The sequence below is a fragment of the Rhea americana genome, unplaced genomic scaffold (genome assembly GCF_003343005.1).
Source record: "Rhea americana isolate MKP2758 unplaced genomic scaffold, rheAme1 scaffold_77, whole genome shotgun sequence".
NCBI lineage: Eukaryota > Metazoa > Chordata > Aves > Rheiformes > Rheidae > Rhea > Rhea americana.
Window position 1 is genome coordinate 3,063,232 of NW_028186945.1, and position 144,179 is coordinate 3,207,410.

Here is a 144,179-nt window from a genome sequence, read left to right on the forward strand (position 1 = left end):
CCCATATGGGGCTTTGCCTTTACCTGGGCTAGCACCGCTGAGCAGATCAGCCTCAAACTTCTGTCCCTTTCTGTGAAATGGTGGGAGAACTTCTTTCTTGACCTTAAAGCCAGAAYAGATGGTGTCTTCCCATTGCAATTGGTAGTGTCCTGACTGGAAGGGCTTAATTCCAGCAGAGATGTGCAAGGGAAGGCAAAGGAATCCATATCATACTCACTTGCACTTTATTTGCAAAATCCAGCCATAATTGCATACCCTGAGCTTGGGGAACTTTATAATTCATACATCTTCTGAGGACAAATGGCATCTCATTTGGCAAGTTGGTAAAGAGTCAGAGCTATAGCTGTCCAGAGAGGAATGTAACATTTGTATTCTTTTCTCATTTGTATCCCTTACCCTCACAACTGTCTGTGCTCCACTCTTTTTCAGTGGCTAAAAGGACTTTGGATGTGCCAAGTGTCAGTGATCAAGTGATTAGTTTGGACACTAAATTGTYATGGAAAGTCAGATAAGCATTAAGCAGAGCAAAGCCGAGTCCTGCTATTTGCATCTGCTGGATGAAATGTGGGTATATTACTCACATTCACTTTCAACAGTGTATTGAGATTGATTTAGTATTCCTTAGAAGCTGATACTGTTTCATATTAATCACTGCAAACCTCATAGACCCTGTCATTTTTTGACACTAAGTGAAAGATCTTGATGCTGAGGCATCTCAGTGGAGTGCATGTGCATTCATCAGTTTTGAGCACAGACTGATCTGTCATGTTGCACTTTTGGAAGACTTCCCTGTAGGTTTAGGGTCTACAGCAGGCATGTTCAGGCATACCTCTGATCTGCGCTGGATGAAGGTGGGAGAAAGGAAATGAAAGTGAGAGAAAAAGTTGGGGAAATAAGATGATGTGCTGATTCAGTGTTCTACGTATCCCGTTACAACCCAGCTCGAGATGGGGCTTCAGTACCCATTGTGACTGGAGCCACAGTGCTAGCAGGACTAGCTGGGGATCCCCAGAGCAGTATTCTTCATCCCCATCTCCTCTGGCTGGGGATGAAGAATACTGCTCCTTTCCAAGCCAGTGTTTGAATACAAGCACCTTCTCATAGCTCCAGGAGACATTCCTCCTTAGCACTCAAAAGGTGAAAAAGATGTTAGAGACCTATTAAAGAAGAGATATATGGGGGAATTGGGTGGAAAGAAGTGTCACTCACAGCTAGAGAGATCTAAACTAAAACATGCCTCAGGAAATCTCTTGATGATACAGATACAAACAGCTTAATGGCCGGACTGTACACATATTTCTGTTGATTATTATTCTAATTAGCAATGACAGAAGAAAAGCTTCTCAGCCATACAGTTAAATTCAGATACAATCCTGTAGAGATTGCTTTGAACACATAACTGAAAGTATTTTAAAATTAGCTGCTGCAGGTGTCTTGGATCTAAGAAGTCTTTTCTTGGATCTAAGTCTTTTCTTGTATGTACAGTTTAGTTTCTATATGCTCCTCCCAAGATCATTTCCTCTAAAACTGTGCTACAGCCAGCCTGTCTTGTGTTCTCAGGACACACTAGGGATGTGCCTGAGATTTTCAGACTGCTAACTCACTACACAGATCACAATCACTGCTTGTCATTTTTCATAATCAAGCCACTTTCCACCAAAACATCTCCAAGACATTTCTCCATTTCATACAATGATAAGCCACTTCTACTTCAACCGGAAGTTTGGTCTCAAGCGAGYCAATAGCAGTGCCTAAGAGTTATTTGAGGAAACTGAGGTAGAACTGTGAAGAAAAGGAAAGGAAGATCTTGAGCTGTGGCAAGAGCTAGACACAATACTACTCGGGAGGCTCTGGTCTACACTATGATAAATACTACCCAGACCCAGAGTGAGAGTGACCCTCTTCTTCTTATGGGAAAGAGGGATGGAATACATTTTTTTTGTGTGTGTTTTCTACAAAATGCCGTTTTTTTGAACTTTTGCAGATCTAGCAAATASCTGGGAAGAAGAAAGCCTCAATATCCACACTGTAGGCCAGCAAGCCTCTGCTGCATATCAAAAGGTAACCTTCTCTTGATGTAAATAGCTGTGAATTTTTCTTTACTTGCCTAGTCTGGGCCAAAAGCATGCCCCTGATCTTACTGCTGTCACAAATGCTATTGACAGATCCCCTGTCGAAAATGACAGTGCTAGATGGCAGATTTCTCTCTRAATCTGTAACGAGGCTATGATACCTTCTTAGAAGAGAGGCTGGGAGGCCAGGGGAGACTGCTGAAGYAGCAGACATGGCAGTTACACCTGGGTAGGCAAGCTGGAATGGTGTATACTGCTCCTGCATAGGTTCTCATCACAACACTAATGAGGCTACACTACATCAGCTTCACCCTGTGGGCTTACATGGAGYCCACCAGAGCTGCCTGTCCAGGTGGATCTGATGAAGATCCCATGCTTGCGTCAAGCTGTTAATGATCAGAGGCACTTGATATATTTACAGGGGAAGACCTATGACAACACGTTGTGCTTGCAAGCCAAGGGATTCAGAAATAGTTAAAATAATGTAACTAGAACATGAAATCAGACAGAAGTGTTAGAACTGGTGGATGAAAACTGCCTACTTAGTAAATTGATAGAAATGAATTTTTTGCTGTTGTTGAGGAGAGAGAGAAATAACATGGCTGATAYGGACTTGCTATACATATGTTAAGATTGTTTAATAGATTCATGTTTGTTTTGAAAAGGTTACCCTGTCCCACTGCAAACATCTGTTAGTTGCATTTCTCCCTGAAGGGCTATGTCCCTAAYAGCAGTTCAGCTTCTTTGTGAGTGCTAAAGAGCCACTGTAGGAAATGAAGCTCACTCCTCAAGAAAAGTAGAGACCTATAATCTTAGAATTGAGAGGACGTGTTCCCAGAGAGACTATGTAAAGGTCAGAAAACAGCTCTCCCACTGAGTTGTGGCAGCTGGTGYAGTCACTGGGACTGGGTTCTCTACGACCGCACTATTTCCCATAAAATGACCACAGCAGAAAAAAAGCAAAGATTAGTCAAAGGAAATGGTAAGAAAAAAAATGTATTACATTCTTAAAAGCAGCAAGAAGAATAGGAAAGATGGAGGAAAGCCATGTACAATTGGCTTCCTATGTGGTGGATTATGGAGCTATGTGAGTCAGAGCTCAGAGAGCTACCCAAGGCACAACTGGCAGAAACACTTCTCTGGAGCAAACAGGCAAAAGATATGACCCAGACCTTGATGACAGTCTGGGGAAGTGGTGCAACATGCCCATATCTGTTTGAAAAGACTCATACAACCTAAAAGCACAAGGAGACTGCAAAGGCAGGAATATCCAGGACAGGCAAAGYGGATATTGTCCTAACTCTGCTTTCCCTCTCAAGAGCAGTAATGTTATTTGTAGCTGAGAATTGTAGCTGAGAACCATGAAGCTTCACATGGAAAGAGAGAAGCTGAAACTGAACTGAAAGGATTAGAAGAAAGACAGTACAGAGCCGGAGGAGGGGCTGGAGGGGACAATACAGATGCTTCTCTATCCTACTGTTTTTCAGAAGTCAAGTTAAAACATCTTGCTGTGAATCCAGAGTGTTTGAGTTTGAATCTTGCTGTGGATGTGTGCAGAGGGCCTYCTGTAGCTGGCCAAGTTGTAAGCAGGTAGCCAGTGCTTGGAGCAGAGAAGTCAAAAGTGGTCAGAGGCTCTGTTCATTCATTTTGTCAGCTGTTCTCCATTTACCTGTCCTGATTTGATATACTGCCAAGCTTGTGGTAGACTGGTCAGGCTCCATTGCTCATAGTCTGACTGATRTCCATAAAAATAGTTAGAAAGTCATTGGCGTACATCTGAACTGTTTAAATAGCCTTATGATTCAAGACTRAATTGAGGTTGGGACACAAAAAAGGAATAAATGGAGGGAAGGGACTACAGTCCTAATAGTGGAATAACCCYTCAGGTAAGAGAGAGATCAGGGGTCAGACCAGTCAGTTCCCATGACTGATGAGGCACAGCCACCTTATCCTAAAAATATGACCACTAGGTGAGAAAAAAAAAAAAAAAAAAAAAAAAAAAAAAAAAAAAAAAAAAAAAAAAAAAAAAAAAAAAAAAAAAAAGACAATGGATAAATAAATGGAAATCGAACCAGCTCAGAGAGAACTAATCCGGGCAGAACTGGCTCAGGATGGGATCCTGTAAGGAGAAGTCACGTGAGGATTTCCCAGGAGTAGGTTTTGGGTAAATCCCAAACTGGGAAAAGAGCCAGGCTAGACCACTGCTGACAAAGACCTGGGATGTTATATCTTTCCAGGATAAGGCACATAATGGGCAGATGGCCGTGGCTTGCTTCCTTGTGGTCTGGCTTGGATCCATGAAAGGTTAGCCTAGTGAAAACAGCTGCAGAGAAAGTTGGCTTCTGGGTCCTTTGGGGCAAATGGATTTGCTGAGGCTCATGGAGGCGAGCCTAATGGATGAACAAGGAATGAGGTAACTGTGCAGCTCTTCACCTCAGCCCCAAGTTATTGGTCACTATCAGAAAAATGAAAGAAATAGTCTCTTCAATCCATTTGTCTGCTCTGTCTTATATTTTATTAGCATCAGAACAGGATCTGGGGTCTAGCCTTCCATTTTAAAATGTTTTAAGGTTTGTCTGTAAGACAAAACATACACGGTCTTCCTCCCCAACCAAACAGAGCACAGCCTGCTTCAGGAGAGATGTCCTTACCAAATCTCTGAGGGATCCTTGACTTCTGGGATCATCTCTCAGATGCCAATGTGTGCCAAATCCACAGATCTGGCATGCTGCCTCCACAGAGGTAGATGAGAAGGTCCTATATTCAAAAATGGCTTACTGAGAAGGCTGGTCTACTAAGAGAGAGGGATGGATAGCCTGATAACACTCACTGTGTGTTTTTGCTTTCAGGATATAGAGACATCAGCTCAGCAGAGGCCGAGGACCACTCACTTGCTGGCAGGATAATGGAGCTGGCTTGGAAGACTGTCCTTAGCAAGCTAAGCAGGGTTTGGTGAAAATGGTGGCRGTTTCCACAGCTCATCCAGGGTTATAATGCCTGCCCTCCAAGAAGATTCAGGCAGACCTTCTTGCTTGATTGCTCCTCAGGGAAGCTGAAGGCTATTGCTACACCGAGTGCTATTAAATCTCTAAGTGGTTGCAGGGAGGGGGAAAGACTTCTTTTTTCAGAGTATGGGTGCTTTTCTTGCCCACAGGGAAACTGAGTCTGGGGATGAGAAGGCAGAAAATGGTTCCCAGGCATAATGCCTGATAAGGTCTTTCTCTGRACATGAAGTGATCAGCTGTCTGAAGCAAAGGTTACTGCAGAAGTGTTAGTTTAAAGCAGTTCAGCACAACCACAATAAATGTAATCCTACCAGTGTGTGGGAAGAGCTTGGAATARACCTAAGACTGCTGCTCTCAGAAAGGAAAGCTTTCAAAATGTGGCCACAGTCATTTTAAGGCAGAGCAACACAGTTTTGGATGAGGTAGATATTCGTGCTGGCAGATGCTATTTGAAAGTGTCATTGTCTGGTTCTGTGTCCGGGTAAGGCAGTGGCAGAGGTTGCTGGTTTCTGGCAGGTTAGCTTTCTTCTGGGAGGTTCTCGCAGAACAGCGAGTTACACTTCTCTTCCCTCTTCTCTCTAGCTTTGGAGAAAATGTGGAGTCAAGCCATTTGGGGCCTGCAGAATGTTAGCCCTGAGGTAAATGGCCTTCTGGAAAAATTTGGTAAGTTGATCAAAATAAGATTGAGGGCTTATACTATTGCATCTCTAGGGCTGCAGCAAATGATTAATTCTGAAAGTGTCCCCAGCACATGGCTCTTTTGTGCTGGTCTGTTGTAAGAGAGATATAAGTYTCCAGACTGCTGAGAGCCAGAGAGATGTGAACCTACACAGAGAGGGGGTTTGTACAGGATGGTTGCTAAATGAAGGTTGCCTAAATGAAGGTTTTGGCATGTCCCCATCCGTAAGGGGCAGTGGAAAGATCCTCCCACCTAGTTTGTGGGCAGCTGGAGTGTGTTACCTTGCTGGAACACATTGACCTCTGTCAAATACCTTTTGATTTTTTATTGCAGAGTTTCTTAGGGACACTTTCATGGACGAACTGATGGACTTTGTTTAGAGGAAAAAGAAACAGTTCTTGAAGGGTCTGTAAGACACAATGTATATAGAGTGTCTATATATACATGTGTGTGTATATATGCATAGTTCCTCAATTTAGCATATGGTGTTAAGATGGAAAAACTTAATTATGAATCTACCAACCTTGAAARGCTTTTCAAAGACATATTTCTTAATGCAGAGCCAAAACATGAGAATCTGACCTAGGTTGGTTTATACATATGAGCAAAAATATTTACTCAGCTAGTAAGTATTTGATTAACCTTTGTTTATTACTTCAAGATGAGAGACAGTTAAAATACAGGAACTTGTGGATTATATTTTTGCTTTTTGGCTAATGTTCACTTCCTCTCCAGAAAAAACATGGTGTAGTTAGGAAAAGAATGTATTTCTTTCTCATCTCAAAATCTGTATTTCAAAGTCCAGAGCTAAAGTCAGGAGAAACCTATCTATTCATTTTGTGCTGAAAATTGAAGCAGAAGATTGCAATGAATCATCTGAGGCTGTGCGCTACAGAAATCCCCCTGACATGGCAAGCAAAGATATACAAGCAAAAGCATATACAAAACATCTCCTTTCTGGGCTGGAAAGAGCTGGATTTTTTATTCATATTCTAAAATGAAGCAAAGCCAAGCGCTACCCTGAGCCTCTTTATGCACTTTCTGTTTCTAAGGCTTCAGTTACAAGACGTTTAACACTTTGAACTTGCCAGTTTCAAAGGAAGGACACAAAACCCTTCTGCTCTGTGTGCTGCTGCTAACAAGACCCATCTGGCTTAGCTAACTGCATCGCTGGTGTGAATCAACAGATCGGCGCTGCCTCTCCACTCAGGGTCCTAGCACGTGCCAGTCTGAAAGCTGCTGTAAAACTGTCCTTTTTCTGTGAGATGTAATCTAGATCAGGAATTCTTTTGTCCTGAACGGCCTGATGGGAGCRTGTTGCAACACGCTGAGGGCTGCTGGCTGTCTGCACTGGGGGGACTGGAAAGAGGCTGGTCGGGAGGAGGCCTGACCCAGCTGAGCTCCGTGGCGGTGTTTGCAGCTCACACTGCGGGGGACTGAGAGCAGGGGGAACTGCTGTGCAGCCTCGAAGGACTGGAATGTCCCTTGGGGTGAAGGACAACCAGGCCTTTCATTCGGGTGTGAATGCAAAAGGCTGCAACGGGCAGTGTAAAAACGAACAGCTTAATTCTTTTTTGGTATTTTTTTAAAATAAAATAATTGTGCTCAATAAGGAGGGACTGGATGAGATTGTYTGCATGCAGAATCAGAGCCTTTAATAACTTGTCACTAGAAGGTCATTTCTGAATCCAGATTGTCTTGGAAAGAGCACTCTGACACAGTCCTGCGTGTCCCAGTCTGAAACAGCTTTTGTCGGTGCCAGCTCTTTTGGCACTTGAGGCGGGAAGAGTTGGTGTCTCAGGCGCTCTCAGAGACAAGGCCTTTGCTTAGATCTCGTATCATACAGYGATGTGGAAATGGCATAGGATCTCCTTTTCTGCTTTTGCAGTGCAGCATTTGTAAACTAGCCTCTGTTAAAAGATGGCTTCAGATAAAAAAAGTGTGACCACAAACAGAAATAGTATGAAGGAGTCCTTAGTAACAGCTGTACTGATTTTTCAGGAGGAAACTCCAAAGCCTCATGTCGTTTCTCTATTAACTCCAAGTGAATTGACARTCATAAACGTGACCGAGGTCAATGTTTTGTGAAGCAACCAATACTGCCATTGGCGCTGTGCGGGTTCATCGGCACCCACACAAACTCAGCGCAGAGCTGTTGCCCCACAAGATTCAGGCTCAACAGCAAGCTGTTTGGTGCACAGTRGATTTATTTAGCAAAACTCTGTCCTTTTGCTTTGCTGTAAACTACAACTTTGGTTTCTGGGCTCAAATGAACTGTTTAGCAAAACTGCATATGAGGAAGCAGGTGTATTTTACTTTTAAATTTGCAACAAATAATACCAGCTATTCATTTTTTCCCTTATTCTACTCCTCTTGAATTTACTGTTTTGAAAGTTTTTGGTGATTTCAAAAGAAAATTGGATGGGGCCTGTGATGAGCTCAGTTATGGGTCTGAGAGGCAAGGGACCACTGGGACTCAGGGCTGGAGCAGAGCAGCAATGCTCGGAGGGGTGTTACTCTTCTAAGAAGCAGGYATATAGCTAATGAATGTTTCCAAGTGTAACTGGGGAAGCAGATTGCCCAGGAGAAATAGCAAATACCTGTTTCTCCAGCACTCACTGGAGCTTTGACTCCAGGCCGACTCAATATGTCTCTGGAACAGTGAGTGTTCTTGTTACCAGCTCTGGACTCCCTTTACTTAGGAATTACAGARTTTTTCCAGTCCATGGCTATTTCGGTAAGGCTGCTGGATGAGGAAGTAAGGGTTGCAAGAGGGGCTTCCGCACTCCCCCCCCCCCCCCCCCACTCCAATGCACTCACAGGAACAACCATACAGTTTTCAGTGAAGATTCAATCTTTATGGAATCCACCAGGATTCAGCACATGCTAAAAGAACATTAAAGACCTGTAACCCTGGTCTGGTAGAAGGTTTGRTCAGGTTGGTTGCGGGAGAGGGAAGGGAGGAGCAGGGCTAATAGATAGGAAGCATTCTTAAAATGAGAGAGTAGAAGTTTGGGAACGTGGGTTCAAATCTAGTGCTATGCACCACTCACTGGGAGACCTTTGGCAGGTCACTTGACCTCCCAGTGCTCTAATAAACCAGACTGCAAGTTTGTTTACAAGCTGAAAACCAGATGCTGCATCTGGGAAGAGCTGGCTCGGGCAAAAATCCTTAGCTCCCGTTTACAAGGCTTGCATGTCCTTTTCTGAACGGTGCTGATGTGGTCACCAGTCACTGCAGATAAAATTAAAGTGATCTTAGGAATAAGTTTGATTTCAGTTTTTTCCTTATTAAGTATTATTCTGATTGGCTTTGAAGGAGAGAAGCACAGGCTAAGTTACTGTCTTAGAGTAGATCAAAACTCCAAGGGGCAAACAAATTGTTCATTTTTCATGCTCTGGGGATGAACTTGGGTGCAAGTCAGAYGGAATTTCAATAGTCAGACCCAGTTGTCTGCAGAGAGTTTCCTGCAGAGATTTCTTCCCTCTGTGGCAATTGGTTAGGTCATATTCATCATCAGTAAAACCTCATATGCAACTGTGATAACTGGTCAGACCATGCTTTTGGAAATTACTCTTTTCAGCTTTTCTTCTTTCTACGTATGTTTAGTTTTTAATGAAAAAAAAAAGAATCTGCCTTCTGGCACTTTACTCCTCCTCCTCCTCCCAATGTATGTGTCTTCTTGGCTTTCAGCCCACAGGGTCAAGCCAGCTTTGGTATGTTGGTGGGCTGCAGACTGTGGTGCAAGGAACTGCTGAAACATAATGTCAGCGGTGGGCTGTGCGCAGGAGACCTGGCAGGGACCAGGAGCAAACCCAGTCATGAGAGGTGTGAGGGACTGTCTCCAAATGGGCTAATGTACCATGTGATGAGGAGTGCAAGCATGCTGATACAGGGTTATTTCTGTGCTGGTATCTCTGTGTCCACCTACTCCTACTCAGGGTATTTCAGGCACATATCAGGGGAGCCTTGGACTGCTTCATCTGTATGTACAAATCACATGAATGTGGTTTTTTTCAGACCAGATGTTGGTATTACATAGTACTGAGCAAACCTCATGTGCTTGTTTTCTGTTTCACTTTCTGAGTCTTGGGACAAATTAAGTAGAAATATGGTTTTAATCGGAATACGGAAATAACTTCTCAGTCCTGGTCTTTCTTCAAGTACTAAAATTATGAAAATAACTAATTGACTATATTATTTCCTAATTTTCAGAATTAGAAGACATATTTGTATAAGACAGGTTTTTTCTCTGTCCAGTTGTCAAAAGGCTAGTAAATTTAGAAAAGAAAAACTGCAGGAAAAGTTTAATTTCTCAAATGTATKTGTTAATTTTGATCAAAACTGGAAGAAAATAAGGATTTTCAAATATTTGTGAAGTTATAGACATCCTTCTTCTAATCTCTATCATACTGTGGTAAACTGAATTRTTAGAGTGAAGTTAAGGGAATCACAGTTGTATAAAATCTATGAGAGAATGGAATCAATCCCTATATCTTTGAAATTCCTACAGCTCTGTGATTTATGGTAATTAAATACAAGCAAAATAAAGAAGTAAATGTTTTGGGCTGACAAACTTTATGTGATGTTTGGGAGCTAAGCTTACAACTCTGTAAAGCAGACTCTAACTGGAAGCAGTAAAAGTCCCAAATAAAACAATATGTGATCTTTATTCCTCGGATCAATCAAAATTTGATCATGGGTCTGCTTTTTTTTTTTCCTTAAAGCAAAGCAATTGCTACCCCTAATTAAATGGTGATGTTTCTATCTCGAAAAAATATATAGTGGTGTAAGTAGAGCCTACAGTAATAAAAAATGTTTGCTTTTCAAAAACCAGGAGCTATTTCATTGTTGTAATTATTACTATACCAATTTAAAACAAATTAGTAGGTGGTTTTGAAATTACATACACTTTATATTTACATCAAACCCAATATTGTGCAGGCTGCTAATTTTTCATGCTGGGAAATGACTGTATTTTATCAGGTGACAGCCATTGATTTAAACTAAATCTTGCCAGCTGGAGCCCAGCTGTTCCAGAGCTATAGAGTACATTGATCCACTGAAAAATGTGGGCTGTGTTCAAAAAAAGGGTCTTTTCTTTGAGAATTATGGCTAATTCATATTTCTTAATCTTTTCTGATTTTAGACCTTGATTTAGGAACGCATTGAAACACATACTGAAATCCCACCCTTACCCAGGAAAATATTTAAACTTATATGGCACCTTTTCTTAGGAAAAACACACACACTGTGCAGTTTGTTAGACGAACTGTTGATTTCTCCCATAACGAGAGGGTATGACAGGCAGCGATATGAGAGATGCTGATGCATTACTTCCTCTCATGTGACTTAAACACGTGCTTATGTTTAAACACATGCTTAACTGACCTTTCCGCCTWGGGATGCTTTCTTGAGTTTGTATCTTCATTACAAGTACGTTTTTTGGCCGCTGTGTATGTTTCTGATGCGACTGAGTGCCTTTGCTTTGCAGAAGTGACTTCTCCGAAGTACAGCAAGAAGATGCAAAGATATCAGTAAATACTAACTCCTCTAGTAGCAGAGAAGTCCAGGCCTTTAAAGAGGTACTTATTTATGTTGATAGGAAGAACGTGTCCTATTTAAATGGTTTTTAAATCTAATTCACTTCAAATACTATGGATAAGATTGGCTCCTTATGGGACAGTTTGCATTTAATGGTGCAAGCATGAAATGATCAAACTGATTTACATGGAGCAATTTCATTTAATGAAAAGACAGTTTAAGCCAGCTAGACCCTGTCCAGATTGAATTAATCATTGGGGGTATACACATGCAATGCTTGCAACTGTAGCTTCAAACAGCTAAGATGTTTAAGAGCTATTTACTTACTGAAACTGATGCAAACCAGTGCTTTTGTTTCTAGATGATTTAAGAAAACCCTTCAGAATTTGAGCTACCAACAAACAAAAGATGATCTGTACCACTGAAGGCAACAGGCCACCACAAACTGTACGAATTAAATGCAGCATGCTCAGAGTCTCTGCACAGGTTTCGTAAAGCTACAACCATTTTGTGTTGCAAAGCTGAGGCCAGTTATTTATAAATTATTTCCATGATGACACTGCAGTATATTATACAGTTTTTAGATTAACCCTTTACACATCAGACTGCAAAGCTGCTCAAGCTGTAGGAGTATTCCTCATGCTGTCAGAGGGGTTAAGACCCTATCTAATCTCTACTTGAGGTTTACCTTAAAGCGCTGTTCATTAGAGGAGGCGGCAGGACAGGAATCTCTTTGACTCCCTGCGGTTGTGCTGAGCAATAGCAATTCGTTCCTCTTTCCAGGAAAACCTGCAAACTTTGGGGAAGCAAAAGGTTTGTGCGTAGCTGGTGTAGCTCTTAAAATACTGTGGCTCCCAGAAGCTTTAAAGGCCGCACCCTGTTTCTCTTCCCTTCRCCACCCGCAGCTGGAAAAACCTTCAGCAGTTTTGTGGAAAAACGCGCGTKTTCCTTCCAGGAAGCTCGCGGGCCACGCTGCTGCGAGGGCGCGAGGGTGCCTGTGCCGGAGCCGCGAGAAGGAGCAATTCCTCATCTCCCTTTCCCTACAGGCTTTCACATAGCCCCTTTTACATAGCAGTAGCTGCCGTGTAGCTGGGAACAAGCGTAAGCGTCACGCAGCCATTCCCGTGCTCGCTCTGTTGCTGCACACATTTTCCATTCTTTCTGACCCTGAGCATGAGGAGTTCTTTCCCAAAGGTGCAGGATAGTTCCTGCATGTCAGGATTTCAATAGTGATAGAGCGTAAACATGTGTTGGCAGATTGTCAACTAATCTAAGTAGCCAGAGCTCTACTGACTTCAGCAGACATGGACAGTTCACCACATCTGAAGACAAACACTAGAAGCTCCATCCTACTGACACAGAAGACAATGGTGAACCTCCTGCTGACTTCTTAAGAAGCAGAATCTGACATACAATGCAATATCTGAAGAGGTTTGCTYATGTGGTCTCTGGAGGATTTAGAATAACATGCATTTCATTCTTTCCTATGTGTGTCCAAATGTTAGGTCACTTCAATTACCCACATTTTTAAAGCACTTATTGGGTAATGAGGGGAAAACAAAAGAGTGATTGCATTTGCTTATTGCACTGGATTTTTTTTCCCAAACTAACACAATGGCACTAGGACATTTTGCTCTCAAGAAAATGTAGGAAGMCAACAGGAAAAGAAGAAGAAAAAAAGGAAAGCCCCAATCTGAATGGTTGCAAAAAGTTGTTGAAAGGATTCATAATGGGTTCCAAGGGGTTTTATTAAATGGCCTAAGGAAAGCTTAATTTTTTAAAATCATTTCTGAGGTGAGTATGTATTTAATTATACTTCAGTGGGGTTTAAAGGCCTCATATAATTAGCATTGTTCAGTGAAAGGCTCCTATTTTTTTTAAATGTACCCCTTAATTTAAATCTTTTCTGCAATTTGAGCTTAAGAGAGAAACCATTTTTTAATGCTGATTACTATTTCTATGAGTCTCAGACAGGTAAAAGAAGGAATATTAGAAGAATTTTATTTGGATGACCTATTAGCTTGTCTGAAGCTTTAAATGAAAGTGAGTGCAAAATGGTGCAATTAGTCTGAATGAAAGTCTAAAAGCTGCCTTCCCAGTCTCTCTAGAGGTTGCATGGAAAGTCTGATAGAAGTAGGACATTAACGCAAATTTGGTTGTAGATGAGGTGGCTGGAGCATGCTGGGAGGACATGGGGAGGAGTGAAGCAGTGGAGGCAGCAGTGAAGAGCAGTAGAGGAGCTGAGTGCCTGGAGACCTGCTGCCAGCCCCCAACTGTGCTGTGGGATGCAAGCCCAGGGAGTTGGTACCTCTGGGTTGAGGAGAGGGTAGGAGGTCTGCTGAGTCCTGCTGGGAGAGAATGCAACAGTGTATGGCGACTTCCACACGACGCCAATTAAGATTTGAGCCTTGGCTTATTAAATTGATGACAATTATGGGGAATCAACTCTAAAGACTCAAATAAATTTGTTAGACCCCACCTAAGACCAGGCATGCCTACTRGTCAGCCCTCATTTCTTCTGGCAAAAGCAAAACATTTCCATTTTTCTCTTCTCTTATAAGCTACCGTGAGGACATGGTGCGGTCCTAGCATTCCTATTGGAAACCAAGTGACTTGCAGGGGTTACATTCCTATAATCTCACTGTAGGAATATAAAAGGATTACTTTTCATTTATTACCTAGAATCCCTTCAGGCAAGGACACAGCTGGATTGTCTCAGCTATGTGCCATAAGAAGGTTGCCCTAGCAAGCCCTTTGGCTAAATCTATGAATGCACAGCATACTTGTCTGGCTTTTGTAAGGAGGATTAGCATGTCTAATTGAGAAACATTACCTGTTGTTTAGTCTCAGACTGCAGCCACAGAGTTATTCCAATATATGCTTGACTCCCTTCTGATGTTCACGTCTAAAGAAAAATGGCTGTTGCAAAATCCTACTGCAGGAGGTTCCTTTGTGCAAAAAAGAAGAGTAGTTTCTTACAGGAATTGACAAAAGATTGTATCCTAACCTCAAGCATGTTGATGCCTTGGCTCAGCTTCTCTGCCCAGTTTAGCAGAGAATCTGACCCTGGAGATTTTCCATTGCAATTGCCAAAGCAATTTAAGAGTGGAATATTTTGCAAATATTTTGCAAATGTTTTGTGACAATTTAAACTTGTTTTAAGAACAGCAAATAATACTTCTTCTTTGGTTTAGTAACTACAGTGCTGCTTGTATTTTTTATTTTTTGCTAATTCAGCTAGTTCCTTTGGAGTTCTTGGTACTTACAGACTATGTATAAAACTTATCGTTGCGTCTGTGCAAAGGGCAAAGGCCCTTATATCAGATAAGGCACAACACACTGAAGATACAGTGAACAATGTGAAATTAGAGTTATATAGCATAAAATCGTGGATGTTGGTTCAATCATAGGATTTTTTTTACAGTTTAGAGTATATATTGTTCATCAGTGTAGCCTAGGAATGGAAACGGAGTTATCAAGGCAAGTCAAAAGAAAYATACTTTGAGAAGTGGAACAAAAAMCAGTTTTTAACATAGCTTTAATCTTCAAGCTATTGTTCATTTGTGGCTAGTTCACTGCAAGTTGTAACCTAGGTCTCTCATGCACCTCATTTCATCTAGCTTCAACTGTATATTAAGAATAGTTCTGGGATGAGAAAATCATTCCTTTGGCTGAATACTGTGGTATATTTTAATCTTCATCCATTTTGAGGGGCAAAACTAACTCAAGCACACATGAGAGTGAGATGCCCTGGCCAGCAATTGGACAGACCAAAGAGAAATCTGAGGCTCTCATCTTTCAGGCTGTCATTTTCTCCAGACTGTTAAAGTTTTTCCTTTCTCTCTTGCAGATACATTTCTTGTTCCTCTGATTCTGGGAACTATGTATATACCTCCTTGCTTTTAGGGCAGTTTTGAACAGGGCAGTTACCACGTTAGTACTGCATTATTAACGATGCATCCTGGTTTTGACAATGATTTTTGCACGAATGATGTGCCATATTAAAGAAATGAAGTAATTTCTATTCCTGTCCCCAGCACAAAAGCCAGTTGTCAACCACATGCAATGAGCATCCTGCCTGCCCTGAAAGGTTCTTGTTTTTCCTTTTTTTCCCCTCAAATCCTCTTAGCATTTCAAAAGTTCTTTTGATCCACTTGTGAATACAATGGCCTTTTATTTGCCTACACCTTGATTATAACAGAGTTTGCTGGAGTGTTTAAAGGATCCCTCCCCAGGGCATTTGTCATTCCTCTGCTTGAGACAATGTTTGCACAAGTTTCCTTTCATCCTCTTTCCCATTATCTGTGATTTCTGCAACGCTCTGACGTCTCTTGCACAAGACCATCACTAGTACAAAAGCGCCATGTATCATTTTGAAAGGCATTCCTTGTCATCTCCTAATTGCATGCTCATATTTGGGAATGGCTCTTGGCGTTTTTCCTGAAAGCCTTTATCCTCCTGCCGGGCCAGTACCTGACCGTTGGTCTGATGACAGGATCCGTGGCCTTTCTATCCATGACTCTGCTGTGTGCACGTACACCTTTTTTCTGTGCAAACGCACCCAATAGCAGCACTGAAACTTTTCAAAGGGCAACTTTGTTACCTGATGTATTAGTTTTATGCAGTTTAATGTAGGTTTCATCACATTAAAACAGTTACTAAAGTCAGGAGACAAAAAACAAAACAAAACAAAACAAAACAAAAAAAAAACTCTCGGAGCCTGAAGATGTGCCTGGGTATTCTGCCAACACTTCAAAATCTTGAGGTCTCCCATATGGAGACTTTGGTAGCAGCCAAGTTTCCTGTTGTTCAAAAGAACTGATTATTTCTGATTAAAACTTAAATGAGAAGGAGGAAGGCTCTGGAAAGAAGGTCAGCTCCAGAGGCAGGTTTGCTACGTTCATAAACCCGGTGAGCTGTGAAGGGGACTCCTGTTTTTCAGAAGGCTGGACCTGTCTCATGCTGGTCCTATGGCCATGAAGCCCAWCAGATTCCTGAACTGGGCCATTTAAGAGGGGAAGATCATCGTTTAACAGCTGTGTATCATTCATGCAATGCACAAAGAGAATTTGCCCCCTGAATAGACTAGAAGAAGTCTTTTAAATTTTTTCTTCAGTTTCTTGGCAGCTGGGGTAGTGTAAGTCTGTCTCCTCTCTCTCTCCTGCACCCTCTTTTCTTACTACTGTAAACTGATGACTATTTACAGTCTGTTTTAGAAGGTTTCCAATTTCAGCTACTGTATGCGTGTGTGTAAACACTGTGTAATTTCAGTGTGGAGCTCTTACAGTGGTTAGGCATGCTTTAAGTAAGTATTTGGCATTTTAGTCAAGAAGTATTCCCAGGAGATGGTCAGGGGTGCTCCGCGATCAGGGGTCCAAGCTCTTCAGTGGCAAGCTCTGTGTGCAGGACACAAGAGGTGCTAGATGCAGTCTGTTGTTAATCTCACCCTTGGTATACAGCACAGCATGGTTTGCAYGCAAAGCAAGCTGATTTCAAAACAAACAAAAAAACCCCAAAAAACAAAAAAACCCACCTCACAAATGCMTTGCATTCGGAGCTGGCCGTGCATAACCTGTTACACCTTTTAGGCCCAGGCTCTCACTGTGGGTCCTTGGGAGTTTGCTGGAGCTGTGTCGGCTCCATCCCCTCTGCTGCTCCTGCCGAGAGCGGGGAAGCGAGCATGCGSGGATCATGCCGGCCGTTCCCACAGCCCGGAGGGACGGCAGCACCAGCTCCACTTGCGCCTCCGGCCGTGCCCGACCGGGCTTGCACAGAGCACCCACSACAGGCAGCGCAATGCCACCAGTGGACCCAGGCAGCGTCTTGGTGCCTTTGCGTTGTTGTCTGGTTGCTGGCAGACCCTAATTTATGACCATTTCACATGCCTCTGGCCATTCTGAGGTTTTCAGTTTGCTGTGCAATAGTGAGTTTCAGGAACTGATTTGTTTGCATAACTGCTGGTCTATAAATGCAATGGAGGCTTTTTGCGGGGGTAGTGCTGAGCACATGGGAGGGACAGCTAAAGCAACCCACCTGCTGAGTGTCAGCAGCAGCAGTAACTTCGGATTTAGTACTCATTTGGACTGCCTTTTTAAAAGCTAAGTAAAAAATTAACCCCCCCCCAAACTCTTAAAAGTTAATTTCTTAAAAGTTACCACTTCTGGGTAAAAGTCTATATAATCACAGCATTACTGCCTTGTTGCGTAGGGCGTAATGCTGCCATACAGCAGCAAAACACCACCATTTTGTATATATAGAATATATATACACAATATATAGAATATTTTATATATATATAATATACACACAATATAGAATATGTAGGATAAAGGCTCTTTTAGAGCGCYGTAACTCAGCAGCATCACAGCTGCTACGTAGCGACTGCTGGGAACAGCCCAACCAACGGGCTCGCGGAGGGATTCTGCTCGCTGCAGAGCGGCGAGGACATCCTCATCTACACCCGCAGCAACGCGGCAGCACTGGCCACGTGGTTTCAGATAAGGTCCTGGGATCCGCTCCGCTTGAAAAGTGCGTTCGGCTGAGTTGGAACAGCTCTCACGAGCGGCGGAGGTGTGTTACCGTGTTTCATGTCCCGCGCAGATTTATGTAAAGCTAAGTAAGAGAATTCCTCAGAYGTGACGGAGGTGCTGGGAATATCAGGCCCTACCTCTTAACGCAGCCCAGTTCAAACAGATAGCAAARTAAATTAAATGTTGTGTTTTATAGGCAGTAGGATGCAAATAAAATTTATGGGAGGAGAATTTCTTAGTATTGTTGAATGCACTCTACAAATAGGCATTATGGTTGTGTTATTTATATCTCTCATTTGAGTACTAAGCTGTTATTTCCTCCAGATCTTCTAGTATTTACTCAAGCCTCAAAAGCAGTGATTGTGTTACAAAAGGCTATAAAAGCCATTTTTTCTCAAMAGAAACTATAGATGAGCAAGAAGGGGCTTGAGATCAAGGCAGGTATAAGGACTGAACTCTACCACAATCTGAGATTGTCAGATGTGTGCTTTTGGTTTTGACCTTTAGAGAAATGTGGTTAAAGCCACAAAGTTTAAATCTTCATTTTTATATTCATAGCCTCAAAACACTAGATTGTTCATATAATTACATTTTAGGCCAGCCACTGAAGAAACAAGTAAGAAGAATAAATTTTAAAAAACTTGCCATCATGTAAAGAGAAACCACTAGACTTTGCTTTTATATAGCTTCTTTTTTTTCCATGAAATTTCCAGAAATGATGGGTGATCTTTGGCTTCAAACATTCTTCAGTAGTAATTTGAGATGTTTTCAAAAAATCCAGATTTTTTGGAGCTAGTGGACAACTTCCCTCTGAAAACCAAACCTTTTATAAATTTTTTATTGTGGTAAACACACTAAAGCTTTAGTTCCATTTTAAAATCTCAACCAACAAAAAGAAAATAATCTTTGACTTGGTTCTGGTTTTCTTATATTATACATAGGCCAGCTCCCATTACTGCTAACTTCTGTGTCAAGACTTCTTTGGGCTTTCTGTCAGTAGAATGTGGCCTCAATTTTGCAAATGTTACCTGCAAGAGATCAGGATAATTTACAAAAATACAGGGATTATTTCACGTGTTTTCTTATTCCTGGCTCAGTATGCACCAGTTTCCTTCTCTTGCCATCCTTCCACCCACTGTTGGTACTCTGGAAGTAGCTAAGCTGCTTATAATAATTGTCATTCATCAATCATTTGTTCGATTGATTTTCTCCCTTTCCTGACTCCAGTGAGTTGCTTAGTTCATCCTTTTATTTTGAAAAATTGCTTTCTCCACAGTAAGAAAAATTTCCTGGGATCAGTGTTTCTGTAGAGACTGTAGAGACCGTGTTTCTGTATGGTCTCTACAGAAACTTGTTTTCATGGATTCAAGAAAACAAGTGCATCAGAATAAAAGCTCGGGCTCATCTTCTATAGTCCAGCTGCTGACCAAAGATTAATGAATGCTTTTCATCCTTTGAAGCCATGAGTTCAGATTCTTTTTCTACCAATGGCAAATAGTTACCTCAGAATCACTATTTGATGGTAGTGCTTTATTTTGATGAAAGTTTAGTCTGTCCTCCTGGTGAGCACATGTTAACTTTATTGTGGTATTTTCAGGTAGGCAGGAATGCTTGAAATCAATTATCCTGGGAAACCAGAGTGACAGATGAGTCTACATTGCATTTATATAGCACCTCTCCACGGCTCTCCTTTCCTGGGAGCGGCTTGCAGCGTCTGCAGTTTGCGTCGTCCCAGGGTCTTGGCACGTTGGCGAACAACAGCACCCTKATTCCAAAGAGAGGGTAAGTGATTTGCATGGGGTCTGGGAAAGTTATTTTTTGAAATCCCAGGTGAACATCAGACCCGCAGGCCAGGCCGTCCTCACTGCACAGAGAGGGGGAAGCAGGAATGAACAGAAATACAATCCAGTCAAAACCTTTTGGGGAGGGAGACCTGGGCGAGAGGCAGGAGTAGCAAGGTGTCCGGTGGCAGAGCGGGTTCTCATATCCTTGTCCAAGTTTTTCAGCCCTTGAGAAGGGTGGGGGGAGTTTCGTGTTTATTTAGGACACACAGAAGGGTTGGTGTCTTGGGAAGATGTGGTCACCCTTCAGCCGTTAGAAAGGAAAAGTGCAGAAATGACTAGCATGCTGGTACTTGACAGCGGGGATTTACGGAGCCATTAGCTACTGCTCTGACTGGCAGTTTTTCCAAAGGCACCTGTCAGACCCAGCTGACACTTCAAGCACAGAAAAAACATTTGGCACTGGCCATTTCTTGAGAACATGTTTTATATATTCACACACTTGCTCTGTTCTCATGAGATTTTGCACTAGTGAAGGTTTTCACCTTTGCTCTCTGCAACAGCCAGCAGACGTGCCTGCTCTGCACGCCGCCGAGCTKCGGGGCTACGTGCAGGCTTTTCACCCCGGTTTCCACTGTCCCAGGGACTGGCGCTTACGGCTGTTAAGGAGATATCTGCATTTCTGCATTGCGTTGGCCTGCTCCAGCCTCTCCCCTTGAAGCTGTGACCGTGCCGCTGCGTCGGCTGCGCTGGGRCGAGAGCAAACGGCCCCGGTGGGCTGTGTCTGCCCACCTCGCTGCCTTCGCTGCCGTTGTCTCACGGGGGAAGGACTAGGCTTGGACTTCAACTAATGCGCCCGCTTCACTGCAAGGGCCTGCTCCTCCCCATGTTWTCTGTGGGACTCTTTGCCTGACTTAGCCTGTTTTTTAACACACGGGGCATTTTTAGGAGATTCTCCTTAAACTCAATTCGTTTTCCTTTTGAGGCAGTACAAAGGCTTTCTGTTGTTTTTGTTTGTTTGTTTTAACTGTTGTTGGTTTTAGATTTCTCGGTCTTTAAAAGACCTCGTTCCCCCTCCAAAATATTGCAGGAAGAAGCTGAATATAAATCTGTTGTACAGATAGAAAGTTAAGTAATGGTAAAGCTATCAGAAAGTAGTGGACAATTTCTGTAAATCTTGAAAAATCACTATCCTAAAAAAGAAAAAAGGATCAGCTAATACTGAGAATCTGGCCTCTCCCTTTAACTTCCCGGCAGAAGCTGGGATAACTGCTATTTTGTGCTGTCTTTCTGCAGGAGGTTTCTATGAGCTCTGGCAATCACAGTCTACATATGCCTGAGATTATGCAGGTTTGTTTTTTAAATCAGATTGAGATGATACTTCTGCACTTTGCTCCCCTGCCTATTCTGTCCAGAAAAGCCATTAGACCTTCCCAGAATTATATCCACTAGGTATATCTGATGTTTGAATTTGCAGATAGGATTTGTGGGTTTTTTGTGGGGCAGGAAAATGTTTGTGAAGTCCCTTCTGGAAGTTGCACTCCTTGGTTTAAGGTCAGTTTCAGTTAATAACGACTTTCCTTAAAATAGACAAAACAGATTTCATGCTCAAGCTCTTTTCTCTGTTTTAAGATCATTCTACTGGTGGTTCTACTTGCCCTATGGTTCTCAGAAAAACAAACTCCTCTAGTTTCTGCATTTAAGACAGAGAAGTAATTCCTGAATCATGTTAGGTTCCTTCAGCCTTAGCCTGTTTTTGTTGTTAGCTTCTTGATTCCTCTGTGCCCTCACACTCTTCCTTAACTGTACAGATGACCTCTTCTTCCTAGGGGTGTCAGCCTGATGAGATCCATGTGTGATCTGTTTTTAAAACAAAGAGTATTTTAGTATCTTTGCCACAATCCTTGATTGTATTTTTGTAAATGTTTGTAATAACTGGTTCTTATATTCCTTTAGTGAGCCCTCTTTAGATCAGCACTGAGCCACATATTTCATTTCTTTATTGTCTTCTGTGACTTGCTTTTTTCTCTGATAGTATCAGTAGTACCCTTAAAGCATGTGCACCTGTACCCAACTTAAAATGAAGATACTAATTTGCAGGCAGATAGTCCAGTCAGTTTTCTTCTGCTGTGTTGCACATTGCTCTTAAGAGAAAGCAGCTGGGCTGTTGTTCTCTTCATCCAAATTTTGCACCTCCTTCTAGTCCAGCTTTGCAAAATCAACTTTTATGACTTTGTATTGCCTTGGCCTCTTTGTTTCCAGACTGTGCAGGCTCATGAATGGGGATTTCTCTGGCCTTTTGAGCTCTGGTTTCTTAGCTTTGCCAGGTCACTCTAACAATACAGAGAAACTTCACTGATCCAAATGCTTTCAGAATGGATCACTTCTTGGGTCACTGAAACTTGTAACAGCAGTGTGAGGGTTATGTGTGCAAATATATTTTCTTAATATGTTCTGAAGTTCTTTCATACAAAAAGACAATTAGATGACATTAGATGAAGCAAATAAAACAGTAACTGTAGAATGATTGCCTTAAACATAAAAATCACTGCAGATTTTCTGTGTCAAAAATAAAGCATAGCATTTGCATGGGCTGTGTGAACATACAAAGCAAGAACACTGCAGGAAGATGTTTACAAGACAGATGTTTAACCAATATCATTGTGTTCCAGCAGAAAACAGAAACGCCAAATGAGAAGTCCTCAACTGTCATTTATTTTCTCAGATGCTGTGAGTCTGTACAACAACATAAGGTAAGCAGTGTTAGTGCTAACTGAGTTGTTGAAGATAGGCAAYGCACCCATCAAATACCAGTAGTAGCTTTATGGCTTACTTTTTAGCTGACGTTATGTAGTTGTCCTTGCATGAGATTGCCACGTTGTGGTCTCCTGTGCACAGATCTCTTATATTGCCATCTGTTATTTCAGGGAAAGCTGTCTTGTTGCATTGAAACAAAAATCATTGCCATCCTCACTTAGCAGTGAAACTTTCAGCTCTGCTTACAGTGGCTTCACGTGGTCATTGCTACACTTACATCAGGCTGCCCTGCATCAGATTCAGTGTCAGGATAGGGGCTTATTCCAATCACCCAGAAGAAATTCAGGCCTTATATTATTCCATGCTTTGTCTGTCATAGAATTTCAGTGTTTTATGGTTACAACATTTATAAGCTTTTACAGAATTTCCTTCCCTAATAATAACTTTCAGTGAAGATATGCCTGTGGCTCTTCTTGAGATTTTTGAATATCTTTGATGTAGTCCTTAGAGTCTTCTGATTTTAGGAGGTAAGGATTGTAGCTGGGAGAAAATGAGTGTATGGCATTTGTGGCTTTAGCTGTAGTTCAGCTCAGGAACTAGGGTCATGCTATGAGCTCAGGAAAAGAGAGTCGGGCACCAGGGCAAAAGCTCAGCCTCTCTAAGGTGAAGTTCAGAACTGCTGGGTAGAGTCATTGTTGCAGAGGCAACATCTCATGGCTGCCACCAAACTTGGTGCTCCACAGGAGACTGTGTCCCTTGATGAGAGCTGGGAGTCCTGGCTACTTCTGAGGAAAAGTCTTGGCTCCTTGAGGGGAAAGCCTACCATGAAAAGCCTCCCTTGATCTTGGTGGTCAGGAGGGCCTGAAAATTGCTTGCTGCCTGCTGCCACCCCCTAAGCAGGGCTTCCCAAGGGGGCCAGGGTGTCCAGCAGGACAGTCCTCCCCAAAGGGCTCCTTCACTTTGGGGATATCACAGCACAGCAAGAGTTGGCAAGGGGCATTGTTCAGAAGYGGGACAGCCTTCATCGTCAAGCTTTTCTCCCACTGCTGAGTTATGATTGTGGGAACAAACCAGCTGAAGAGATCAGATATGGAGTCTGACATCACTCAGGGACAGAGCAGTCCTGTCAATATGTCTAAGAGCTCAAAATCTTGGGAACTGGACAATCAGGAGCAATGGGGACTGGAAACTGTCTGGTGTGGTTGTGTCTGGAGGAAGGATGATACTTTGGATGCTTTAAAGACTCGTGCGCTTTTCGGAGCTGTCTGCAAGAGGCAACGTATTCTGGACCAAGTGTGTTTTGTGACAGCTGAATATTCGGTTCTGACTTATTTCATAGATAGGCAGCTAGTGATACAATTTTACCTTGAAAGATGAGTGATCTCTAAGACTGAGGGACTTTGGTCAGGGAGTGACAACTTYTATTTTATCTATCTGTTTCTGAATCTTTCAAAATAGTTACGTCTGTCTTTAAATCTTCCCTCCTTAGCACCCGGGAGGTGCAACCTGGGAGGTTTTTCCTGAGCAGAAGACAACTCAGGAAGAGCAGGACAGACATTGAGAGGAAGCCAATTCTTGTAGCTTACCACAGGGAAATCATTATCTTTGACTCAACAGATGCTCCAGGGTTGCACAGCTGTTTAACGGAATGAAATTCAGGTGATTTCTCTAACCATCTGTCATTCCCTGTGAAAAAACTTCTTCTCCACTTGAAATGCCAACCAAATATGTCTGTAAAACAGAAGCCTTCTAAGTTCCTACAAGTTTTGTGGGAAAGGTTTCTATAGGTAGAAGAGAGAGATCTATGTCATTATCCCCCCACCGAGGAAAAGACAACAGAGCCAATTTGTTTTCATTCTGTTTTATAGCACCAGGGGGGTCAATCAACTCTTACACTCAGGAGAGCTCCAGACTCACCCAGTGCTGGGTTAGGGGGTGTCATGCTGGAGCAATCACAGTGGAAATGGAAGGGGTGCAGGACACAGGATGCTGATCTGTGGGAACAGAGGCTTTGAGATTTCCACTCTGCACAGACAGCTGCTAGCACCTGAGCTTGGGTCCATCCCAGCATGGTTTAAACATCTGACCGGGTGCTGAGCTAAGGGAGTTATTTWCCTAGGCTCCCTTGGTAGTGACCAAACCAGGCAGTTCAGCTCTGCTGAATCATCTTCTGGAAGTCCCTAAATCTTTTTGTTGGTATCTCATTTCAATGTAAAATCCTAGTGAAACGAATTTAGACTTTTCTGTTAAGATATTAAATGTAGAACTAGAAGATGTGATTTTGTGTCCTTCAGATAGCAGAAGGTCTTGAATCCAGTGGTCTCTAGACTGTGACATAGTGTGCTATCTCCACTTCCGGATGTGTTTTTGAAGGCAATTCTGTCTGTTTGGGGTTGCACCTGTAGGAATACAGTAGGGGAGCCCTGGGTGTGCTTACTGACCTGGGCCCTTCAGCACTGCAGTATCTCAACCCTGGGACAGGGGCTGGGCTGCTCTTGCCTGGCACGATGGAGCTGTAAGAGACGTGAAAGCTTAAAAACCTAGGGAAATTGATGGTAAAAAATCAAGCAGTCATGGGGTTAGGTAAAGATTTGAGCATTGTGTTCTGGACTCAATTCTGCCTAATTTCAGCTCTGGGTGCTTATGTCCTTATGTGGACTTTTCTCTAAATGCTTAGGATTCAAGTATGGATACATAAATAAGCAAATCATGTGTCAAAGCCAATCAGTGAAGCTGATTATTCCAACTGGTGTAATGTTACGCCATTCTATTTGATTTCTCTTTTCTCCTTTTCCTTGCTTTTCAAACCTCTTATATCACTTTCTTCTTTTCTGCAGCTATAATTGACAGAGATGGGTACTGAGGAAGAGATACCTTTTTTTCCAGAGCAATAAAAATAGTTTCCTTGGTTTTATTAGCAGTGCATAGATGTGAGTTCAGCCTCCCCTCCAAAACGGACAATGAGGAGGAAGTACACAATTTGGCAATGCATTTGGGGTTAAAAACATTGCTGCTTTCAAAACATTTTGCCAGAGTCATTAATTAAGTGCTAGAACAGAGAACTTCGACCAAACAAAACTAGAGGAAATTACATTTCTCTTTCCTGACCTATATAAAAAGCATTTGTGTTTAAATCATACTGAAAGCTTTAAACGGACCTCTCTCCTAGTGGAACAAGCAGAAAACGAATGTTCTGCAATGGGATTGTTGCTCAGTATAACTTAATAGAAGCTGGCTGTGTTTGCTGCTCTTTGCAAGTGTTTAGCAAGACTGTTTATGGGACAGAATCTAAGCAAGAATAATGCAGTTATGGAGTTTCATTTTTCAAATGCGAGAGCAGGAGACTTTCTCCTAATGCCTAGGCTTATCCTGTCTGAGAACAAAGACAAATCCATTTCGTTACTGCTCAGTCACAACAACTAGTGTTGTGAATAACTCCAATGCCTTACTTGGATATATACACCAAATGCACAAAATCAGAAATGGAGGAATAATTTAAGTTGTAACAGAGTCCAAAAGAACTGGATAAACAAAATATCAAAGAGCTGAAGAGTGTCAGAGTATTTCTCTGTTTCTATTACTGACTGTGATTACCAAGACTAGCAGAGAAGTGGTGATCTGGCTTTCATTTAACATGTTAATAGACCGTATCTATCCAAATAAAGAAGAAGTCCCAGCTCATCGTATCTTGCGCTGGGGTCACAGCTGCTGTTGTGCTCTTAGGTCTGAGTGTGTGTGCTGCCATGTCCTGCTGCCATGCCAGGTCTTCATGTGGGTGAGACCAGCTGCAACTCCCTCAGCACCCAGGTTGCACAGAAGGATGCTCAGGCAGAGGAGCTTGGTGGCAGCCGTGGAATGGGCTGCAGCAAGGCCCTGCTCTGGGGCAGACATGAGGTGYGGGCTGTGCTGCATCTGCACAGATGTCCCAAGATACAGCTAGTAGAATGCAAAAAGGAAAGGGAGCTTCCTTGGCACCATGCTGGGGGATACTGTACTGGAGCATGTGGCTTCTTTACTGGGAACCAAGAAGAAGCCCTTTGTACCAACTCAGCTCTGTTGTTCTCTGCAGTGAATGGCAATTTTGCTGTGAGCAAGCACCTATTCATGTCGCTGTTTTCTCTGGGCATCAATAAATATCATGACAGTTAACTGCATGGATGTTAATGTTGTAACATCTGAACACCATAACATTACTTCTGCCTGATAAAACTGCATGTGCCCCTTCACTTCTGAATCTGTACTGTCAGGGCAGCCTTATCCCAGGGCCCACAGTGGAGGCATCTCTAGCTACCGCCTGCAATAGCCTCTATGCCTTTGCAGCATCACTTTGTATAGTGCTGTGGATACGCAACAATGTCAGAGCATGTCGCATGAACAGCTGAATGCCTCCTCCTCTGCCCACAGCCACGAATTGCTGCTGTTGCTGTGAGCGATGTCAGTTCTTGAACAGATTCGGTTTGGGAGGGAACTGCTACTCCATTGCTTTCTTCCATTACCCTTCTTTTTTCTACTCAACAAACTCTACTCAGAAAAAGAAAAGATACTGCTTTTCTGTCATAGAGGGGAGATCTCCAGTTGCAGCTTCCTGGCTCATGTGAAACAAGTTGTTCTTTCACTTCGCTTTCATTAATTGCTCATACCTTTATATATATATATATATACCTTTATATAGTGTACTACATGAGTCACTCTGCCTACCTACCTGCACCCAGGGCATGGTGCGCTATCCATCAGTTCCTTGTTCTGTTGCAATTACCAGCCTTTCATTACTGGATTTTTCTCTTGAAGACTCCTCTTAATGCYAGCATACTTCATTAAGTTCTAATTTTGCAAAACAGAAATTGTGACTTAGGTGCGGGACCTGGAAATAGGAACAACTAAATACCCTATCCTAGGAATATACATACAGATTTGGAAGAAGACTAAGGTTGACCTTGCCRGCAAGTCTCTTATAATTGCTTTTCATGAACATTTAACCAGCTAGATTTTTCTCTCACATATATTTGTTTTTAAAATTGCTTGAGTGGACTCAGCTGCTAGTGTTGCATAGTATATCTGAATCAGGACATTGCCCAAGACAAGACAAGACCAAATTCTTCAAACCTTCTTACCAATGCTCAGATATGGTGGCATGAGGTCACAGACATAAACCTGATCAAACTTTTATGTATATCTCCACATTTTTGTCTTACCAACCTGCCTGCAGATTATTTGCTGAGATGAATCTCACCTAGTGCTATCTGAGAATTGTAGATTAAAAAGTTAAATTTTATTGCTGGAGTGGTATAAGCAATCTTACAAATATTCCTATAAAAGTTAAGATAAGTTTTGGTATTAGCACTGGGACAACATTAACTTGAAATGAAGTATTACTATTTTAAAAATTACTTCTCTGCTAATGCTTGTGATTTGTACATCTTGGTCTGAAGATGATGGCTAAAATTATCATTATTCCTTGCAAGCGGAATGCATACCGAGCAGGTCTGGTGCATAGGAATAACAATGTAGGATTAATGATATGGACAGCGTATTTTGCAGCCCTGAAACAAAACTCAATGAAATCTCAATTGACCTTTATCTCTCCTCATCTGAGGCAGATCAGGAGGGGGAATTGCTTGCTTCTGTGCTTCCCCCTTAATTACTTTTAGAATATTACAAAAAGAAAGTGTAAACTTTCCTCTGTTTCCCTGCCAGCATGGGAAAGGTATACCCTGTGAAAAAAATATGATAAATCAGTCTTCGGCTATTCAACTAATCTGTCTGCAATACCTTCCAACAAATGTGGAAGTATATGTTTGCGGCTCAGACAGCACAGTATTGTATGAAATGTAAGCCAGCCCATTAAATTCACTGTATAGGTCATGGCCACTGCAGGTTGGAGCTGAATGCAAGCCGRGTACCTTAAACCAAGCTCGACACTCCATACCCTAGATCTGGAGCTACCTGGTCTCTCCAGGCACCAGCATGAACGACCACTGGAGGCACAGAGATGGTATCTTCTCTCCTGAAACACTGGACTTCATATATGAGTCTGTATGAGATTTGTCTGATCTTTCAAATCTTGTAAAACTTCCCATAGCACTTGGGGGTGTTTTCCTACACTGTCATCTTTTTTTTTTTTTTTTTTTTTTTAGGAGGAAAACCAGGTGTTCCTTTTTAATCACAAAAATAATAAAAATTCAGGTCCATTTCTGATCCTCTGCCATTCAGAATTCGTGCAGCTATTCGTTCTCATCTAGATAAAGCACCTATTGACCTATTGCCGAATATTTTTTATTCTTATTTGCTATTTTTTTTGTTTCTAGTAATTTTCAAAGTTCCCAGTCTCATGAAATCCTGTATAAACAAACAACCTAAGAAAGGTTTCCAAAACATCCTGTACATCCAATTAAATGTTGATATGCCTTTCCATTAATATATACTTTCCATCCTGAAACATCATCATATAAATCAGTGTTTCAGCTGGCTGAAGTAAATGTGTGCCTTGGGACACAGTCTCCTAGTAGTCCTTCTCTGTGCATTCCAGCCTTGATTTAATCCAGGTTTATCTCAGCCTTGCACTAGCTGATCAGGAACAGCCAAGCCACTCTTAAACTGAAGTCAGTGTTCATATAGAGTATCACATTAATTAGTCTGAATGGATGCAAGCTCTGTGCACAGAAATCTTATTTATATTCTTCCCTGCCATCTCTTTCCCTTATTATTGAGCATCTCCCTGCTCCCATGTTAGTCTTTTTTCTGCTGTTCCTATAACTGTGGCAGAATTAATGCAATTTGCATCTCTAACTTCAGAGAAAGCTACACAGCAGTCAAAATTTTAATCACTTTAACAGCAGTGAAGGCATGAATGTAACAGCCTGGCATGGGGCACAAGAAACTGAGGTAGTGAAGAGCATCAGCAACAGATCAAAAACAAACAAACAAACCCCCCATAAAGTTAGTCACATGGCAAATGAGGCCTGAATTCTGATAAACAATGAAAAAGAAATAAGGAGGCAGATGGAGGAGAGCTTGAACCAAATTTTCGTGTTCACGCTTGGCCAAGGTAATGGTGGAGTTGGAGTGAGAGCTGCACTTTCCCCGCAGGTTTTTGCTATCTGGAGCTGCAGGAGGTGCGGTGTTTGAGGGGATGATAACACAGAGATCTGAGCACAGCTGTGCACATGGGGACATTAAGCTCCAGCAACAGACACACCAAGAAGCAGTCGCTGACCTGTGCAGGGAGCTCATTAGGTGGAAGACTCAGTGGCTTCCTATTGCAGCTCGTACAGCAATAACCTCTTTCTTTCTTCTTCACGGTGAGTTTAAYAGCTCTAAGAAATGCTGGCCACACATCTCACTCAACGTTTTTGAGAGAAGTGAATATTTTTCCTGGAAATGCAGTTTTTTAAAAGAAATAATAAACCCTTGCTTTTTACTTCTCTACCTCTCCTTTCCTCATATTTTTTCCATTTTGCTTTTGAAAAGATAGAGAAGTGAGAATGAAGAGAGGAAGAAAAAAAACGCTAAAAGCTAGTGTAAAACTGAGAATATTGGAAAATGCCAGACAGAGTAACAAAATTTCACTGGAAGGGGAGCAATCATTTCCTCTGAATGGCACCTCTCGATGCTAAATTTTCACATCTCTTTGTGAGTGTTTGTTCAAAGAATACTTTCCCATTTTTTGGATGGTGCAGTGGAGCAGGCAGTCCCTGGGCTGCCCAGGCAGCCTGCTAACCCAGCTCTAGCACAAGGACACGTGCGCGGCTGCTCTCTGCTCCTTTGACTTAAAAGGCTGTGAAAACAACAGCTAGAAAGTTACCTTAACTTACTACCAGGGTTGGATTTTTGAACTAGTGACACAGGATCTGCAGTTTATTATCAGTCTTCTGCATTTTCCTGGATATTGCGTAGTGATTATATTTTATAATTAGGTCAAACCTATGCATGGGTAATGTAGTAGGCACTTGGAAATCATCAAATGACTGAACTGGTCCATCCAGCACAGCAGTCTGGATTGAAGAGGCCAGCACCTCACCTTTGGAAGGCAGAGGCAGCAATAAACCCAAAAGGAGCAGCTGGAAAATAGCTGGCCAGCTAGGGAAGCTCCTGATTAACCCCTGTTACTGAATATCTCAATGATGCTACAAAAAAATTATCTTTTTTTCCCCATTCGTATGAAGTAGCTCATTGTAGAATATTATTGTGGACATTCTCCCTATTCATATTTTTCTGAATCCTACTAAATTGTTGACAGAAGAGAAATCTTCTGGTCATGTCTTCTTTAGGTTAATTAAGGCTGAAAAATCTACTGTTCCAAGTGTATGGTTAGAGTTACTATATATATATCAATAATTAGGTAGATATTAATTATATTTAATACAAAACACTTTTCTCAGAAGCCAGTTGTGTATGTACAGTGCTACATGCATTATTGATTACAATTTGCAACAATTCTTATTGCACTCTCTTTGAGTCAACAGAAATGTTTACTCATCTGAAAATTTGCCCACTTAGCTGTGCACCTGGGAAAGGGATCTAGGGCAATTTTAGGTGTGCATTTTTGAAGGTTAGAAGGTTGTTATTTTCAGAACCAACAGTTGCAAAATCTAGCTTTTGTTAGCAACAGGAAAACTGTTTTCCTTTTGGTTACTATGTTTAGCCTCTCTWAGACAGCTATTAGCAAGTTTGAAATGGACCTCTTGGATGGCTGTGTGTGGCCACTTTCCGTCAATGAAACCAAGGCACCTGTAAGGAATTGCAGAGGCAATATTTTTTTTATTTTTAGTTCCTCTTATAATATCTCATTTTTATTAAAAATACTGTTTTCCTTTCTAAAGAGTTTCAAACAGTACAATTGGGCTATGTTTGCAAAGAAAACTATATTAAATTTTGAGAATGAGATCAAGACATGCTGTATAATGTTCTCTTAAAAATGGATAGAAAACACTGACATGCTCCAGTAATCAGTAAGTCTGTTGACTGATTTAAAAGCAGCTTGATTGAACTGTGCAAAGAATGAGTCACAGATCATGATGACCAATGCCTTTTAATTATTTGAACATTAACCTCCAGTTCAAAGTAAGCTGAAGAAATTGGGTCACACTGTTTATTTGGATAATAAAATCTTACTGCTATCCCTCCTCATTGGTACCATCAGTGCCTGGGTGAAATTCTGGCTTCACTGAAGTCAGTGGCAAAGATCCTGGTGATTTAGATGGAAATAATCTTGTACGCTTTGGTATTTACTCTGGTTTCTTAGTTCTCAGTCCTCTGCCTTCTCAGAGCTCTTTTCTAGCTTCTCATTCCATCACTTCCTTTGGCCCCCTATGGTCAGCCCTGGCTTAAGTGTATACAGTAAAAAATTTATTCCAGAGCTCTGTCTATTCTTGGTTCTGGTGGCCTTTGAATGGAGTATAAGAAATGCACTTCAAAGTCAGCCCTGCTTTGAGCAGAGGCTTGGATCAGATAACACTCAGAGATCTCTTCTAAACTCAACTTGCCAAAAAAAAAAAAAAAAAAAAATCCACTATAGTTTTATGAAAGCTGTAAGCAGCCATGAGTATATCTACAGGTATTTTTTGTGTAAGTGCAGTTTATTGAGTTTGTACTGGACAGTGCTGAAGATCTAGAATTTCAGTTTTATTTAATTTGATTTTCTCTGTTTATTTAGGTTTTATAGGACTCAGCAGAAGAGAATCTTAGATTATAGATCCATTCAAAGCAGGTTTGCTTTGTGTGTAGAGATAATTTTGCTCTGCTCAGACTGGAATTCTGTCATGTTATTTCCATTAAAGTAGACTAAACATTAACCTTCACTCTATTTGATTAGGTGCAATGTTGTCTTTTCCTTCACTCAGTGTGAGAGTGGCCCTCACCGATGAGKTTTTGCCCCTGAGAGGTGAGGAGGCTGGTTATGTGTGTTAAACGAGGAATGGAGGTGTGCATGTGGGTTGGGGACGTGCTGCCGTGAGGTGGAGACAAGCCAGGAACTGACTCTAGGTCGTGTGGGAGCCACTGGCCAGATGSCCTCATGTGCTGCTCACTCCCCCTTACGTTGTGTGACACACGTACAGATTGCAGGGYGAGATTAGAGGGACTTTTATTCCTCTCTTGTGCATGGGAACTTAAGGTCAGTTCATGCTGATGTTACGGTGATGCTGCTTCAAGAAATGGTCTTTCCTTTCCCCCAGGTCTCATTGCCACCTTCCTTCTGCATTTGCRTTCGTGCTGCCCGTACTGACCTCGGTTTGAGACCTGGGTTGGCTTAAACCCTGATAAGCCCCAGCACACATGCCCTGAACACAGGGCTTCGCCTGTGGTGGRGACATTTATCACGGGGCCACGTGGGGCCTCCCCGCTTCGAACAGCAAGTGTGGGGGGGGAGACGCAGACACAGAGCAGGAGGCAATGAGGGGGCCGGGGGACAGAGCCCTGGAAAATGCTGGTTCTGCAGCTGGCATGCAAAGCGGAGGGACTCTGAGGGACAGGTCAAGACGCCTCTCATGTTTCCTGTGCTTCTGTCTGAGCATGGCACAGTCCTGGGCTTGCCTTGTGCTGATGCACTGATGCACAGTGGCAAAGACTTTTTTTTTTTTTTTTGCTTTTTTTTTTTTTTTTTTGCTCTAGAATGAGAATTTTGGGTATGCTGTTAGGACTATGACAGCTCTACTGAGTTGAAATACTGAACTATGGTCTTTAATTACATGAAAACCATTTTAATTAGCAAACATCTAACACCCATGAATTCATTAGCATGAACTGAAAATAATTTTGAGTATCACTGTGAACGCTATGTTCTAGGTTTATATTACTTAAACCTCTAGCGCATATTCAGTTCATGGCTGCGATGTAATTTAAATCCTTTAGATAATGCTTCTTGTTCTTTACAACTAAACATAAAACACCCTGGGCAACCTTCTTCATTACATTTCTGTGCATGYGTATTTGGAAGAACAGCCTTCTTATTCCTCCACCCTCTCCATGCAGCCAGGCCTCCTTAGCTTAGTACAAACTGTGCAGCAATGCAAAACTCTCTCTTTTATAAACTGCTATCCTAAGYAGTGATGGGGCCTAGGGAGCCTGGGAGCCCTGTCTGTGCCTTGCTGGAAAACTTGGTGTTATTCATTATCTTTAGCTAACCAATATAAAAGCCTTTCCATGCACATTTTCATATATTTCTAGGAGAGGGTCTTCACCATCAAATAGTTGAGCTTATCCTCTGAAAAGGAAAAATAAATCTTCCAAAATGACATTATTACAAAAGAAATTTTTTCAATAAAACTTTTAATTTCCTTTCTACATAGCCATAGGCCAAAATAAACACAAACACACACATATCTTCTCAGCTTAAAGACAGGTAGGAAAAAGCTTAGAGGTTTCAAAATAGAGGCCTAGCCCTGCAGGAAAAAAAAATAAATAAAAGGAAAAATCCCAAGAGTATAGAACTTCTAGAATTCCAATACCAGTGGTTATTAGTTTTCCTATCTTCCCATATCTTTCAAAAATAGAGTTCAGGATCAAAAACATCTGTCACAAATAGAAAATTATCATCCAACGCATTTCACTCTAAAATGTTAGCATGTTATTTGCAATTTCTACGTAAGCAGTTATAAACTATAATTTACCAAATTTCAGGATACTTTATGATGCTGTTTAAACTTCAGGTGGGAAAAGTGATGCAAAGAGAATTCATGTATTTCCCGTCCCCCCTCACTGCCCTCCCTGTGGTCCTTTCCCTTCCCCTTCGTTCTACCTCCTCCTCAGCTCTGGAGCTATAATCCGCCCTTATCTCTCCTACAGCCTGCAGTAAGTTAAATCTGCTCAGAGTTCATTAAAGTAATCAAAAAAGGATTATCTGTCTATGAAAAAATCCAGCATTTTAAAATGAGRCAAAAAATGTTTAAACAAGAAACATCGACCAGCTATACCTCTTTTACCACTTTGCTTATTACTGGAACCACTATTTCATGATCTTGTTTTTCAGTTGACTCCTTTTACTGTTAGCAATGTAAAGCTGTGAATTTCTCTCAGTCCCTGATGTCAAACATTAGTCTGAAAACCTTATTCTCTTTTGGTACTGTCATTTGCAACTGCCTTTCCATGACTCTTAGTCTCCCWGCTTTACTATTCCTATGAAACATATGTTACTGCATTTGTGAATTTTACTTGTATCTATTTTCCCAGACGAGCCAGGAGACCTTTGCTTTGATAGCAGTCCTGAATAGCAAAGCACTATTCAGACCTGGCTTATGAGTTGGCTCCTGAAGTGCTGTGCATGGATTTGCTTTTCAGTTTGAACACTGAAGGAAAGGGGAGAGAGAAATTCCTTTGTGGTTGGTCTGCAGATGGATTTTCACGCTAATAGAAACAAAAAGTTGACAATAAGTTCATGTCAGGTGGAACAAACATTTTGCTTTGCCTCAGCACAAAATATTTCTTATTTATTTTCCTTTAACTGGTTTAAAACAGGAAGTTTAGACAACCACCTAAACAAAGGATTGCTGTGAAGTCTAAAGAGTTTGTTCAGAGGATATTGAAATTAAACATCTAGCAATCAAGGAAAAACGTATTCATCAGTATAATTAACTGAAATCAATATATATTTTTTGAGTGTTTTGCTGAGTAGGGAGGTACAAAGTCCTTCTTTCTTACCTCCTGTTTTAGGGGTAAGAAAATGGAAAATGTTATGGTCCTTATTTTAAAGATAAAAAACTTTGGTGGATAGAGGATGGGACATTCAGGTTGTTTTTTTCTGCTCAGAAAAAGAGCCTTTCCCCTCACCTGCACAGCTGCTTTTCCCCCCCTGCCTGCTATTTCTTCAAGCCAATCTGCCGGGCTGCAGCAGCSGAGGCAGCCGCTGCCTCCCCGAGCGGCGAGAGCGGCTCCGCGGAGCGGCCCTCGGCCCGCGGCGTCCCCGGCACCGCTTATCCCTCCGCTGCGAGCTCGTGATCCAGGACAGACTCGCGCTGCCTTGGCTGCGTGCAGCTGCGATGCGGAAAGCGATAGTTGTTGCAGATGGCTGCTGCTCCCCCCCGCCCCACCTCACCTCCAGCCCCAAAGTCTAGAGGTTAGTAAAGCAGAAGGGGAAAATTTGTAATTGATTCTGCACTTCCACRTTGCTCGCCAGGGATCAAAGCCTGCGCTCTCTGCCCAGGGAGATCTCCCGTTGAAATCAGTGGGGAGCTTGCCTAAAGGCTTCAGAGCTCTAAGAGCAACCATCTGCCTCAAGAATAAAGAAAACACATCCCAGGTGGCACTGTAGAAAATGGAGATCAAGGTGAAATCATGATGTCTGTGAAGCACAAACTGTGATGGATTAGAAACAAGATATTCTCAATATGTAATTATGAATGTTTATACCAGAAATGTGATTCTAAGCATCATAAGCAGTGTTACAAACTGCCACTAAACTGCCTTGTCAACAGTAGCTCATGAAGGACTCCCCAAAGCCTAAAACCCCTGCTTGAGTTGCCCCACGTCTTTTAGCAAGGAGTATCCGCTCAGCTAATGACACTGGATGTTTCTTAAAAGTGAGGCTCTTGAGGCTTATGAGGCTTTTTCCCCTGCAAAATGTACATGGAGTAATGGTTTGGCATTCTGTGGRTTGCACAAAAAGTCAGTGTATGAGCCTCTCTTTGTACATACACATCTAAAATGTTATAATTTCTAATTTATTTTTTGAAAATCTATATTTACATATAAAATTTTATACATATATTTATATAAATTAAATATATATAAAGTGTATACTCTATATTTATACTAAAAGTGACTGTTTTGCCCTGAAAAACATTTGCCCAGATTGCAGATTCTTAATGGAGAGCTGGCACAGGCACCACTCACTGAAAATGAGACATGGGCTAGCTCCATGGAAGCCACGTTCATGACTGATTTATGTTCATGATCTGAGCAGAAATTTTTATGAGTCTCAGGAGGTAGCACATTACTTGTGGTCCCCAGCAAAAAGCCTGCTGTGGTCAGTAGAAAAATTCCAGTGGACTTAAGATCAGATTCTAAACAACCTCTCGGAGATGTGTTTTTGAACTCTCTCTATCCTTAAGGAAGACTTAGGTAGAAAAATCAGCTCAAGAGACAGAGGAAGGAGTTCACGGAAAATTCAGCGTTTCTGCCAAGCRAATGGCATGGCTGCTTAGCTGCTGCTAAGCTTCGAATGCAACGATTTGCCACATGTGGCAAGAGCCCGTTCACAGACTGCTCCTGCTGCCGCCCTCCTCCTCCTGCTCACCGTCCAGCCCTGGCAGGGAGGCTGCCACCRTGCCGCTGGCCCTGGGTAAACATAGAAGCAAGGGAGACAGAGTCCCTATTTTATATTTTGCCTGGGCCAGGATGTCGCCTCCCAGCCCTGCCTCTCCCCAAAACAGGGGCTGCCTCATTTCCCCTCCACTGGCCTTGAGTGGTCAGCAGAACAGGCAGTGGCATCTGCAAAGAGGCACCCTGGCCAGTGCCAAGATTTTTGTGGGCTTCAGAACAAACCAGAGTTTTAAGGCAGGATTCAAAGAAAGATGATGAATTAATGTCGTGGGTATTTATTTAGTGAAATTATCTGACAGAAAGTAAAATATGGAAGGAAGAGCAGAATTTTTAGTTTGAAAATGCCCTTCTGGAGGTAAGAGTCAGTTGTGAAAGATAAGTGAGACTTGGGGCAGAGCAAAGGGGGCTTGAAGCTGAGCTGAATCACTTACCCCRTTTTTAATTGCCAGTGAGTAGTCCATGGGGGTGGTTTAACATGATAAGCAACTGAGGAAAGATTTTTGCAGCACCATTGTGAGTGCTGAAAGCTTCCTTTGGTAATGCTGGAGAGAAAGGTGTTGCTGTTCATGAGAGAGGAACTGGCAAATGTAGCTAGGTCATGTCRTGGATGTTGGGATGACCTAGCCAGTATCTTAGGTTAGATGGAAGATTTGGAAGCACTTGGGATGTGTAGATGGAGTAGCAGCTGCACGCTGACACTCGGGCTGTCAACTAAGGGAGGTGTCAGGCAGGACTGGAGCTGCTGTTCACAGATATGCAGAAAGATGGGACATATCTGTGAAGACGGGGGGCTTGAGGGGAGGAATGAAGAGCTTGGTTGCCCATATTAAGCTTCAGCCCACCAATGCTTGTTGCATGAGATGTCAAGGAGATAAACTGACAAGGAGTTGTGCTTTGACAGAGACTATAGCTTGACAAGAGTCCTAAATTAGGGATAAGCAAACAAACAAAGATAAATTACTCTGACTCTCTTCCCAAGCCTCAAGCAAGTCAACTATTGACTTATCATTTCCTCTGCCTTTTCACTGCCTTGATTTGTGTGGGACTTGAAAAGAAAATGTCAAAGGCTGGTTTTCTAGCATTTCCAAGAGAGATAAAGTAAGAAAAAATACCAAAATTAGCATTGTTAATATTCTTGGCCTATTTTTTCCAGATTGACTTCTAGACCAAAAAGTGATTTTAATCTAGACATTTGGATACTTTCCAAACATCTGGATTTCTTGAAGTAAGCTCAGATTTACTCTATCCACTTTGGTTGTTTTCCCTGACATACTACTAAAAGAACCACAAAAATATTTAAGGGCTAGAGGAATAGGCTTATGGGGAAATTTTCCAGGAACAAAGTACATGCACTTGTCTAGGTGTGATTAAAGAGGGGGTTATGGTGMAGATTATCTTCTAGTCATATTGTCCACTCAGAAGGAAAGTGAAGCATCTCTGGGGCAAAATTAGTATGTAATTAGAAGTGATGAAGCACTGCTAAGGTTCAGGCTGTGGCTCCTCGTTCCGCTTTGGTTCTTAAGCGTTTACTTGTGGTCTGTGGAGGGCTGCCAGGATGCATCTCTGATTCTTCTTCTTTCCTCCTATGCTTTCTATTTATTGTCTGGGGAGAGCAGCTGGAAATTTGCTTAATATGTTCATTGTAAGCTGCTGTAACATAGGAAGAAGATCAGCTAGATCAGTCATAACTACAGCTAACAGTCATCGCACTTCCACTGTGCATAGTAATGTCAGAGTAATTTCATAAGGAAGAGGACACAGAAGAGCTAGTTATGTTGGAAGGAGCGCAGAGAGAGAARCAGTATCAGAAAAGTGGGCTTTATTAGTAAAAATAATACAGTATGTGCAGAGGAAGAGGGGACAATAGGATGTGGGGATGGAGTAACGGGAAGGTGTTCAAGCAGCTGATGCTCTGGTGTAATGAAGGGAAAATCAGTCTCTGCTGGACAGGAGGAATGAGATGCTGAAAGTTAGTCTCTCAATCAGTCTATTGGCATGCCAAGACACACATGCATTTCTGTTTTATTTCMAATTTATCTTAAGTAGGGAATGCTCCTGAAATTACACGGGAGGAATGGAAAAAGGGTAGTGGAAAACTGAATGTCTGGAAAGACAAAAAGTGGGGGGATAGGAAAGATCAGGACTCTCATCTGACCAGGTAATCATAGGTCACACTACTAAAAATGAAGATTTTCCTGTTGCACCTGTAACTTCTCTCACTGTTACTCACATTCTTGTTCAAGTGTCCTTTTTCTCAAACATCTATGGAGAACTCAGTGTTCTGTTTCTCAAAGCAGGTGGTGGATCTCCAATGACTTGTTGGACAGATGTTAATGAATCAAGATGATTGTACACTATGCAGAAATGCTTCCTTAATTAGAGTAAAAAGAAACTTGCAGTGTGATTATTACCTTGTGTGCTTGGAGCCAGTTTTGCACTGACTTCATGAAGTTTACCCACATCAAATTTTTAAAGGGCTCCATCATACACTAGCTGTATGGCATAGTAAAGCATTCCTGCTCTCCTTAGCAAAGAAACATGTTGGACAGAGTCTGTAACCTCTGASCGGCCAAAGTTGAATAGATTCTTTTTTTCTTTGTCTCAACTCTTAGGATAATCTAGTGCCAAAGAAGCTATTTGAAGTCACTCTCTGGTAGATATTATGGCAGTGAAACAGGTGTAAAACCCAAAGAGAATGGTTAATAGTGTCTGCCTGTGGAGCCAGGGCTTTTCTGAAAAGCTGAAAGAGGGAAATTGAAAATTTACAGATCCTGTGGCCAGCAACTGCACTTGATTTTTTGCCAGCTTGGTTTTTCAGTGGTTGCCTGGAGTAAAAATTTTATAAGTGTCATGTGATGCTGCATGTATTTATGGTGTTAAGCAAAATTCTGGGACAAGAGTTCCTTCTTGTACGTGCAAATTATGTGTTCCTTTCAGGTTGTAATTGGAACTTTGGCTTCACTTTTGGAACACTGTGTCCTTTKTGACTTGTTTTAATGTTTTGGTTTTTCCATTTTATGGTGATCATAACTTGTTTAGGACTTTATTCATAGCCCAAGAAAAATAAGAGTCATACAAAATACTTCAGGTCTTCAGTGATGTAATTATTCAATTGAAGCCACGTTACTCRTGATATTACACAGAGAGGACCATAGCATCCCAAACTTTTCAGCAATGCAGCTATACAGTTTGATAAATAGTGGTGAAGGAGAYACAGGTTCTTTCTGCACACCTCTGAGCTTGCAGTTAAAAAAAAAATGGATGAAGGTGGCAATCAAATCTATAACGTCAATATAATGGGACAGGGAAATGGCTGTATTCTTTTCTCTGTAAAGCAAGGAAAGCACTACAGGAGTATCAGGAGACTACTACTGAGTACATACCCCTGGAGAATACCAGTGCCTGACTCAAGTTTTCAGGAAACTGGCACACACAAGGCAATTTTTAAGGTGCTTTGGGGAATCTGAGGGCATGCTGTATTCCTGGTGAAGCCATAGGTGTGGTGTATATTGATATTCAGAAGACAATACTGAAACAGGTAGAGTTTACCTTTGGAATTTTAAATGCTGTCCAATTATAAACCCAGTTACCCTGTGTGGGAATTATCAGTAGGCCAAGACTGCCAGATGGAACAGGTGGAGGAGTAGAGATAATGGAAGCATAATGAAGATCAGAAAAAGAAAATAAAGAAATGAGATGCTGCTTAGAATGTGTTTATTACTATGATCAGGAATAAATCTGAAATGATGAACTTGGAACATTAATATGAACTAGAAAAAAATATATTATAATCCAAAATTCCCTGTAATCTTAGCTCATTAAAAATATGTTGATTMAACCTATATCTAGTAGTTCTGATATTACAAACCACATGAAAATTTGGCACATCTATCTGACTTTATTTTTCATCATTTTATAACTTGTTTTTTTTTTCTAACTTGTGGCAAGATATAGACTGAACTATATGACACTTCAGCATTTTGAACTCTTAATTTGAAAGTAGTCATGTATGCATATGTTTATAAATAGATATATGTATTTATGCATTCATATATGTAATTGTATACTACTACTTTTTTCAAGCAATCAACAAAAATGCAGCTGTGCTAGCAGTAATAATYGTGTAAACAGAGCACGTTAGATGTTTGTGGTGGACTTTCTTTTATGTGGGTGGTGTAATTGATAAGCTCTAAGGGTTTTGAACCATAGGCAGGGAAATTTTAGATCCACAGACTCACTTGTCAGCTCCTATCTACCTGTCACAGTGGGCAATGAAATTTCTTTTTAAATGATTCTCTAAACCCATTAGTTTRCTGTCTGATCATAGAGATGCCCAGTATCCGTATACATCGAGGCTGGCACCAATAAATTTTCCCAAGGCCCTAGTGACTGCATCCAGATAAAGCCTTAGGCACTTAAACTGGGACTTAAGCAGAATTTAGACACATAATTCCYGAACATTTTGAAGTTCTTAGTCACTTGAACTCCACTGGTATCTCACTTTTTAATAAAATATCCTAGATGCCTTGTGTTTTCTTCTTTTCATTCCCAAAGTACTCCAATTTTGGCAGGGCAGAGTAATTTGAAACCTAACTCATATTCAAGCCTATTGGAAGGAAGAACTAGATGTCTTTGCAAACAGCACAGCTCAGTCTGAAAGGTGTTCCCAGGGCACACCTAACTTGCATCAAAGGGATTAATGTCCTCATTAAAAATAAAGTGTTACAGTAGCTACTTATTCAAGAATACAATAGAGGCATGATGGAGGGTGGTGTATAAGGGAAGGAGGGTAGGACTATCAGATGGGAGGGGAGACACCTGGGCTTCTGACTCTGCTCCCCAAATTGCTTATATATCTTAAATTGACTTGCTGGGTGAAGTAGTGAGGCAAKGATGGGTCATCAGCCCTACAGACAAGCTACCCTGACTACATGACAGTAGAGTTTGCAGACATCTGGGYTGATTAATTTTGTCCTGTTTTACGGACAGTGGGATAATTTCAACACAAAAAGAAGGCAAGCTTGTGGCTTTGTTATTGGAGTAGGTGGCAGGTCTGTGTTGGTACTCCCTAGGTCAAGTCAGGAACTGGTCTTCTGTTTTCTGTCATCTAACAGGAGACCAGCATTAATTTATGGAAAATGCTTTGAAAGAACTATTGTAGGCAGCTCAATTCTAGGCAAGGTTTGGGGGTATAGATCCAGACAGGTCACTAGACAGCAAGGTATCATGGGATTAGGTCTGTTGGTCTGCTTTGGACTGCTGTGGGAGTGAGGCAGTTCCCTGCATACCAGGACAGGTGTTTTGTGAATTTTCTGATGTTCCTACATTCTGTTAGGATGCAAAGAGGCAGATGCCATGCCAGTTGTCTATCATAAAGAATCATAAGCTGAACTTTAAGGTGCTTACGACTTAGTAGACTAGCACTAGGTATCCTGAAGAAATGATAAGAGATGGGAAAAGAAATCTTAGATACTCTGAATTGAAAACCTCAAACTGACTTGAGTAGAGTGAGACCACTATGCAGTTCAACAAGACTTAACTTTCTGCTTGGCTTCCAAGGTTGCTACTGCTTTTTGTAGGAAAGCTTTTATCTTTCCACAAAACTACTCCTATTTCTTCTGTGCTCAGCTAATACTCCTCTGAGAATGGTGTCAATGGTTTAAAGGACAAAATAATATTGGGAAAGTTTTGTGAAATGTAGCTATTTTGTAATGTGATTTTTAGCAGCTGGAGACAGGGAGGAGAGCCAGGTTGTTGTGACCAGCCAACTCTCCTCAAGGCATTTGAAATTTATTGCCCACAGTTTAAGACTTGCTCTCCTAGGCAGTGGTTCCTCTAGAAAGAGGTGAATGCAAGGGGAAGGAAGCACTGCATATGTAACCTGCTGTGACTCATTAATGAAACAATATGCAGTAAAGTCATTAACAATTCCAAAGTTTACAAAGAGGAACGCTGCTGATCTACAGCTTCTTTAATGTGACATCTCTCATTGTCCTGGGACAGGCAAGGAGATTGTTAAAAAGAAGTCAGAATGACTATAATCATTAGCAATTATTTGGCAAAAGAGGAACGCAGAAGGTTTATGTGTTTTTGTTTTTGTTATTTCTTTTTACCTGTAGAACAACATTGGTGCTAAACTGGTCATCTGTCTTGAATAATGATACCTATGTAATAGCACTGCTGGTCTCATGGTGCTTTACACAGCTGATCTGTAGGAAATGAGCAAGAAACAGATCTCTTCTATAGCACCATATACAAATTGAGGTTTTGTGGCTAAAGGGATGAAATGATAAAACATGTGGCTTCATGCAGTGATCTGGATGAAGAATACCAACTGACTATACTTTGGAGGCTCTTCTGGGCTTTATAAGAGGTGTTTCCAGAAAAGCACATGAGTGTTTTTTCATCAGACTTTAAGGATTCTCAAAATTGGCCTGTGGTCAAAATCAACATAAGGGAACACATTCAGCTTGAACAGCATCATAGTATAACCTAAGTCTCTCTGAGGTTAAAGATTAGGATGATGATTAAATATCTCCAGCAACTTTGTCAGCTAACCCAAAACACAACCAGCTAGCTGGATATACTAAGCCTTTTGGTCAAGCTACAATCTGTTTCTTTATGAAGATATTTGGAAAATCCAGTGAGAGAAATAGGTCATAGGAAAAACACAGGCCAATACATTTGGGAAGATTTTTCCATATATGCTTTTTGGTTTCTCAAATGTTCTAGAATGGCTTATCCTGGAATCACAAACCTTGATTTATGCTGTTGGGTTTATGGGAAAACAATGACTTTCTTTGCTTCTCAGTGCAGTTAATATAGTAATTATYGAATCAGTATCTAGCTCTAGATAAAGCTGAACAAGTAGCATGTCCATATGTCCTATATGCAYGTCAGAAGTGAGAACTCATTTGCAAGAAGAAATAAATTCTAGCTGGAAGCCAAGACTAAAGGTAAATTTAAGTCATCTTGGAGGTTCCTTGAGCAATCTTTTGCAGCCTAAGTTTGCATCTGCAATCTCAGATTCCCAGAACTGCATGGAAGCTGGCCAAGCGGTTTGCTAAACTGAGCATTTTACTAGGCTGTGGAAGCTCCAGATTTTCAAATTCACCTTGGTGCCTTAAAAATACAGAGAGCACCTTCACTGGATTTTAAAAGCACCTCAGCAGAGGGCTGATTTTGATCCTAAGTTATGATAGGAATTCATGACTGACAAATTTGTAAACTAGGTACTGCCTGCATCTTCAGTCACCAAAGTACCTTTGGAAACCTGGCACAGAGAGCTTAGGTTCTTCCCAGCAGCTCTTGATTATGGACGCTGACAGATCACTTTTACCTCAGAAACACTGCAAGCATTTTGAATTCCTGTTGGTCCTGTTTTGCTATGGAGCATGAGGAAGATTAGTATATGCAGTTCCTAAAGTTTGAACAAGAGGAGATAAATTTTGGCTAATAAGTGTCCTCATATAAAGCATGGGTCAACCTTGCTACCTGATTTTGGTCTTCAAATTCTCTCCCAATATTGCCTTTAAAACTAAGGTTCACGTCTGCAGATACATCAGTGATAATCAATGTATTTATTGTATTTGTGATATAATACTATTAGACATGAGAATTTTCAGTTAAAGTGCTATACTACAAAGGGGTTCAAGGGTCAATGGCAGAAATGCCAATGAATTTTTTTACTATAAATCCACCTACTATCTTCTCAAGATACTTTAGTTTTATAATTTGTTATCTAACACTCCAGCTCTTTGTATGTCCCCTTGTCTTTCTGTGTGAGTCATGATTCTCTCCATCTTTGAATGCCCAAATTTCAGCCCCGGATCTGACATATACCTGCTCTGCGCGTCTTCTCTCCTAGTATCTTCCTCTCATTTTTCTTAAGAGGCTCAGAAGTAAGGTGCAAGCTGGAATTGTGTTGACTTGACTGAAACAGCCCATTCCACAGCCTGTCCTGTGCTAGCTGTGCTGCAGAATTACCCCAAAGCAGGCCCCATGTGCCAGGCGAATGCTGGCGTGACCTTCGGACACTGTGGATGAAACGATTCTGCAGCCGAGGTCTGTAACACACAGAGATGCTCCAGGAGGCYCAGGAGTACAGAGGTGGGTGAGAGCTCTGTCACCTCCCTTGGCTGAGAGACTCAAAAGATGCCCAAACAAATAACTGTAATTGAACTGGAAAACCATTACGCATGGATGAAGCACATGATAAAGAAAGGATGAGACCATGGCTTTGAGTCTTGGAAGTCTTTTAACTTCCTWGCTTCAGCAGAGCAGGGTGCCAAAACCCCACAGGTATTTGCTTCACACAACTGAAAAAGGGGGTCTGAGCTGTTCAGAGATTACTGCAGAGCTGTAAAATAGCTTGGCCCTGATGTGCACATTTGAATTAATATTATATTCATATTRTTTCTTAATACTGTTAGAAAAAACAACATTTTTCCCATGAGAAATTCTGAACCTTTTCCTCCACTGAAATCTGGCCAGGGCTCCTGCTGAAAGAAAGGTTAATAAAGGAAGTGAGCTATCCAAAGAGTTCTGACAATGTTTAATACACTTTTTTTGTCCACCATCCAGACTTATATTTTAACCTTTGTGGTCTCAGGAAATACTGGTGTACCAGAAAAGGCATGGATGTGACCTTCACCATAAATCGATGGTGGTAATCTGGAAGTATGGGGGAGAGTTGTGCAGAGGTTGCTTTAAACTAAATGCTGTTTGTAGCTCATGATTTGGATGCCAAAGACACATTTAAGGCAATCCTTCCCTCCTAATCTCTCTTCATGTCCTTGTTTGCTTGTTTGTTTGAAACCCTTCCCTTCCCATTTTTCCCAGTTTTGAATCTTTGATGCAAATTTAGAGGTCAGATTTCTATCTCTTACAAATTTCTAAAGAATTTCTTGATCTGAAAATGAAAGAAAGAGAATTTTTCTGCTTTTATTATTATAGAGGAGAAATCAGATCCCTGAAGAAACTGATTTATACCTGTGTAAAATGATGCAAAAAGCTGAAGACTCAGGCTATGTATTTCCCAGAGCACTATGATATCCACTTAATATACAGTTTCAGGACTCTGGACTCCCTAATTCTTACTAAGGATTCTCCTGTCCTGTATCTCCTCCTGCATTTGTCTTCCTTGACATTTTGACAGAGAATATGTCTTATCTATGTTTGGAAAGTGCTTTCTACATTTACAGCACTATATAAATCTTTTATAAGAATCAGAATGTAAACCTTTACCAGCTACAACAACAGGAGTGGAAAATTCTTTGTTCATTTCTCAATGACTGACTAAATATCGTCTTTAGTGTTATATTTATAGGAAGCTTCTTTGTATGTGCTTTACTGTAAATGTTATTCTTAAAGGTGGAGCTAGGAAAAACAGCGATTCAATACAATCTTCTACTTTTCTTGAGTRGTAGGGATCTTTTTCCAGTTATACTGTTTCTTTCAGGCAGACACAAAGTAAGATATAGTAAGAAAGTGAGTAAAAGTGCCTTTAACACTCTGTGGAAGTGAAGCAAGAAGAAGCATTTTGCTTGTTCCTTTTGGATTTATGGAACCTTCCTTGGAGAATATTTTTGTTACAAATTTTCCCTAACCCTATATTTTCCAAACCTCCTAAACCTCCTAAATTTGGGAGTTTTCTCAGTGTCTAATCCCAATAATAGTTTCAGGMAAGGATAATTTTAGGCCAGAACAGCCTGAGATGATTTATTTGTGCTTATTTTCAGAAATTAGAAAAAGTGTTCTTGGCTACTGTCTTTGTATCCTAGTACTTTCCTTCCAGACAAAACAGCCCTGCACACTGGGCCTGGGGCCGGGCCGCCAAGGAAAGAAGTGCTGCTTTGGGAAACTCAGTGCCTTTCAACAGCTAAGCTGGAAGTTGCACTCTGCCCTGGGTGACTCCCAACGTGAATGGTCACATTTTATGCTTCCTTTGCCCTCACTTTGTGCATGCTTGTGCATGTGCATTGCAAGGCATGAGGCAGTGGAGATCACATCCAATGAATCAATCTGAATTCCTTTGCAAAATCAAGATGCAGACATGAATCTCTTCCTGCTTTATTGCTGAGGTTCCTACTAAGGTTTCCTGCTTATAATTTATTTCACATAAGCTGATTAAAAAGTCATTAAAAAACAATAAAATATCTCCATAGCTAGAATATGATTATAGGGATGGTGCAATTATTCATTCATCTTCTTTCTATGTTAATAGAGCAGCTGCTGCTACTGCTCTTTTAATACACCTCATATCATTCTTGCCGAAGCTTGATCTCCATTGAAAATAAATGTTTTGGTTTTTATATCAAGATGACTAATAGAGACTGCTAGAGGCAAAGTACATGTAGTTTTTACTTTTCTATACATATAAATCATATAATCTTAGAACTATCGTTTGGATAGGACCTCTGGAGATCAAGTTCAACCTCCTGCTCAGACTGGGAGTATTGCCAACACTGCACCAGGTCAGCCACAGTTTGTCTAGCTCAGCCCTGAAAACCTGCAAGGATGGAGGTTCCACAGTGTCTTTGGGCAATTGTTTCTGGTGTGGCATCATGTTCCTACTGAAAAAGTTCACTGTAAATTCATGGATGCTCTTAGTTTTTATTGGACTAGCTATAACAGTAAAATGGCCAGTGGATAAGATTTTATCATGGGTTAGATATCCTGATAGAAAAATGGAACCCCTTTTGCACTGAAGACATGGGGTGACAGAGAATGGTGCATTGAGCATAAGGATTCATTGGACTATAGTTAGCTTCATCTGAATACTAACCTGCTAAGCTGTTTTCTCAGCCTGTTTAGCTAAGATGCAAGAGCCTGGGATGAATGCTTAGAGCAGATGAGCCCATCTTGGGAGGCTGCTTCTGTCTTCTGAGGGCAGAGTATCAATTGGAATGTTACAGTAGAGGTCCAAAAAGGCCCTGCACAATGATGTGGCTGTGTATCCAAAAAACAGAATTATTAGGTTCTTTACACAAACATGGAAACACTTCTAGTTTCTCCTAGAGATCGTCAGCAGACTTTCACTCTCCTTAAGCTTAGAAAAAAGGAAAAAAAAACAGAAAGCAAATACATCTGTGTAGAAGAGGAGCTCTGTTTGTTTGAAAAAGGCTGCAAATTTTGCAGACACAAACAAGAATTTTGCTTGTTATCCAAAACAAGCAAAATTCTTAGATGCATATGGAAATCCTAGGCAGGTGTGAAACTAACCCCTTTTTGCCACTCAACATTTTCCCCAATTCCAAAAATACTAAACATGGAAAGAGGTGCGTTATTGCCCTCTTTCTACTCTATCTGTAGAACAAGGACTGTTTGGATGCCTTGAGTCCAACAGYACAGGTCTCTAGCAAGCTAGTTAAAAATATCTTTCAAATGATCTGTTACACCCACATGCTGTCTTTTTCTCTTTTTCTTTACTATTTTTAATGGTAAGTTCTTTGGAAAGAAATTCCTTGTATAAAATCATTTGAGAGGGCAGCATTGTTTGAGGACTAGCGAAACAGTAAGCAAGAGGCGGCTTCTGGGAGGCCGCTAGCTAGTGTGCTAAAATGGAAGCAGTGCATGCTGCTTTTCTTAGAGYCCTCGGTTAAACCAACAGAAAATAACTGTAATGGAATGTGCAGCAAATTAGATGCTCACTTCCACCTTAAGTGTAGTCAGCCTGGTTGTTCTAAGAAGAGATATTTGCCACGATTGCTTGTTCTTCTTGTTCCTCGTAATCAGTAAACAAAGATTTCCACAGCTGAACGACAGGCTTCCTCTGTTCTGGTTATTATGGCTGGAATATTACAAGGTCTCTTCCTGGCAGCTCTTTGCAGAGAACTGCTACCTGAACAGGCATCCCAGTGGCACACTGACACTTCGTTTTAGGTGAATACTGTCTCATAGCTGATGCCAAAGAACCTCTAACGCTTCCCTGAACTTTTGCTGCAGGGCTGTTGCTGACCAGCGCGTTCCTAAGGATGCCCCTTTCTTGCTAAATGCGGACGGCTCRGATCTGCCTGCAACACCGAGGGTAGGAGTAAAACTGGTGTGGCATTGTTCTGGGGTTTGGCATGGGTGTACTGCATAATGTGATAATCCCTATGGGTTGAATTTGGACTGTCCTTGGCTGAAAAGCTATACTAAGAGGTAAACTTCTGACCTTGTGGGTTTTTTTTTCCCCCAGAAAATGTTTTGGAAAAGAAATAGTTGCTATCCTTTCATAAGCTGCTCCTTACTCCAAGGATTTGGTTCTTCTGTGTGCTACTGTGGTTTTTAAAAGAAACAGAGAATTCTTCCTTCGGCCAAGAAACTACAGCACAAACAATCGAGGCGGCACAGCAYGAAGGCAGTGGAATTCTTTTAAAAAAGCTCTTTCTATAAGGCCCATGACTGTGAAGTCTCATTCACACTTCAGTTCAGAACATGAGAAATTGTGTTTGTATCTTGCATATTAACTATTCAAGTAACCTGCTGAGCAGAAATTATCAAAGCATTACATAAATACTTTTTAAAAATAATTGCACTTGAGAAATTACTGAACCAGCTACAGATYGAAAGTAGCATATCTTGAGTGACTTTTAAAGGACTATTTGGTTCAGTGCTAGTATACATAGGATAAGTATGTACCTACAAGTTGAAACATGCAGTTCTCCGTTCTTAACTCAGCCTTGTGTAAGTGCTTGAGAAAATGATTTGTTCAAGGAGCATATAAAAAGGAAGAACTTTAGCTGAGAGAGAGTCATAATCTAATAAATATCACTCTCTGGAGAGAGACACAATTGCACTAAAACAGAAAAAAATATAGTTAAGTTTATATAACAATGCAACATTTTYGGAATGGACATTTAGAAAGAGGAAAAACTGGAAAGAAAAAGAAATCTAGGTGTTATTCAGTATCTCAATGAGCTATAGTAATACTTTCTCGCACGTAAGGGTGAAGAGGGTAACAGATTTGSTTTACTGCCCACAGAATACTGTCTCCAATTTTTAAAGCATCCCTTACTTTGCTTCCTGTTCTGCATGTTATAATTTTAATATGTCCAATAATTGTCCCTGCAACTCCTTGTGGATTCAAGTGAGAATACACAGACATCTACCAACCTGATTTGCTGCAATCAAGTAATTGATCATTTGCAGACTATATCCTTATTTGCACCCTGTAATTATGTTGAAAGTTATTTGCAAAGGCAGAAAAGAAGCCTGTGATTTGAGAGTCATGCCACAAATGTGCTTTAAAAAATCAAACAGAGTGATTTAAGGGCCACTCAGTTTGTATTTCTGAAAGGAATATCTGTATAGATACTAAAGCTAGAGAACGATGATATTGCAGGAGCCAGGGTTGCCTTTTAGTTTATTTACTCTTAAGGGTGAAGGTGATACGATCAGGAATGGCATGAGAGAGGGGAGTCGTTATAGCCACCTATATATTGTGCCCCCACTTCTCTCTAACCTCTTTGAGACAGTGCTGGCCCCTCTTCCCTCTGCCTCCCAGGACGGCCTGGCCAGCTGCCTGCACTTCAGCGTGCTCCCCCGTCTCCCGGCCAAGCCGTGTCAGCTACTGCCTGAGCTGTGTTTCCTACGCGAGYGCCTGCCCCGTTGCTCAGTGTTACGGTCCATGCCACAGCGGGGCTAAAAGTCGGCAGAATGGACTTGGGCCATTTGCAAATGATGTTTCTCTCTCATATGCTTTTAAAGGACAAAAGCAGCTGGTGCCATCGAGGTCACGCTGGCACAGACACTGCTCCTTGGACCTTCTTGTTTCTGACCGTTCCGGCTGAATGCCGGAATGGGCGCAGCACTCCCTGGGCCTGTCTGGGTTGGACCATGTGCTGGCGCAGACAAGGCAGTTCCAGTCCCTGGCTGCTTGGTGCTGTTTCAGTTCAGCACTGAGCAGAGCTAATTCCCTTGTCTCTCAGGACCCAGCAGAGTAGAGACATCTTAACCTTCCCTCTTACGATCTGATCTTCTCTACAGTTTCCTTGCTCATGATTTATAGAGTAGTCGACAGGGAAATATACTAATCATCATTTATGTATTATCTATAACTTGCTGGATGAGTGGGAAATTGCAACCTACTGAGTTTGCCAGGCAGAACGTATTGCTATATTTTAGCACAGCACATGAGAGCACATCTTAAATTTGGGATCCGGATGTGTGCCCTGGGGATCCCATCACAGGCAGACATCCTTCTGTTCGCTCTCCCAACTTACTCCCATTCTGCTCTATACACAGAAAATCAGGGCACAAGCTTTGGGTGCTGTGGCACATCCAGATGATGTGCTGCTCTGGGCCCTTTGCAATACCCCAGCAGATATTTGCATGTATGCACACATGTGCAGGGACATACCAGCAAGTTGGCCATCATTACTCAATGCTATGCTGACTGCTACATGTTCAGGTGGTCAGTGGCACTAAGAAATCTGAAAAGAGTCCTAGAACTGGATATATAATACTTTTAAACACACTGACCTATTGCTTACACCACTTTTATTGCCTCAGGGACGGTACTCGCCCTCACACTGGTTGGAACCAAAAGCAGTGCAGCACATAGGGCAGTGAGCTAGCTCCAAACTATTGCCAGTGCACACAGGCTATGAGCCCCTGTGCACTCTGTGGTGAGGGTGTGCTGCTGTTTCTATTGCTATTCTGCAAAGGACTTCCAAAATCACTGATTCAAGCCAGAAACACCCTTCTAACTCTCACAGAGAAGCAACTTCAAACTACTTAGCTGAGTTAGTTACAAATTGTTATCTAACTTGCGAGCTGGGAGTTCTGATGAGATTCCTGAGTTTGGGAATCCAACGCTTCCGTTCTGGCACAATGACGCATATGCTGGTGGTTGAATGCAGCCTCTGCTCTGGAGTTTGACCACAGCATCCAGACTCTACCAGTGATACGCAGGATCTCAGCTAGCCCCCACTTCTAGCTGGCATGCAGCTCTTSACTGCCCATGCTCTGTTGCCAGCCAGCTCAGAGTGAGTAAATCAGCAGTGGGGGCAGTGGCTCAGGAGATGTACATGGCTATAAAATGGATATTTGGTGGCACATCCTAGAGACAATCAGCAGTCCGCAGACAAATTTGTATAGCTGACACTCCCCAGATGTACTGAGGCAATAAGTGACAAAATTATCCCAGTGCTTTGCCCCATCCCTCAGCRTGGCAAAGATACAATTTTTAAGGATTTCAACTAAAAACATGCAGCAATTTGAGAAAGAAAATCACTTAACTCTGGGGTGAAAGTGCAACTAAAACAAACAAAATGGAACAAAACAAAGGTCAAAACTCTCCACAGAAACAGTGTGTGCAGCCCTCAGCAGTCAGAGTATTGGCAAGCAGATAACGCTCCGGGAATTCAGAAGCAACCACGAGCTCTGGCTCTGCATCACTGTCTTCAGGCCTCTGTGTGCCTGCTGGGGGGTGGAAATTAATCTGCACCAGAAAGGTGAGTGAGGAGGAAGACACAAGTACAACCAGGCTTTCTGCAGCTGCAGAGGCCTTCTGAGCCCTCCCTGCTATTCCCAAAGGGAAACATTGTCAGGGTAGACAGGATGTTTAGGGGCTGTAGCTCTGCAATGCAGAGATAATGTTGGTTCTTAAGGACATGCATGAGGAGCAAGTATGAGAGAAGAGACCAAGGTAAATAAAGAAAGCATGAACTGGAGATTAATCAGAAAGACCAGCTGTTTTTGTAACGCTTTCAGGCAGATGTCTTCCCTCTCCCATCCAAATAAAAATTGATGGGCTCCATGGGCTCCTGGGCTATGCCTGCTGAACGCCACATAGATATTCTCCTGGACACACTTACATGAACTTTTCAGTTCCAGAGGGCATGTCTAGCCAACCCCTCTTCCCACCTCCCTGTGGGCCTGTGATGCCTCCTGGACTCCTGTGTATCTTCTGCCTGGTCTTGTTTTTCTCCAATGCTGATAGCAGTGCACAGCTAAATTATAGCTTCTGGAAGGCTGAGGATACTGTGTCTTGCAGGTAATAATATAACTTTGGAATATTGCGGAATGATTTTGTAGCTGAAAAGCTAGACCTGCATGTAGCAAAGTACTGCCCTTAAAATACAGTCATGACCCTGGAGGGAAAGGTGGCAGGGACCAGGGACCATGARTGAGTCCCACTGGASAGAGGTTAGAAGGGAGAGGCAGAAGCAGGGACGTCCTTTTGCAATTTCTCTAATACCTTTCAGGCATCCCTGACTCCAGGCTACTTAGCAGAAAGGCGACTGAGTCATATCTTTGCAGCCCTGAAGATGAACCTGCTAGGCCCTGTCAGCGATTGCTGAGGGATGAATTGACTGTTCGCAAATGTAGGAATGTAGGAGCCTGCCATTTGTGGGACTGGAAGGGTAGTTTGGAGCATAAATTGTGCTGAAAGTTGCAGAGCTTTTCTCAGAGGAACACAAGCCACAGTGTGATCAGGTACTATTCCTGCTCCCCTGTGGGAAGATGAGTGGGCATGAGTGAGTGCAGGCAGACAACATGCTCTGGTCTGCTCTGCGCACAAGCTCCTGCCTGACTGCTGCTTGCTTCACTTCTAGGAACARAAGCCATTTCATACTCAGCGCCTTTTGTCACCAAAGTGTGTTGCAGTATGTTGGAAATGGAGCTGCTTGGCTGCTGACCAGTAGAGACCAGATCTGCAGCAGACTAGAGCAGGAGATGCTCCTGCATCCCARCCCTCACCACATCCTGATGCAAGCGGCCCATTAGCAGGCAGTGCTGGGCACCAGGAGAAGCCCAGAGGGAGAGGCTGGAGTCCAGCCTATTTTTTGCTACAGGCTGGCATTGGCCAAGCACCTGTCCACAATGGTACCTTCCTTGCTGCTCCTAKCAGCATCAGATCAGCCCTGTAGGCCACCCCTGTGAGCCTGACTTCTCCCAACTTGCAGTGTCTGAGTGTCTTTGGGTGCTTATGCAGCAAAGAGAGTCTTACTCCATCATGCCACAGCCTATGCTGGAGGGTCGTTTTCAGTCTCCTTGCCTATGCCTTCAGGACAAGGATATTGACACCCGGTCACCATTAGAAAATTGTTGGCATTCAGCATCCATTGAGTCCCCCAGCTCGTGTGACAGATGGGAGATTTTCTCTTTACACCAAACAAATAGTGCCGGTGTGCCCCTTGGGCAATGCTACGCTCCAGCGTGCTGACATGGAACTACAGAGACAGTAGGAAATGCTAGACACAAGGACCTGGCACCTGAGCTGGAGCTACAGGGTCAGTTCCTTTGCCAGTCAGAGGCCTGAGTCTCTGCAGAATCAGAAAAAAAGCATGAGCAAAATTTGACAGATGTGACCCTGGAGAAAGTGAGATCAGGGAAGTGCTTCCTCTGGAGATGCAAGGGGGAGAGCGTTTGGAAAATCAGTCAGCAGATGGGCAAGCAGAGCAGAGAGACAGACCGAAAGTTAGTTCAATGGAATCATTTTAGGTCTAATCTCATCRTTTTCTGGTTTAGATTTAAATCACAATGGACAGGCATCTGTTTTTTTTTTTCTTGGTTATCATCTGACTGTGGCATTTTGAGTCAATTACAGTTCACCTGCTGTTAACTTTTAATTGTTTGTCCAAATCTAAGACAGGGAAGGTAAAGCCAATTTAATTCTTTTTACATGATCAGTCCAGAACAATGATTCAACTGCAGAGAAAAATTATTCTTATCACAGTAGAATGATTTCACCTCTTGTTCCCATTCTCCATGTCACGGTTAAAGACTTGTTTATGTTTCATAATGAATTTTCATTTTCAGGAAGTTAAAGCTTGGCTTCAGAACTGAGTTCCAGTATATCAAATCTCAGCTTGGAAACAAATCATCATTTGTACAAAACTGTGAAGAAATCCAGTTTGCTGGAGGTTAGTAGTTATTTAAGAATGTGTTGTGCTTCTGCTCTTTAAAAATACAATCTAAAGGGTGCTTACATATTGTCCATCACCTCTTGGTAACCTAAGGAAAACAATTCACCTATCAGTGAAAACCAGCTGCTTTTTGACTGCCTTACTGTGCAACAACCACAGTTTATATGATAAAGTGGGAAGGACTATCTTATGCTAATGAAATTGCTTCAGGCAGTTTAAAACAATCCCCTCGCAAGTATTCTGCATGTAGCTAACCTCTGAATAACAGGGAGCGCAGCCGAATGGCCAACACAGCTGAGCTATGCAGATATGAACATTGCTGTGATATAATCTAGGTATACAGAATGAAAGTTTATAGCTTTTTAATTGTTGCTTTCTTTGACAACTTCAACTAAATATCTCCTAAATAAAATAAAATTTGAATTGGCTTCTCTCATCAGCTTTCCAGGAGAACTTTTTGTGTTGTTAGGGCTAAGCACATGGCTAAGCACACGCCAAAGTGCTTTGCTGGATTAGGCCGTTAAGTGTCTCAGTATTTAAACTTCTCAGATCAGTAGAGAGGAGGGAATGAAATCATTCAATGTAGAGAAAGGCCAACATGTTCTAGGAGATCTACTTTGGCTCTTAATGCAGGGTAGACATCAATTTACTTCCACAGAATACAGTTTTGTTTGTTGAAATAACTTCCTGAGAAGTTATGAAAAGCCAAAGATAAAAAAGACCGAGTTGGACCGTTACGTTTATTATTTTACCAGTGTAGAAATATTCCCTACTCTGCGTATCTATAGCTGTTTGGTATCTGAAATTGCATGCCTGGGTCAAATGCAGTTCTGGATAGCAGTGATGGTGATGCCTTCAGCTGATGGTCACAAGATAGTTTATAAGAAATGTAATACTCTCAAATAAGTTCACAGTGCATGATCACCTTATTTCAAAATGGATTAAGTTCTTGGCTGTCACTCAACACTTGTGGGTCTAAAATTTTGAAGCATGAAACCTCCTTTGAACTGTGGAGATGCTTTGAGTCCATAGGCACATAGTGTTGTCAGTATTACTTTCTCCTCTGCCCCTAAGCTTGACTCCTGGGCGTATGCAGAGTGATCTCAGTTGCAATGGTATGGAGGTACTTGACATCTATTTCACACCCATGTTGCAGCAGCCTCTGGAGGATGGATGTTCCTGTCCTATCTTGCCCAAAGGGCTTGATCTGGGAGGGGATTGCAGAAGGAACCCAACAGGGTGATCWCCTCAAGGAGCACTGGAAAAGAAATGTGGCCAACCTCTTTTACACCCAGCRCTTACTCCTAGTACTTGCTATAGGTGCCCCAAAAGATGCAAGAGTTAGGGTGCGCGAGGTTAAGCGCACCGCTGCTTAAAACTGTGTCTTGGAGGACAAGGATCTGACTTGCAGGCTGTAGAGTGCTATATTATATGGTATTTACAGGTCATCCTCTTCTTTTGATAATGTTTTAGGATAATATATTGCAAGAGAGAGAGATTGTGTATATATGAATCATGTTCTCTATCTCTCTAGTTCCAGTAAATATTTATTTATACAGGGCTTTTGAGGTAAGAAAATGACAACTCTCCAGAACACCTACAGCCTGGGGTGGAGGAGGCTTTGCTGGGAGGTGAGAGCTTTCTGTTWGAACCCCCATCAAGCAGAAAAGGGAATCAGACTCTGCTTTTTCTTGCTCTAGGTGACTGCCCTCACCATTTGGTCACTGAGTAGCAAAGGAACTTCGTCTTCTTTAGTTATTTGGTTTGAAAGTTTTTTTTGTTTTGTTTTGTTTTGTTTTTTACATTCCTTTCTCTTATTTATTTTGTAATGATTGTACTACCTCAAGAGTAGGCCTGGGGATGATCCTGCGTGGAAGCAGAGAGTTACTAGYAGTCCAAAAAAGGTTCCCAAGACTGGTAGGATTTAGGGTATGTTCTTGCTAGCCTTTTATCTGTTTTTCTGATACCTTGTACCTCATGCATAAAACTTGAGGAAGATACACTCCCCTTATTTTTAACATAATCCATCTTGTCCTGTTCTCTCCCAGTGGACCAAGCTGGAGGACCTTTATCTGAAGGGTATGACATGGTTAGCAGGAGTGCCYTGCTAGGAACTTCCAGGAGCAGACAGTGGGATGCTACTGGGAAGGACTGGGGAGCTGCAGGGAAAAACATCTGGACAGTTAGGACTTCATGGTGGGGCAGCAAAGCTTTGGCTGATGCTTCCACTGTTGGGACCAGGAGGAAGGAGGCAACAACGCTAGAAGGAGGCAGCCCATGCTGGGCAGCCCTGAGGTCTCTCTGCTCCCACTGCTGCACTGCTTGGTCCTGGACCCTGTGGCAGGCAGTTCCCAGGTGCGCAGCTCTCCTCTGCACAGGCTGATCATTGTAAAGAGTATTCATCTCCTCTAGCTATCATGAAAGCYGCTATTTCCTAGGCAGGGATCTAGTCAACCCTATTGTAGCTAGTCATCTCCATAGAGGAACTGCAARCTGCATGGCCACCTGGCATGGACTGCGTAATTCAGCCCTAACATGACAGGTTATTCAGGCAGTGCTGAGAAGTTTGCTTCACCCATATATTGGTCTGTATTTGCTTATTGCTTAATAGAGAGGTGCTGTCTGTTGGACACCTTCTGCAGCCCTGYATTCAGGCTGCAACATCCTTCATTCTCTCTGCATGTTAGGCTGTCTGCTTCAAGAAACAAATAATAAAACTGTCAGTGTGAGACTCCTGGTATTTATCAGCCTGTTCCCAGCCAGAGCTTTCATGGCTGAGAATATTCCTTGGGAATATAAAAGAATTTCACTTTATTTACAAAATGAGCTCTGTTTCTGCTTCCAGGTTWCAGGCAGATATTGCCAGTGTTGGCCTCCCACAGGCTCTGGGTCCCAGGTTTGAAGCCAGAAGAGACCCGCTGCTTGAAGAGGAGTTAGCCAGGTTACCTCAATGCAAGCAGGGAGTTTAAGGAGCTATGTCTTCCAGGGAGGGCAGGTAGCGACAAGGAGGAGTGGACCCATGGCTGGCCAATGGCCCCRCAGAGCTACTTCATCTAGCACACTTCAGGTCAATCTATGCTATGCTAGGGAATTTCTTCTACCCTCCAAGAGCCTCTTCTCTCCCTCCTACGCCTGCRCTCAGAAAAATCAGCAGAGAATCTTCTCTTTTCTTTGAACTATTTTTCCTTTCAGTGATGGAGTTGTGTGCAAATCATCAAGCTGCGACTCGCACGAGGCAGCAGTCAGTGGGAGGTGTGCATCCCTGACAAATCTCCTGGGACTCTCGGAAGCTCGCAGGATTCTGGGATTTGGGAGTTTTTATACTGAATACCCTCAAGACCTTTTCCATCTGTGCATGTGCAGAAACTCTCTCTCTCTCTCTTTAAATAATGCTTTGCATAACAGAGTATTCTGGATAGGATCAAATGAATCTTCAGACAGTTTTAGAGAATTGCAATGAAAAAAACAATGGGCTGAACCAAATTTGCTTTCTCCTCCAAATCCTCCAGTGGTTTTTGACTGTCACTGCCTATTCGTTTATTGTTGCTTCTTTCTTGTGAAAGAAATTTGGTTTGTTAGCCTGATTATCTTCATTGTGAAGTGATAAATTACTTCATCCCTGTTGCCAATGGTCCACGATGCCTGGAAAAGAAATCCATGAGTCCAAATTGTTCTAATAATTTGCTGATTTCTTTGGGGAAATATGAACAGAATTAATATGATGCTTATGTAATCACTTACTAAGCTATGACTAATTTGCATCCTGGCGATGATAAGAGGAGATAAGAATTTGTGGTGTAAATTACATTCCTGTTTTTCTCCATCCAGCTTTCTGGAGCCTGAGGGCACTAGTTCACAGCTGCAGAGGTGTTCCTCTCAACTGAGCTGCAATCACAGCACCTACGAGATGCTAAAGCCAGGCTAACAAGCCTTGCCAGACCCATGCTACCTTGTGCGGGGCTGGCCCTGGCGTGCTTGCAGCACATTCCCGGGAGCGGTGCGAGGAACGTGGGGCAGAGCCTCCCACGTGGCGTTGGGCAGAATCAGTCGACACAGAGCGGCTCACGACTGGGCCCTGGCCACGGCAGGGGCTGCCAGTGCTGCTGGTAGGGAGTGGGCTTGCACCATGGGGTTGGTGCAGCTCTCCGGGCCTTGGAAAGAGAGGAGGAGGAGGAGGAAGAAGAGGGACTGGGGCCACTGCAGAGGCCGGTGGGTGAGGAAGTTTGGGCATTCCCATCTGTGCAATGGGCTGGGTGGAGCTGACAAGGGTAAGGCTGGGAGGACCGGCTTAGAAAAGTTCAGGAACTGCTGCCTTGACATCTCTGTTGAAGTGGGTGTAGATGTAWTTGGATGCAATGAGATGCTGCTCATGTTCGGGGCTGGCAGGATGAAAGCCCGTGCAGCCCTGGAAGCTGTGTGGCCGAGGCAAAGCCCATGCCCGAGCATGGCAGCCTTGCTGGGAGGCAGAGTGTTTTTGCAGGACTAGCATGACTGSTGGGTGTCCTGGCAGCTCACCCCTCTCCAAGCACCGTTCTTTCCTTCATGCAGGCCAGGTGCTCTTCAACCTGAGATGGTGCCAGCCGGGAGCTCTGGCTGTGGGACACGTCTGCAGGTGAGTGCCCTTTCCTGGTGTCCCGTGTCCCTCCCTTTCTAGGAGGCTGTTAGGAATTTGTTGGGACTTTTTCTGAAGCAGCTGCCAGGGATGACCCACCATTTTCTCTTTCAGTACAGAAATCCTGTCCCAACCTGACAGAAACGGCACAGATGCTTGTAAATCACCTAAACCAAAYTCTATCTTTTGTAGTGAGGCATACAGGGTTTTAGAAAATTGGCATTCCTCCTTTCCCTACACCTGAATTGTGTTTATATTGCTTTGTTTAAGGCTTCTGCCTGAGCACAAGTCCCTGCAGAGCCTGGTCCCAGGGTCCTGCAGCCTGAGACACAGCCGTAACCAGGACTGAGGCAGCTGGACTCTCCTGGCTTGCAGTACAGTATGAGAGAAATGTGCAAAATAAACTGCTTTTTAAGATAAGTAGTGTAAAGCCCAGGTCTTTTAATGTTGTTATCTTAAGCAGTGCCAGTAGARGCAGAAACATTTTAAAATGTGTGGGAGGAAGGCTTATTCAACGCTCCCAACTTCTGCTCTCTTGAGATGGTGTTAGCACACTACGTACCAAGCGGGTCTGGAGAACAGTGAGCTCATTTTCTGGGGCTCTCTCCCATGGCTCTCTCTGCTGTCCAGTACTGGAGGTAAGGTAAGTACTGCAGCCCTTCTTCCAAAGGGAATATTAATTTGGATTTCCTTCCTTTTATGTAGCCACCTAACATCATGATGCACGTAGCCTCCATCTCTCTGTCCAGTTTGACTAGAAAGAAAGCTAACAGGTTTAAAAGTTTTTGAGAGAGATGGAGGACTAGCAGAAAACACACAATCACTGTGCTTACAGAAGTCTAGTTTCCTTAGGAAGTCAGGCTAAAAAATGAGCTTAGCATTACTGTTTACAGGATTTTCTTTCTGTATACTGAAGACATATTGGCACAGGGCAGTATAGTACCTTGCTGGATCCTGAGCAAGCTCTGATTGAGCCTTCATGTCTATGACATTGTGTCACTGTTTGCAGAGGTAAGTTTGGCTTTGGCTACTGGGAACATCTCTTCTGTACRGATGCAGCTGCACTGTTTCTGGCTTGGGAGCTGGCTCATCCAGCATTAGCCTGAAGAGTTCTGCAGTACATTGCACTGTGCAGTGCAGACATAATTAATTCATCCGAGTAGTAGAATTGCCTTGAAAGTTACTCTCCTGGCATGGCTTAGAGGCCAAATTTGARGTCTTTCGAGCAAAGAACTCCTAAGATACAGTCTCTCCTTAAAAAAAATCATCCAAATGTTGCTACTATTCCAATATTTTATTTACTGATTGTTGCACACATCAGGATATCAAACTATGGTTCTGATCCTCTCCAAGCTGTTTTCATGCCTTCTGCTTGGTGTATGGTGGCTGGTATGGTGTTTGAAAACCTGCATCCCTTTTGAGAGATAGTATTGGAAAATGCTTTGGGGGTACAATTTGGATCTCTTTGGCTTAAGATGACGAGGAAATCAGGGATGCATGCACAGACAGACGTAGTTTATGGACATCGGGGGGGTCACTGGTAGCTCGAGGGGGAATGAACTGCACTATTGCTAGCTTTCTCCTTGTGTGCTGCAAGGGCTTCTCGTCACAGTTCTGCCCTGACAGCACAGCTTTCGCTTTCAGAGCCAACGCTTCAAAGTGCTCTGAAACACACACGCATGCTCAAGCTGTTCTGAAATTTGCTATGCCTTAGCAGGGCCAGAGGATAAATTTAGTTTGGGGTCACTTGACACAGCCTGTTCTGTAGACACTGCCTCCTCCATTCACACACACAGCTACTTTTCATATTCGGACTGCTCAAAAACCTCTAACCTGCTCACCCCTGACAACCACAAATACTGATTTGCTACAGCAAACATTCAGTGGAAATGAAGAGTCATTCTGTGAAGGGGTCCCAGCAGTGTGGACCCCAGAATAGGTGCTGCCTAGACGATTTTCCAGATTTGTACAACCTTTTCAGTGCATAGGAGAACAAAAAAAAAAAAATCACAAACCCTTCACAAACAGGCTCGCTGACCTTGCACTAGTCTTCAAGTATGTCATCTGATTACAGTCCCAGTGCTGCATTGCCTCTGAAGAGACTTGGCATCCAGCGTTTCCTCAGAGACTCCCCGTGGAGGGACTGCCCCAGCAGCGAACCTGCGCCCGTGGGATCTGCAGCGCTGCRCTGCCAGCGCAGCAAGCTCCTCTCTGGGTTTGTCGCTGGTTTCTCTCCCTCCCTCTTTCCCCAAAGGAAATTTGCCCAAAGCAGCTTACTGGACCGAGCGTTGCTCTTTGAACACACAGATCCTCTCCGACTCTTGCTGTTTCACTGGTAGTGTCTGATGCCACTGAGAGGTGTGAGCAAGGGTGCACAGATGCGTCCAGGTTTTGGGAAGCTCACCCCACATGCCTGCAGTGCCATTTTCCCCGTCCTCTCCTTGCAGCAGTTTATATAGGTGGCACTGGGATATCATGCCTGGTTTGATGGGAACAAGCTGGAGTTACGTAGGAAAAGTAGTATGTCTTCAAAACACAATAAAAAAAGAACTTCTATAACATAACAAGGCTAGTAGCACCTGATACCTTCCAGAAAGTGAAATCAATACTTGAAGATATAAAGTAAAACTAACTTAAACCTCCCAGTACTAGGAAATTTCAAACTTGCCTTCTATTACACCACTTTCACAACAACCTTAACTCTGCCCACTTTGTGAAATGCTCATCTAATCACTGTGAGAGTTCACAAGACTGCTCCTTTCTCAAGCCTGCAGAGAACAGTGTGGAAACTTCCACGAGGAGGGAGATAGCAAGACCCAGCCTTGGCTAGGGAGAGGCTGAGCTTAGGTCAGATGTGGTGACACAGGAACTCAGCGCTGCATCCTCACTCACAGGTGAACGTCTGCACAAGCCAGTTTCCCAAGCCATGCTCTGTAGGTGCCACGTACTCTGAGGGTGCCACTGCAGCTCTCAGATTCAAGAAACATTTAAATGATATTTGTATTGCAAATTGAGACGGTCCCAGGACCCAAGTGTCTACCCAGATCCACAGGGCACAGTCATAAATAACTGAAATGCCGGTGGATCGGAGGAAGCCTGGGCTCTGCAGAAGCCCATAGGTGGGCAGTAAGGGCATGGAGGAGCACATACATATTTGAACATCTCTGTTTGTCATGAGGCAAAGAAATGGAGCTATCCAAGTCACTTCCATTTAATCTCGGAGCCTCCCAAATGAAGAGGAGCAGTACTTAATGACAACCATAAACCATTAAGTAATTAAGCATGCAAGCTGGAGAAAAACATATGCAAGCAAACCTTGTGCTGTGATGCGTATGTGGAGTYTGAGGTTAGAAAGCTAACATATTGCTACATTCCTCCAATAACAGACCCAGTGCTRTACCGGAGATCAGGATAACCAATATGGTGGGGAAATACTCCTCTTTCTTCCATGAGCTATTGTCATTGGCCTGAAAAACAGCCATTACCACAGTTATATGGAAGTTTGTAACTAGGGCTAAAGTTCAGCCAGCCATTTCTTAAAAATGCTGGCACATTTCTTTAAGCAGGGATGCCAATTCCGTCCATGTTTATGCCAGTGTTTTTATATTATATCCTAGCAGTCTTTACAATTAGAGAATTCTGCCAAATCCCTTCACTCTTTTTTTGTATTTTCTTGGGAGCTGGTGTCCTCTCAGAGCTCTGGCAGAGTGGGCTGTTGGCAAAGGGTGGCTGGAGTCAGCAGTGAGGGCTGTGGTAGGGGGCACCTACCTCAGCATCTGCTTGAGCTGGTTTTCTGGCAGCTTGGGTTCTCGCCTACCTGCTGTCCTGCTGCTTTCAACGCTTTTACTGCTGTCTGYGTGCAGTTGGTTTGCACTCTAGGAGCTTTAATTACCAAGGGATGTCACTAAGTGAATTCATGCACCAAGTCTTTCTTCCCAGCACCTGCGCGGTCTGCAGGGATTTGGGTCTCTCCAGCAAGGCATGCTCCTCCAGAAGGAGCGGTGTCTGGGTTAACTGGGTCCTGAGAGAACAGGGGCCTCCCTTGGCCTTCAAAATGCTGAGCTTTGAAAGACGGATATCTTTTAATTTACTCCAAGATGAAATAGCTGATACGTATTTCCCGCATTTGGAGGGGCCTTCCCTAAAGGGCCGTTTGATTTCCTTGTACAATATTGTGCTACCTCCTCCGGTGAGCGCAGGTGCGCTGGCCCTGGGGAGCGTGTCCGCAGCCTGCAGTGCTGCTCTCCGGCGGCGKCGGAGGGGAGAGGGAGGGAGCTCCCGGCTGCGGCTCCCGCCTCCCCCACGGCCCCTCCTGCCGCAGAGCTGACAAGGCGGCAGGATGCTCTTCGTTTGGGTTTGACGTTATTTTCTCCGCGCTGTAATATCACAGGAGAACCAAGGGCAGATAACGCTCTTTGATCTAAGCTCCAGAGATAATTACAAACACACTGGCAGAAACCGTGGTTATATAACCACGCAAGTGTTACAAGGCAGTGCAGCAAGGCAGAAAAAAAAAAAAAAAAARARARARAGARAWRKGKSRYWWWGATATACCCAAAATGRAATAGTWATATTAGACCAGATGGGTATGTTTTGTGCCAAACTTCTCCTGATCCCCCTGGTAAATAATATTTCCAGCTAGCAAGAGGTTGCAAATTTCTAACTATGTTGGTAAAAGCTATCATTTCATCGAATGTATCAATCTGCTCAGGACATGAAGGAAAGCGTGATCTCAAAGAGCAAAGGTATGTTAAAACTAATGAATATGACCATTCACTAGTTATTGAACAGCATGTGCCTGTTTTGCCAGTTGCAACGCACTGCGACACCTTAGCATTGTCTGAAGTCTGACTCAAAGCCATTTTGTGGATTTACTTTAAGAAAAATAGATATCAYGCTGAGAGGGACATTTTCTGTGTATTGAACCATAGGGGTGGTTCAAGAGAAGATGATGAGATTTCTGGACAAGAGAAAAGGTATATAACCTAAAGCCCATGGATGGGAGCAGAGCTATTTTGTCGTATCTCAGGTCTACTGACATAATTCAGGACTAACTCTGCTGAAGTTTGTAGTGGCATAGCAATATTAAAACAGCAAATGGAGATGCATTTGGGGCTCTGGTTGTATGTACAATAAAATGCTATTTTTTGTATCATTGGGTTACACAGTCATTTAGCACTGTGAAATGTTTCACAGGCTAATGGTCTAAATGCCAGTTTCCAGCCCTGAGCAAGTGGTTTACTGACATTGCCTTCAGTAGAACTGTGTTAGCAAAACTAAATGTGACCATGTGCATGCAAAGACYTAATAAATTAAGGTCTGATCATGAAAATGAGTGACCCAATTTGAGGGAGAATGACTATCATCATCTCCTTGCATGACTTTGGGATAGATTGTGCACTCCTGTGGCAAAAGATAGCAGGGTCGGAAGTTATAGCCTTGTTTGCTGCAAGGGACTTTGAAATGAAATGGAAAATACTGCAGGATTCAGTAAGGCCCAGAAAAAGCAGAAAGGCTATTTCAACTGAAGAGACAGAATAACTATATGTCTGTGAGTCCAACTGTTCTCATGGCTCRTTCTGATGGGCAGTTAAGGCCTCTTTTCTCCATCAACCTAATCTTAACTTGGGATATGAATCCACTTAAGAATCAGCAAAAAATCCAGCTTCTATAAAACTAGGTGTTCTGGAGGCCAAAGGAGGCCCCCGCTTTCCCTCAGGACGCAGCACTAGCACTCAGCCCTCTCTGGAGGCGCACGGCTGGCTGGAGGCACCCCACCGAAATGCAGATCCTGCAGATCTCGCAGGTGGTGTCTGCGGCTGGGAGAAGAGCTTTGGTGTGTGAGCTCATTCTGCAATATCCCCCTGGTAATTAAAGATTGTATAAGTGCTGAGTGACATAAGGAAGAGATTGTGRTAAAGATTTCAGAAGCTGTAAAAAATGTATTAGAGAAGAGGCCTCTGCAGGCTTCAGGTCATTCAGAGCCACCCTGTGCTCTGAGTCCACTTGTTGGTGTGTTGCCAGGAAGCCATTATGTGGCCTATTTCCAGTCCAAAAGTCTACAAAGAACATGCATAAGTAAACACAATATACATACATATACACATATGCATATACTGGGTCTCTGCTCAGAGTTCCCTGGTAGCAAGGATTGCTATGATACAATATAAAAACATTTGAAAGTGTTGGAGTTGGCGTCCTTGCTGAATAAAAAAAGTACTGCAATTTTGCCAAACACTGCTGGCTGAACTTTAGCCTTGGATACAAACTTCCATATAACTATGGTAATGAGTATTTTATAGGCCAGTAGCTCAGAGGATGAAAAGAAACTGTTTCCTTCCCCRGAGAAATGATCTCAAGCTACAGTGCATACTCAGGTATGGTAATGAGGATGCTGCTGAACTGCATTGTGTCCTGCTTTTATAGTTTTTTAATGCATGACTTAATTTTTATTTTATTTTTTTATAGGAGCAGGGAAGTTACAGAACATGGTTTTAACTAGAATTATTAAATTTGTTGGCATTTATTTCCATCTCTTCTTTGACAAAACTTGGGGTATCATAGAGTAGCAGGGCTTGCCAATGAGCTGGCAGTCCTGTTCCCTCACTTAGACATCACAAAGTCCTAGCTAGACTTGGGCCTCCCAGAGCTCTCAAGGTCTACCTCTTCAGTGGGGAGTCTGGCAACCTTTTTAGCTCTCCAGGGCTTCCAGGCTCCAAGCGTCTGAGAAGAAGACCTAGAAAGCCTGCTGTCTTTACCTTGAGGCAATCAGCCCTGAAGCTTTTAACCCTGGAAACTCTGGACACTTAGAGATTCATCACACAAGTTGGCAGAAAATGTTCCATGTCCCTTATTGAAAAGCAAACAATCTGAAATCTTTTTTTTTTTTTTTTTTTTTTTTTAAGATTTCAATCAGCTGCGCTAGTTTTACAGAAGTTTTACACCTGTCCCTGCTGTGTATTCCTTCTTTTCTAGAAATTCTAATTTAAGGACTCTATTTTGTAGCAGTGAAATCATCCTGCAAATGTGGCCCCAAAACATGGAAAAGTCCCTCTCGTTAGGTGCTGCTTACAGATGACACCCAGCTGGCTCTGTCAGCGGGGCCGTGGTGCGGGACACTCCTCCCTTGCTGCTGGCGGTTGGACTGTGAGGACAGAGGGTGGCTGATCCGACAGAAGTGCACGCACAGTGAGCTTCTGGAGCGTGGCATTAGGCGGTGGGGGCTACCTTCCAGCTGACACTGGCCTTTCTCTAGTATAAGCCAAATGTTAGGAGTTACGCTTACTTTACATGGTGGAGGATCAGCTGATCGTCCAGAAAGCTATTCCAGGCAACCGTTGATTTATAAGTGCCGACCTTATAAGAACACAGATGCTGGCAGGTTAGAAAGAGAACAGTGCATCTAAGGTTTTGTCATCATAGTGCAAATATTTTTCTTTTCCAGTTTGGTCTGGGAAAGTTTGTACTTTGGAGGTAAAATAATAGGGATGTTCTGAACTGGTATTTTCTTGTCCTTGAACTGTCTTGTCTGCTGTAGTGCGATTTTAAACAGAGGTGGGAATCATGGTGTTCACATCACTCAGCTGCGTTCAGAGAGACAGATGATGATCCAGGCTGGATCCTAGCCCAGGAAACTAGGATCTGCTGCCAACAGAAAAGGGCAGCAGCTAACTTCGCTGGAGTTAAGTGATGCAAAAAAAAAAACTGGAAAAGCAGGAATGCTTTAGATTACTTGGGAAGATCCCAGCAGGGACCAAATCTAAGTCAGAAAGCCTCTAAAATGAAATGATGAGGAGGTAAAATGATGTTATCTGACAATCTGAGGGAAATAAGAAGTGAAACATACTGTACTTGAACTCGCACACAGGTTAGGGAGAAGTGTGTGTATGCAATGAATATGCTATATTCAATCCAACTGTTCAAATAATATGGACTTGAACAAAAGTATTTGCTGTAAGAGAGGCTAGAAAGCAGATTGTTGGCATTTGCTGACGCAGGCAGAAAGATTCAGGGCAATGCTTCAGTCAAAATAAACTCTCAGAAACATACACAATAACTGCAAGAACATGAATAAAATGGTTTCATTCTCTCACTCGAGAGAAAGCAGTAAGTCTGTGATGAGACTGTTGAAACAGAAATATCGAATTGATAGCGATCTTATCAGCTCAGGTTTCTACAGCACTTTGCAGATGTTTTGGCACAGCTAAGAGGTCTCCTGATGTAGTGAGTGCGTGGCAAGATTATACCTTCGCAAGCGGTGACAAGTTCAGACACGTGAATTACATTGTGGTGCTCAGGGTTACCCGAGAGCCCGGGGCTGCGAGCGCGGGAGGGAATCCGGCGGTTTATGCATGCAGAGCTCCTGTATACATGGAAATCAATTAGGCACAGATTTAAAAAAGAGATGTCTGCATTTGTATTTGATTATGGCTCTGTATCTGCAAGGAACGATGCTGGGAAGTCTGATCAGATCGCCACCTTTAGAAACAGTTACAAAAAGGAACCTATCACAAAACTCCTTCAAGCAGGGCCAGTAGTAGTTCATAAAGGATTTCCTTTCAGAAATTAAATCCTGGTGGAGTTCAGCTGGATGTTTGCCTTCAAATACGTTTTATTTTCCACGTTCTCCTATCTGTATATTGTGTAGAATGACATTTGCATGTAATGAAACTGGGGATCTTTATATTTTTTCCAGTCAGTTCACTTCTTCCTTGCTGTATGGTTACTAATTGGAATATTTTGCTGCGTCATGAATCCTAAGAGACTGCTAGAAAATTTTCTTGCTTTTGGATTACATTCTGGGTTTCCTGAGCACATTCAGTGCAGCTGTGCGACCAGAAATATGTCTACAGGTCAGGAAACAAAGTTGTCCTCATGAGCTGCCTGCAGCAATCTGTGTGTGAGAGTAGTTTGGAGAAAGCTGTGGCCTTCGCTTACAGAATAATCTCAGCAGATGTGAATATTCCAGAACTGATTTTTTACCAGAGTGATATTTTAAGTGAGAYCCAACACTTTTGCTGTTGATAAGGGGTCTCTATTTACTGCCTGCTTTCCTGTTCGGTGACTTTGATGTGCTTCCTTATTAGATCTGGCAACCTGTCCTCAAAACAGCAGCATAGTCATGAGTTAAAATGATGATGGCAATTCTTAAAAAATGAYTCCACTTTGAGAAAAATGATCACGAGCATCTTTTTTATGCAGCAACAAATAGCTCCAACTGTTACTTCTGCTTGGAAGCATTTCTGGCACTGTGTCCCTTACTTTTATCATTCGTCAGTTACTTCACTTAGAGTACATTAATAACACAGAAATAGCAAAACTCTCCCTATAAGAACTGTCCTTGGGCCAGAACATTCCTGGAGGAGAATCCGCATTAGCTTTCAACAGCAAGGACTACTATCTGCAAACTTACTTCTGAGAACCCGGGCTATGAAAATGGCAATTTCCCTGTTCTTCAGCATTCCTATATGGGTGACACAGAAGCTTTAAAAATTCAGTAAGAAAAATGTTTTCTGAAAAAGTATTTATTCTTGGAAAATATTAAAGATATATGTTTACAATTTTAACATCAAGATATCTGTTTAAGATGTTTTCCTGAGACCTTGCATGACTATTTTTTTGACTCTATGTAAAACAAATAAATATAGTAATAACAATTGGTGGGGCCCACATTAAGCTRTCTGCATTTGTCAGTTTTAGGCCTGTTTCATCCTACAGCCTCACAGAAGTGATGAGGTTCACTATTTTTCTCACTGGACTTTGATTTAATTCTCTGAGGCTGTTTCTAATGTAGTCCTAGGTCAGCCAGGCAGGCATGGCTTAAAGAGACTCACTTCCATTTCTGGCAACGCAAACTCAAGTCACAGCCCCCCGGATTATGCCCATTGCGCACCGTTTTGTGAACGCAAAACAGACACAGAGAGGTGAGCGTTGCCTGCAGCTGCAGGGATGTTTCAAGTACATAACATGTGCCCACAAACCAGAGAGGACATCGTGCCTCTTGGCAGGTAGGAAAAATGTCTCCTGTTATCTGATGAAGGAGTGTTGGGTGGAGGAAGGAGAAGTGGAGATCTGACCAAGAGCAATGTAGCAAGAACACAGGCAGCTGGGCTGGCTGCTCCTGCTCCCGTGGAAGCGGGAAAGGGGATGGCGCTGGGGAAAGGGGGTTGTTTTTTGGGGGAAAGAGCCATTCTTCTTTATTTCTTTCCCTCTTTCCTTTTGACAGCTGCTCTTCCTCAAATGTTTTTGACATTTCCCYCATGTCATACGTGAGTGCAGACATTCAAACATTTAAATAACAGTAAGCATTACATTTATAGGCAGCAAATTAGGTCAATTGGTTTACCTAAAAATTAGGTGAGGTGACTCATGCATTACAAGTGTGATGARACCTGGAAAGTTGCTGCTCAGGCTTGTCTGGAGAAAAGACCACCTCATACAACTCAGTATATTTGGAACAGAAAGAACAAGAACAAACAAGGAAAGGAATTGAGGGTTTCTAGTGATATTTCTAATACTTGASACATAGGATAGTTTAAGTGATCAGTTTAACTGATTTTATAAGAAAAAATACTTTTGTTAGTGTCATAAGGAACCTTATTCCTCTTGAGAAGTAGGTGCCCAAGGTGGGAAGTAAAATGACCTAAACTGTCTGRGAAAAGATGCTGGTAACTTGTGCAGATCCAAGTTTCAGCACATTCCACTTCAGAACATTTTTTTCTKTATGCACCTCCTGCATGATACTCCTGGCACGTATTCTAGCCATTGATTCCTGGACATGGGACTAAATACCCCTAAAATTGTGAGGAGCTACTTTTGTTARCTTAAATTCACTCCCATCTTACTGATTTGTTTGAAAGAGCTGAATAAATAAGCATGTTCACACAACATAGAAAAGATACAGAGTGCAAAATGATAATCATTCAACAATGTGAAGACTAAAGAGATCATAGTGCCAGTATTTAATGGCTGTATTTAGTCTTCTATGTGAAATCTGACCTTCTCACTAATCAGTTGTTAGGAGGCGATCCTGAGCCCCACTGAAGTCAATAGCAAAACTCACAACGACCTCAACAGAGCCAGAATTTCATTACTATATTTATGTGTGACAAAAATAATTGGAGTGAAACATGTAAGCATTTTTCCATGTAAGGATATTTTATTCACTGATTATTTTATGCAATGACATTTAAATATTTTCAACTTACTTGGTCCTTGTCAACGTAACTAATTTAGTGGACAAGTAAGTGGAAGAGAATTCTAGTCTTTAAGGCTGTGATTTGTTTCAAAACTAAACTTGAAACTCTCTATGCATGTGCAGTTAATTGTGAACTAATGATTTGAAATGGATACACACACATTACTTTGGCCCTTTTTACTGTTTGCAGATTGCTTGTAAACAGATTGTGAAATCTTTGCATTTCACTCCTATTCCAAACCAGCCATGAATTCCAACAGGAAATTGTTCTTGGTCTGCGAATGATTTATAAATACTCATAGATCACATTGGTGAGCATGTCACAGGATGTTCTTTCATCTAAGTGAAGGATTTGGGTTTGTCCAACTGTATTCCCAACTTAATTTAGGTGATGTACCATGTGATCCTTGTACCTTTTGCTGTACAGTGTGAACTTTTGGCTAACCCAAACATGAGGGACCTATCAGATGTCCAGGGTAACATTACTTACATCCCTAACTACTCCACAAATAGGGAATTTCCAATGGCAATTGAAAATTTCCAGTGTCCTGTTGACCCCTGTGGGCACTGGATGCCCCCAAATCCGTAAACAGTCCTGTTCTGAGCTTTGCGAATCTTGCTGGAGCTGCTCACACGCTTTACACAGAAACATTGCAGGGATTGCAGGTGATGAATTGGAAGGTTTGCAGGCAAACCTGCAATTCAATATCAGGTGTATTTTTTTTATACCTCTTAGAAAAGCCTTATGGAAAACTCTTTGTAAAATGGCAGAGAAATTCTTAGGAAATAAAATGGATCTGCTGCTCCACCTTTTTATCATGGTGAAATATATAACCCCACATGCGCAGAGTGTTTACAATATCAAGGGAATTAAAGCTAGCTGGGAATCAGGAGGGAGAAGATAACAAACCCAAAAAGGCCAACCCATGACATACAAACAGCTACCCTTAGATAGTAGCTTCAATGATTTGCTTATTTTTTCATATATGCTTTCTTACATTAAGGAGATTTATGGCAGCTATTAAAAAATTCTGAAGCTATGAAATGAAAACATTTCCCTATAGTTCATTTCAGTTTTTCCCTAAACATTGAAATGTTGATTTTCTGGAAGGCTTCTGGCTTCTGCAAAGAGTGTTTGTCCATTTCAGTTTATTCCAGTCATCTCCCTGCAAACGTGTTACTGTAAGTACATTTGTCCTTGTTTGCATTTATTTCATGTAGCTGAAGATGAACCATTGCTTAGGTTAGGATATTTAGATATGGAAAAATGACAAACAGCATTCAGATCTTTCAAACACAGGAAGCTAGGGCACCAGGAACGGTGTTTAATAGGCCCTGGCAGGAAACAGCCTTGTTGGAAATACAGGTTTATTTACAAACACATCAAAGAAGATGGACCCTCAGCCTCCGGGCAGGGCGGAAGGTGCATTTTCCTCCATAAACATCCATCTAGACGCTGTGCTGCCTGAGTCCCGGCGCGGCGCGGGGCAGACGCAGCTCCCGCRAGGTTACCCCGCGGCTGCATCCCGCGGTTTCGCTCCGGGGCACGGCTGCGGGAGCCCAGTGAGGCTTCGCTGGCCGAGCCCCAGGCGGGACAGGGGATGCTGTCTCTTTTGGTCGGCTGGAGCCAGGAAAAGTGTTTGGAGAAAATTTGGCTTTGACYTTATGTTTGGTACTTGATTAGGGTGAATACTTCAGAGGGGCCATTTGTGCTGGTGAGATGTATTAAAAAAGAACGAAAATATGTTTATTCCAAAACTTGGGGTCCAGATTGCCTTGAATTTTGGGAACAGCCCAGTCAAGACCTAAACTTCGCTATTCCAGCAAGGCTCCATGTGTGAGGTYGGGACACTGTGAGCTCCTTCTCCAGGAGTGCCCAGAGGAGTGGGAGCACCTGGGCAAGCCCTGGGCACGGGGACAGAGCCACAGCTCGTCCAGCAACAGTTTCGGACGGCCAGCGACGGCCAGGTTGAACCRAAGGCATCTGGACTGAACACTGGTAGCAAACAGTCGATGGCAGATCGGCAGGCGTGCACCTCTGCCCCAGGCCGCGGGGTGCGGGCGGCCCAGCACACGGGGTTTCTGGCGACAGGCGGCCGGTACCGGCAGCTCYGCGGGAAGTGTTTGCGAGCGCCGGTGTCTCGTGGGGGGCTCCTCACCTCTCTTCTCCATTGCACAGCATGGCCTAAGGATGCTAATATTTTCTATGCACAGCTAAATGCTGCTGCTTCTTTATTTTGCCTTTTTATTTTATTTCATTTTATTATTTGCTGTTTYCACAGGTGTTGACAGAAGTCTGTGGGGCCAGGCTAAAATCAGGAAAATGATTCAATGGGACTGCTAAGCCGCCCTTGCTCAACCATGGGAGATTTTCGAATGCCTCGGATTACCTCCGCCTGGTTTGAGCCTGGCGGTAAGCCTCAGCCTTTGACTTAAACAGGAGCAGTGTTAGGTGACTCCTGAATGCATTTAAAAATCCCATTCCACAGTTTCTTTGTGTGTGCATTTGTCAGAGTACCTGTTTACCTGACTCTCTGAGGCAGTTGCTAAATCTGGGAATTTCTCAATCAGCTGTTGAAGCCGCAGCTGTTGCTGCAAGGAGGCGATGGCTCGGGGCTGAACGGCTCTAATTGCAGACCTGAGCTCCTTCCCTGCTGCTGGCTGCCTGAGCTTTGCCAGGGTAAGGGCTGAATAATGACTTCACGATTCGGACCTGTGTGCAATATTCATCAGGCTGTGACAGCGCGGGTTTGCAAATGTTTTGACCGCCTTCCAAGAGGCTTTCAGTGTAACATAAGCTGGTAATGAATTTCACATAGAAGTGCAAAAGATGCAAACAAGCAACTCCCCACCTACCGCTACTGTCTATATTCATTAGAGAGACAGATTGTTCGATGTCCAGATAATCATGGGAAGAAAGGTAAAATGTAAGTAGTCAGGAAAGAAATGAGGCATGTAAAATTATTGAGTATTTTCCCCATTTAGATAARAAGTAAAATAGCAGTGTTAATCAGTGGCCTGCCCTTCTCATTTCTGACTAATTACTTTTTCCTATAAAGAAATTGCTTGAAATTATGGCATTTAGAAAACAAGGACATTTCAAAGTTGGATGCATGGCAAAGAGAGAGTGAGCTGGGGTGTGTTCCCAGTTGAGTGCTGTCCRTAGATTTGATTTTCCCATTTCTAATCAACTTAAGGCCTCTGAAGGATAAGTGGTTGCTCAGGAGCCTACAGGAGTTTCAAAAGAAACGTAGAGTCAATTGAGAAAGGCAAGATGCCTCCTTGACCAGGTCTCCGTGCCTGGCTCTTGGAAACCTGGTTTCCTTTGCAGCTGGCACCCACATGGGAGCTGTGGGCTGCTGGTGGCCAAGGGCCACCAACATGGCATGGGGTGAGCTGCAAGCCTGGCAGTCCTGCAGTGGGGTGGCTGAGTGCTGCATCCATGGTGCAGGGCSAACTGCGGGCTCAGCAGCAATTTTTTTGGAGAACAATTTTTATTTTGCATGCAAAGACTTTTTCACTAGATGTGAGGATCATCTGAGAACAGGGTGAATATTTGCAACRAAGCCCAAAATTAGGGACACTTGAATGTTGCATATTCAAAATAAAAAGCTCTCAAAGGAATCAGTGAAAAAAGCATACAGATTTACACAATCTAGTCAACAAGAGTGACCTGCTCCAGTGCTTTCAGCCATTATCTGCTGTGGGATTAATGGCTGATTGAACCATCATCATCCTGCCAAGACTAGTGAAGTATCATTGTCAGGAGCTAGCTGCCATCTGTTCAGCAGAGATGTAGTATAAAGCATAAAGAAATTAAAATTGGGGAATGCAGAGTAAAACACATCTCTATTATTTGATATTTTTAATCAAAAGCAATCAAATGCTTACGACTTTCATGAAGACATTTTTTTCTAGACTAATTTAAAAGACAATGGAATGAATAAACTTAATGAGAATTTCAGTAAATGCACTTCCTTTATTCAGTATATTGTTGCTATAAGCAAATCATAGACAGAACATAACTATGTCCTTTCTACATTTAATTTTTATTGATAAGAATCTGGAATTGTCTAAAATTTTGCATCTCTTTTCTGGTGATGAAACTACTCACAGTGGCTTAGAAGTCACTCTTTAGCACTCAGAAGAGTTACTTAGTGTTTTCCAAAAGAGGAGACGCAATATGAGGTTGCTTTACTGATCCCAGGCCAACTTAGACAAGATATTGCTTAAATTTCAACTGTATGTTTTAAAATATGCCCTTTTAAGAGACAATTATAATGAGACATTAGGTGTTAAATAGATGTGCCATCTAAGGTAAACTTGTTTTGATTCTTTTCTCCTAAACCCTGTTTTCTTTTCACATTGAGACAAGGGTTCAGAAAACTAACCTGAACTTGCAAGACCACAGTATCCTTCAAATAAATATTAGTTACGTCAGAAGAACAATATTCAAGAATGACAGCATTTATATCTGACAATTGCAAAGGCCCTGCCAAGCCTCGGTAATGAATCGGTTATTAGCAGAGAAGTCAGACAGTGCTAATCTCTTTACCAGCTACTCAGCACTTTCAGACTGCCCATGGAAATGGCAGATGCTGTTTACTTAAAACAGAATTCCCAACCACCCTTCTAACATGCTGGGAACAGTCAGGGACCAAAAAATTGGTGCTGATCTCTCTTCGGTTAAGAAAAGTATTCAAAAGCTTCCTGCTCCACGACGTACTCTTCTATCTTTGTTTATTTTGCGTTTGTGCAGTTGCATCCTTTAGAACATTCTGCACATTCCTTTTTCTTCCTCATTCACTTGGAAGATTTCTTTAAAAAAATAAGCTAATCCTCAAATACCTGTCTCTTTGGCTTGTTGGGTGGAGAAAATGTTGCAATCGTGTGGTTGGGATACTGCAGCCTTGCCATGTCTGTACAACGCAGCACGCCCACACCCCAAGYACCCTCGGCAGAGCCTCCTGCACCTTCCGAGGTCGCTGCCCCGAACAGGGCCTGGCTCACTGCGAAGCTCCAGTGCAGGGAGGCATCCTCRGTTATTCGCAGATTCAGCCTATGTTTGCCTCTGGAAATTAATTCAGCCTCCTAGTCCCCGGGCATCTTTGCAGAATGGCTTCAGGAGGCAGGAGGTGTGAATAAAGTGGCGTCAGACGCAGCGCTGCTGCACTCATTCAAAACCCTGCTGTAAGAACAGCARGCTAACTAACATCCCATGCACATGACAACACCGCTACACAAGGCCCTTTCTTCAGGGCCAGATTATACCTTTGGCTTGTGCTAGTGAATAAAACACCAGCACAACCTGTGCATCAGCAGGGTGGCTCAGCACTCATTGCATTATACATCAGATTGGCTTGGTTTTCTCTTCTTGCTGTGTTGGTCTGTTTATAGCCTGGTGCAGTGCAGSGATGACTTCAGTTCTTCTCTTTTGTTGGCTAATGCTCCCTGGACAAGCCAGGCAGGGCCTGTTTCTGCTCATGAGGCTTCTCCTGAAATCTGCCTTGCACCAGTGTGCTGGGGCAGGGAGGAGTCGGAGCGTGGGAACACGCACCTCCGCACGAGAGCCAGGCACAGGTTTGCCCGCAGTGGAGACACGCTTTCTTTTAGGACTGCTGAGGATGAAAGAAAAGCATTCTGTTTGGGGAAACAATAAGGACAGGAAAGTCGACAAAAWTTGTTTTTCTATATAAACGCAAATTGGCAAGCCAGAGGCTAGGAAAAGGCCTTCCCGCCCGCCTCCTCTCTTCTGTGGTTTGGCCCACCAGATGGTCCTTGCTAGGGGTGAARCTGTGCACAGTAACACATGAACTCCCCCACTACAGAAACCCCCAGCTTATTCCTTTTCATTTACCTGTSTTGCAGCACGTACAGACCTGGCTATGGGCTGAAGCCTTACTTTTCCGAGCACTGTATGTTTATTGTCCYGAAGAGCTTAGAGGCAAAATAATTSCTTCTAACTCTTGTTTATCCATGGCACGACAAGAAATGTGTTGCTTGTGTTTTAATTCCCACTTGTACATATTGTCCCACTACTGTGAGACCACTTTCCACTCCAATAAGACACAGGACTGGAGCAACATATGGGTCACAGCCAGGGACAGGTGTGTCACCAAAGCTGTTTCAAGGAAACCTGTCAGCTTTTTGACAGCATTTAGCACCACTCAAGCTGCTTCAGTTACTTCCCTAAGTTCTGATTCCACTATTTCTTTATCCATAGCATGGCTAGAACTGTTTCAATTATTCCACTCAGTTTCAAATCTGTTTTTTTTTTTTCTTTATCCTTTAGCTCCTTTTATTTTGCTTGGAGTTTGAACTGGCCAATGGAAAGACCGCAGAGATATGATGGGTCAAGTACAAAATAGTGACAGGATCATTGCTAAAATATTGTTATGAAGCAGTTACCTGGCCAAGAGTTCTGCAAAGCTTATTTTTGTCTGGCGACGCACCTATTCCTCTGGCACTGTGCACTGGAGTGCCACTAAAGGATTCCTTCAAAGTGACATAACTTAYAGTGAATTGGCCCATCTATTAACAATGTTAATAGTACAATCTGTTCATTTGCCTTGGAGCTAACTGAACTTGTGAAAAGGAAAATATACATGCTTTTGGGTCCCCAGAGTAGTTTCAATCAGCGTAATTCTGCTTTAGGGCTCTTTCAATTGAATCAGAGCAGCTTTGGGTTACAGATAACAACGAAGCCTTGGGAGTTAAGGCCTTCAGCATTATCAAATGMATGTACATTTAATTAAAAGTAATAACTGCTGCATGCTTGCTCAGAAGAACAGAATAATATTCAACAATACAGTATCTTCCAAATGTTGATCCATTTTAACAGAGGGATCACTTAGCATTTTAAAATCCGAAATAAATTTACTGAAATGCCTATTTAGGATCAAGATTGGTTTTTTTCCAAAACCATATAAACTCTTGTGAGTAAAAAGTATTATAAATATTCCCACCTGGAACCAGAAAAAAAACAGATAAACGTAAGACATTAGTATAGTACATGGTTTGCTTTGGATTCAGATGGTATCTGAGGCAAAGTTTCTTGTGAAGCCTATGTGGAAAATAATGTATATGTCATTTATAAAACAAATTTTCACTGACACACGTGATCATAGGCATTTCTTTTCCATTTTTTTAGTTCTCTYCAAATAAGTTTGAAATGTGAAACTTAAAATTTCAGATGTATTCATTTCTCATATTYCCATTAGTTAAATGTTTTTGATTTTACCAAACCTAGAATTTTGAAAACAGGAACAGCTGCTTGTTTTCTTGGAAACCAGGTGTCAGAGCAATGAAAGGAAAACAGTACAGCAGCAGGAGAACTGTTGTTATCCTTCATCAGTTGCACATTGCCAGTGCAACGTGTAAAAACCGTGCGTGACAAACCSTGTGTGTCAAAGTCTGCCGTTGTCGCATCCAGGAGATGCTCTCACCTGTAACATATGAAAAGCTGCCGGTGCTGGAAATCCGCAGAGACATAGCTCTTCACGGCTGCTACTGTCTTCTGTGTGCCATCTGCTACGCGAGGGGAGCTCCTGCCCACCTACCTCGTCTGCAGGCATGGTGCTGCACTGATTTGGGCCTATGCTGTGCACACAAAGCCTTCTCCCTTTACTCCTTTTAACTGTCCAAAAATCATTTATCCCWTTATGATGGAAGGTTAGACAGGCATATATTGTTGCAGGGACCTTTTGCCCCACGATATTACTGAATAATGCTGGAGCAGAGCTGGATTTAGGGATTAAGCAAATGGCAAACCCCAGTGACCTTAATTACTCTAATGCCTCCTTTAATCCCATCAGAGCTATGCAAATGAAATGCACTTCTTGCATTTAGAATAAAGATCGCTTGGTCCTTCCTAAGCCGCAACTGGGGCACATAATGTTAAAAATGTAACAGAAAGCTATTCAAGCCACCTGCTGTGCAGATGCTGGTCAGCCTCACAGGGCGCTGTGCTGGGGCGACTCGCGTGGTCAGCTGCCACAAGGGCAGAAGGAGGGCACGGGCCCCTCTTCCCATTGCGCTTGCGGGGCAGATTCCCCTGGAGAGGCCACCAGAGTGGGAAGCTTGTTCTCTGCCTCCTTTGACCTACTCCCACACAAATGTTCAGGACTAACTTCTCACCAGAAACGTGAAGAGTATATACATATATGTGTGTATGCGTGTGGATATATATATGTGTGTGTGTGCGCGCGCGCATGGGTGAATGCATGTAAGGCAAAGGCTATGAAGAGCCAAGGGTGTTTGTACCAGGGAGACTGAGCACAAGCATTAGTTATGCTGCTCCTCTGTGTGTAGGACTTTGGAGTTTAACTATATCTTTTTTTTTCCCCTTCCCTCCTCCAAATATATATTCCTTCAAAAATATATATACAATTATCTTAAGGTATTGGGCTATTGCAAATGTTTTGGTGGATGCCTAGAAGTTCAGCTGACCCTGTCCTTGTATCTGTTCACTTTTCTTTAGCACCACCACAAGAGTTGTTAGTGCTCAGCCACACATGGAGCTGGTGCTAATCCAGCTGCGCATGTAAGCATCTGCTTAACTTCCAGCAGGTACCTAATCCTGTTGACTTCAAGATCAGTACTCCTGAGGGACAGATTCCCTTGTGCTGGCACCAGAAAGGACAAACTACCCTTCTCTGTTCCCTGATGAGCTGTCGGTGCTTTCACATTTTTCTCTTTCCTCCTATGCTGAACTCCATAYAACGAGAGCCGACAGATACGCCGGGCCTTGTGGGGGCAGCCACATGCCTGCTGTTTGCATGGGAACCTCAAGGAATCCAGCCTGGCCATAGACACATTTTTCTATGCGTATATCTCTGTTGTCTTATAATGAGATTTGGCTTGTGCACAGTTAGCACACATCCCTGAGCACTGCTATCAGGCCGGGTGCTGGCTGCCATGCGTCCCTGCTCTTGGGGCTGGAGGTCGGACATGCCACTCCTGAGTCCGAATGTCTGTGTCCAACAAGGAGGCGCGGCACTTCCTTATTTTTTAAACTAAAATTTCCATGGACAAAACCTCTTGGGCAACCAAGGAAAGGAAAAGCTGCAGCAGACACACACAAAATCATCACATCCCGGGCTGTTTTGTCAATGCCACYGCCAATGTGAGCGATGTCAGCTTTTGATGTCTGCCTGCACTGGGCAGACTAGGACATCTCAGAAAGAGGAGTTTACAGGAACCCGGCACCATCTGCTTCTCACCACYGCCAGGCCTGGCGACGGGTCTGCACGGGCTCCCGTCTGCACAGGTTGCCGGCAGTCTGGCCTCCTGCYGGCAAGCAGTTTGAAAATGAAAGGCAGGACACAAATATGGAGGTGGTCAGTTATCCCAGCACCTCGCTGCTGATTTGGGCAACCCAGGATCTTATCTTCTCCACTGATGCTGGTGTCACGGAGATGGGACATATTCAGAGTAAATGTGGTTCATATGCCCACGGAAAAAGAAACACAGAAGCAGACAAATAGTAGTAATATTACTCTCAGCATTCTGAAAATGATTCCTTCATTGCAGGAAGATGCCTGTGAAGCAGTAAATAGCTCACCTGGAGGCCAAGTACTTTTGTTTTACAGGCACCATTTGTACTTTCTATCTGCATCACAAAATATGCAGTTACATAGAGTTTAACAAATTGGATAAAACCAGCAATTTATTCCATTTTTACATGTTTTTCATGACTGTGACTTTCTTGAATGCATTTGCTATTCAGAATTAGTTATAGAAGAAATCAGGTTCTACAAAAAAATCTTGACCTGTTAATTGTGAATTGCTTGTTCCAAGTATTTGACATTTGAAGTATATTAGTAATGCTTAACTAGGCACAAAATAACACATAGAAATGTTTCTGCTGTCTTGCTGTATATGTTTAATTCCTAAAATAAGATTTTGACTACAAACAGGCACAATTATGAGCTTTTAATTAACTTTACCRAAAGTTCTGTCAGAATTATTTTAAATTCACTTCTCTCTGATAATGTGCTGCCAGTATTTACTAGAATATTCCTAGGAAGCAAATTCAACAAATGTAGATGAAACTAATTTTGCTTTACTGAGGCCAAAATTTGATAAACTTTTCAAATATTGCTCCAGTTCTATGATGATGTTTCTCTCTGAAAAGAWTAGGAAAGGAAATGCAGGAAATGACGACCAGTGAGCCTGACACCTATTCTGAACAAAGATAGTGAGTGCCACTAATGRACATATACAATAAAACAGAATAAAACACTAATATTGACTACACTTGGGCAAATAATGTGTAATAGCTAARCAGCAGAACATGCAGAACTTTACTACACATCACAGCAGATTTAAAGCAGCTGAATAGGGCTGAATTCTTCTGAAATCGATAATTTTTTCAGTGGATGCTATTTGGTACTAATTCAATGGATGCCCAGGAAAACATGGCATCTAGGATTTGAGCTATAATATTTTGATCATATTAATCAAGAATGGCCAACATAGCTCTGAAGAAATGGTTAGCAATCCATGACTTGTGGCTGCTAGGCAATGGCACTGGCTTGGAAAATATATTAGGAACGATGTTTTATTTCCCAAAGTTATATCTCATCTTCAAGAAATGTTGGCACCACTGAGAAATCTTAGCTCAAGAAAACAAAATTCAGTTGAATGCCTGCAGTTGCAGAAAGCTGAGGGACAGCTGAAAGCCTCCACAGTTCCCTCATTTAGGGATCCCACCTGACACACCAGTAAGAGGCATGATGATGTCATGGTGAAACTCAGAATAAGAGAAATGATGCTAATCAGTGATGTCTGAAGCAGATTGCTTCTGGTGGAGCATGAYAGCATGGAGGTGACACTTGGAGAATAAGTCTAGTCAGACATACCTGACTGCTTGGATCAGGCAAGAAAATGAGAGAGCTCAGACACAAGCACAACAAGGATGTCTCAATCCCTTGCAATGCTGAAAGTTGTCATGTCTGGGTGGCCAGAAAGAAGTCTTGTCATGTGTGATGGGATGATGGGTGTACAGGGGGCAGTGCTAATCACAGCCACCCTCACCACAGAAAGGTCAAGTGTGTGTCGAGGTGTGACCAGTCAGTCAGTACATGCAGAAGGACGGATGAGCACTGGTCTGGGTATTTGTAGTCCGTACTGACTCTGTTTTTGTGTTTGTGGTAAGGGAGATTTTTCTACACAGCTGAAAATAACATGTCCTGTCTTGCCTGTCAWGTTCCTGATAGATGCAGTGGTAGTTCCTATCAGAAAAGGTCTTCCTATCCCCACTGCACTATGCTGTACATGGTAACTGCCTTGTAATGCCTTCCTGCTCAGAGCGGGCTGTGGAGAGCTGCAGGAGTGGAGAAAGAGAAAAATACTCTGACGTCCTGCAGTGTGGTTTCACTGGGTGATGCTAGGATGGAAGTTACTGCTTTGTACCAAACCAGGTGGTGAATAAAGCAGGAGGGATGGATGGAATATGAGAATGTCAACATGACGTTGAAAACCACAGCAACAGGAGAGAGCTCCAGATGAGGCAAAAGAAGGAACAGAGAGAGTTCAGTTGATTCAGAACCTGTCACAGAAAATGCTCCATATTTATACCTCCAAGATACAGACWGTTCAGGTCAAGGGATATAGTTCACTTCTCCCCAGGCTAAGAYAGGAAAATGCAACTGCCTCAGACAAGGACTCTTGCTGCTTTCAAGAAGATGTATGAATAGGGCAATTGGTGCTGGAACAGATTGCCCATGGAGATGTTCAAGGGCCTCTCATCAGAGAGATTCAGTGGAAATTTGTGAAGAAATTCATATAAACTGTGGAGCAAGTGAACCTGTGAAGAGCCTGGGGTCAGATATGTATAGCCAGAASAGTGTCCCTTGGCAATGCTCACTGCAAATAAAATTAACCTCACGCCTTTTCAGCCTTGAAGGTCATGCATGGCCTAGGATGCCTGCTGTGGGCTAGGGCCTGGGCAGTCCCTTCTGGGAACTGAGGGGAGGGATTTCTGTGAAGGAGCACATGCCTAGGCACCGGTACATGGAGGGGGGCATTGCAGTAGAGTATGTGTCCGGTAACTCCTCATTAAAGCACTGACATTTTGTTCTTCCTAAAGGGCCGGGGGCTTGGTGCCAAGCACTGCTCATTTGGTTGTAGCTTCAGCTGCTCCTCTCTCTTGGTGTCAGGGCAGCACGGCGCAGACTGGAGCAGATGCCAGCAGATATGTCTCTCCTGCTCTCCCTCTTCTCTGCCCACTCTCACCAGCTTTCCTTTTCCTGTTCCTCAGGGAGAGTGGTTGTGGTGGGGGCTCCTCCAGATCCCTGTTCTTTCATGAGCAGCTGTTCACTCTTTTACTGAAAAGGCTGTTCAGGGGAGAGAATTGCCACAGAGAGGCCAATAAACCCAGGGGTGTGYATGTAGGAGGAAACATCCATCATGTCACAGTGGGCCACTAGTCAGTCAATGAAGAAACTCCACAGGCACAAATGCATACTGCTCCAGGTTCTCTTCATGCCTGCTAAGAACAGAACTAAATTCATCGACTGGTACTGCAGATTTTCTTTTTGTCATAGCTGAGAGATATGCAAAGCCCAAGGTGGGCAGAACCGAGCATTAGGAGGTGGTGGAGAACGCGTACAAGAAGCAGGGGCTGAACCCCACCTAAAAGAGGGCAGCAGTACTTGTGAGAAGTGAGTAATCCCGCTCCCAAAGCGATTTGACACTCACAGGGAGACAGCCTCCATGCAGAGGAGCCATCCCAGCACTGCTTGTGTCCCTTAGCTTATGTACATAACCATCCCTGTTTCAGAGGGGGTTTAAGCTGTGGATGCCGTGACTGAGTGCTGGAATGAGGAGAGCCTCAGACAAGCACGAGCTGAGAAGGTGAGCGCCTGCCAGGATGCACTGCAGTGTGACGTGTTGGGGCCATTTCTAGCCCCACCAAGCAGCTTCCCACTCCCAAGCAGATCTGTCTGGGCATATGTGTGCACCCATAGGAAAGGAAGCCTGGGTGGAGCTGAAATGCAAAGCCGCAGATTGGAAACAGCCATGCTCAGGCTTTGTTAACAATTACAGGAGCTCTCAGACCTTAATTACTGCTTGGCCCAAGCCAGGTCAAGCTCTTCCACATGACTATGCTCAGACTGGTATCTTGAGGCCAATCTGCTTTATCAGTCTCTAGGCTTTGGGTAGGCTTTAGTTCAGGTTGCCAGCTTCAGCCCCCAGACACAATTTCCGGTCAGCAACTGCCAGCCGGGTCCCCTCTGGGAGCCTCCCTGCCCAGCCCTGGCCTCCACTGAGCACCAGCCACATGCAGCCTGCCCCACATCTGCTCTTCTGGCCACTCTCCTGGGGTGACAGGAGCAGCCTGCCCCACATCTGCCCTCCTGGCCACTGCCTCAGAGCAACATGGGCAGCCTGCCCCACATCTGCTCTCCTGGCCACTGCATTGGGGCAACACAGATGGCCGACTCAGCAATGCACAGACTATGCAAAGCAGCAGTCTAAACTCCTTGCACTTAGCCTACAGAGAGCATCTGAGAGACACCAATAAAGTCAACACAGCCCCCACACAAACCCCTTCCTCAGTTTCCTTTTCACCCCAGAAGGCAATGGCTATGTGGGAAGGCCAGGAAGCCACTGTGTTCATTCACTTTCTCCTTTCTGTTTAGTCTTGCCTTCATGCTTAGTCACAGCAAATTTCGTCTTTTCTTAACTTCCAACTTCCCCTGCCAGGTCAACCTGAAAATCTACCGACCAGATAATCAAGGGCTCCCTCAGTCTGCTTTTTGCTAGGTTAGCCATCAGGAGGCCAGACTTGAAAAACTATTTTTTATCTAGATGGCAGCGATTTCACTGTTCTGCTTGAAAAGCAGACCATTCATTTGCTAAATGTTTTAATACCTTGTCAATTCAGAGGCAGACTTGCAGGTGCCAGTCTTCCTTTCCTCTCCCCCAGATGTATAAGGCAGCGAGAGCTACAGTGAAGAGTCACAACAATGCAACTCGTCAAGAACTCCAAATGTGAAACTGAGTTCGCAAGCTGCATGTAGACACCTAGTAGCCAAATCTTCAGTAAATCAAAACTATAAACACATCTTCAAGAATTTTTATCCCAGAAAACAATATTGCCTTTATCAGTAGTCATTACGTGAACTCCTTAGTGCCAAAAATTTGCTAATTTCACTGTCTTTCCTCTCATTTTTAGTAAGACCACATTTGAAGCGACAGATGACTCAGTCTTAGCCAAGGTGGCAACATCTGGCCCATGGGTGTCTGAGTGCGATGAAATAGTGAAGACTTGTGAACCCTAATTTTCCAAAGGTTCTGTGAGTGCTCCAGTAAGTTCATCAGTTAATTCCTGTAAGAATCTACTCAAAACACACATATATAATCTATATTTATTGATTTAAATTTGCATATAGATTGACTTGTGAATATGTAATTCTTCCAGCTTTTCTCTTTTCCTATTTTTAATTTAATTTTAATGTCTTCTTCCCTGTTATCTCTACACAAATCAAGGCCTTTTCCCCTGGAATGCAGAGAACTTTTGTCTGTAACTCACTAGCATCAGCAGTCTCAAGCACTGTTAAAAATCTAGCCTCTGGGAGCCTAGCTGATTTTTGAACTGATTTTTGACTTTCTCATTCCCGCCTCTGAGGCACTTGGAAGCCTCCTTACAGAATCTAGCTAACCTAGTTGCCAAAACAGCTCTTGTATTTTAGCTTGAAAAGAAATGAGTGACTCTGGCTTCCTCTTCCTGTTACCCACGGCTGCTGGGCCATGGCTCCTTATCTGATCAATAGAGAGAAGCAGTTACTGCTTCTCAGCAAGGGTACCTTCCCATTGTGGTCAGCTCAGCACTGAGCGTTTCACTCGGATGAACAGTCTAGTCAGTTTTTAACTCTTCTTGTTCCTAAGCCTGCATGCTGACTTTCCTAGGATCAGTGGAGTGATACACACCAGCATGGAGTGATCCGCTGGTGCTGGAATTCTTATTCATCAAACAGCCCCGAAAGGAGGTCTTCTGAAAGTAGCTCATGGCCATTTTGCAAATTATGCTTGCGTTACCTTCCTCGTGGCTGTTTCAAATGGATGGGCTAGTGGTCCTGAAAAAGTGTGCATGGAGTCTGGAGAGCCACTAACTAGGGTGGAACAGCAATGACCACAGTTCTACTTTTATCAGCAGGTCTCCTCCCACCATCTGAGTTTATGCACTTAGTCCCTCTTTCTCCTTTCCTATGTGAACCTTTGTTTTCACAGAGTGAATGAATTTAAGAAAAACTGATTTTTTCAGGAATATTTTTAAGCTGCACTTCCTAGCGAATGACCTAGCAGTATGAAGCATTGCTTTACTGCGCTAACAGATGATCTTAACAATAATCCTCTGGCTSCAAGTCATAAAAATTAAAGAGGAAAAACTTGCAAAAATGTCCCACCTAAGCATTATGTATGTGCCCATCTTTAAAATGTGTTTGTTTATAGAAGGAGGATGTCACATAACCCATGCAAAAAAATCACCTTTATTTTTTCAAATTAACCACAGCTTTTTATAACAACAGTGGTTGAAGAGCTGTTAACAAAGTGATAGACGCCACTGATAATAAGAAATGATGGAGCTGGTATATTCAGTTAGCCTATCTAATGCTTTATTTTTAGAATATTTTTGTTTTTCTTGAAAGAAGTTAGCAGGCATCTATATTTATCTGACATCTGCCTCCACATAAGTACTTTTGGAAGCTCCCACTCCCTCACAGAGTCCAGCTTCTTTTGGGCTGTTCCACTCCCTGATTTCTTCAGAACTTACGAACTGCCATGGGGGTGCTGTTAAACCACATGTGAAAAGGAATGTGGTGTAATACCATACAGCCAATAATACCATAAATGTAATACCATAAATGGAGCACAGCCAAAGAAAGAGGGTTTTAACCTGAAAAAAGATTGCTTTGAAGCACAGATTTCATGTGAAGGGGAAGGATTCTCAATCCAACCCAACATGTGCTGCAGGGCTTCGACTTCTTTTGTGGTGCCTATGGTCAATCTACATCAGACTGAACTAACTTCTTACCTAGAGTCAGGCTTCGCTCATGACTTTCCACACACACAAAAGCTAGATCTGTTCCTGTGTCGTATTGTACTTTGTGTAGAACCTGAAAAGGTCTTAGAAATCTCATGCTGGGATTCCCTTTGACATTTACAGAGGAAGGGGCTGTCTGGGGATTCTTTGCTGCCTTCTCCAGTAGTTGGTGAATTTGGGCACAAGTGTACCCTTCAAGTTTTGGCCTGTGATAGTGGTGCAATGCTCCTCAAATCTACTCAGCTATTGGAAAGCTGGTGGAAATCCAGTTGGCTGTGGAAACAGACATGGAAATGAACCTTGGCAGAGCAAAACCTAAATGCCATAGGCAAAGGGGACACGGTGATAAGTCCATCAACAAGCAGAAGACTGAGCTAGATTATTACTGAGTTCAGATGACCATTCAGTGGGTAAGTTGGTCCATTGTAGAGCCATCCTCAGTACTGCAGCATTACAACTAGCCCTTTTTTAGCACCATCCTATTCCAGAATTTATTGTACAAGGAGATGGAGGAGAACTGGTCTTGTACAGATTAAAAATGGGTGAATCAGAAGGTATGCAAAAGCCTTCTACCTTCAGAGCTGCAACCTACCTTTGCAAAGATGGATCTTTTGGTCTATATCCATGGTATTTGCATTAATTATCAAATAAGAGGAGAAAAATGAGTCTACATCTGAATAGACAGGACAAAATAAATGTAGCAATATGCAATAGCTTGTCTGAAGTACCTGACACTAATTGCAGGTACAGAATGATTTTGGGACTACTGGAAATCTAGAAGAATTGAGGTTAGAAGAAAACTCTGGAGGTCATCTTGTCCAATCTGCTCCAAGCAAGGCTTCAAATTTAGTATCAGCAGACATAAATAATGTCTTCCACTTATATGACAGTTTTTCATTTCTTAAGAATTTGCAGTATTTTATAATGCATATGCATGAACGACTACATTTGCTACCAAAAATCCTTTAGGTATTTTTAGGGTGGAGTGTGACAACTACTTGGTAGTATATAGCTAAACTTCATGGAAGTTTACTAGGTGCTAAAGAAGTATCTCAGTTCTCCTCTTACTAAACCATTCATCCACCTACCAGTGAGTGTCTCCTCATTGTTCATTATACCTAACTTGCATCTCAAGGCCATCTTTTTCTCTGAACACTAGGAGGTGGCTGGCATTTTGAAAGAGGACAGTTTTCTAAGGAAAGCACAAGAAGAAACTGCTTGTTCATGCCAGCTCCAGAGCCTGCTTTCTTTTATAGAACAGACAAAAAATGGAGGAAAAAAAATCTCCTCTACAAATGTTTCAATACACATGCCTTTAGAATATCTGTGGAAGAACTTCAAAGGTCTTGCTCTATCCTCTAACAGGGAAATCAAAAAAAGTTAGAGTGCTAATTTTCTTTCTGGACCCATTTTTCTTCCACTGATTGTAAAGCATTATCTAATTACAGGGATTGCTTGTGATTTCTTATTTTGCATACAGCCTGTCATTTCAGGGAGGATATTCGTTAGCTTTGGTTTTCAGTAAAAATAGAAAAAGCTCTTCTGTGATGTGCAAAACTCAGCTCAATACTGATAATGGGATAGTAGCCCTGGCTGCCCAAGCCCTAGYCTGCTGCAAGAGGAAGGTATGTGGGCTGCATGGTTTCAGCTAAGCCACAATTTGAGTAAGACATGAAGGATGAATGCTGCCAAAAAAGCCCCAGAGCAGCTTGAAAACCTCAGTATTCAAAGGGAGAAAAGTGAATCTCTACTGCTATATTGAAAGATGTAGTCTATAGCAACAGATTGGGAAGGCGTATTTGAATACCTGCTGCTTAGAAAAAGAAATCTATTTCTTGAGTAACTCTTTAGTAAAGACAAAATCTGGGCAGTGATAGGAGTACTGCAATAGCCAGTGTTGAAGTTGGATGTAATCACGTTTTCCTTTCCTCCAAAGAGAAATACCAGACGATTTCTTTTGAGTCACTGGGCAACCAACCAAAATGGCCAAATGAACGTTTTCTAGATGTCATTGTTGATAACACATGATTGCCACTTCAACAAGCAAACCTTTTCCCAGGCCACAATTCCAGAGTTACACTGCACGTTAGGTGGGCTCAGGGCTCTCGAGCACTGCCTGCGAACGTGCTGAAGTTCCTCCGATGGAATGCTGAGATTGTGAAAATATGAGAGGCTAGTCCCGTCTTGCTAGCTGGCACAGCGGCCACGGCAAAGATATGAGTCACTTTGCCTTCCAAGTACAAAATGATTGCTGGCAGTACACTGTGAACATGTCAACTTAGGAGAACATATTAAGAAAAGGCCCATCAGTGGTTTTCTTTCTTTAAATGGTAGCCACTGAAAAGTTATGCAAACACTTCAGCTGTGGAATATATAATCTGACGTTTGGCAGGGCTCCTTTGTTGATCCAAGGAGTGAAGTATGCAGTGGATGGCTAGCAGTTGTTTCAGTGCTTATTCAAAATGATAAACTATATTAGATGTGTTTTTTTCCCTCCGCTTCTGCTCTAACTAGGTCACTCCCAGTAAATAAACCTGATTCTCTGGTCTTCTAACAATGAAATGTTCTTTTAGTGGCCAGGCTAGTGTAGAGGGAGCTGCAAAAGGGCATCAGAGAGGGGGAGAGAGCACGAGCCTGCGGCTATACATGAAAACGAACCCAAACCAGAGCCAGTTACCTGAAACAGGGACCCAAGCAAACATGGTTGGTTTTAATAAAATTGTTCCCGGATCCAAGCCACCCAAGTTAAAACCTAGCCAAAGAGGTGCTGCTAAATTAAAACCATTTTCTGCTCACTTCTAATCAAAATGAATATGCCTGAAATCAGAGCCTGTTTGTGGAACTTGCCCTTGCAGTCTCCAGTTTCGGGCATCCTGATCTAAATTCCTTTAGGTGTTGATTTTACAATCCAACCTCTCTCCTCACCATCTTGTCTTATGCCATCTTTCTCTCTACAGCCTTCAATCTCTCCCAGCTTTAGTAAAAACTGGGGGGGAGGGGGGGAAATCACAAGTTATGTCCCCAGAAGTTACTCAGGTTTCACTCACTGCCTGACACGGTCTAGATGATAAATAAAGAAACCACACTTTCCACAGCAGACCCTATAGCACCTGATATAACACACAATCTGTGCAACTGCTGAGGAAAGAAAATTGTGTAGTGACTCTGTGTATTCTTTTTAATATTTTTTGAGAGAAAAGCAAAAGGCTTGATTAAAATGAAATATTAGTTTAATTTTTAATCATGTTTTCTTTCTATCTGTTTATCTACTCCATGTGAATACTCACTAGTTCATTTTAAAGAGTTAAACTCTTTCTAAATAAAATGAATTATGAATATGGGCAAAACTCATACGACATCAAAAGTATCACAACTCTTCCCTAAATTAAAAAGAGAGAATGTTCTCAAAAATGGATATTGAGATCATCAGTAAACAGGAAAAATATTAACTAATTAGTCATGCATCATTTTTGCAGGAATGATCTGTTTCAAGAAGATAGATCTTCAGATGATTTGGAAAATAAGAAAGAATTTGAACACAATAACTGCTTATCCTGTGAAGAAAAATCAGTAACTCAAGAAACGTGTGAAGACAACACAACAGAATATTTCAGTGCTACTAGAATACAGCTACATGAATTGGAAATCAAAAATTATTGCCATTTTCTTATCTGAGCTGCATGTTTCCATTTCCTATGATTTTCCTTTAGTTGAATTCATACTTACCCACACATCCACTACTCAGAGCATATGACAGGTTTAATAACTGCAAAGTGGTGATGGACATCTTTTTGAACTACATATGTACCTTGTAGTTCAGAACCTTGTAGGTTCTGCCTGTTTCAGGGTTAATAATAATGATAATTCCTGTTGATTGCCCACTAYTATCATTCTGGAACCATGAGTAGGCTGAATTATCAGTGAATCCTCACCCAATTCTCACCCGAACACAAGGAACCCAAGGTAAAATTCAAATTAGCATCTTCCTGCTGAGATTAGATCATTTGGTCAACAACACAAACAGCTCTCCTCTGAGCTTTCTCCTTGGCCTTGGCAGTCTTAAAAAGGCCAATGAATTTATTCTTGGCCCAAAAGCCCATGGCAGCTCCCTCTTCTCCTGGTTCATACTGGTACCCGTGTCACAGTCAGGACTGGAGTCTTGCTTTCTCTCACCCAGGCTTCCATGCGCTCTAGCGTTTTATGACAGTATCATTTTGTGGTTCCTTACCACAGCCTCTTTGAAATTATGGGGCTGATGTGTGAAATGGAAACCTTTGGTCTCACATTACACACCAATATGTGCTATGGCTCCCTCTTATGATTTTCCTTTCTTATCCTAGAAACAGACTCACACCCACGCACATACACAAGACAGAAACTTCACATCCTGCCACTAGGCTTTGATATATTGAACAATATAAAATGTATGGTACCCTTGTGGTTGGAGGAACCCTATGGAACCAATGTACAGTGAAATATTACCCAAACTCGTCCTGATGCTACGTAGCATCTGCTGAATCAAAGAGAAATGAAGGAAGGAAGCCATAATTTAAAACACTAAAAGGAATGAAAGATGTTCAATATCAGAGTTTTTTTTTCTTTTTTTCTTTTTTTCTTTTTGAGAACGAATTCACGTTCCTTGCAGCATTTTTCACTCAAATATAGCAGCTATAACCAAGACATATGGTCAAAGGCTGAAGCATTGGTCATATTTACTCCAGAAAGGAAAAGTCATGCATAATTCCATTAGATTTTCTAGAAAAAAATGACTTTCACAAGGTCCGCTGACAGTGAATGACTGGGTGATAAACCAACATGATGAAATTTAATGTTAATATGAGCATTTTCTACCATGCACACGAGGAAAAAAGTCCTAGCCTTACACACATATGGATGGGCTCTAAATGAAGAAATGCCTCTCAATAAGAAATCCAGGAAGACTGGAATCATGCAAGACATGACTTTGCTAGTATCAGTTCCACACTAAGAAACCTGGATGTTAGGATTTCTTAATATGAGTAGCACGCAAAAGAGAAAACTTACTTGCCACCATAAAAAGCAGAAACTTTCTTATTCCTGGAATATTATGTTCCCTRCCAGTTACACCAGCTCAGAATGTGAAAAGTTCAAAAAAAGAGTGTGATGAAGAAGATTTAGGAATATGGAATGGCCTCTGTACTAAGAGAGTGATCACTGATAAGACTTGGACTTGGAAAGGAGGCAACAAGAAGATGAAATGCTGGGCTACACAACCAAGAGAACAATCATCAGCAGACTGCATGAACTGCTCGCCTGCCCCACTGTGGATGTTTGCATGTGGGTGGTTTGTAGGCTGCTCAGGATGATGTAGAAAACTGGCAGGTGGTRTGTAAGGCTACTGTCATGCCCAGGCAAGACAGAGACAAATAGAGAAGAATTCAAACTCTCTCTTCTGAAGTGTTCGCTGTTACGGGTGAGGCTGAGAAAAGAGGGAGAATCTGAAAAATGTGTCATGCGGTCCGCTTAAGGGACAACCACCAACTGTCCACTCTCAGAGAACTTTATGGGAGGAATGGACCATGATTCCCTTTTTGACTTTGCCGTGCATTAGCAGGAGRTCACCTGCTGCTGATGAGCAGCACACTGCATGGCCGGTGACTTCTCAGGCTGCACTGGCTTGTTCTGCTGGCTTGCATTTTGAGAGGGAGGGAAAGGTTTGTACCTGCTCCCAGTCTACTTCCACAGAGAGATGAACAGTAATGCAGTGGATATGGTCTGCCCTCTTTGTACTCCGACCTTTGAGATGAGCCACTGGTGCCAAGCTTTCCCTTCCTCTTTTGTGCAGAGTAGTAAGGGCAGGTCAGAATCCTGTCATTGGTTTGGAGGCTTATCAGCAATGTATCAGAGCTCACCCAGCCTTTGGAAAGCAGTCTGGAGCTCCCACAAGAAAAGATTTATTGTATTTCGTTCTTCCAGCTGGGCTGCAGTCACCATAAGAGTAGTTTTTCTCTCTTTCGACATCTGACAGTTCTACTTCTGCCTGGAGACTGGAAGCCTAGAGGTTGGTAAAAAGTAATCAAGAAGTAATTACCCTTTCAGAAATAATTCAGGCCAGGTTTGGATACAATTCTAGATGAAGGTTTCAGGGCAGTGGAGAATTTTTATTGTATTGGAATCTTCTGGCTCTGCCTTAGGCAGCGTAAAGCTATGTTTTAGCTTGCTCATTAGGGCAGAAATAAGCTCACTCACAAAAGTATATGCATACACATATCTGTAACAAAGTTATAATAAAAATCAGAGATCATTAAAATCCCTCTTTGCAATGTTGCTGTCTTTAAAGAGAACAGAGTTTTCAAGTCCTTGGTACTTTCCACGAACYCCTCATTTTTAATGAAAACATTTGCCTCTTTGATACTTATGTTTCATCAAAAAGCTAAGTTCTGTTGCAAAGATGGAGAACTGAGGGTCAATGGTAGTGCTCATACAGCTAAAACAAGGCCTGGCTATTGCAGCATGATCCTTGTGACCAGCTACCTCATCCAGTTTGTTTCTGTGTGATTGTGCACAGGGAGAAGAGGACTTCCAGCTGCCCACCACCTCAGGCCAATTTGTGGGCTTGCTGCTTGCGCTGCGAGGAGGAGGAGGCACTGCCTCAGCCAGGCAGCCGCTGGGCTGCTCAGCTGCTGCCACATTGATAGGCACCATTTCCCTTCCCTCGGGTAGCACCAGCTGGGTGTCCCAGATCTGCTCTGCCTAGCAACATATATTAATTGTAAATGAAGCTTTGGAGKCTGAGCTTGGTTCTGTAACGATTTACTGCATCTAAAATGTCGGCCTCTCCTTTACCGCTCTGGGCATGGGCACTGATCTCCTGTGCTTCCTCTGCAGTTCCAAGGGGTGCTCCTGATGCCGCAGGTCACATGCGTTGGGTATCTGCTACGGGGCCAGCCTCAGAGCAAGATCACACCCTCTGTCCTCCTTCCTGCCTACAGTGCTGCCAAGATCAAAACTGGTGGTGGAGCTGGCCTGCAAGGGAAAGACTCCCTCAAGAACCTGCGGGGTGCTGTGGAGAGGCTGCATGTGCTGCAGATACCAGCACCTGAACCTTGGCCCTGCTTGCAGCACAGCGCTGGGCTGTGCAAGTCCCAGGCTCGACGAGTGGACTGGCTGGGACATACGGTATGCCAGATGTAGGTCAGGGCTGCAGCTCAGCCCACCCTCCTGCCCCAGGCACTTACACAGTGCCATGCTCTTCTCCCCCTCCACTCTGTGTCTCCAGGGTGTGCCATGAAGGGGAAGCTGGCTCCTGGGGCACTGCCTTGCTTCTTGTGGAGGGCAGTGGAGCTGGGGCTGGGCAGCATGTCAGGGTCACCAGAGCAGCGCCAAGAGCCAGTCTGCGCTCGTGATAGGCTGGGATGGGCACAGAGCAGCAGAGAAGCACAGTTCAAGACAGTAGCTGAATTATAACTCAGTCTTTAGCTTGTCTCTGGGAGTAAATTGTCCTTCACTATGGGCTAGAGGGTAAATCCATAGTCTAGTCCACAGTGAGTCCAGAGAACTCGGGTAAAGCAAASCAGATGTGTGATTTCCTGAACCTTTGGCATAAACCTCACATACAGYGGGTTGTTCCTAAAGGCAGTTATTAATGTTATACCACTGTTGAAAACAATTATGTTTTATCTTGATATAGCCTAAATTCTGTTGCAGCACACAAAATATCACATAATGCAAGATGCTGAAGCATGGTGACTTCCCCTTCAAGCTAGAAAAAGTTGGCAAAGCATGGAGTGTCGGTTCAAACTGATGAGGGAAAGCAAGACAAGAGCTGCCTTCTCGCTGGGATCACGCTGTGGCTGAGTGAGAAGACTGGTGCTGAGGCAGTTGTGTTGCAAGAGAGCAAAGACGGGGAGAGGACTGTCACCTTCTCCAGGGCTAGTTGGGCAGCAGCAATGATGAGCAGTGTGGAGGCTGCATCGGCGCAGTGGATGGGTGCAGAGGGTGGAGAAGGGTCTGTGAACAATGCTGTGGGCAAGTGGAAATCGTTTCCAGACAGATAGCCAAGTCTGTGTTCATGGTATTGCCCAAACATCAACATGTGCCATGCTGTAACCAGACAGCTAGTGGCAGAAGCGTGCTTGCTGCACAGAGATGTCAGCTTCTGAGCTAACGGCTCGCAACAAGTAAAATGTGTTGCCCATCAGGTATCTTTGAAGTGGATATGATTTTTTTCCATAGCTTCTTTTTATTTCTTAACTAGATTGTAAATTTGGTGGTCAGTCCTTCAGACTGAGCTTGTATGGCTCCCAGTGGGATTCTGGTCCGGACTGGTGCCTGTGCTTTGGGGTTAGGACAGTATTTTCTCAGAGCTGCCTCCATGCACTACAACAACCCATTTGTGAATCAGCTCAAGCCCCACCCTTTCCTCCTCTTTATGGGTTTTGAGTGGAGTAATCTGGCTGCAAACCAGCAGAACAAGTAAGAATACGCTTAATTTTAAGCATGTGACTAGCAGCAGGGGAGCTGATCGTGGGGCTGCTCCCATGCTGAGCCCAGAAGATACTGAGCCAGGGGTCAGCACATGGCAGCTGGGGGCCGCAGYGCCCAGCACAGTGGTCGTGCAAGGCCCCAGTGCCTTGCAGCGCTCCCTGCTCCCGGGGCTGTGGCGGGGCAGAGCTCGCTGCGCCCCAGCACCTGCTTGGGCCCCATGCTGCGGCATGGCTCTGTGGAGGCCCCGAGATGTCCCCACGCCGCAGCACAGCAGAGACSTGGCTCCTGCTAGCCCTGTCTGGCCCGCAGCATTCAGCTGGTGGCAACAGTCCTGCAGATTTTGCCTTCCCGCTGTTTGCGTGCAGTCAGCTCACAGCGCTTTGCAATCTAGCATGCAATCATTTTCAATGGCTAAAACCAGTTTGTTTGAATTTCACACGCCAAGCAGCTTCAAGGCAAAGGAGCTAGCATGTTACAGTGCGTCACTGCGTGCTTACGTGCCTTGGCTTTCCCTCTGCATGTTTCAGTGGGCCACATTAGCACCCAGGAGAAGGGATGCAGGTCCCCGCGCTCCTGACCCACAGCCACTTAGACGCCTCACAGTCTCTCCGGACTCGCACTRCTGTTAAAGGATTAAACCCTGAGAGCTGTTCTTGTGGGTTTCCATTTTGCTTCCTGCATTCCTTTTGGACAAAGATCCATTTTATTGAAAGAGATTTTTGCAAAATGCAGCTATAGTCAAAAGGAGTTCACCTGATTAAGGACCTTTGCTTTTAAGACGTGCCAAAGACAATTAAATATGCTTTGTATTGAGTACAAACTCTTCATTGTATTGGGAAGTTTCCAGCTCTGCTAGTAATGGGATCCACAAAACAGTAAAGATAGGCAGAGAGACAAATTTTGAAAAAGAAAGCATAATTCACTAGATACTCCCCAATTAYTTGAAGATACCATCTTGGGCTGGTCAAAGTATCAGCTAAAAAGAGAAATACATGATGGCTTACTCGTTTGATTTGGGTTTAACCCAGTGGTACTGTATACCTCATTCACAATGCAGTTCCAAATTGCAGTTATCTAAATTTATGTTCGTATTTCATGGGCTTTCAGTTATTGCTACATATATATCATTATGGTATGGTGGAATTCCGTGACATACCCCCTTGGCAGAAAGTGTGGTGTTGCATTTACAACATTACAACTTAGTTATTCAAAATGCTTTTATTTCAYAGGGTCAGAAATAAAGGGGATTTTTTGGATCAAAATTTCAATTTTTGCTTAAACTGAAACAGCCACATGAAAGTTTTGCTTCAGGCTATTTTTGAAGGTTACTATTACTTTAGTTACAGAATGGACTTACAGTAAATTAATCCATCAATAAGTTATACATTTCTTTAAGATCACATTTTGTTGCCCTTATTTCTTTGGCTTCCAGGAACAATTTTGACTCTTGCAAATACTTCTTTAATGTAATCTGTGAGTTTGATTCTTTGGTATTTGATGGTTTGTGTTAGCTATAGACCACTGACAAAATGATCATGAGTGTGTATTTTGAAAGTTTAATGTATTTCAGCATGAATGATTAGCCACCTGAGACATCTTATCAGAAGCATGTATTTTGGATTTGCTTCTCTTTTTAATATTTTACTAGACCAGATGAATAAAAAGGCCAGGTAGCTGATCAGCAGAACAAAAATTGCCTAGATGAAATGAACAGTTCTTGAAGAACCTGTTGGCAAAAYAGTCATCCATGAATGCAAATGATTTCACAGTAGCAGATATTTCACAGTAGTCAACTTGGGCAAAATGTGACTCATTGAGTTTTAGTCTGAAAAATCTGGAAGAAGAATAGTTGGTTGTAACACCTATGACCTCCATGTCTTTAGCCAGTGCTGGCTTCTAACAGTTGTAGTGTATACAATAAAACTTTTTGGTAGCACATTTTTGTATAAATATTTTTCCAGAGATGATGTTTAGCCAGCCACCTGTACTCTTTAACAAAAATGATTTTCAGTAGACATGCTTAAACCGTGTTAGAACCTATCATAAATTGAGGCAGCCAGTAAAGGCAGATAAGGAGCACGAAAGAAAGAAACAGAAGAACTGCACTGTATAAAAAGTTATTTCAGCATGTGTTTAAATCCCTAGCTTTTAAACACTCCATGTGCTTAAATCGCAGGGCTTGTATGAGTTACACGTGAATACTAGCAAAATAGTGAATTTTGTTGAACAATTTTTGTTGGCCTACTCCAGAGGCTAGTGAAAAGCTTTAAATACTGTCTATCTGGATAATATTCTGTTATAGGTAAGTGCTTTTTGGAGGGGTCCTGGGATTGGATGACTTGCTTGGCAAGCCACATAGCCCCTGTGGGCTATGGGGCCACAGAGGAATGAAGCCAGCAGTGGGACAGAAAGATAAACTCTAAACATGGCAAGAGGTTAACCACTGGCTTCACTGGGAATCATGGGAGCAGCTGGAAAGGGGAAGAGAAGAAAGCAACATGGTACCAAATAAACTTGGGAAGAGCAAGGGGGCTTTGCTGATGTTACGAATTTGTTAYGAAGTTGTACTGGTTTAAGAGTACTCCTTCAACCTCACCCTTCYACACCAAAAAGGTAGGTGTGGAACATCTCAGAGGCCAAACAGCTACTGTCAGATGGATTTTCCCTGAGGGGTTTCACTGGGACCTCTCGTGTCTCATTCCAGAGCTCTAGCTCCTGGGAAACCAGGTGCCCCCACTGCATGCAAGGCTATGGGAGCCTCAGACAGACCTTTCCAGTTAGTCTGTGTGGGGTTCAGACTTGGGCAAAATACTGCAGAGTGACAAACGACCACAGCTTATCTCACCCAAGATATCTGTCAGTGAGACTGAACTTTGCCTGTGGTAGATGGGACATGAAATTCAACTTGCTTGACCCTCTTTCTTTGAGGGTTAAGCCAAACTAGTTTAAATTACCTGCCTTGTACTGTGGGCCAAAAAATGGAGGGATTGCTGGCTTTAAAATTAACTAAGAACTCAGATACATCTCTCTGACTTTTATATTAACTCCAACCACTTAAGAAGAAAACCTGAGAGTGAGGTCAACTCTTAATGCTTCTAAATAGCATCTGGTACTGATCATTGTCAGGTATGAAATACTAAACCCTTCAGACCACTATCTAATCTGGGTTTGATAATTTTTGCTTTCCTTTAAAAAAMATTTGGATAAACCTTTTTAAGTGTTTCCATATTATGCTAGTTAAAATGTTCATGGAAAATACTATTTTTAAGTAGTGATCCTTCTTTTCACTATTCATACTATTGTGCAGCAGTGAATGATGGCTGGTTGCCACTTTCAGGTTCTTTACCAACTCCTACTTCTGCCACTCACTACCCTAATTCMTTACTTCAGCGCGTGTGCCAAGCCCCAGTGCAGAATCTATCAGCTTGTAAGTGGCAAAGGCTTCATCTGCTACCAGTTGGAAGTAGGTATGCTAAAACACAGTTTGCTRAGCTTGCAGGTTTGCAAGCCATTCTTTTGCAATGATGAGCTCTGTGTGGGTCTTCATGACTGTGACAAGACCATGTGCAGTCTCACTTCAGTGGGAGTCTTTGCTCAGATCTCTATTGGAGAGGTTGCTTTTAGAACTGTTGGACTTGTGATTTGCATACCTTACAAATCTTCCCACAAAACTTTACCAGTTCCATCCCTTTCACAACAGCCTTTTTCCCAGCTCCTGCCATCCTTATGTCATAGGCATTCTTATGCACTAAAATGTGCTAAAAACTCCTCATTAAGATGAACAGTCTAAGGGGAAGGATTTTTAACCTACTTCATTTTGAACATACTTAACAAAATCTGTAGATTAAAACTAAATTCATCAATTTCTTCTTAGTGTGAAATTATGTATAAATTTTTCTTCCAGCTGCACAATGACAAACATTGACAAAATAATGCGCTTGAAAAAGACTTGGTGTGATTTTGCAAATACATTCACTGGCAATCTTTTTTCCACCTGCTTTAGCAGCAAATGAAAACAGAAAAGAAGTCTCTAGATTTGGGCCAATATTCACAAATGGAATCTTCCTCTAGGCTGTTAAATCTCTGATTGTGACAGATAGCTTGAAAATATTCTTCATCTTAAAGCTTTTCTGTATTACCTCATCTGCATGTTGCCATTGCCTGCAAAACCTAATGAGCAATAATTTTCTTGAACTATAGCTTGCTGCCTAAGGTCTGGTATTTCTGTCTTTCTCCCTCATTTTGGCTCCTTCTTCAATGGTTTCACTTTAGTCAGATTAGCAAAAAAGATAAAGCTGCATTTCTACTAATAAGTCTCCTGGAGTCCCAGCCAATTGGCTGAAGGGCTGAGGATGTTGAAAATACATATCCAATTATGATCTGGCTGAGGTTCCCATTTGGATAATGTATCAAGTGTCAGTTCCAACTGAAAAAAGCACACCCTGTCACTAATGTTGTTTTATACATAGCACAAAGTGTACTCTTGAAAAACAGCCTCATCTTCTGATACTCAGAAAAGCTTTGTCAAAAAAGTCAGGGAAGGATAAACTACCCAAAAGTGCAAACCCAGACACACAGAAAAAGATKTATGCGGATTTGTCCACCAAGCTAGGGAATATAGAGACTACGATGTTAAAAAAAACATGATTACTTCCATACTACGGATTTTTCAAGATATGCAGCAACATGTGCCCAGATATCACAGACTGGCATCAAAATCAACGTCTATAACCATTTTCTAATTGCAGAAAAACCACTAACAGCATACATGTGTTTTATCCACCAGGGAACGAAGCAACAGTTCAGGAATACAAAACTATGAATTGGGGGAACTGCAGTTAAGGCAAGGAAGCTGTCCAGGGATTATGTATTATTTTATCTCTCTACTCCTAAGTCATTCTGTTCCAAGCGGGGCAGTTGCACTAAATACTAAAGAATCAAAGTCTTGTTCTCTCCCTTAAGATGCCATTACTGTTTGCTTTCCTGTTGCCTTTCCCCCTTTTTAGTGAAAGAATTCTATAATGTACCGGAGTTTTGTGTAAAAGAGAGTCAATATTATTGTTTAGTTTTCCAAGATGAAAGACTGCCGGGTAGAAAAGATCCTCCCCTTCATTTGTGGGTTGTACTGCCTGTGCTTAGTAAATGTTTATTTATTTTTTTATGTCTTGGAAAGCAGACAAGCACTGTGGTTAAAAAAGATTCTCTTTCCTTTGGTTACTGGCAGAAAAAAAAAAAAAAAGATAAAACAACTATAAGCTGAGGCAGGAGAAACCAGAATATGTGAACATGTTCCAATATTTTTGTCCCAAATCAGTCAGCTATAAATAAATATGTTAAGTCTTCAGAGAGCTGGGCTAAGTAATCATTTGTGTATCTCATAAGCAGAGTTTGCTTTTGCAAACATCAGATCTCATGTACTTTTCTGTTTGATATTCACTAATACTCGAGCACACAAAGTACTTGTATTTCCCCTTTCTTCCACAACACATTTATCAGAAGTATAGCACATCAATAACTAAATAGTGCCACCACTTAAAAAAAATAATTTCTGACTCTGGTAATTCCTGTTCATATGTTCATTCAAAACAAAAAGAGTATTGATCCAAGTCAAGGAACGACTTTCACTTCCTTACTCCTGAAAGGTCATGTTAATCCTCTAGACCTAGATACCTGATCACCTCCAAATGGTATTTAGGATGCATGCCTAAAATTTGTTGTAGACTTAGGTCCTGCATGGATTTCCACGCATACAAAACACGGTGGATAATATACACCCTTTTCAGTCCTGGCTTTGAAAACTAGCGTCTGGGCAAACTTGGGACAGGAGAAACAAAGACAGGGGATAATGACGAGCGCTGTGATGTGAGCAGCCTGCAGCAGAAGGTGAGCCAGAGTGGAGAAGCAAGCTCTGGGAGCCCCAGGCTGAAGGACTCCGGTGGGCGGCAGGCTCAGGTGGGGGGTTTCTTGCGTTGTCTTCCAGGGGTATGCTTGCACTGCTGCAGAGTGCCAGGAGTTTGCTTTGCTCCTTTTTGACATCCTGCACAAAACCTGCATGGAAGTGCCAGAACCTGCCACCTCCCCTTCCAGTGGAGCTGAAGGTCACCAGCCTCACAAAGGAAAAAAAAGCCGCTGAAGGGTCTTTCAGATTCTTTTCTATTGACATTCATTGTAACTTATTGTGCTATATATTTTTAAAGTCACTGGCATTGCTTTCATTACTAGAGGTTAAGCCTGGCAAGGGCAGCATTTTGTCGCTCTAAAAGTGTTTGAGGAGAGCTCAGCTAGCTAGTTATCATTTCAATTTGTCTTTTTAAAACTAGGCCACTAGGGCCTGGCAAATGGCCTGGAAAAGTCTATATAGACCTCGTGCTGTCAGCTCAGTTTTACAGATCTCATTTTGGTCTGGCAGGTTTCAGGCTACCCAGGGAGTCATTTGGCCAGTGTCTTGTTAGTGCAGAGGACATTTTCCAAGTGGGAATGAAGCCAAGTTGTCATGAACTTTACTAATGGAGGATGGAGCACAGAGGCTGTAGGTTGGAGTTGTTTTTCCAAAGAGTAAACCGAAATCCTGAACACGCAAAATGGAAAATGTTGCAACAGGCAGCGTGAGATCTAGAAACAAATCCTTGGTCAGGCTACCAGTTCGCTGGCAGTACTTTGCACTAGCACAGGGGAGACGTACGTGCACTCCTCCGCCGCTGTTCCCAGCACCGAGGCTGGGCAGGGCCCCGCAGGCTGCAAGCGGGGCGAGGAGAGCGCGGCGGCCGGGCGCCGGGAGCCTCCCGCTGAGGCGGCTGTGCAAGCTTCCCAGGCCTGCAAGAGGGACTAACGCCGCCCAACCTCCGGGGTCACCTCGGTAGTGTTGCAGACAGGTCATTTCTCCTTCTCAGGGCAACAGCACATTGTACTTCCTCCGTTTTCCAGTAGGCTGTTGTGGACTCACTGCTAATACATTTGCTTTTCTTTTACAATTAGAAGTAAAATATATAGTATACTTCAGTCACTGAAGAAAAGACAGCCTCGGTCTTCTTTCAAGCACTGAATCTTTTTTAAGATCTAAGACTGGAGCTGTAAAAATATATGCAGGGACTGTGCAAGAAATTCTGGCATTTGATTGTAAGGAGCAAGCAGGAACAATGTTTGAAAACTCTCAATAGAGAGAGAGAGAGAGAGGGAAAGAGAGTGTTTGTACAAGCATGCTCATACAATAATTAAAATATCTGCACTGGTTAAAATAATCCAACATTGAGAGAAAAGTAGAGCACCTCCCTCTCCTGCAATTTTTTTCTTAGTCTCTGGCAATACAGATTACAAGAATTTATAAAGCCACTATTTAATGAAGGGAAAGAAGGGAAGGGAAGGCAATGGAAGGGAAAGGAAGGCAAGGGGAAAGAAGAGAAGAGGAGAAGAGCGCATATTTCTAGGCTTTTTGGCTGCAAGTTAAATGCTGAATTAATTTCAGAGCCTTATAGGCCTGTCTTATTTTGCAAACAAACAAACAAACTAAAAAGCAGGTCTTTAGAAAGATGCAAACTTCCCCATTCAGCTCCGTAACTACTCGTTATTACTGGTATATTATTGTGAGAGCAATTACTGACCCATTGAAGTAAGTTGCCTAATACTTCAAAGATAATACATTTATAAACTTTCTGAAGAACTTCTGACATCCTCACTACTCCCAAAAGACTTTTGAAAGCTTGTGGGTGAAAGAACTACCTTTTCTTTGTCCTATGAAATTCCATGCAGAAGTTGGAAAGAAAAATCGTGCCAAAATTCACTATTACCCTTCTCTTGCTTGTATTCACTGGGAAATAATACAATAGACTTTTGTGAAAGCACTGAAAAATGGAGGAGAAATAGCACATTTGGATCATGTCCTCATTCCTATGAAAAAAAATGTAGAGACTGTAATGGGAATGAGCCAAGACCGTTCAACAGAACCAAAAAGGAAGTTTATAGAAAGGCCTCTGAGATGCTTGCACTGTATTTTAATGCTGAGATATAGAGAGTTCCAAAAATCGCCAACAGCATTTTCTAGGAAATTATATATGTGATGTAAGAATGACTTTGGTTAGTTAAACAGTACTTCTGGAAAATTACTGGTTCCAGTTACATTCTCTAAACTGCTTTGTAACTGAAAAAGAGTCCCAGCAACCCCCTTCAAAAGTCAAATCTGCTCACAGAACTGCAGATAGGACCAGATTTGTATATTCATGTAAGATATATAAAAGATATTTCTCCTTCTGCTTAGTAAGCGAGAAATGAGGGCTAAGCTCACAAAGCAAAGTATCGTGATGCTATGTTAATCAAGGCAACAGCATCTCTGCAAATTACCAGTGTCTGTGATTCTGTCTTGTGTTCTAGGGTGTATTTAAGCTCTGTGTACTATTTTCACATGCAATTTTATACATTTGAAGGCTATAATTAAATTTAAAAATAATGAAAAACTTAYTTGAATTCAAATTAGATAGAAACCATGCCTTAGCCTTGAGCCTTTTCTTCCTGCATTTTCCTGCTTGTGGGTTTTGTTGTTGTTGCTATTGCTCTGTTTTAAAGAAAGAACAAAAAAGACAGTGGAAAAACTCTACATCTGTGTTTTAATGGTAGCTTTCGGATTTCAAAAGAATTTGGATGGGACAAGGCTGGTGTCAGGAATGTGATGTCAGAGACACAGTGAAGAAGTTTTTAACATTTTCCTGCTCTAAAGAATGTTTCTATGAAGAAAAAGGATCTTTTAATAGGGCAATTGCCTAGGAGGTAGGAGAGAGAGATCTAATTCCTGACTCTGCCCCAGAATTTCCATTTGACCTTGGGCTAGTCACTCAGAGCAGGAGCASGTCACTTAACCGAAGCCATCTTGAAGATAGGTATCTAAGCGAAGCTAGTTATTTAGGCCTCCTCTATCATTCAGGCAGACTGACAGGCATCTCCAGAGTACAATTCATTCCATTTTAGGATAGTTGTCCAAGAAAGGAGGAATGAATCACGCTCTGGAGATACCTCTTCATTGACTATAGAGAGCGCCTAGACGACTAGCTCCGATTAGATGCTTGACTTTTGGGGTAGGTAAAGTGAGGCAAGCTCAAGCCCACCCTTAGCCTTTCAGTATCTCTGTTCTCAAATTTGTAAAACAGGCCTCTCGTCCTCACCTGGGGGCACCTCCAGGACAAATACCTGAAAGACCATGACATTTTCAGATGTGGCAGTCATGAGGGCCACACAGGCATCAGAGAGGGCTTTGCTAGGATATGGTACTTAAAATGGAGAATACTTTTGTAATGATGGAAAACCTTCCAGGTGGAAGGAACTTTTCAAGTGCAATGACTGTCTGAGGAGGAGGTATCCACTGGAGCTTTTGGCACCTCTCAGTACACTGAAACAGTTCAGCCTTTGCACCCAGCATCCATATTTGAATCCTGCTAGTGACTACTGCATTGAAATGGAAAATATCTGAAGTAGCTTAGCGGATGGCTGCTCAGAGACCTTCTGAGGATGAAAGAGACTATATGCTGGAAATGGCAGAGGGGCAAAACAACTAACTGCTCCAAAATGTTCAGCCTGCAATGGCTTATAGCGAAAATTTTACCAAGGGGGTTTACAGCCAGGATGAGAGATAAAAGAAATATTCACCATTAGTAAATGAGAGCAAAGTGAGGTATTGACCTTATAGAAGTGATTTAGCCTTGCAATAAATTGTTGTYTTTGAAAAGGCTTCAAGCCTTTTGCACAGTGTACTGGACTCTCAGGGTTTCCCTCCCACTCCCACTAAAGTGCTCGAGGCTTATGTACCTTGAGGGCAGTGCTTGGGTTCAGGATCGCAGATAACAGAGGCAAAAGAAGCTGTGACATAGTTTTGTATCTGGAGAAGGCATATCTCCGTGCTAAAAGGGCCCTGCTGCAAGCGATGCTTCTGTTGCAGTCCCCTGTGACCTGACAAAGTTTCAAGTGACCTCATATTATTGTAAGCTGCCATCAGGTAATTCAGCATGTTGGAAAGGTGTTGTCGCGTGGACTGTCACACTTCCCTCACAGAACATGGAAGATCTAAACTTGCTGGATGTCTTGGTCAGTACAAAGGCAGCTGGCTCTGGACTTTGGATCCCCTTGTAATGAACACATACAAACTGAAGTAGGAGCCAACCCAATTTCTGGTAATCGGGAAACTGAAATTGCCCAGGTGGTAAGGCTGGCCAGAGACTAATTTGGAAATAGGCTTCCAAGTCTCTTGATTCCTAGTCCACATTTCTCCTGCTGGAGATACTACCTCTTCTAAATACGGATTCATGTTACCACTCCAAACTATGGATTCCAGCCTTTGTGTAAAGTGCTCTGAAATAAGAAAGCTCTATAAAAGTGTCAGCATGAATTAGTGCTTCTCTTGCTCAGGATAAAGCACAGATATTAAATGGAGGTTTTAAAACTCTCCAGTTCAGCTTATAATTTTTGTTGGGTTAGCAGGAGTCCGATTTAAACCCTGCAATGGAGCTGTGTAGTTCACATTCAGCTCTAGTATACGGTGCAAACAAGGCCCATGCTAGTTGCAGCAGTTGTGTACCAWTGGATGCAATATTTCTGTCTGCACTGCTTCTAAAAGACAGTGAATCTGTGCAGTTGGACTCCATTTGTAAAGTTTTACAAGACATTGGGCACTTTTGTCGCAACAGACTCCATGCCAGCATGCAACTTGTTCATTTTATGTTCTGAACATAACATTGTCCACATGAGCTTCACAGTTGGTGGCCACCAGCAGCTGTTTTTCTTTATTCACCAGCTGGCATACTGAATGCAGTCAGCTGTAATTCACTTTTTCATTCCCAGCCATGAATACTGATGCAGCTTTGGAAGCTGAGTTTGCATTCAGATAGCTAATTTTTACTAGACCTTGTGGGAGGAGGGGAAAGAAACGCCATTTATTTCAGGACTGGTCCTACATAAAGCTGCCTTTTGCAAGAAGATGATGGAAACATATCTGCTTTCATATGATATAGGTATGGCTGTACTGTAAGTGCTTTGAAATAATGTTCTTACTTTTGGGTCCAATTGTATTTAAAGCCTATAATATGTGTTTATTAGAAAAATTCTGCTAGAATAATTGCTATTGTATCTGACAGATTTATGACGAACATAAGGTCACTTTTTCCTTTTGCTCTCTCCCACCTTAGGCATTTTTTTCTTTTACCTTCTTCTTTTAACCCACTGTTCTTCCTTTATTTCATTGACACTTGAATCTTATTGATGCCAGGGCCAACATATGATGCTTCTCAGTGCCACCATTGCTCATACCTTTGTTTCTCTGCTATCCAGTTCTCTTGGAATATCAGTACCAGCAGCAGTCTGAAGAAACTGTGTTTCAAAAAAGACATTTCAGGCCACTGAGTGACCCAGATGCTCAGAGCATAATGTAAAACCTTTCAGATCAAAGAACATGGACACGTCGCATAGTGTCTGAAATGTATTTAGAGTCTCTACAATGCAAAGTGTTCTGTCTGCTTGGCTGCAGCTTTCTGGCTTTTCATTGCAAGCCTGTAGAGTCAACATATGTGTATGCTTTGCTTAGAGATGCCCCATATTCATGTCACAGTTGGAGCTTAGACCTCGTGATCTGGCRGAGAGAAGTGGCATGTGGCTTTGGTACTTGTCCCTTCCCTGAAAACAGGCTTCAGACAAGGGGTACTGCAAACTCTGTACAGGCACAGATGAAAGACTAAGGTGGCACAGCATAGCCATGTGAATACTTACTATGTCTGCTTCATGCTTGAGTTCACGTTTATTTCTTTTTAGAATGATACTTTTCTGCATACTGGTTTTTGTTTCCCAGATATTCAACCCAGTTCCCCTTATGCTCTCAGAATACAACTTTTAGTTCAGAGATGAACAAATAAGCACCAACAAAGAGAAAAATCACATCTAAATACTCCACAGCAGCTCTGTATGATTTTTTTWATTTCAAAAATTAAATGGCTAAAAGGCCTTTTTTGGACTCTGCTGGCATCAGTGCTCAGGACTAAGATGATGTTGTATTGGGAAAGCATCAGGATTCGATTAAAACTACAAATTATCCCTTGTGAATTGGGAAAAAATACAGCACATAAATGCTGTCTTAATTGGCCACTTCATGCCAATTGGGAAATTTCTGAAGGAGTGTATATTGTGTGTAAGTCCCTGCCCCAAAATAACTTAATCCTCAGTCTGATACAATGAGAGAATTTAGATATCAGGAAATAAACTCATTTCCTCTTGGAATACCAGGAGGAATTACAAGAATTACAAAAAGTACTATATGTATCAAGACACTGTCTGCCTGTGTTAGAAAGATGCTGACTCAGAGAAGGGAAACACTGCTTGCTTTTTTTTTTTTTTAAACTCGAGTACTTCCAGATGGATCAGGTTATTTCGCATATAGCTTCTTTCTCAGCGGAACTAGTTTCTAATGAACAAGGGTGAACCGATCCTGTTCACAGCCTGAAGTAAGATTAGCCAATCCAGATGACAGGCAAGTGCCCTATGATTTTTCGTTATGTGTCTTGTCTCATATTCTGCACCTCAGTCAGCCATGTTCAAACCTGAAAGACAGAGTGAGTTGTAGCCAGAAACTGCCAATGAGTAGCCAGAGCGAGTAAAGCACATCTGTGAGATTTCCAGCTGTGGAGTTTTGCAGGAAGAAATGGAAGTTCCCTTTGACTAGTGCCTGGTCCTGGCGTGGATTTGGGCTCAACTTGGGGAGGAGCTGGAGCTTCCCTGCAGTGCAGGTCATGAAGCAGGTAATTGGGGATTCCTCTAGATTGGTAAGTGATGGACAAATAGAAAAGATACACTGCAATCCTCAGAGAAGTTGGCATATCCCAGCACTTCACTTCTCCATATTCCTTCCCTCTATCACCCACCATTCCTTCTCCCTGATCTCCTTTCAAAGTCTTAACCATTTTAAGTGAGAATAAAAAAGAAATACATCGTCTAAATGTTGTTAGCTGTTACCATATCAACCAGTAGAATACATTCACAGCAATCTAGATGTAGGCTTGATTATAACAAAGGTACTGAACCTTTATCCCTCTTTAAACTGAGACCTGTCCCTTTGCATAGAAACACAGCCTTCAACTCACCAACCTGCACAAAAGGCATGAAGTAGGACAGCTAGGGAGAGTCTGAATAGAGTAGAAAGGGCTCTCCCTGCCCAGAGCTTCCCTCCCCGAGAAGCAGTACAGCAGCACAAATTGGGAAAGAGAAAAGAAGGTGAATACGCAAGGGTGGTGGATGGAGAAGTGTGGATGACATGGCTTGAAAGAAGTAGTGATAGTACTAATTGCGTAGCAATTCTTATACACTGTTAATGGCCCTTTATATTTTTCTGTTTAAATAAGGATAAAAGAAGACAAACAGACAAATCTTTTTATTTGTGTTTCTCAAAGCTGAAAGAACTCAGAATTATTATTATTTTAGAGTATCCCGTTTCTACCTATAACTACAAGTCACACTTCTACTGCTTATGCAGTGCTTCAAACAATCTGTTAAAATCAGAATTGGTCTTTGCCAGAACTGGCAGAGTTTTTTGCCTGCACTGAGAGGCTTTTAATAACTAAATCCCTTTTCACTCCAGGGTGGAGTAGTTCTTCAAATAGTAGAATGGCACATGTGCGTGCACATGCGCACACACACATGCGCACTCACACACTGGAATGGGATCTCGAGGGGTCATTTAGTCTGGTTTCGCCCCTCACCCCCAACTGGCAGAAGCAATTAAACTCATGTCATGTCTAACAGATACTTGTCTAACCTGTTCTTGAAAAGCTCTTACAGATGGGACCTTGTGACCTTCCGAGCTACCTCCTGCATTGCTTCACTCTCCTTACAGCTAGAGAAAAGAAGATACTGCTCTCAACCTAAATCTCATTTGCTGCAGTTAAGGCTTTTACTTCCTATGCTATTTCCATTGAATCTGGAGAAGGGTTTATGAGCTTCTGCTTTGTAGCAATCTTTTACAGAATAGCTGAAGACAGGAATCTTGTGCTGACTGCAACCTAAACACTTCCAAGTAAAGCTTTAACACTGTATTTACCTCTAGTGATGACCATCTTCTTTCTATTTCTACTGTCATAGGCAATTTACTGAATAGTGTTCCACAAAAAGTATAGAAAATGTGTAGCAGAAAAGTTATGAAGCATCTATACCAGGAAATGTCCATGGCATAGGTCTTTCCCTGTGACTTACATACATATGTTGAGGATAGCCTGGAAATTTTCTCCAGAAACACTTGGCTTGACCATGAGAAGGGTGAGGCCTGGCTGCTGCTTTAGCATAAGAGGATTCCTGAAAAACCAGTTCTTTGACTCAGCAAGTCAGATGATAGTTAAATTGCTGCTCAGGCTAATAGTGGTGTATGTGAAGAATTCGGCTAATTATCAAAAGTCACAATCATGATACTGATTATTGCTTAGTTATTGTGAAATATACTGTGAGGTATTTTATGGGAACTCAGGGGTGAAGCGAGTGCATAAGACTTTCAGGGACAGAATAGAAATGTGCAGCAGAAGGAGATTTTTTTTTAGAATTGTTAAAAGAGAAGTCTCCTTAAATCCAGCCAGATGAGTGGGGCTAAGTTCTCTTCACACACTAAAAGCAAAGGTGTGAGGAGCCCTGTAAGTGCACAGTTTGTCCCTCAGCCCTGAATCTGAGCCAGACTGCACAAAAGAAAAAGACATCCTTAAAAAGTAACCTGCTTATTAAATGCAACTGGGAAGTGGAGATGGCATGTAAACAGCAATAAAGCAGAGCTGGGAAATGAGCTAAAAAAATCTACTCTAACTGGAAACATAAATCAAAGGCAATGTAACAAAGGTTCTCTGCAAGAATTTGTTTATGGCTGCAGGCTCCAGAGAGCCAAAGCCAGTGTGCGGTTGGCTCAGGGACACTCCACAGAGGTTCATCAGCCTAGTTCGGTGCCTTGCTGAGACACTGGCCCCGAGACTCACATACTTGAATCTTTCCATTCGGTGGGGAGGATAGCAACTGAAAAGTAGTTCAGTGCATATGAGGAAGGAACAGAGTGCAGGGGAAAAAAATGATTCTGCTGGTATTTCCTTCATTTCTTCTGTGTTTAAGAAAAGCTTTGACTGGAATGCCCACACCAAAGCTAAAATGCAGCAGACCCATTCACAACCCACCAAAGAAAGTTTCAGCACTTGAATCACCTATTCTTCCCTTTCTTACACACCACTATTCTCTCTTCCCACATTTCTGGTTTCTTTGAGCATTTATGAATTTTTTCTGCACTGACATTCTTGCTATTCAGACTCTGCACCTTCTGTGACTTTGAGCTAGATTCCAGAAAATTCAACCAAAACAATACAGAAAGAAAACAATAAAAAATAAAAGTTTCAGATAAGGAAATGTTACCCCCAGGCCCTCTGCTATCTCACCTCTGGTAGTATATGCACCCAGGTAACCCCTTCTAGCTATAGTGGCATTTTGGAGGTGTTGTGGGACTTACCAAGACTGCTCAAGCTCTGTGTTTGAGCAAAAAGAGCAAAAAAAAAAAAAAAAAAAAAAAAAAAAAAATCTTTCTCCCTTGCAAATCACTAATGATGGAGAAGTAGGCAGCTGCTGAAAAGAATCCTGTGGTGGTACAAAGAACACAAGAGTTTGGTATAAGTGTCCCTTATCAGCATTTTTCCCTGAAAATAACAACATACTCATATCAGCATACTTCTACCATCTTTATGTACAAAAGAAGATGACCAGTACAGGTAGATAGTGGGATAGAGAGGAAAAATCTTTYGCATTAAGGCAAGGGAACCTGCAAAAATGAAAGCAATGGGAGAGGTGGGACTTTTAAAAGAGCAACATTGGGGGGGGAAAGCACACATAAATCCAACATTGAACACATTTTCAAAGTGAAAAGGCCTCATTTTGGTTCTCTGGCAACTGTGCCTATATAAATCATGGCAAATAATAAGCTATGGAGCAGCAAGTAACAAGTCCCCTTTTATTGGTGGCTGGCATTTGTGATCATGGTATAATAGAGCACAGATTCCTGATGAAAGTACAAAAAAATGAGATTAACAAATGTGTTTGTCCTGGCTGAACTATTGCATCTGGTTAGGTGCTGCCCAAACACAGAAATCTCTGTATTTGCATGCGCAGGCATGCACAGATATACCCACAATAACTTTTTGCCAATCCTAATTAGTTTATTCTGTTGCAGTTGCTGCTGTTTTCTGCCTCTCTGATCRTTCACTGCAGTCAGAGCAGAGGCTGAGAATAAAAGACAAAACTCTTTACATCTCAAGACTGAGTTGTACTTCTCTGTAAAAGAGAATGCTCCTAACTACTAATGGAAGATAAAACCCCAGCCTATAGAAGAGAGACTAGTATTCCAATATTTCCTTGTATCCTCTATGGCAAAGTCTATGTGCCTTTGGCAGCATCCTGTGAAGTTCACGATTTTCTGTTCTTTAACTTATTTCAAATGAATTGATCTTATACTGGCAGAGAAGGGAACTTCCTCCAGAAAGTAGAAACAGGTTGTTCTGCTGTCAAGGAAGGATAAGCAGTCAGTAGTACTCATAGCTTTCAGATTTCTGCTGTCATTCTGAGACCGCTCAGGTCTCTCCTTTGGCTCTGCATGTCTGGAACCATCTTTTGAAGATCAAATATGCTATGTCTCTGAAGGATATGTTGTCTCAAGTGCATACGTTGCATATTTTTCAAATTACAGCTGAAAATGCTTTTATCTGTCTTAGTACAACAGTAATGGTATTGTATATAAACACTTTAAAATATTTCACTGCTTGTAGATAAATAAATGKGGCAGAGGGGATCAAAGATCTGTACATTCAAATGATCATTTGGGCACAATGAGTGGGTGCAGTGAGAGAAATAYCTGCTATGTCTTTTTTGTCTCCAAGCAACAAGAGCTTAAAATTACTCAGTAAAGGCATCTAAGCCCCAATGTGTAAGGGAAGGTGGGGCGCTAAATCCCAAAAGCCTAACACTTTCCCACTGTGGGAAAGCCAAGCTCAAGGACTGTTCGGAGATGATAAAAAGTGCTCAGACTGTGAGTCTTTACAAGTCTAAAATGAGTGGTAACCTATTCTGGCGAGCTGTATAGATGGTATATTTTGTGAAAGAGTGTAGAAGACTTCCCCTTCTATTTCTCCCTCCAACCTCCTTTGCAAATGTAATTACAGTCACAGTGGCGAATTACAGGGCTGTATTATTCCAACCAAAGAGTTTACTTTATTTGTAACGGATAGGGAGGATATGGGGTTTGAGKATTGTTCCCACTCTTCTGAGGTATAGATGTTTTTCCTTAATTAATGAAGTAGAACTGGGTATTTAACACTTTTTTCACAKAAAGCATCTGTCTTTGCTGTATAGGAGATAGGTGTAAGGTTGAGAAACAGATGCCACTCCCAGGCATTACAGCTGTGGCTCGGTTTGGACTTTGTAGTAATATTTGAGATTAGTTCATGAGAGGGGGTTGCTGCTCCTTTTAGTCAGGTGCTAGTCATACTGTGTGGAAATGTAAGCAATCCCTGAAATTCATTCAGAAATACTAATTCTAGGACCCTTGGTCAACAAATTTTATGGCTAAACATTTTCAGTACAAAGCTTCATTTCATGGAAAGRGTTGTTCATAGGAAGTATTCACTTTGCACAGGCATCTGATTAATTTCTTATTAAATGGATGTCCCAAAGACAAAAAGGGGTTGGTCCTCAGAAAAAGCATTCAAGTGGCAAATATTCTGCTCCAAAATTTGACAGTGAAAAATTGCTGTTGCTGAAATTTTTCCATGGGAAAATAGTTTCTGAGTAGCTTCAGAACAGATTCACCATATGCTTCAGCCCTGCCTCAGATACAGAAAAGTCAATATGGGTGACATATGAAAGTGCTTCAAAGCAAGGTCAAGGACAGGCACAATTGGAAAAAAAACCATAGTTTGCTCCTCAGAATGTGGATTATTGAGATTGTTCAATGGGGATGAGGAAGTGGACAGTTACATTCAAAGCCACTTCTGTCCAGCTGCTGCAATTTCAGGCAAGTCTGGCTGGCAGCATGGTCGGACCCCCAGGAGCTGAGCCACCGGGCACAGTACCCACCTCCCTTCTTTGAAATCCTGGCACTTTCGTCTGCATGAGGCCTGCCACAGCTCCCCGGGGAGAGATCACCCCAGCAGCTGAGCTGGGATACGTCAAGCATGAGGCTGAGCCTCCTCGGGGACCAGCCATGCCGAGCAGACATAGGGTAAAAAGGAAAGCCTGTGTTCAGCTTGCCTCAGCCCGAGAGGCCACGCTTCCCTCGCACGGGTGCGTGGACGGGGCAGAGCCGAGCAGGCTGCAGCCCCGCACTCCCGTCAGCAGCCCCGCACAGGGGGATGCTACCGCCGGCGGGGCAGAGAGGAACACCTCCGCTGCGGACCTCGGCTGCCTGGAGCCTGCCCAGAGGCCTCTGTACCACCTCGGGGTTGGCTCTGAATCAGGTTCTCCCTATTTTCTTGGAAGCAAAAGGTTTTGCACAACTCCCCGTAACTGAACAGCGTGCATTCTTCAGGGAAGAACATTTCTGTGCCAGCCAGCTGCATGCCTGACTGCAGTCATGCAAGCATCTCAAATTTGTGATGTGAACCCTTTTGCAAAGATTTGGGCTGTTTCATGGCAGGTAAATTTCTTCAGTGCCTTTACTTAGCATGACCATTAGGTAGCAAGTGGAGCCATCTAAYGCGTTACGCAGTTGACTACTTGTTCCCCCTTCCTGTGTGGTTTCAGATTGGTTTGCCGCTAACTAATGACCCACGATGCTGCATCCACTTTATTAAAAAGCACAGAAGAAGAAAACTAATGGAAGCAGAAATTGAGCCCAGAAAATGCCAGCTATAAACKAAATCCCAGTAACTGCCAGTCTCAGCTCACAGGAATTAATTGAAGTCTGTTCTGAATGTGCTGGTCTTTCACCCTTGGATCAAGAGGCTTTAATGCAATTGCAGAACTTTTTGCCCTGTTCAGAACTTTGTGCCTCGCAAAACCGTCCAAGATACTTTGCATTCCTGCAGTGTGACAAACACTTGGAAACTGCATTGCCTGTTGCTGACTGACCAGTGCATCTCTGTATCTGCTTCCTGTCTTCCCAGGTTTTGGAGCTTCAAAACTACAGTTTAAGAGCAAGAAATAATCTGGTATAAAACTGATTATGTTCTACTCCAGCACATGCGTGGGACTGCTATCCTCACTGCATTTAAATAATGTTACTTTTTCATCAAGTGTAAAAATGTGCTGTGATTTGCTGTCTTCTTGGGAATTAGATGCCTTTGGACATTTATGTTTGTTTTCTTTWCTCCTCATTCTGATCTACTGAGGAATAAAATTCTTCCTCGTTAACTTCACAGTGATTTCAAACACATGATCGTGGCTTATTTTTTATGGTAATAAATTAGCTCCTTTATATACATTTGCAAAGAACATGATTTTGATTTTGAAATACAAAATAATTCATAACAACTATTAATTCACTTCGCAACTGTTCTGTGAAAATGCCAATATACCAACTCTACTGAATTAGTCCACAGGTCTGTTTAGTCCGGTGTTCTCTTTCTAACAGCACTGGATGCTTATGAGTTATGCCTCTTCCAGAATAACTACTTAGTATCCRGTAGCTTAAAGACCTCCTGAGCTGGAGATTGCATGGTCTTTGCTTGATCCCTCTTTTGTGTAATTTTTTTAGCCTTTTTATGCATTTTGGCAAGCTATCCTCTGAAAATGAGTTTCACAGTTTAATTCCGCATGGAGTGAAAGAAGATTTGGTCTGAGGTTTTTGTTTGTCCTTTGTGTCACCTAGCACTTATGCTATAAGCGACAGTGAATAACTGTTCCCTATTTGCCTTCCCTGCAACTCTGCAGGCCTCTACCATACCACCACTCCCTAGTTTCTTTTCCAAGCTGAAGAGTCCTCGTCCATTTAGCCTCCACTTGCATGTAAACCACTCTTCATATCTGGCCCTCTCAGCCCTCACCCTCTGCACCAAACTCAAGGTGCAACTGGGATCCTCGTGTTCTATCTCGCTTAATCCTCTCGTGCTTTTCTAACAATTTATCTGGTGTAAAGCACTCCCATCTGCACTTTGCAGACGGGGCAGCTGAGCTAGGTGTTTTGCCCAGGGAGCAGCTTGTACCTTTGTGCCCAGCCACCCCAGCTCAAACTGACTCCTTCCCAGAAAGCCCCAGGGGCTGGATGCACATATGGCTCTGAGCAAACGGGACAGATGGCTTTTGGCAAGGGCTGCTGGTGAGGCATATGCTCTTTTGATGTCCCTCTGCTCTTCGTGGGTCCAGCGTGGCAAGTTGCCACATCTGTGCTGCAGAAGTGCAGCTCCTCTGTGATGTGCCGTTGCTTCTCACAGGCGCATGTAGCAACAGAAACTGGAGCAAGCACAGGATTGGAAAGGACCCTTCTAAGGCGGTAGCTGTTTCAGCCCCCTCGAGGCCCCTGCTATCATCCCCAGGCAATGGGACACCCCAACCACAGCATCCCTGCCCACAGACTCACCCTCACTGAAGAGAAGCACAGCCCCTCCAGTCTTCTGGGAAATCTCCTGATCAATGAACAGCAATGGGAATCCGACTTGCCTGGGGGCTCCCCACAGCAACCTGGCTCGTAGCTCGCAGAAGCATAGTCTTGGTATCATCTAAGAAAAGAAAAAGCAAGTTTCTGAGCTTTTTGTTGCAGCCACATAGGAGAGCAAACGCTCTTTGAAGGCTCTGGAAGTTGCTGCTGCAGTTACATGGCACATCTCTGCCCCCAAGCTCCAGATTAACCACCATCCTCAGCAAGGGGGATGGGAGGGTGCACATGGGACAGCATTGCTGGGTGCCTCAAGGCCTTATTTAGGTGGCTTCCTGCTCCTGGAATACTCCATGCTGCCTGACTGCGGAGCAGGCATTTYTTATACTAGGTCTATTTTTATCATGGGCTAGAGCTGGAAGTCCTTGGCACACATTTCTCTCATCATCCGATTTCCAAGGCTTGTGTGATGTTCCTGACAAGGTGCCCCAGCACCCAGTTCTCCGTGGGGCTGCTCTATCATCTCAGCCTCATCAAGCTGTGTTCAAAGCTTGGACTAGGAGGCAGTGTAAACACCCTGTGGCTAATGATGTGCACTACTAGAGGTCAAGCTTTTAGAAGTTTGTTTCTTCACGTGCACAACACAGCTAGCTTAGCCTGCACTGAGTTCTCCTCTCTACTTTTCATGACCTGTAATGTGTACATCAGAATAGAGCCTGAAAATAGATCAATTCAGCAGTTTAGAGCTGAAATATAAAAATTCCTAAAAATGTTTTTGCAAAATGAATAATTTAAGTCAGCACTGAGTGAGTGCAATTTTCAGATTATTCACTGAAGTCCAAAATCAAGACTATACAAGCTGCAAAGTAACTGGAATATGTAAGAACCCCAGATGTGGTCTCCCACCCTACTCTGAAGGGACCAATATGCAAGCAGATACAATTAGCTAATGAAAAACAGCATTCCACTGTTGCTGTAAGATACAAATAAAGGAGAAGTCTAGGAAAAAAACGCTCCTCTTGTATGAAAATGACACTGAGAATGAGACACATTATTTTACAATTTTTTTAATACTTGCAATGTGATATAGTAGCATATTTTTATAAGCTTTTAAAATTTCTCTTAAAACATCAGGAAAATGTTTACAGCAAAGCACTGTCTAGAAAACAAGGGAATTAAAAGCAGTCTCTAACYGAGTATCAGGATGCATACTCTATTTAAAGCAGTAATTTTATCATTATTCATAAGAAGTTGCAGGAGAATCAAGCTGGTATGATCACAATAACATGCCAAATGAACTGRCATTTTAATTCAAAAATATATATATTTAAAAAAAATCTTACTGAACTGCCAGGAAGTATCCTTTGTAGTTATAAATACAAACACATTTATGGGCTGAAAGTGTGTTTTAGATTATTTTACAGAGCAGGATTCCATATGGTAGCTGAGGTCCAGAAGTGGGATGACTCAGGAAATCGAAAAGATGAAAAGATCAGCACAGTTTATTGAGCAGGTCTGACAGTTCCTGAAACATGCCCAGCTCTACGGGCTGAACAGGCAGACTTACTAACTGGCRGAGCTGGAGACAGATTTTGCAGTAGCTGGAAGTTATGACTGCATTTTTCAAAGACTGATTTTCTAGTAAATAAGCATATACTATAGTCCAGACTTATGTATGTAGGATTTTATGTATGGAAATAGACAATATGAAATCTGATTGATTATATCTGTAAAAGGGTTCTGTAAAATACAGGCAATAAAAATGGAAAATAGGCACAAAACATTTTTATGAGAGTTAGGAGATTGGAAACAACTTTTTTGAATGGAGTTTTTTAGCTGTTTGGGCATTGGACTACCATAAATAAAGCATATGGTAAAATCACCTGTTCCAACTATTTGAAAAATAGGTAAACATAGCAYTGGGCAAACTGGAAATTACTTGTATTTACCCTTGACTGTATTTCKACTTTCACAGTTATTTTCCGGTCTCTGTGGTCACTGATCACTGGGCTGCAGCAGCGTCGCCTCCGTCTGTGCAGCGTGGGGCGATGGGTGGTGCAGGGCACAACTGTGGCTGCTCACGCTGGCTGTGCCACCCTCAGCACCTGTCTGCCTTTCCTGAGACCCTGCTTCATTTCAAAATGCTCTGCGAGGGTTTGCAGCGTGTCTAACTTTGGCATCAAAAAGCCAGATATGTCGTCCGAGCTAAGTGTCCCACCTGTTTTAAGAGGAGATGAATCTCTCCTCAACAGTGCCCACTCCTGACAGCAGAGACATCCTGTGCTACCTGCTAGAGACAGGCGACTGCCTTGCAGCTAGCTACTGGTGAAAAAGAAATCTGCCTTATTTGGGGGTATTAAATGAAAAAATGTGAAGCTTCTAGTTCTGCCAGTTTTGTGAATTTCCCTTCTCATGTTGATTTGGAATAAATTAATTTCTTTCAAAACTTGAGAATACAATGCAAGAGACCTTCTGTTTCCCCTGATCTTTGTTTCTTCTTTCAGACTGGTCTTTATGAAAAGAAGTTCCTTCCCAAGTTGCTTTGTGAGGCTAAAAGGTAATCTTATTTCTTACCAAGGCCTGATGATAGTATCTAAAAGGAATCAGCCTTCATAAATGTACATAACTGGAGCCAGGAAGAGATGTCAGAACACCAAGCAGAACAGCAAACAAAGGTAGGTCTATGAAATGTATATTTGACTACAGGCCTATTCATCACTGACTTAAGGCTGTTAGTGAGCCATGACAAGGATTAGTYGGAACTTGAGTGAGGTGTTTGGGTATTTCTGAAGTGTAAATATTAGTTGCATTACCTCCCCTGCGCAACTTCTACACCAAAGATAGCTCTCTGGAAAAGGTGAACATTTCCTCTGGCCACCTGTGCAAGTTCTGATTTACTACATCCAGGCAACACACAGCCCCTCTCACTGCCCTGCTCCAGAGCACCCTGCTGTTTTGAGCCAGGCTTGCTTTCTCCTCTGCTCAGCACAGGTACAGGCTGACCCTGATGACATTAGGAGAACTGTTACGCAAGCCTGCCAGTTAATATGTAGTGAGCTGTGCTGGGATGCAGATAGATCAAGTAATGCTATCCTCTCCAGGAGCGACCCATACAGCATGTCCTGAAATGGGAAGAGCAGCTCATGTGGCTGTGCAGGGCCAACAGCACCAGAAAGCATCTGGTTCTCTGTAGCCCTGCTTTAACATTGGGCTTGCTGCTTCTTGGGCTGTGTGGGAATGGAGGGGGAGAGGTGGCTGAGCTCCACGGGGGGGTATCAGCTCAGCAAGCAGTCTTTGAGGGAATAGCAGAAAATGATGTAGCAAAGAGAGATCATGTATAAATCAGCAGAGCAAATTAAGAAACAAAAAAGCACACACACAGAGACTTATTCCCTCTCAGGAGTAAGCCAAGAGAAGACTGCAAAGAGTGCAGCAAAGGGAAAGCCTGTGAGCCGGTAGGAAGCCTGAGCTGAAGCAAAGGGAAAGAAAAGGAGCATTGTGGAAGCTACCAACGCATCTTGAGCAGGGTGAAACCTCTGATTCAGACCATGGCATGTAAAAAGGGAGTTCTCTGGGAGTCRTTCAAGCTTTGATTTTAGCGTGTCAGAAAAACAGAACATACAGCCCTTCGTAAAGGGAGGTGGTCACTCATTAATAATACGAAACCCAGCAGAGGCATTGTGTCTGCCCCTTCTTGTTTGAATCCATAGTGCTTCCCAGAAGTTCCCCCTGGTAAGACAATTTGACTAGGACAGATGTGTGATGATGAGTTTTTGGATTTCTGCTTCACTGTGTGGAATCCACATGGTGATGTTAATAGCTTCAGCTTTAAGGGCATTCTAAAATAACTATATTTTTACAGTGTGCACAAAGAACTGGTGATGTGAAAACCCTTAACTTTTTAACATTAAAACTAAGTTTCAAGATTCAGCAGAGTGTGTGTGTGTGTGTGGCTTCTGATGCCAAAACACACAGAAAATTAATAGACTGTCACTGAAGAGTCCAATACTGAGTCTATCAGGAAGAAAGGAAAATGTACTATGCTTCCTCTCTTTTTCACAGTTGTTGCTTTATTTTGTATTGCTCTTGGCATTTTAACTGGCTATCAGGATATCCAAAACCCATTCCTAATTTTTTATGCAATTCCATAACTTTTATGTGCACTACATCATCCTCTGCTCTAAATCTATTCTCTTCCCAGTGACCTCTGAGCAGGACATTTCCTTGACAGATTTCTTTTATACTATTAAACTTGGAAGCAAAGAAAATCCTGGGTATGCAAATCTTCATGGAACTGTGGGGCTCATGGAAGAAAAAGACACCTTGCCTTCTGGCAGAACAGGTCCAGATGAAGCACATCCACAGAGCTCCACAACTGCAGTGAAGTCATCAAAATGCCTATTTATATCACCGGGGTCTTAATTACCATTTTCCCTTGCCATGTTTCTCCAAGACACACAGACTGCACTCTGCAGAGTCACAGTGTATGGGAAAATACAACTGTGGATCCTCCATGTAGGAGCTGTGTGGTGGATCTACAATGCTAAATTGCTGCAGTGCTYTTTGTTGAACTGAAGTCTGACTTGGAGCCTATAATTACAGTGTTTTAATATAACAATATATAGAACAGATTATATAACAAAGAACAGATTATATAACAACAGAAYGATGTTTAGGCTAAGCAATAAGAGAAAAGAACTTATGAGGAGGGGAGAGAGGTCCACATGCCTCCATCCAGCTGTTAAAACCAGTCCAGACCAGGCTGTGCAAGACAATGTTTAAGCCCAAGCCTCTCCCCTAAGCCYTTCTTCATCCATTGACACCCGCCCAAAGAATTTGAAGTGACTGGAAATGAAAGGATTAATGAGCTGGTGCTCAGTACTACGGGCGGGAGAAAGAGCAGAAGAAGGGTAGATGTGCTGTGCATGGTGGACCCTCCTTGCCTGGGACCAGGATGCTGGCAAGCTCCTGGACAGTACACAGCTCGACCCTGGGACTGCTGGATTTGGGAAGGCAAAGGCATGAGCAATGGCTGGTTACCTTCACGCTGTCCATGCCTGATGAGGGAAAAAAGGTAACCGAGGCAGTGCAAACAGCACACCCAGCTGCAGCGAGATGCCATGGCCCTGTTAATGTCGATATCACACACAACTGCATGTTTATGAAGATAGTAGGTCAGAAGCAGCCGGGGATAAATGAAGCATTTCAGCTCTGTGTTATCCTTCCCCCCACACCAAAGCCTCTTTGTCAAAGGTTGGCTCCATGTATAGACAAATGACATAAACTGTGGTCCTATGAGGGTTCCCTTCAAGGGAAGGGAGACTGTTAGGAATTCACGTTACATACTAGCATTGCTTAAAAAGCATCCCACGTGCAGTCTTGAGAAAAGTGGAGGACTGTGATCACCTCTGGGAATTCATTAAAATTGGCTGGCCATGAAATAAATGGTCACGTATGTCAGTAAAGCACCGGTCTGTGCCTGTCCTCAGTGTTGCCCATCAGCCACTACTGACAGGCCAGCCTGGGAGCAGTACCCGCGTCCTGGAGCCCCCCAGGGCAATGCTGCAGGCAGCCACGGTGCTAAGGGCGAAGCACAGATTMAAGCATACATTAAGTCCTTTCACGCAGTCTGGATAGCTGAGAGAAGCTTTGCAACAGGCATTGCAGCCTGGGCTGGTCGCCGGTTACCCCCAGCCTCGGCACAGCTGCTTTGTGCCCGCCTGCAGCTGGATCACGGCTGGCAGCACGGGCAGAAAGCATACAGGCACTGGGCACTGATGTGCTGTGATCTGCTCTAGAAGGTGCTTTATACTTCTCAGCATCTTAGAAATTTGCAGTCAGTGGATGCCCTTTTTAGGTTTTGCCCCAAGGGGCTTCTCCTCAAATCAAGATCAAAAGCTGCTAATTCATCTTCATTCCTCTCAGATTCAACAAGATGAATTTATTGCTCATAGTCTGCGATGCAGATACAATCTGAAGAATTACAATTTTCCCTTGTCTTTCTTATAAGAGCAGAATTAGCTACTGGCATATTTTATTTTATTTTATTTTACTATTTTCATTTCATTTCACTTATTTGCCTTTCCTTCCTTTTTTTTTTCCCCCTCATGCGTAGCCTTACTCTATAGCAGACAGATAATGCTTAGCAGGAAGCTCTAATCAGTATAATCACTGCTACAGATGGAAGGGTGTCCCCCAAAAGGTATCAAAGAGAGAACTCTTGTCCTGGCAACCTTTAGAACAGGAAATGTAGASAGCTGAGCTAGTGCAGTATTTTGAAACCAGATTAGGAAAGATATGCAGCTTTTTGCATATATGCCCATATCTGGGTGCTAATTTGGGGAAAAAACAGCTAGCTTTCAGGTGCTGGCCACGGAGTTTTTGTCTGGTCTATAAGCACATCTGTTGTTGCAAGGCTGGCTTTACTTCCTAATTGTTAAAATGTCCCAGCAAGGCCTTAACTCACATAGAGTTTTCCAGAATCTTTTTCCTCAACTTTGCCTTCACCTCTTTCCAAGAAAGAAATGGAAAAGCCAAGAGATATAATAGTGCAGACATAACCCTCCCTGACACTCCGTGTCTTTTTTGCTATCTGAACAGCTGACTCTCTATCATGGTTTACATTTTGTCGATACCTTAATCCACTTGCTCAGATCTTTGTACATGACTTATCAATGTTTCATTTTATTATTCCAGTTTTCTGCTTGCATTAAGGCCATTCAATTAGATTTATTCTTATCCTGGATGCCTTAAAGCCTCTCTTATAGAAAAGAGCAAATGGTGTACACTGAAATAGTAACAAACAGGTAAAGTATTCCTCTGACTCACAGAAATCATCCCCTTTTAGTGTGCCGAAAGGTAGCACAGAAGGTGTACTGCCTACATATTCGCACAAGACAGGAACAGAAAGCTCCATCCAAAGCCAGGTCAAAGGTGAATCTCACAAATCTAAATCCAAAGCCGGATTTACAAAGCTCTAAATTTAATTCAGTACCAGCAAATGCTCTGAAGAGCTCAGACATATTGAATGGGCTACTGCAGATCTGAACTATAGGGCATGAGATTGCTTTTCCCACATAGCTCTGCAGCAGCAGTAGCAGTAAATTGCAAGCATGTGATGAAGCTGTGCATCTTTGTCCTTTTTTTTAAAATAATCAAGTTATTCTTTCTGAGGGAAAACTGGTGATCTGAGCTAAGATTGTGTTGATTCACATTTATCCAGTTGTATAATGATCTACAAATGTGGTAGAGAACTCAATAAATGGCATCACATTCAAACAGGAAGGAAGATCTGCCTAACACTCRGGAAGTTTGGATAACATAGCACAGAAACCAAATGTGTATGGAGCTTTTGCCAGACAGCCAAACAGTGAAAGAGAAACTCTGTATGCTTTATCCATTTTTCTTTCGTTCTTCTGCTATTTGATTAAACGCTTTTGCTGCTGTTACTAAGCTGCAAGATTTTTTTTCTTGCAATATAGCTCAAAAATCTGAAAAAGTGTTAAAGCCACATGGGACTATTCATGATGAGAGGAAGAGATGATTCAAGAAGTTRGTAACGGATTATGGAGCCTTTCACCTTGTAGGTCACTAGTTTAAATACAGCTTATTGCCATACACCTACTGAATTTTGTTTTTTGTTTGCACAAGGGAAAGCAGAGGATCTGGCATGCTGTTTACYGCCAGGTAAACGGTGCTGAGCCTGCTCTTCCCTGTCCAGGCAAAAGAGGGACGAGTCCCTGGCTAGCACCATCCCAGCCCCAGATAGAAGAGTGACCTCAAAGAGAAGGCTCCTAGGAGGCATTTTTGGCATGATAAAGATAGGAAAATGCTGTCATGTATGAAAACTGCAGACTGCTCAACAAGCAGTAATTCCAGAGCTCAAATACCAGGAGATTTTGTGATGGAGGTCTGTTACAGTAAAGGAATTGCAGTCTCTCAGGGTAGCACAGAAACGTCACCTTATTTTTTGTTTCATCTAGGTTCATATTCAGTAAAGATGGTCAAAATCTCATCTCTCTACCCATGACAAGCGTCATACTGAAACACTTATATTTCTTCCCACATCTGAACAAGAAGTCAAAATATCAAACTTCTTAATGGAATTGGAAGTCTGGCCTGGCCCTCCCCAAGCCAGGACCTCCCTAGCATGGCACCCTCATCTGGCAGTGACAGTAAATTTGGGCATATCTCGCAAAAGCCTTAAAAGGTAAGCACTCCTTCTTACCAAACATCAGTGTTTCCAGGCTGTAGTTGCTTAGATGGGAGCAGGTATGTAATCCCCATTAAAGGCTTCAAATGGTTTTATTGGTCTGGCCTCAAGTGCAGAGTTTCCATTTGGGCACATTTTCTCCCCACTGGCCAGCACATAAGGAAAATCTCTCCAGAAAGCTGCCCACCTCTCCCATGCCTGTGAGCAGGAGGAGCAGCTTCCTCCATGGGTACGTCACGTGCACAGGCGCAACAGTTTCCCTGGGAAAAACAGATATCCTTTGCCCTTCATCTCTGAACTGCTCTACATTTGGCAAGCTGATAAAGCCTTCACAAAACCAGATTGGAAGGAGGGACCTACACATTTAGTAAGAATAAAGCTAGGAAAGAAATGGAAAACAAGCTTCTGGATCAGCCATAGCCTAGAACTGACTGACTGCTCTTTTCATAGACTTTGCCCCCACCCCTTTGCTGAAATATATATATATGTATAACTGATCCTGAGAAAATCTGGAGAGTGTTTGTTGTGTGTATTATTAGAAGATAATGTGGTAGATGAGTAGTAGGAGAGAAGGTAATAAATACAGTGAATTTTCCTACTGTATCTGGTCAACGTCTTATTGATACTACAGTTAGTAATTAAGAACACTAACATTTTATCTTGCAAGAGACTTGGCTGAACTCCTGTCCCTCTAAATGTGCTTTCTGGTTAACTTCCATTTATATGTTTTTGCTAACTGCCTAATTCGATTATTATTCTTCAGCAAAATGTTTGCGATTTTCTTTTCTTCTTATCATGAAAGGAACAAGAAGGTATGCAATGGTCTTTTAGTTTTTATAAGGTGAAACATTACTGTCTGCAGAAAATAAATAGCCAGTTGCAATCATCTCTTTGCTGTTTTATGTGAGTTTTCGTTCTTTCATTCACTTCCTCAAAGTATTCCCTCATTTGTTGATTTTGCTGCTCCCAGACTTCAGGAGAAAGGGATTGCTTTAAATATTTGTATTACAGTAAATATTTGAATCCAAATTGTAAGAGGAAGGAATCAGAGACAAATGAAAAGATGCAATAAACGTCTCCAAAGGGCAAGCAAGTGCCTTGAGAGTTAAAGTTTCAAAGTACTGTAGTTTCTTTGTTTAGATGAGGCACTACATGTCCAGCAGTTTGTAAACAGCCAACAACCCACAATCCAACAGGCAAATAGATAACAGACGACAGGCTCTGAAATTTGGGCTGATGAAAATTAAGCAGACAGCAAGAGCTTTTCTAAGGATAAGATGACAACTTTCAGAAGATGTCCCTGTCACACGTTATTGACTAGAGTAACAAATACCATCATGGATCTTCTGGACAGAGACCTCTTGATCAACACAAAAATTGCTAAAGGTCCTTGTCTGGAAACACAAAACTGGCTTCACTTTTGCGGCTACTAAACATGGGCAATCTGTCGTAGCTGTGTGGCCACACTCTCAAGCACGTGCTGTTGGCACAGCTACTCAGCAAAAGACTTATTGTGAAGACTATGAGCAACTCACAGAATATAAAATTCATGACTATAATCTAGCTGCTGTTCTGAGCAGTGTGAAGTGTAGCTTTGCCATATACACCATGTACATAGTCCTAAAGCTATTTCAGGCTCCTGGAGCAAATTGAAACCATGGGAATGAGTACTGCTATAAAAGAAATCAAAGAACTCAGCATTGTGCAGGTCAGCTCTCAGACTTCTCTCCTCAGGTAGGATTGTCCCCACCACCTTAGGACACCACCCAGCTGCAGTGGAAGTGGCCTGGGCTTAGTTCCCCATGGCTGCAGGAAGCAGYGGAGGTCTGAAACATAACAGCAGTGGCACTGGGGCTGGACAACATGGATTTGGGTAGGGTCGGCTCTGGCATACAGAGGATGCTTTGCACAGAGACTGCCCCACTGCATGTTTGAGATGATTTTTTTCCTCTTTCCTAGGTCTCTGCTTGCTTTCTTTCACTATTCTCTCCCCTTAAATTGATGTTTTGCACTTAGCTCCAGTTAGGGCACCTTGGCACAGGGTGGACAAGGACTCTGGGAAAGGATTTGGCAGCTATGGTGCCCTCTGCATGGGCCCAGTACACAGGTCTTCTGCCCCTCAGGGCTGAGGACAACCATTGGCATAGCATATTCTCCTGTACTCTTAGAAATGTGCAACTTCTAATTTTGGTTCAAACACATACATCCCAAATCTCCACAGATACTTCTATGAATGCCATCTGGCCAGCTTGATATTTTTAACTGAAGACCAAAGATTTCTGTAGCTTCCTAAGAGCATTCCTGAAATATCACAAGATGTTTTAGGGCCATACWAAGGAACTGAATTTTTTTATTATTTCTGAGTGTGCTTCAAGAAACAATTCAGACACAGCACTGATGCCCTAAATAAACATCTTAACCCACTGCCCCCAAAACTTCCCAGAGATCCTAAATCATGACCAGAAGTAGCAGTACATCCTGGCATGATGGAGAACATTGCACACGAGATGCAATCAGCTCCCAAACATGAGAGACAACATGATCTGGGATCACTGACATCAATCATAGCCTACAGACCACACTGTAGATCAGCACCAGCTTCAGTCTGCTGCTAGCAACACCTCAAATCTGCACCAAATCATTCCATAAACTACCCAGTCTTCTCACCCGTTTGGGGTTGTTTCACTATTTCCAATAATCCCCTTTGGCTATGTAAAAGACAACATGGTACACAGCAGCACAAATAGATATTCAGTTCACCCAAGGATAATTTTAATACAAATGATCCTGATTATTATTTAAAAAGGTATATATCCAGTTTATAGTTATTCTCAATGACAAGAATTTATAATATCTTTAACCATATCTTAAAGATTTTCTTGCCAGATTTCTTACATAAACCAAAAGAGAATTATTCTGCTTTTTATAGAAGTAATGTAAAACTCATGAGCTACTGTCTTCATAAATATTTATTATGAAGTTAATATTTGAATGTAATTAGATGCTAAATAGCACTCTTCTGAAATACCATAYTTGTTTAGAGCAAATTTCAGCTTTATGGCAATACTGAATTTAAAAAGCTGTACTTATCTTTTTCTTTTTTAGGAAGAGAATGATAAGATTATTCAGAACTATTAGAACCATTYAGAACCACATTATCTAGCCAATTCTGTTTTTTGAGCACACAGAAGCTAGAATTTGGAGAAGAGATTTTGTGTTGTGAAGTGTTGACCCAGTCTGCTTTGGAATGTGGGTATAATTCTTCTGCCTAAATTCCTATCAGATTTTCTCAGATATAGTTGTTGCTAATAAATTGTGTTGAAGTATTTAAGCATCATTTCCCTTTAGTTCTTAGTGTTGCTAATAGCTTCTTCTGTATTTATTGCTATTTCATTGTGGCAGATCCCTGTTCAGGTTCTGTTTAGGTGACATTTTAGCTCTGGAGAAGTCARCCAGTAGTCACTAAATAATTATCCCATGCCCGGAGTAATTATCCCACAGCCAGAAGGCAAAGTTTCCAAGCAAAATCTGAAAAGACAACAGGGAACATGCAAATGATGAAGAGAAATACTCCACAACACAGACTTATATTCAAAAAGAACAACCTCTTTTTTAACTTAAATTTTATATTACATGAATGAATCTCAGTTTCCTCAAAGCTTCACTGTTATTGGCTGGCCATATTCTTGCAGAAATATATGGAAAAACTTTACAGACATTATTACCAAGGGAAGTAATATTAATTACCCCGTGTAAAGAGCCTGGATGGAAAGAGAAAGGAAGTGGGCAGGACAAGCTTGTAGACTTTTCTCAAATGAAATAAATAAATACAGCCATTTTGAGGCAAATGGCCATCTCAAGGCAACTGCTGTTTATATAAAGAACGATAATGCAGGCCTTGAAGTGCGACTGCGCTGCAGATTCTGGCAAGAGGGAAAGTATACTCTGAGCAAAATACGAGAGAAAACTGCTTCAAGGAAAAAAATGTATATGGTTTGAGTTTAAAACCAGAGCTCATTTACATTGAGAGATCAATCAGTGGGCAAATCCACTCTGCGAGGCTAGCCCATCTGTAAGCAAGCTAATTGAATGCAGAGTAAGCGAGAGCATGGGTGGCCCGTTTCCTCTTTTATCTCAGTGCAGAGTTTGCAGCAGCTCAGAGGTCCCCCTCCTTCCAAATGAAGTGCCTTCAGACAGGGTAACCGTCCGACTGAGTGTGAGGGATTTTATCTGTGAGCACGCAGCATCTCTGAAATCGATCTGCCTGCTTGTGAGCAGGGCTCAGCAGCATGCCGCGAAAGCAGCTGCAGTTTGTAGCTACACAACTGCTCAGTGCAGGAGAGGCAGCGTGCATCTCATCCCCTTTCCCCGCGCGGGCAGGAATCAGATGGCCATCATGGAACTGCAACAGATGTGGCTAAATACAACATACAGTACTGTGAGCTCCCTAAATAAACATGCTTACATAACATGAAAAATCATCCAATCTTCCCCCTAGGTTCTTTTGGCAGAAATGCTCACAGGAAATATCCYGTTAGCAGAGATAAAAGGCTTGATTTACTCTGTTCCTGATAATGCATAATTGCTTAATCACAAACACATAATTAAACTCCATTGGGAAGGTTACAGTGACAACCATTGCTAAGCAAAGATGAGCTCCCCTAGAGAGGTAATCTTTGCATCAGCTTGATTTTTTRTAACAGGAACGAAGGGAAATGCACTAAAAAGTCTGAATGTTTGGCAAGAACTGTGAAGTCACTGGCCAGAGAGGCTGGACATGACTGGAAAGATACTGATAGAGAGAGAGGTGATAGAGTTCTAAATTAATTCCTTCACTAAATTTCTCATCTGGTGGAATTAAACTCTCTGGAGAAGCTCTTTTTGTGTGGTGAGGAGTCCTGCCAGGCCTGCTGATCTGGCGACACGGGAGGAAGCGAGCTCCAGAGAAGCCTGTTCAGAGGCTCTGAGCAGTCCACAGGGCTCATGCCAGCACGAAGACCAGCTTGGCTCCACCAGGCAAAAGTGGTGCTGACCCTGCCGAAGGTTATTTGCACATATGGCATGTAGCCACCTAGCTGAGTGGGAGCAGGGAGGTGATCAGTGCACTACATAAATTGCTAATCTTGCTTTCTAGCTCTGTCCAGATAAACACATGTATCTCAACATCCCCATTGCTCCAATGCACCATGTACTTTCTGGCTGATTTTCTAGCAAATTCATTGCTGAGTATTTACCCAAGGTTATATTTTGGGAAAAGGCCTTAAAAGCAGCATTTTTAACTGACTCATCTTCAGGACRACAGGAGTTATGCAGGGCACCCTGGGCACACAGTCTCCCCTCTTCCTGCTGGCCCCTCTTACTAGTCTCTGGGGGCCCACAGTGTAGGCTGCTTAGGGAACTGCATGGTGGGTACCCAGTGGGCTATACGATGTATTTGTGCAGTACAGTACTAGTATAAATGCAGAGTAAGCATGTGGACCCATGTCTGAAACAGCAAAGTCAGTGTGGTGACACAGCACCACAACACAAACGTGCCACTGGCTCTAATCTAGAGTCCATTCTGTCCTCTGGTGCAGAAAAGGGCCTGAAAGGGGCAAACAGAAAGCTATTCCTCCTAGTTATGTGAGGCAAATTCTCAAAGTGGTGGATGAGTCATAATTCCTTTTATTGAAACCTGCTCTTCAGTCATCTGGAAGCCGGTGGTAAAGATATTTTTTAATTCCTTTGTCATGTAAATTCTCTGTCACTACTGTATTAGGCACACACCACAAAGGAACAGTATTTTACTGAGACTGTCAGAGCCTTGAGTGTATGTCCACAACTCTGAGGCTTCTTTAATAATTATTTAAATGAATGAAGTCCTGTCTGCACATGGAAGAGCACTGCATTCATTTTCATTAGTGATAATGGAGGAAGTCTGAGAACTTAAAAAAAAAAAGGTTAGTATATAAGAGCCACTGTGTTCCTAGCAGACAGAAGACAGTTGACTCCAGTTTGGGAAAGCCAGTCTGGAGGTGCAAGCAAAGAATGTCATTTTACAGTCTGCATAACAAAAGAAGAAAAATATCTGCTTCAAAAACAGCGCTTGCTTTGAATTGGCAAGAATTACTTCAATAACAGGTTGCGGAGAATGTTACTTAAAAGTTTTGAAGTCAAAGGAGTTTTGGAAGCAACTGCTGAAATTTTCATCCAAAAGTGATTTAACTTCCCCAGTAAGTGATGTGTRCAAATGGCACACACCACTAAACCACATATGCACGCAATGTATGAATTCCCACATTCTTGACTACCTATTTCAGCCTTAACATTTTTTCCAGTGCTAAAAGAAATGAATCAAGCTTGCAATAGGATGTGTACATAAATGCCAAGAAAAAATTAAAATCAGCTGTTATTTAAAAATCACTGTGCCTGGAGTACTTTGTTTAGATACTTAATATCCTTATAAATCCTTTACACCRTTGTGGGTAACCAGCTAAAGGTGGAGCTCCTTATGGCAAAGCTATTCTGGGTTTGTTTGGCTTTTTTGAGAGTTTGCCCTTTTATAGTGACCCAGATGGTTCTAAAAGCATCAGGATCCATGGGGCATATTGTTCTTCTATGAACTGATTTCTCSTGTTGTGGTAACTCATCCATCTTAAAAACATTTTTGTTGTTGCTGCTGAAGAGGAAGCGTTGTAGCCAGAGAAGAGAAACTTGGGGACATCCTGGATAAATACATTGCCCAAATTTCTTATTTGTCCCAACTTGCTCTGTTAAGAAGAGAAAATTGTTGGGACCATATGGAAGCAGAATGGCAACAGTTCACAGWGTATTAAAGGTTTCTGTAGCAAAGCAGAATCCCTCAGTCAGCCCAGAGGTACTATTTAAGTATCTCAGTCAAAGCTTTTTGGAGAGCTCTCACTTTTGAGGGCTTGCATGCATAATTATGGCAGGAAGAAATTTACCAAAACTGATCTTTATTTAATGAATKTTGGTAGTTGGCATGCCTAAAATTGTTTAGATGCAACACAGGAAGCGAATGAGACAAGCAAGTGCTATATCTTGTTTAWTATTCTAAAAGTAATTCCGCCACACTGCTAAAGAAGATAGGATGTAATGCAACACTTAAAAAAACCTTGATAGTCATTTTTCTCTTGTTATTATTTAGAGTGAATTTATCTGTACCTGTACAAGGAGTTTATAAGTTTCACTGCAGKATGGAGAGTTTCAAATCTCATTTCAGCTGTTGGGCAATTCTCTGTTACCCCCCCCTTTTTTTTTTTCCTGAATAGCATTTTATCTTCCTCAGGCACATGAGAAGGTGCATGGGTCAGGTCACCACGTAACATGCATGAGCCAGGAATTGGGTGGGGATAGCCTGAAAGCCGAGCTAGAAGAAGCTACATCATCACCTTCTGCTTTATGAAACCAGCACAGCCATTTGCTGTATTTCATTTCTATGATCACGTCCAGAATCCTTTCTTTCAAAGGGGAAGGCAGTGCTGATAGCACTCATAAATTCACTTGAGGACTTATCCCAGCAGTGAGGCGGGGAAAGCAGCATGTGCTAGAGCCAGGGTTTATCTGGCCCTCGCCTACTACTAGGGTAGGAAAGTGAATCTGAGTGTCATAGTGGGAAGAGGTGACAAYATTTTTCAAGCAGATTTGTATGTATTTTTATTCCCTCCTTAGTTCCTTCATACTTGCATTTCTGCAGGCCACTACCTATTGCAACACAGATAACGGCCAGYATGAACAAGCATTTTGGGTCCAGTAAGCATATCACTGGCAAACAACGATGTTGTTATTCAGAGACCTAAGCCATATAATGTTGGGCATAGACCCTGAACCAACCTTCAGCCCCTTGGGCATTCTTTTGATATTACTCGCACTGAGTAATCGCAAGCCATTTCAAGGTAACAAAATGTTCCTGGGGGCAAAATACAATAGCACTGTAGCCATCACAGTCGGAGCTTTGTTCCTAGGAGGATGGGAACAGGACTTGAAGTATCAGGTCCCACTGAAATACCCCATGCTGAATGTAAATGATGCAAATTCAATTAATACTTCTGCCTTGTCTGCAATGATTCTGCTCCCCTAATGCAGTAGAGTGTCTAGAAAAGCAACCTCTCTAATAGCACATAAACACTAMGTGGTTGTCCTATTAAGGTTATGCAAGACCCAAGACAGCCCTCTGCAACATGATGTCAGCACTGGAGCCTGGCCTGACACACAGTTACAAAACAGGACAAGATGAGTGGGGAAATCGAGATGTTCTGGAGCTGTCAATTTTTAAAATTAKATTTTAAGTACATTGTTCTGTTGCAGTCACTAGCAAAATGTCAGATGGGCAAACAGCAATGGGAGAGTTAAAGCTGATCTAAGACATGCTGCATTATTTTCATTTCATTTATATTATTCTTTACTCCTCTTTTCATGTATCTGTCCTGATTTTCCCTTTCTCAGAGTCTTGGCAGTGGTGCAGAAAGAAGCTCAGATGTACATAGCTTATGACTGAGTAATCTTCTACTGAAAGAAGGGAATCTCTTTTTTCAGTTTCTGCGTTGTTCTTCTTACTTTGTGCATGTGTTATTAGCCTAGAATCCCTTCTGATATTTAGCATTCCTTCCACAMTGGTTAATTTTTGTTGTTTGCAAGAAGCACGTGGTGAGGTTTTGGAACCAGTTTTGGTGCAGGCTTGCTTGTTATCACAAGCAGAGAARGGAGTCATTGCCATGTTGTCTTTAAGGGAACAAACAAGTCAAAATGACCTCCTTTCTTCCAGAATCCATGTAAGTCCAATTCAACTTAAAGATCAGAATTGAATAGACATGGGAGTATGTCACAGAATCACAGAATGGTTGGGGTTGGAAGGGACCTTTAGAGATCATCTGGTCCAACCCCTCTGCTCAAGTAGGATCACCTACAGCAGGTTGCCCAGGACCCTGTCCAGATGGCTTTTGAATATCTCTAGGGATGGAGATATTCACAGTCTCTCTGGAAAATCTGTTCCAGTGTTCTGTCACCCTAACAGGAAAGAAGTTTTTCTTCATGTTCAGAGCTTCCTGTGCTTTGTTTGTGCCCGTTGCCTCCTGTCCTATCACTGGGCACCACTGACAAGAATCTGGCCCATCCTCTTTAAAACTTCCTTCAGATATTTATATGCATTGATAAGATCCTCCCTTAGTCTTCACTTTTCCAGGCTGGACAGTCCCAACTCTTTCAGACTTTCCTCATATGAGAGATGTTCCAATCCCTCAGTCATCTTAGCGGTCTTTCGCTGGACTCACTCCAGTATATTCACGTGTCTCTTGTACCGGAGAGCCCAGAACTGGACGCAGTATTCTAGGCATGGCTTCACCAGTGCTGAGTAGAGCGGGAGGATCACCTCCCTCGACTCAGGATACCATTGGTCGTCTTGGCCGCAAGCACACATTGCTGGCTCACAGTCTGCTTGTTCTCCACCAGGACTCACAGGCCCTTCTCCACAGAGCTGTTTCCAGCTGGTGRGCCCCCAGTCTGTACTTGTGCACAGGGTTCTTCCTCTCCAGGTGCAAGACTTTGCACTTCCATTTATTGAACATCATGAGGTTCCTCTTMGCCCATCTTCCCAACCTGTTGAGGTCCAYCTGAATGGCAGCACAGCCTGCTGGTGTATCAGCCACTCCTCTCAATTTTGTATTATCAGCAAACTTGCTGAAGGTGCACTCTGTTCCTTCATCCAGCTCATTGATCAATAAGTTGAATACAGATTGGACCTAGCATTGACGCCTGGGTTACACTGCTAGTTACTGGCCTCCAAGTAGACTGAGAAAGAGAAAAACCTCAGACCCTAGCTTTGCAGGATAGGTTATACTGCTCTCTATTCCCACTRATACTGTGAGAGATTAGTGCTATGAGCCATRAGAAATGGTCCTTTTCCCCAACTGACAATTCAGTAGGCCTTTTGGAAGGCATTTTTTCCCTCCTCACCTTAAAAATAGGTTTGCTTTGCATAGTTTTAGCTCAGGCAGATTGAGAAGAAGAGGGGCAGTATTCACTGACTTTTGCAGACAAGTGATTTGGCACAYTAACTGAAAGACCAGATCTCAGCCACCTCTCAGCTACGTGCAGCTGCCCAGGCTCTCTAGGAAAGTCCCCAAAGCCATGAGCCATAGGGAGCTCAGGGCTACCCCATTTCTTCCCCTGAACAGTCTTGGCCTGCTACTTAATTTCCTCCACGGTCCCTCTTCAGGTCTGAACATTTACACTTAATATTTTTATATTAAATAGAAATGTAAGTCAAGCAAAAGTACACAGCAACCTGTATAAATAGACTGACTATTCACTCTGTGAATCAGGAGACTGTATCTGGTTTATGTGTATGATTCCAAGCTAATTGTGTCCAGATTAGAATTTATAAGCATAAAGCTGGGAAACTTCTAAGATGAAAACAATATTGGTAATGAAGTTGGCTTTCGACAGTAAACACTAGTAAAGTTCATTTGAACCAAATCTTTTGTCTGCAAGTATTTTCTAAAGTTTTCTCTCTTCCTGTATCTCTGATACCTGCCAGCTTGTATGAACTTATTTTGGGGGTATCTTGGGACCACAGTAAAACCACTCAGCCAAAGACTCCCTTGCAGATGAAGAAAGTCAGATCTGGAACCCAAGTCTGTCATTCTATATTAAATAACAGAGATCAAAATCTTGGATGAGAAAACTCCTGGAGTTCTGTGGAACATTTGATTGTGATCGGACCTTTCTGGCTCAAGCCCATTGCATGTCTTTTTATGATGAAGAAAATATGCAGTAGAACTAGACCACTGTGGTCAGGATCCCTCAATGTAAATGTATTAAAAACAGAATAAATCAATGAAGAAAACTGGCTCTCTTCCTTTCTGCTCCAAGTTACTTCCTCAACATCTGCCTTAACTGACCTTGGTAACAGAAGAATTTTTTTAAAGGGTGTGTATTTTACACTTTGACAACTTGGCACGGATATTTTACTGTCTGAAGTGGGACACAGATACGCTTGTAATCCAAGTACCTATTCCGATGAACTTGTACAAGTCCATGAAAAGATTAAGCTTTCCCATTCGCCCTCTTGTCCTCACACTTCTCTTGGAACCAGCAGTATCATTCAGGCAAAACAGATCTTTTCAGAGAAAAGCAGCTTGCTTTCTACTGCTTTATAAAAAGACTTGTATTTCTATGAAGCAATACAAATTCCTTGTATTACAAAAAACAGAAAATAACTGTTCCACATGAATGCTAATGCTACCTCCAAATGACGCGTGTTTGTGTGAAGTGCCTTTAAAAGAAGCCCTTCACAAAACCTATTTGCATCAGGGGATGCAACCGGTGGACTTCTATCTGAATGCTCCTATTGTTCTAGCCTCCATCACATTTGCTTTCCCAATCATTCTCAGATGTAACTTCCCAACCACAAGAAATTGTTTTGAGTTGTCAGCAGTCTGTCATGTAGATTTTCTTTGTTTACTGTAAGATTTTTGTGTCCAATGAGAGGAAGGGATTTTGCAAGTGAGCTATTAGTCACTGTGGGGTGAAATGCARGCAGGGGATGCATTCCAGCATGTCAAGGTCCGTAACAGGAAGTATTTTTTTCAGGTTGCTGGCTGTAGCCTTAGCCATAAGTTTCGCGTAAAGCATCCACACTGTGCTTGTAAAGAGCAGGACTCAGGTCATCTGCTACTAAATTGAGCAGCCAAGTTCTCAGCCTCATTCGTACCCCATCTGTTCAAACTACATGAACAAAAACCTGAGCCTATGCTGACATGTCAYGTGTTGAGGTTTCCCCCTCCAAAGAACTGTGGAGCTTAGCCCATGAGTATTCGTGTATAGAAAAAATAGGTGGCAGATCTCAGTTTTGTTTATTAAAGGTCTATGTGTAACCAGAGTAACCAGTTATGTGTAACTGGCTATGTGTAACCAGTTAGGGGCACATGTCCCTAACCTGTTGTCCTGTTGTAGATCAGATCAGTAGACTCATTGCTCACAGGAATGAGTATCTACACTGTAGATTTGTGTCTTGGCCTTTCTCTCTAATTTCTCTCTGTGGATTCCTCTCCACTCCTATCTACTCTATCCAATTGAACTTGATAGACCAGATAATCTGATTGTAGAAAATAGAGTCTGACAGGTCTTCTGTCCACCCTTCTGCCTCATGGCAGGATAAGCTACAYCTAAATCTGTCACTGCTGGCACTTTTTGGTCTATCCTATTCTTTAAGATCTCTGATGATTGAGAGGCCACAACTCCTCTCAGCAAGCTCTTCCAGCTTTTGTCTGTCCTTACAGCCTTTACTTTCTAACCTGAATCTTTTTTAGGCAATCTAAGATCCTTTGCTTGTGTGAAATGAGATGAGCTCTGTTGACATCAGTGAATTTTCACCACTAAACATGCTTTGAAGATATGACCTAGTACTGTCAAAACTCAGTCCTTTCACTTCCCTCTTAGTTTTCTTCTCTGTTCTTCCTCTTTATCTGCTGTTGTATTCATGAAGTTCCTTCTAGTCACATCTAAGCAGTGTGAAAGTGCTGACATTCACTCCTACATACCATCATCAACATTTAGCTCTCTTTTTCTGTTCATATTTCTGAAACTTTCAGGTCTTCATCTTCACACATCCCCACTATAGCTTCCTATGCTGGGTGTCTGAAAACCACATCATACATATAAAGAAGTGTTTCTGAGCTCATCTCCCAGATTTGTCTTTCTGAGCAGATAAACCCTTTGTGACCCTCACCTGGCTCTCCAAGTTCAAATTTTCTGAGGTTAACTTTAATACTATACACAGTGCAAGAGGTCAGCCAGTTCCTAAAGCTAGTTCAGATATTTCTATCATGTCTGTTCTGTAACTAAGTGTACTCCCCAACATCTGTAGAGACAGCAGCCTCAAATGTCCATTTGTCCTATTCCACAGAAGATACCTTCTAGCCTTCCTCACTTTATACCAAATGAATGTAGTTTTCCAGACGTGTTCTTTAAGGCTGTTCTGCCTCATCTCAGACCTTCCCTTAAATCTCAAACTTACTGCAATGCTTACAGGAAGCAGTTGAGTGCAAATATCTAATTAGAAGATAGAAAGTACTACTATCATATTTAATTAATTAATTAGACAAGTTTGAATACAGTTAAGCTACAAATCATTGCCAAATGCACATGCATACAGTATATTTTTGCAAAAATGACTTCACTACCATTGTTGCTTTAATCTTTCCTCTATTCTAATTTCTTTGTTCACTTATTTACTAGGTCTAGTCTTAAATTAGTAGCAGCCACATAGGTAATGTTATTCATTGTGTGTCTGTSCAGATGCTCACATTTCTGCAGTATTTCCCACTTCTACCTGTGCTGTGAGTTGTACTAAAAGTCCAGCATGGCCTAGGAGTTAGCTAAACTCCACATCTCAGCCTGCGTCTTGTCATGACATATCCTGGATGGTTTTGCTGTCTGCTCCTAGGCAAAGGTCTTTGGCAAAAGTCCTTCCTTGCCTTCCTAGGAAGACGTCACTTTTTAAATTTAGTGCACCAGAAGTGGGTTTGCTCACTCGCAGTGCTGGCATCATCAATGCACTTTCTTCCAGGAAAAGGCTTCCCTTACCTTTTGACCAGTGCGTTAGATACTAACACAATGAGCAAGCCTTTCCTACATTTGCCTTAAGGAACACTGCCAGCAGTGTCTTGCCCCCAGACAAAGGAAGATCTGAACTAGGGAATTTGCATTTGGTAGAGATTCTTGCAGTCTAAGTTTTCCTTGTTTGGGGCCTTCTGTGTAGACTGATTTGCTTGGTGTTTGACTGATTCTTTACTTTGGACTTTGATTAAATAAAAATATATTAACACTCAGCACTTAGAACTGCTCACAGGTAGCACTTTGTAAAAGTTTTAAAGACAGAGAAATTAGAAGCTTGTCCAAGAATCAGGTTGGTCATAATTTGCATGCTGTCTTGGTATTTTTAGCTTTTGTTGTTGCTGTACTTGCTGTTTCTTTTTGTCCTTGTAAAAGCCCTACATTGAAATACATAGTCTGTCCATTATACTCTATATCTAGTTATATGCACCTATTGTGAATCTGTTACAAACTACCTCTGCACACCTTTGCTTACTTTCTTACTTCAATGAATCCTGTGCCTTCATCTGATATATTTAATCACTTCACTGAGGGAAAGCTGATATTGATACACTGCAAATGCTCAGGCAAGTACCCTAACCCAAAGAAAATAATGYAGTTGTTGAGAAAGTACTCGTAGGGAGAGGACTGCTTTGGAGGGAATGATTGCCTTCACTTTTATTTAGGAATTGCTGGAATGACTACAGAACAGGCCAGTGTTGGCAAATGTCATATAGGCATAGCAGATGTGTTCACTTATCCTCACTGAACATGCCATCAGCCCCACGTTGCTTCCTCTATCCGTCTAAAAATGCATCTCTGCAAGGCAGCCCTGAGCAGTTAAACATCAATGAAAGCCAGGCTTGTCTGCTCTTTGCAGTTCTTGTAAGGGAAAAAAACATACAAAAGGCTACTGAAAAACTAATGAAAACACTTTTGCTTTGGGTCACAAGCAGAAAAACCTGGAATCAAAGCAAAAGAGCTTCTTTTTATTTTGTCTTCAGTCTGCAGAATCAGTGGATAATCTGAGTGAGAACAATGTGAACTGACAGCATCACTGGTGCATGCACATGGCTCGGGGCAGAGCTGAACCTGGATGCAGTGGCAAGCAACCTCATGCCATCAGTGATCTCTAAGGAGATGTGCTCCTCACAGAGAGCTACAGGCCACAAAAATCTCTTCCCCCACATCTTCCCCATGCTTCACATGGGCAGGCCAGATCTACCTAATTTAACAAGCACTAATCTTCCAGTAATATCAAGGTTTACCCTGAAAACTGAAGAAACTGAACTGCCACAAATATGTTTGCTGTAGCAGTACCAGCAAAACAATAATGCACATACAAAAGCAAAGAAAAGCATAAGCATTTTCATGCCCCATCTGAGTGCATCTCAACATATCATCATCATAGATATYGTAAGGCTGGAAGGGACCTCTGGAGATCATGTAGTCCAACCCCCAGCATAGCCCGTAYGGGGATTGAACTGGCATTAGCATTGGCATTAGCAGCACCACGCTCTAACCAACTGAGCTATTGGTAGCTTTGGCATTTGCTCATCATGATAGAAAGAAAATTACCATGCAAGCAAGCTAGGTTTGCCTTGCTGTCAGCTGAAGTGTTTTGTTATGAGCACAGATACAGAGAAGAACATTTTTACCTGCTGACATTAGTTTTGAGAAGCCCTGGCAAAAAAAAAAAAAAAAAAAAAAAAAAAAAAAAAAAACTCTCTGTGGCTGGTGCCTGCTTTCAGAGAATAATATTTGACATGTTACTGCAGGTAGCAAAAGCATTATGAAAGAGCCTTATGTGCAGTTAGATGGATTTGGCTGAATTCAGCTGATATGTAAGGACTGCAAGTTTTTTGTTGGTAAGAAGACAGGAATCAAAGGAGTTTGACCCTCAGTTTATACAGTCATATGTGAGAGAGCCAGTGTAAACTTTGTTATTTCAAACATACCTTTGAATTTGGCCCACTGTATTTATTTATGTTGGATCTTCCCTCAGGACACTTTGAAGAATCATCATATTTCGTGGCAGTGTTTTACTTTCAATGGATTACATTGAGAAGGTTGGAGAATTGGAAAAAACTCCTTGAAGTTCCTTTCATGGTTCTTTTTYTAATGCTTCCCATTCCTTCCCCTTGAATTGTAAAGACAATTTGCTCAGCCTTTAAGGAAGAAATTACACCATTATTTAGCAAAGGCACAATGTCAGAAGCATGTAACAAGTAAAACAATACCATCTCCTTATTTCAGTAAAATATACATTTATGTCATTTCAAATTTCTGACTTTTAATTTTCCATTTTTGTAGTTGTAACRTTTTGGAAGCTGCACTGTAGCTTCTTTGGCTTATGCACTGCAGAATGCTTCCACAGTAAAACAACTTTGCTTGACAGTAGCTTCATTTTCCTATAAAATTAATCAGAGCACTATTCAAAATGAGACCAGTTTGGGAATGTCCTCACCATGTTGTCTCCTAGCACATAAATTTTATCATTCCCTGTCACGACAACTGCTTGCTTGCCCACTGCTCTTTCTAATAAGTTCCTAGATGAACACTTGACTGATTATCGTCTGTGAAATCAGAGTGTCAGATCCTCAGCTGAATGAAGAAAAATACTGAAACCTCACTGTGGGCTCTGCTGATTGCWGCAGAATATCATGAGACTTACAGTGCTTGGACCTTCTTCATGGTGGTTTTGTGAATGTTTCAGGAAAATGTGATACAAATTTCCTGTAGTTCTTTCATGGTTCCTGCATTTGCATTCATCTCACTTTTAAGAACCAGCTACATAGCTGGAAATATTAAGTTGTCAACACAAAAGCACCTTAAAGTCATACACAGGTTAGGCCAAAGTCCCTCCAAAAGGATCACATTAGGGAACAAAGTTACAGGCAGATACCACAGAGCAGGTGAAAACAGGCAAATTAGAATCACTTGCTTTGTTTTCTTAAAGCCTTTCATCCCAATAAGAACTGATGCACTTGCATTCCATGTTTGAATATTGTAGTACTGCCAAAGGAGATAAGCAGACACACCTTGAAATGTTTTAAAGGACTAATGAGAGGTTATTAACAGTTTTTAAATGAGGTATGGCTCAGACATAAAGCAGAGGACGTTTTCATTTTCTCTTTTCCTGCCCAGTGTGCCCATCTCTCTTTCTTCTTCACTCTTTCCAGGGAACTAACCATGTTGAGATTTAAGTACTGATTAAAAGAAGCTTGATTTCATGGAAGGTGGAAGATTCCCTATTATGTCAAGTGCGACTCTGACACTATGGCCCTAATTTTTGGAAGAAAGAGCAATRTATGGGAAAACTTGCTTACTGTTGCTCAGGGCTCAGCTGTGGCTGGGCTTTAGGCCTTTTTCTAAGAGGGAGAAAAAAAGGGAGGAGCAGGCCAGACCACTGCTTTTGACTTTTCCAAAGCATCAGGAGGAAGAAAGCCAGTGTATTAATATGATAAAGCATTCTGAAAATAATAACTGTTACCTCTGATCACAAACTTCTGGGCAGTGGGATGGGAGAGAATGAAAAGGCAGTTGTGCTGCCTCCTAAGATCTGGGGTGGTTTGGGAGCAACAAAAGAAGAAATTCTATCAGAGCAAACAGAAGCTTRTTGAGGCCTGGGGAAAGAGAGGTGGCCAGAGCAGGAGAGTTCCTTGCTTAACTGCACAACTTTTGATGCTGCTGATCTGTGACTTGCTGCAGTACAGCTTTCCTGTATTCTTCTGCAAGTATCCTGCCAGACTGTAGGTCCTGTATTTGTCTGGGGGGAACTATTGCAACTATTGACTGCAATAGTCACCTACTACAACAGCCAAACTGCTCAGATACTGAGCAGTGCTTGGGCTGCTGCTTCTAACGCTTGAAAAGCTACTGCCTTCACTCCTGGAGCCAGACAATGTTATTGCAGAAGTGGGAGAGGGACACTCTGGAATAGTGCATGCAGAGAAAGATGATRTTAGTCATCATTGCTATGAAGCAGAGACGTTATTGGGAAAAGACTAGTAGACACTGTGAGCTACTCCATTCCCCTGAGTTCGAGGGCAGGGAGCAATCCAAAGATGACAGAATCATAGAATAGTTGCTGGCCTTTACTACTATCACCAAATGTTGTGAAGAGATGTAGAAGACAATTAAAACCAGATCTTACTTTTCTTCCAGAACTGAGAGGCTAACAAAATATAAAGAATGTTCCTATCAAATRTAGGATTCCCTCCTTCCTTGCATCTTCCTCCACCACATTTTTATATTTAAGAATCACACAGAATCACAGAATAGTTAAGGTTGGAAGGGACCTCTGAAGATCATCTAGTCAAATCCCCCTGCTCAGGCAGGGTCACCTAGAACATGTTGCACAGGTTCATATCCAGGCAGGCCTTGAATATCTCCAGAGAAGGAGACTCCGCAACCTCTCTGGGCAACCTGTCCCGCTGCTCTGTCACTCTTAAAGGAAATAATTTTTTCCTTGTGTTCAGATGTAACTTCCTATGCTTCATTTTGTGCCCACTGCCTCTTGTCCTGTTGCTGGGCACCACTGAGAAGAGTCTGGCACCACCCTCCTGAYACCCTYCCTTAAGATATTTGTAGGCATTGATAAGATCCCCTCTCAGTCTTCTCTTCTCCAGGCTAAACAGGCCCAGCTCTCTCAACTTTTCTTCACAGGGGAGATGATCCTGTCCTCTGATCATCTTCGTAGCCTATGCTGGACTCTCCAGTAGCTCCGTGTCTCTCTTGTACTGGAGAGCCCAGAACAGGACACAGTATTCGAGATGAGGCCTCACCAGGGCTGAGTAGAAGGGCAGCATCACCTCCCTTGACCTGCTGGCAACACTCTTCCTAATGCACCCCAGGAGACCATTGGCCTTCCTGGCCACAAGGGCACATTGCTGGCTCATGGTTAATTTGTTGCCCACCAGCACTCTCAGCTCCATCTCCGCAGAGCTGCCTTCTAACAGGTCAGCGCCAAACCTGTACTGCTGCATGGGGTTATTTCTCCCTAAGTGCAGGACCTTGCATTTGCCTTTGTTGAACCTCATGAGCTTCCTCTTTGCCCAACTCTGCAGCCTGCCCAGACCTCTCTGAAGGCGGCACAGCCCTCAGCTGTATCAGCCACTCCTCCCAGCTTGGTATCATCAGCAAACTTGCTGAGGAGGCACTCCGTCCCTTCATCCAAGTCACTGATGAGTAAGTTGAACAAGACTGGATCAAGTACTGACCCCTGGGGGACACCACTAGCTACAGGCCTCCAACTCGACTTTGTGCTGCTGATCACAACCCTTTGAGCTCTGCCTTTCAGCCAGTTCTCAGTCCACTGCACTGTCCACTCACCTAGCCTGCACTTCCTGAGCTTGCCTATGAAGATGTTATGGGAGATAGTATCAGAAGCACTTCTGAAGTCAAAGTAGACAACATCCAATACCCTCCCCTCATCTACCTAACCAGTCATTACATCAGAACAGATTGTCCTTGTGAGAAGATGTCTATGAAACACCCTGCTTAATTACATGAGTGACAGTCACAAACTGCAAAGCTGGCCAGATACCCTACACACCCAGTTCATCCAAAATGTAATTTAAGCCAGGCCATTTATTCAGTTCAACTGCATACGAAATAGAGCGATTCTGTACAGGAATGCACAGGATCAGGAAAAAGGCCTTAAGTTGTGTTAATTCATGTTTTCACATGCTTCTTCCACTTGTAGGGAAGTAGAGTATGCTGGGGATTTCTTTGTCCAACTGCTTTAGGTAGCTTCAAATTGCTATCTGCTAGATAAATGCAATAAATCTCAAGCTCATTTAAAGGTAGAGCAAGCCAATTTCTCTGATAAGCAAATCAGCCTCCACAAAGTTATTTCCTTTTGATTCAGTCTCATTTGCACAGTGAAAAAGCAAATCATGTGGCACTTAATGACAGAGCAGGATAAGGAGTGAATAATACAGCAGTTTAATATTTCTTCCATTGCCCACAGATGCAGACAAAAAAAACCAAAAAACAAAAACAAAAAAAAACCCAGATGCTGAGCTATGTGGTTGGCTAGGCAAAGACAACTATATTATCCATGGTTTAAACACTAGTTCTTATTTCTCTTTACTCTCACCTCATTTCTGTTTTCATGTACTTTRTTTTAGCATGTACCAGCACTAGGGTCTATACAGTATTATTTTTAATCTCTTGCGAGGTACTGATCTGGCATGGGTGGCAACATCCTCCATTGACTAAAAACAGATAGGGAAAAAGTGAGCCAAATCCAGCTGTGCAGGGGTGGATGGAGCCTGAGGTAATGCGGAAGGAACCTTCTAGGTTACAGGGTAGCAGCAACTGACAGGTCAGCACGGTGGTTGGCCAAGGAGCACWCATATCCAGAGCAGGCAGGAGAGACCAAGGTAGGACAGGGAGCACGTTTGGTCCCTTTGCAAAGAGGCAAGAACAGCCCTTTTATGCACCGCCTGCCCTGGGCACAGGTCTGTCGAGATGGGGACACAGAACTGCTGGATACAGCAGTCAGGACTTCCYGGCTATCAGGTCATTCTCTCTGCCTTTCCTGCCAGGTACTAGCTCCTCTTCAACTGAAGAGCTTAGGTTGTTGATTAATGAGAATTAAGCCATGTAGAGGGCATAAAATCCCACATTAGAATGCTGGTTTATGACACCATTTATTAGGCAATTGCTCAACATCAAAAAGAGACAGCCCGATGTAGCACTTTCATTACCTGGTTTTATTATACTGAAAGATTTTATAGAGCGTGCACTCCCAGCTGAAAAATGTGATTTTTGAATGGCTTCTTAACTCTCCAAGGGTGTTTCCACTCTCAGGTTTCTGGAAATGAGTCTCGCATTCAGAGCACCTCCAGGAAAGACTTTGACTTCTGTGTCTACACAGAAAAGGAGGGGTTATCATRTGGGAGAGGGAAAGTCAACTCACACCCTCACATGATTTTGGAGGKAAAAGCACTCCATCAGTTTCCTTTAGGTCTGAGCTTCCTTAATATATTGACAATCATACTCATT

General features: G+C 42.5%; 3 long non-coding RNA genes across 3 annotated transcripts in view; 2 read left to right on the top strand and 1 right to left on the bottom strand.

Annotated features, from left to right (window-relative positions):
* Positions 1-1,999: 1,999 nt before the first annotated feature.
* Positions 2,000-48,648, top strand: LOC146585753 (uncharacterized). Its single transcript, XR_014897937.1, has 4 exons — positions 2,000-2,061; positions 4,922-5,740; positions 46,419-46,542; positions 48,569-48,648. It is a non-coding gene; the product is annotated as an uncharacterized LOC146585753 (long non-coding RNA).
* A 5,733-nt stretch (positions 48,649-54,381) lies between these two features.
* Positions 54,382-72,770, top strand: LOC146585754 (uncharacterized). Its single transcript, XR_014897949.1, has 3 exons — positions 54,382-54,477; positions 59,029-59,092; positions 72,572-72,770. It is a non-coding gene; the product is annotated as an uncharacterized LOC146585754 (long non-coding RNA).
* Positions 72,771-74,248: 1,478 nt separating this feature from the next.
* The window catches only part of LOC146585755 (uncharacterized), a 158,421-nt gene continuing 88,490 nt past the window's right edge, over positions 74,249-144,179 (bottom strand). Inside the window, exons 3-4 of the long non-coding RNA XR_014897950.1 lie at positions 115,346-115,484; positions 74,249-82,779 (exon numbers count right to left, since the gene is read on the bottom strand). This is a non-coding gene — a long non-coding RNA (uncharacterized LOC146585755). The remainder of the gene's footprint in view (positions 82,780-115,345; positions 115,485-144,179) is intronic.